Below are 111,290 nucleotides of genomic sequence, written 5' to 3' on the forward strand. Positions count from 1 at the left end.
CGTCAGACATGGATGTTAAACCTTATTGGCTACTGAATTGTGGCATTTATTTCTGCCAGGTTTTAACAGCCAATGAAGTTGAACAACAACTTGTTACATAGCTTGATGGTACCAAATTAAATCTGTTCCAGAAATTGATTTATAAACCACACCTAATAGCAGTGATATTAACATGTTGACTTGTTTATACGCAATCATCTGATTTCTGAAATTTCCTACTTCTTGAGTAACAGATACCCAATTATAAACTAGATCTCGAATTACAGGTACCCAATTATAAACCATAGTCATAGTCCAGAAAATTTGTCTGGGGGAGTTCTTATTTTAGACAAATTATGTAAGCAGCTCAGTGCCATAATCGAATCGTTATGACACAAAGGACGAGTGTGGGTGATTATTTAGGAGGTAGAGTTATCGCCGGCCTGGAATGTGGGCGTACTCAGATGGCAACGATTCTAAGATGATGGATCGTTACGGATGCGTTACAGTACAAGTCGCTCTCGAGTTTCAAAACCGAATGAAGAAAGGTATTATCCAATAGCTGCCAAAAGAATCAGACGGAGTATGGCATCCGACCTGTCTCGTCAGCTATTTGCAGCCATGGGTACCACAGTTTAAAAGCAAACCGAGTACAGACGTTTGGGAAATATTGGTCTGGATACTTGCAGGTTATGTCAGTTGTGTTCCGCTCACGGCAACTCATTGTTGCCATTCATTAGACCAGAGTAGAGAACATGCAAAGTGGACAACGTCGTAGTGGTCTTGTGTGATGTTTTCCGACAAGTCCAGACTTACCCGACTTTCTTATGAAAAATACCATGTACCCATTAGTACCAAGACAACATCACTGAATAACACTGTTACGGTGGTACAGGTTTGCTCATTTAGGGTGAAATACAGGGCTCCAGAACTGTTCTGCACACTCAAATCTTTTTTATAATGTTATTCCCACAAACTTCAACAAGATAAAAAAAAAATTACTTTTTGATTGCGCACAGATCATTAACACCAGTGCCTAATAATTAACTTTTCTTGACTATAAATAATTAGTTAAAACAGTATCGTTATGCAATTCAAATTTCACAAATTCGAACGTGAAATATAGTTTATTTGACTAATCTCACCTTCCCCCCACACATTTTCGGATATTCTAATTTAAAAACAAGTTTACAATTTCTTTCTCCAGTAGCGAATAATCAAACATTAATATTTTGATTTACCATTCAATCACAGTTATTCATTATGAATTCATGAAATGACAAACAATACGAACGACAAAACAATTATTTTAGCACCGTCATAATTAATTTACAGAGCATAGTACATTAAAATAAGACATCGCCCATCTAGCCTTCTATTGAAAATTCCGAATATATTAAAGTCACGTTTTAAATATGTCAATTCAATATGTCTTTATTCTCTCAAGCCATTTGTTGTTCGATTTCTATCTAAATAGCACCATTTATAAAATAAAGACATAGATAATGCTCTTGAAATTCTCAGAAACCGAGGAGAAATGGTTGCAATACGCATATATTTACTTTGGAATCCTTTCATTTCTCAATAAAATATCAAAATATTTATTCAAGTTCATTTTCGTCTCTGAAAAGGTACTTAGAAAGATGAAAATGGTAGCAGCTCATTTCGTTTATGTACCATTTTGCAAGCTAAGCACATCATATTTAACACTTGACATTTTATTCCAAACTATATGAGAACTCCAAAGTTAAAATCACATCTTTATTTCTCAGAAACTTCTGTTTCTTTACTTAAAGCTTTGTTATAATGACTATGGACAGGATGCATAACCATGAAGATTCAAAGTGCTTTAAATTGGGAGAAAGATATGCTAATTTACAAGACATGAAAGAGTGAGAAATTAGTCTGTCTAGAGCATTGTTAAATGTAGAACATTAGTGAAAGGAACAGCTTGCAAAAATTAAAAATAGTGACTAAGAGATTTTAAATAATGAAGCAAAATAAAATATTTAAAAATTATGTTTATTAAATAGATACTCCCTTCGTTTAACGTTTTAGGTCAGACAAGATTTTTTTTTCCTTTTTATTTCACATGAAAAACGAAGTTCATAGTTTTGTTTTTTCATATCAAAATGTATTCGAAGTTTCAGTTGGTGATAAAACGGCAATAAATTCTGTTTTTAGTGGTCAGGAAACAATTAAAGCTTGTATTGCCAAAAGACTGCTATAGAGATTTAAGGACTCTATGTAGTCAGAAAGTGATCGAAATTTTGATTGACGATAAATTCAATAGGCCATAAAACTGCTGTAATTTCGAAATCTTATTTAGCTGTAGGAAAATGATTCAAACTATCATTGTCGTCAACGTAAATAGTACATTTTACAATAGGTAGAATAATACTATGATAATGCAATAATACATTACAAATGAAAAATTTTAATATCGCTATCCTCTGAAGTACTCAAAATGCGTTGTCTTTAGCACTTCACAGGAACAATGTAGTCGTCATCGTCGTCAATAATGTGATCACATGGATTTGTAATTATGCTCATAGATTTTCCATTTCGATTCATTCTACCATTTTGGGGATACACCAAATTTGAAAAAGTTAAACAGCAAATCAAGATATATTTTTTACTTACTTTTTTGCGTTGCTTCGTCTAATCATTTTAAAACAGACAATTATTACCAATTAGAAAGACTTACGCAAGAATACGTTCGATCACTTCGCAAACTGCAATAAATACGACAGAGCAATGAGAAAAAGATGCGTCACCTATCAAATACAAGAAAGCGGTATCACGCAGCGTGGTATTTCTCGACATGAAATTTAAAAAAAAAAAAAAAAAAACGCTATCGGGCTGCATGTTATTTCTCGACACAAAATAAAACAAGCGCTATCGCGTTGCTTGGTATTTCTCGTTTTAAAATAAAACAATTGCTATCGATAGCGCTGCTTTTCGTACTCATTTAGAGAAAGCGCTGTTGCGCTGTTTTGGGTTTTTTCGACAGTGTTTTTTCAATACCTCAAACGGTTAAAAATATTACGTCTAAGAAACCTAAAAATATTTCTAAGTACAAACAACTTCAGAATTTTGCTATATTAACAGTTTCAGGATTTTTAAGTGCAAACAACTTAAAAAATTTTTAAGTTCAAGCAATTTGAAAATATTTCTTAGTCCAAAAAATATCGAAGTTCTTCTAATTGCAAATAATATCAGAAATTATTAAACAAAAAATTTTCTTTGAAAATTTTTTAAATATTTCTTAAAAAAAATTAAAATTTTTCTTAAAAATTTTTTTTTAATTTTTCTTAGAAAATTTTTTAAATTGACTGAGGAAATTTTTAAATTTGAAAAAAACTGTTTGTACTTAGAAAAATTGTCAAATTGTTTGAACGTAAAAATTTTTTAAAATTGTTTGGATTCAGACATATTTCGAGGTTGTTTGAACTTTGAGAATTTTTTGAAGTTAAAAAGAAATTGTACTTGAAAAATTTTTCAACTTTCTGGAATTGTTTTTCCAATTTTTTCAAGTTGGAAAAGGAATTTTTTCGTACTTAGAAAAATTTTCAAAATGTTTGAACTTAGAAATAAATTGTATTTTTTTTTTTGTACTTGGAAAATATTTAAAGTTATTCGGACTTAAAATAATTTGTTGAATTTAAAAAGAAACGGGTATATGAGTATCAGAAGGTTAGGCTTTTGAAATTGTTTGGAAAAAAATTTTCTTGAAATAAAAAAAAAATGATTATATAAGGAGCAACAGAAGTTTGGACTAAGAAAACTTTTGGATTTGTTGGAATATTTTGAAGTTAGTGAAAAAAAAAATGGATAAATAAGAAAGAGAAGTTTGAACTTAGAAAAATTTTCAAACTGATTAGACTTCGAAAAATTTTCAAATTGTTTGGATTTCGGAAGTTATTTAAGCATAGAAAATTTCTTGAATATAAAAAAACGTACTTGGAAAATTTTTTAAATTGTCTAGATTTAGAAATAAATAAATTTCAAATTGAAAAAAAAAATGTTTTTAAAACATTTTTTAAATTGTTCGGACTTAGAAATATTTTAAAGTTGTTTAAACTAAGAAAATTTTTGAAGTTGGAAAATAAAGCGGGTTTCTAAGGAGTAACAGAAGTTTTGACTTAGAAAAGGTCTGAATTTGAGCCCAAAATTTTTTTTGAAGTTGATTAAAATTAGAAAAATTTTCAAATTGGAAAAAAAATTTTTGTACTTAGAAAAATTTTAAATTTGGTTACATTTTAAAATATTCTGAAGTTTATTGAACTTATTAAATTTCTTGAAGTTAAAAAAAATTGTACTTACTAAAATTTTTAAATTGTCTAGACTTAGAAATTCTTTTCAAGTTAAAAAAAAATTTCACAAAAAATTTTCAATATAATCGGACTTAGAAATATTTTGAAGTTGTTTTAACTTAGAAAATTTTTGAAATTGAACTTTGAAACTTTTTTAAGTTGGAGAAAAAAACGGGTATATACGGGGAAGCCAAATTTTGGACTTAGAGAAAAATTTTCAAATTATTTGACTTTTTGTTCCTGTCAAAATGTCATATCTGTTTGAACTGTCGGAAATTCGTTGGACCTTCAAAATTTCTTTAAGGCTAAAGAGCTTCAAAAATTTCCTAAGTTTAAACAACTTTATAATTTTTGTAAGTCAGGAAAATTTTAAAATTATCCTAAGTATAGACGATTAATTTTTCAAATATGAAAAATTTTTCCAGGTGAAGACAATTTGAATTTTTTTTTTCCAATTTGATGTAATTTTCCAAATCTGGACAATTTAAAAAGTTTTTTAAGTCCAAACTTCTGACTTTCCTTATATACCCATTTTTTCCAAATTGTTTCGATTTTGAATATTTGAAAATGTTTGAACTTAGAAAATTTTTGAAGTTGTTTGGGCTTAGAAAAATGAAATGAATTGGACAAATGAGGATGACTTTTCTGATCTGTACGGATGCCATGAACCAAAATAAAATAGGAGGAATCCCGACAACTTTACCGAAATTTCACCCGGCAAGACAGATAAGACTACCATTGTTTTTTAAAAAAATCGTGCAATCCATTAGACGTGTGTATTGGAAAACTATATGGCCCATATGAATCATAAGTCTCTTATTGGCGTATGTATGACACGAGATTAAGAACATATGGATGACAAATCAGAATTTTTTGTGTTCTCAAAAAGCAATAAAGCAATAATAATTGCTGTCGAAAACTTGGATTTGTAAAAGTCATCACCATAAATTGTAAAAACTTAAACTACTATTTACATTTTTTTAAGCCATTTTAAAATCAAGAGTTACCACTTAAGTGGTAACTCTTGATATTAAAACGTGAACGATTCATCGTGTTCACATCACGTCCGAAGGTCACCAATGTGGGGCTGGAAGTTACAGATCATGTCAACCGTCATCTATGAAAAAGTACCCCTTCATAGAATCAAGTTAACATGTCTTATATACTAGCGAATTGTAATTGTAATTTTGTAGTGGTAGATACGCTACAATGTGTTTTCTACCGGTAGAGTAATTTTATTTTGTAAGCTATGTCACACAAGTAATAAGTCATAGCTTATTAATGATTTGCTGCCATCCAGCATTTTTGAAGGGAAACGGGATGAAATCAAAGTTTTCATAAAGATTCCAAAAAAATAGAAACGAATGAGACTTTAAATAACAAACAAAGTATAGTGCAAGTATTTTAAAAATATCTCGCTAATTTATTATTATCTGTGAAATTGGTGAGAAAAATAATACCCTGTTGTTATTTTTTTTCTTCCTATGTTGAACCGCAGTCATAAAAAGATGCCATGCAGTTAGATTTCTCGAACAGTTTTATTCTTATCAAAATAGAAATCAATGGCAAATCACTCAAAACTCGTATACAGAAAGAAATATTTCACATTTGCAGAATGGATTGTTAAGGTACGTGACGTCATGCTAAAATCGTTCATTATTTCATTGGCGCGGTTACTAGTTGATCTAGATCGTAAATTTAACTGCTATTGGAATTTTGACGGTTACAATGAAGTTTAACTTGTCCTGATAAAAATCAAGGCCAACTTAAAACTTTTGGTTCTGAAATCTGGCAATAGAGACAAATTTAAATATCTCTTAAAGTTTATTTATGTGTTAATTTTTTTAATAAATTTTAATTTAATGCTCTAGCAGTTTGTATATGAATGCAAATCATTGTTTTTTTGCAATATTGCATCCGACATTCCAAATTAGTTTTAATGAACGGGGTTCCTTGATCTCTACTATAACTCCTGATTTTATAACACAATTTATAGTTTTTATTAAAAATTATTGACTTATAAAATTAGAAATCATGCGATGTAAGGTAAGTGCAGCTATTATATTTTTTTTTATCTGTATTAAAACAATCATAAATATCAATTTGATTAGTTAATAAAGATATGAATTTTCTTTCTGATAACAAGTTTAAATATAATTTTTAAGTTTAGTTTTACTGTCGATCGAAATTTTGAGAATAACGTTCTTTTGCGAATAATTCCTCTATGTTAAGATGTTTGCAACTGATTTCCTTCCAAAAATTTTATTTCCTGATCCCATTTTTTTACGAATTTAGCACTTACCCAATTGTGCAAAAAGCTGTCCAAATCGGGAATGAACTATTAAAATTTAAATAAAAAATGCTTCTTATCACACATATACCTCAAAAGCTAATGATTTTTGATAGTTCTCTGGAGATCAGAATTGATTTATTTTTCACATCCAAATTTGCAATAGTGCTATTGATTTATAAGATAAATAATTGCAGTCATAAACTGGATTAGGCAGTCTAAAATGAACAGCCTTTGTTAATTTAATTTCCTATTTTCAAGTTACAGGGATAATTATTGTGTTTCTTGATCATTATCCAAAAATTACAAGTGATGATAGTTTGTTAAATGTTTAATATTTTAACTTAGTATTTAATCTAATGCTAAATCTAGAATATCTTATTAAATCCTTGTAAATTGTTATAAAAATTAGTCTTTAAAAGGATTGGTTTAATATAGATGCGAAATAAGCTGAATACATATTGTTGATCCTAAATTATATTCTATAACATAAAAAGTAAGACATTTTTGTGTTTCACCAAGTGAAGTTTTAAACATTTTGTTTGTGGAATAAATAAGAAAGAAATATATTTCAGTTATCCTGGAGGTGGCTATGAGTTTTCCTCTTGTGAGTGCTTTATTCTGAATTCTACACATATTTCATTCTTGAAAGCATAGTTTCATTGATATATTTTTTTTATATTCCATATCTTAATTCTTTGGTATTCTAAAATGACTTAATAATTTATGAAGAAAAACTTATCATATATTCTGGCGCATAACTCGATCTTTTGTTTAGGTTGACTTCGTATTTTTGATTAAAAATTAGCAAATTTCTGGTATATATGTCAATGTATAAGTTGACCATTGAAAGAAGGAAGCATAAAAATTTCTGCAACTAAAAAACATAAGAAAATTATTAAGTTTCAAAATTTTCTCAAGTTTAAAACATTTTACATTTCTATCTACATATGTACATTTGCCTTCAAATAAAGATGCCGACAGACGTCTTTTCAAATTAAGATGCAATATCCAATGCTGCGAGGCTACCAGTTAATCAAGATAATTTTTTTATTTATTTATATAAAACAAGAAATATATGTGCTGCTCCTATAAACTTTGTATGTTAAATAATAAATATGGGTACAAATACTATTGTAAAATCTTTTTTAAAAGTATGGAATTTCAAATTCTTTGGGTGGGATGAACAGAATCTTTTGTGCAACTCAGTGGATGAGAAAGAAATAGAATCCATTGCAAATTGGGGTCCGTATGATGGCGCTGCCAACGTTATTGAATCCGACAGGGTTGATGTTCTGGGATCTTTAAATTTGTAGCTTTATAGCGTGTTTTAAAAGTTTTCATTGCGTTGTAATTTTTGAAATAATCTTGGGTTAAATATGTTCACTTTTCTTAATACTTTTTTTCAAAATAAATTAAATTATTATTTCTTAAGAGAACCATTGTTTTCAAGAAGATATGATAAGAGAAAATGCAAAGTTAGTTGTACATAACATATTAAAATTGTTTTTGAAAGGGATAAATTGAGGCTAAGTTATTTTTATCTATTATTGCGTATTATGCTTGGATATTTCACATTCAACGACTCTCTGGTTTAATTGCTGTCTGAAGTTAAACCCCTGATTTTCATAAAATTTTGAAAGTTTGACTAATACTCTGCTATATTTGGTATATTTTAAAGTCTTTATATTCTTTATTTAATTTTTCTTTATGTAGTAGTTATGCAATCAGCAATGGCATATTTGTTTTTTGATTGACATTTAAAAAACTACCCCAGAAGAAATAAGTTTTCTCCAACCTTTTGAAGAAAAAGGGAGAAAAAAAAAACAAATTTTAAAATAGAAATTTCAAATATTGATCTAATTCTTTTAAATAGTTTATAATTGGGTACCTGTAACTCGAGAAGTAGGAAATTTCTGAAATTAGATGGTTGTGTATAAACAAGTCAACATCTTAATATCGCACCTATTAGGTGTGATTTATAAATCAATTTTTAGAACAGATTTAATTTGGTACCATCAAGCCAAGTTATGTGACAAGTGGTTGTTCAACTTCATTGTCTATCAAAACCTGGCAGAAATGAATGCCACAATTCAGTAGCCAATAAGGTTTAACACCCATGTGTGACGTCGCTTGCAAGTACCCTTTTGAAATCTTGTTTAGTAAAATACCGGGTGCGTAGCTTTTTTAAAAAGTGCTTAAAGGTGCTTATTTCCGTTTTTTAAAAGCCTTAAAGGTGCTTTTTTTATTGAGTGTTTTTAAAAAGTGCTTAATATTCCCTTTTCCAAAATGAGATTTTTCCTTTACTATGTTGATTTTCTCTTCGAATTATGCAGAAAGATGCAGTACATGTTGTTTGACATGATGGTTAAAACAAGATAAAACCGTCAATTGTCAAAAACTTTGCAACCCTGTCTAATTATCATACTTTTTTAAAGTGCTTAAAAATATTTCTTCAGTGCTTAAAAGGTGCTTATTTTTTGTTGAATAATTTGGCTATGCACCCTGATACATTTAATCAGTTTCTGAAGAAAGTAAAACAACCATAGTATCTTCAAAATTATGCGTAAAACGGTATAGTTGTAACAATTTAATAATTATTTAAAGAGCTGTGAAATATAACTAATAATCAAATTTTATAACTGTCAATTTTTATTATTTTGAGAAATATTTACTGATTATTATCATTTACAAATCACATATTGAATTCTATATTACAAATAGCACAGTATTTTTTTACTGCCATGATTTTTAACTTCAAGTATGAATACTGAAAACCTCTTACGTGTAATATATACCTATAGATTTTAAAATTCTGTATAAGGATAAAATAAATAAGAAAATAGTTAATTTTTTAAAAGAAAATAAATTTAAAAAACTTTCAACTTTCTTGCAATGATATTAATTTTTATTCATTTAAATTTAAACTATTCTTACTTTTCAATATTTATTATTAATACTTATTGTTAAATCCAATCATGGTAAGTGACACGTGCAAGGGAAAAAAATTGTAGTTGTAGATTTAGTAGTTGTATGTAACTGCAGGGTGCTGAACCAACCATCGCCACATCCTTTAATAAAATTATTTGTTTTTAAATTACGTCGCCTAGCATTACTTATAACTCTTTTATACAGTCCAAAGCTATTGATGACCTTACACTTATCAATAAACAATTGTTTTGGTCATTTTTATTTTTTCCATTTCATGCAACTTTTTCCCAGTGTTCTGGAAGAAATCCTAACTATATTTGAAATATAAATATTAAATTTTGTAGTTGTTATTTATTTCTATTATTGTTTTTTAAAAAATTTTCTGTTGCATTTTCATTTTGAAGTTATTAAAATAAATAAAGTTTCAGTTTTCATAAAAAGATGGCTAGTTTTTCTCATGCAAAGTTACATGTTAAACTTCTTTTTTTTTCTTTATTTATACAACAAAACTTATTTACTTTTTTAATTGGCACTCTGCCTAGAAACTTTTATTTTAAAATGCTTTAAAGTGTTTACTTATTTTTTTAATGTGTTAAGTTTATGTAATTTTAGTCGATATTGCTATTTCTAAATATTGAAACAATTGATTTTTAATGCTTCTTAATTTTTGATAGATTTGCAGAACTGCAAAGTAGGCTGTTAAATACAGCTGAAATGCAATGGCTGATATGGGGTCTGCAAGTTTTTTGCATATTGGGGATATAGTATCCCTCTATGCGGAAGGAAATGTTAGTGGCTTTTTGAGCACTTTAGGGTTAGTAAACACTCTTATGTTTTCTTTCTGGCTTTCTAAAAAAATTTATTCTTTTAATTTCTGTCCATGTTAAACAATATGTGTATATTCAATTTTCAGTTTAGTAGATGACAGATGCGTCGTCCAACCAGATGCAGGAGATCTTGCAACTCCACCAAAGAAGTTTCGGGGTCAGTAGTTATTTTTATTTCTTTATTTTTTTTAAAAGTACAAAGTATGTATATTGGTAATTTTTTTATATAAATAGCTATTTAAATAAAGTGCAAAAAGTGTGGCTCACAGTTAATAGTAACATTTTAAATTTGAACTAAAAATAAATAAGATAACATGATTTTCAAAGAAAAATAATCAAGTTCTTTGGTAAATTATTGAACAGTCTTAGACTTCATGAGGCCTGTACTTTCATCGAATGAAATAATTACTTCAGTGAAAAATGTTCTATTAATGAAAAATGTTAAGTTGTTCTTATAAAAATGTCAAAAAACAGAGATGAGCAACCTTTTTTGTAAAATGTACCACAAAAATTAGAAAGTACTATGTTAAGGGCCAATTTATGACTACATTTGTTAAAAACAACAACATAGGGTTGTATTAGTTTTCTATTTAAGATATGGTTAATGGCTCCTTTTTGGTTAATTGTTGTACATTAACTAGCGATCAGTTTAATAAATATTCAAACTTAATATGAAAATATTTACAAATAGTTGTATAATAGCTTTTATCATGGAAAATGTTATATAATTTTCTTTGTTCATTTAACTGATCGTGAGTTATTGTGTTTATTTTAGATTGCCTTTTTCGAATGTGTCCTATGAGCAGATATTCTGCTCAGAAACAGTTTTTAAAGGCTGCCAAACAGAGTACAACAAGTGCCACCGATGCTGTTCTCCTAAAGAAATTGCATGTAAGATCCTCATTTTACTAAATTTTAATTTGTATTTTAAATAAATCTGGTGTACTTACAAATAAGTTTTCTATTTCATTCATGAGTATTAGATTTTATTTTTGCAAGAAAGTTTTATAATCACTTTATTTGGATATAATCACCAGTTATATTGGCATGTTGAACTTATTTATTTGAATTTGATCCTTAATATTTAATTGGACTAAACTTGCTTGACATATTCATATTTTTCAACCCTTTTTTTTATAAGTGTTGTGTGTGTTCAATATGTATTGAACATTTAATCTTGCTGAATTATTGAAATCATTATGTTATAATTCTGCTCACAATTAAAAAAATTTTTTTTTTACTTTAATTTTATTATAATTTAATGTCTTGGGCCTGTATGAAAGAAGAGATAAGCACAGTAATTACTTTTCTTACATGTGACTGTAAAATCAGAAATGCTTTTGCAACACTTAGACACATTTCTGATATACAAATTCTTTCGAAACTCTTCCTTTATTTTATGGAAACAAGGCAATGGGCTGATTTAATTATTAATGTGATTGGCATTCCTCTTTTCTAGAAAGGTTTTCTCTGTTATCAATATCTTTAACTAATGATTATTTTAATTTACAATAATTATGTTCCAAATTATCTTTAAAAGTTTTAACCCTTTGCTAATGGCTTGTACAACTGATGGACCAAAATAGCAAGTGTTATCATTCTAAGTGTCGTAAGTGCTATGTAAAAAATAGTGTAGTGTGCTTTTTTTTTCTTTTCATAAAACTTTTCTGTGCTTTTAGAATTATTTCCCACATTAAATCTGAGAAAAAGTTAAAACATTGCTCCCTAAAAGAGTACATTGCACTATATAAAGCATACCATTTTGCTCATTAGAACAGCAATTTCTTTAAATGCGGGCCAATTTTAATTGAGTTCTATTATACTTTTTTTTTTATAATGAACCCATTTAAAAAACTTTGCAATCATTATTGCTGAAAAAAATAATGAAATTTTATGCTTTTATTTTAAGTGTTTCTTGTGATCCTTGAAACAGATGACTTCATTCTATTTTTTGTTAAGATCAAAAGTAGTGCAATTCATACTTTTTATTGCTTCTTTGTCGTATACTAATGAATTTTTCATATGATGTTTTTTAAAAATTCACTAAACTATTTTTCTTATTATATTATCAACATATTTAGAAAAGTTTATTTTGATAGCTGAAATTAAAATGATTATTGCTGATGCATTAATTTTTAATCTCTAACTCAAGTTTCAAAACTCCTCTCTCAAAAGATATTTAATTGTATAGTATTTCACTGCATTTCAGTGAAGCCTAATTATTTTTCTAGATTGTTATAAAGTCAAAATGTTTTATTTTAGCATGCTGCAGAGCTGGAAAAGAAACAAAATGAATCTGAAAATAAGAAATTGATTGGCACTGTTATACAATATGGTGGAGTTATGCAAGTAAATATCCAAGTTTTCATTTTGATAATTTAAACTTTTTACAAATTATAATGTGTGCATTATTTGATTGTTGCATAATATACTAGCAGAGTTCTCCCTAGGTATCGAAAAGGGCAGGGTGCTGCCTCTCAGAAAAGGGAACAACACTGTAAAAATTTATCAAAATTTGTAATATTATGTCTATGTGTGAGATACTGAATTTGGTCCTCAACAATTTTTAAATTACCCCCTTATATTATTTTATGTGTGTATTTCAAAAAATAATTCTCTCTCATGAAGGTAAGAGAAAATTTGTAGTTTATAAAAATAATTAAAAGCATGCTAAAAAGACAATCTCTGAATATTTTTTTAAAAAAAATGAAAAGTAAAAAAAAAAAATAATAATAATTGATAAACAACTTGGAAAGCTTTTTATATTAATTTGAATTAAAAATTGTGAGGAAATAAACATTTAAAGTTGCATTTTTTTTAAAAATAGGTATATATTTAAGAAATAATTCTAAAATTTATTAATGAAGAAGAAATGTTTATAAGTATTAAGAGATACTTATAAACATTTAACTCATTAAATGTTTATAAGTATCTCTTATTCCTCCCCCTTTGAGATACTTATAAACATTTAATGAGTTTAGAATAAACCCTAACAAAGTAAATATTATAAATTAAACTTATTAGCAGAATAAAGCCTATAGGCACAGATAATTTTGCTAGTATGTAATTATTATTTAAACAGTGAATTATTATTATTTTTAAATGGAATATGAATAAAAAGGCAATGTTATTTATCGCTGGCCGTTTATTTTTACAAAAAGGACAAAGAGGGCACATTTATAGGGATCAAAGAGCAGGCAGGGTGGACTGCCCTTCTAAAAACACTTAGGGAGAACACTGATACTAGTAAGAGTTTATCTGCAGCTAATTGCAGAAACAATCATTGCCTATCTTTAAACATTTTTTGAACAAGACTCAAAATTTTAAGTTTGAGAAAAAAACAAGATAAAACTTAAAAGAAATGAATGCTAGACTCAATGGTATTCCTTAAAGCCTTTTAATTTTATCGAAACGGCTGTATATCTTGATTTATTTCCATTTGTTATCTTTATGAAGTTGTTTTCTCTGTAATTTATATCAGGACAAAGATAGTCTTCTGCTCTTATGGAATTTAAAATGATAAGTTTCATTAATATGTATGTTATGCTTAACATATGTGTTGCATATAGGACAAACATAATTAAATTCTACACATGTGGACGTACCACATGCCATCTCTTTATTTTATTACTTATTGTATGCTAAAATGAAAATATATAATATTTTTCTGTATTTTCATTAAAGGAGTTCTAATATATCTATTTATTTCTTTTTGTAGTTATTACATCTGAAGAGCAACAAGTATCTGACTGTCAATAAAAGATTGCCTGCACTTTTAGAAAAAAATGCAATGAGAGTTTGTCTAGATTCTGCTGGCAATGAAGGCTCTTGGTTTTACATTGTGCCTTTTTATAAACTGAGATCAACAGGAGATAATGTATGTTTTTTTCCCTATCATTAACTATGACTTGATTTAAATAACGTAGTATCAAAAATATTTTAATTATGTAGTTACTGTTGGTATAATGAAATCAATTTTTAGGTTGTTGTGGGAGACAAAGTCGTTTTAACACCAGTAAATGCTGGGCAACCTCTACATGCTAGTAATTATGAACTCCAGGATAATCCAGGATGCAAAGAAGTGAGTTTAAAAACATAAACTTTTTTTTAAAAAAATATTATTGATGTTAAATTTTCCAAAATTTTGTTTTGTTTTCAGAAATTCAGTTTCGTTTTGTTAACTTTCAAAATTGATTATTTGTTATCATTGCTTGAAAATTGTAAACCATGAAGCTTTGGTTTTCCATTATTTATTTATTAATTTGTTTTAATTGTTTATTCTTTCACATCCTATTTGAACCACTGTTTAGTGAGCCAATTGTTTTTATTTTATCTTTTATGGATATTTTAATTTTATTATTTGGTTGAAATAATATGGAAAAAGCAGAACAAGAAGTTTTTTTCCACCTCAAAAAGTTATTATGCAACAGGGTAAAAATCTTTACTACATCAAAATATATACTTATACTTAAAAATCAAAATAAGTTGTAAGTATGTGCATCAAAATAATACTTTTAATGTTACAGTATATTTATTAAAATAAAATTTTCTTCCAAGAAAAGGATTTATTTTTTTCGAATTTTTTTTCCTTCTAAAATCAAGCTTTACATTAACATCAAATTTTTTCCTTGTTTCAAACATCACTATGATGTGTATATATCACCATATTATGTATATATTATGTATCCATGCTATTAATATTAATAAATTCATTGTTAGCAATTAAAATCACATTGATTGCAATAGCTTAATTAATTATTGTTTGAATGGGTTATTTAATGAAGGGAAAGCGCAGAATCCAAAAATGTTTGACTATCCATAATAAAATGTGAAAAAAATTATTTCTAATCATTTAATAAACAGAAGGGTATGGTATAATTTAAAATATTACAATTGCTACTTAGTGTGAAAGGGATATACATAGAAGTAAAAAAAAATTTGTGCATTTATATTAATATAAATGTTTCCCTTTTGTCAATTTTTTGAAGAGTTTTTTCAGGAAAAATAGTATCATGTTATATAATAGTTTGAACATGTTTCTATCGCATTAAAAAATTGCATCATATTAAAACATGTGTAAAATGATAGGTATGATTAGATTAGATTAGACAATAGATTTTTTCCCCAAATATTAGATATGTTAAAAAGATTAGTTTATTTTATCACCTCTAAGGTTAAAAATAACTTGTTGAGTCTTTTTTTCTTTTCGGTAGGGTTTATTTTTGTTAAGCAATTTTGTCTTCTACTTATATTTCCATATTTACGCAGGTTAATGCTGTAAATTCGAATACAAGTTGGAAAATATCACTTTTTTTGGAGTATAAGGAAAATATTGATGATGTTCTTAAAGGCGTAAGTTTCATTTTTATTTATTTATTAGTTTTAATTAATTTAATGTTTCAAATGTTTGCATCAAAAATCAATAAATGATTGAATAAATGAAATTAGTTAATTTATTAAAAGAACTTTTAAATTTATCCACATTGTGCAAGTAATGTTTTTCCTGAAAGAGAATATCAAAAGCTAGGGTATAATAAAAGGGAAAATTCAATGCAAAAATTGCAAATTAATTATTTTTATTTCTACTTTTTGAGTTGTTTTCTACTTTACCACCCTATTATGAAAAGTTAATAACTTTGAATTTAAAACTGAAATTTACCATTTTAGGGAGATGTTGTTCGATTATTTCACGCCGAGCAAGAGAAGTTTTTAACAATGGATGATTATAAAAAAACTCAATATGTATTTCTTCGTTCAACTGGTCGTACTACTGCTACTGCTGCTACCAGCTCCAAAGCTTTATGGGAAGTTGAAGTATGTATTATCATTAGTAATTTTTTTTCATAAGTGTGTAATAATCGTAATTCTTATTATTTTAAAATTATGATTTTTTTTTAAAAGCAATTAAAGTTGTAGAATGTTATTTTTCATTAGTAAATAAGAAGAAATATAAAATACATGAATGCATATTTTAATAGTTACAAGTAAATTGATTTTATGGTTAATTAAAATTTATTTTTTGGTTAAAATTTTGGTTTTTCTCTAATTCCGTAGTTTGTTTGTGCATTACTAAGAAAAAATGTACTTTTTATTTTTCAAACTAAAGCTCTCATTTTTTATGCAGAGCATCTATGAGGCTGCCTTAGACATAGACTAGATTTGTAGTAGACTACATTACCTTACAAATGTGAGAAAACACTAATGTCTTTCGACAATATTTTTCAAACTGAATAATGTAATTTTTTATAAAAATGTATCAATTCAGATCATTCTTGTTAATTGTTTTTTTCCCTTAAAAAATCAAAAAAGAAAAAAAATCAAGAAAATTTTTTTTATTCATTACACTATGGCTAAAAATATCTAGAAAAAGTGGTTTTGTGTTTTATTAAAGCCATGTTAGGCATAAATTATGTTGTAATTTCTAAAAAAAAATCATTATTTCTTAGGTGGTACAGCATGACCCTTGCAGAGGAGGTGCTGGTCACTGGAACAGTTTATTCAGATTTAAACATTTAGCAACGGGACATTATTTAGCTGCTGAAGTAGATAATGATGACACTGTTGATGCCATGAGATCGAAATTACGGGGTTTGTCAAATAATCAGGTGTTTAGCTTAGTTGCTGTACCACACTCTACTGATATAGCTTCTATATTTGAACTTGATGCAACAACTCTTTCAAGAGGAGATGATTTAGTGCCTCAGTATGGAGATTTTCTTATATTGTTTTTATCTCCTTAAATTTTAACAATCTTAACCTCAATTTTTATTTATTTTCAACTGTATAAATTTCTCTCTGATTTGTAATTTTGTAAACTTATTCAGGGTGCGTAGCGTTTTTAAAAAGTGCTTTAAGGTGCTTATTTTCGATTTTCGTTTTTTAAAAGCCTTTAAAGGTACTTTTTTCATAGGGAGTTTTTAAAAAGTGCTTTATTTTCTCTTTTCCAAAATGAAATATTTTTTCTTTACCATATTTATTTTGGCCACAAATTATGCAAAATGGCAATGTTCTATTTAGCGTTTTCACAATGAATTCAACCCCAATCTATTTCGGTGTGTCGTCGGTACGGACCGACGAGTATATGGAAACGCCATTCGTTTGATGAAATACTTGCGGGTCCGCATGTGCGTACACTGAGCTGGATTCAGTGAGATTCTTCCACTCTCATGTGCAACTTTGCTGTATTTTACAAGATATTCTGAATTTCAGGATTCAGTTACTTTTAAATTGATAATTTAAAAATACTTCATATTTATAACAGTAGGGCTGATTGTGCTCCTGAAAAAATCCGGATTTCCGCCCGGAAGTTTCCGCAGATCAAAGGTTTAGACGTTTCAAAAAATCATTGATCCCAAAAGTTTCCGGAAATCAAATTTTCAAAGGTGGAACTTAAAAACAAAGTTTATTTTATTTTTTGTAAGGGAGAGCCAGATAAGCTTATATTCAAGAATAATATTCATTTTTTATCAGTATATAGTTATTATAATCATAAACTCAAGAAAGACATATTTGTAAATTTCAATTACTTCTCCAGGTCATCGTAGGTATGTGTAAATGGTATAGGTATGTGTAAAATTTTAAATACATTTTAAGTAAGCTAAGAAATATTGAGAAAAAGGAAAAAACCTTGTTAAAATTTTTTTCCAATTTTTTGATTTTTTTTTTTTTAGTCAAGAAATTTTTTGGAATTTTGACTTGGGCTCACAATCACCCGTGTAATAGGTAATATCCTTACGCCAAAATTTTGGGTTTTTGACTATAGTAAAAAACTGTCAAGAGTTTTTATTGACAGGAAGGATAAAACCTTTAACTGTCAAAAACTTGTTCACTCTACCTAAGTATGATATTTTTTTAAAGTGCTCAAAAATATTTTTTGAGTGTTTGAAAAGTGCTTAAAAGGTGCTTATTTTTTGTTGAAAAATTTGACGACGCACCCTGTTGTTTATTTTATATAAAATTGCACTTTAACAAAATATACTGCATGCTGTTTTTTCATAGTTTTTATTCGTGCTTTTGTTATTTATGAAGATATTGTTAAAATTCTTACTTTTCAGTTAAAATTTCAAATATCTAATAAAATGCTAATAGTTTTTCATCATAGACTTTATTGTGGTGTGAATGTTATATTTTGTTGGTGTATGTCTTCATAATCTCAGATTAATTTATTTTAGACAATTACTCATAAGTTTTCAGACAGGTTCCTTAGATGTATGTGTAATTTAAGTATTATGCCGTTTATAGGAAAAAATGTGAGGAATGTATCATTTTGCTCAAGTGAATGATATATTTTCAGAACCATGTATCTTTTTTATAAAAATTAGTGTTATTTTTTAACTATATTATTTCCCCCCCCCCCAAAAAAAAAAACAATAATTCACAGTTTTGCTACGTAAAAATTATTATTTTTCTGAACTATATTTTTTAAGAAAAAAATAAAGCAATATTTCACAATTTTGCTATTTTATCTGCCAAATTCATGTCTCATAACATATGTTTCAATAGTACGGTTAAAAAGTATGCATAGAAGACAGTGTGACTTCTTTAATTCAAAATATTGTGAAAATGCTCAAAATATTTTGGAATTCTGAAACCTAAGTTGCTGTTTTCTCAACATTGTTCATAAATGTTCACATACGTTTTTTGGATGAATTTCTAATAGAATGTAGTTCAAAATCAAATCAGGTACAAATCAATATTTTATTTTAAATTCTTCTTTAGAAATAGTGCAATTTAACTGCCTTACAAAGTGATGAAAAGTTTTTATTTTCTTACTTATTTAATAATTTTTTTTTCTTTATGCCATTCTGTTAATTCCTTTTAGATCTTCATATGTGAGATTACGTCATTTATGTACCAACACTTGGGTGCATAGCACGACTATACCAATTGATAAAGAAGAAGAACGACCTGTTATGTCAAAAGTATGTCATTGATTTTAAATTTTTGCTGAATGAGTTGAAATTTACTGTTAAAAAAATTGTGTAGTATTTTATAAATTAAAATTCACATTAATTTCATAATTAAAATGGAAAAAAACTGTGCTCCAATAATAAATAACTTATAATGACATAGCAATATTACTATTATTATTATTATTTTGATTGAAACTTGTTTAAATTTGAAACTTATTGAAAACAAAAAACATTATTTTGCAAAACAATGTTTTAAGGTTATTTTTTTTAGTATAATATTAAATTCTATAATAATATGGACAATTTTACTCTATAATGTATAGATTGATTTGTTTTTCCTTCATAGGTGGGATGTGCTCCAATAAAAGAAGATAAAGAAGCTTTTGCAATCGTCCCTGTTTCTGCTACTGAAGTTAGAGATTTAGATTTTGCAAATGATGCTTGTAAAGTACTTGATTCTATATCTGGCAACTTAGAGAAAGGGCAAATTATTCAAAATGAGAGAAGGTATATTTTTAAGGAATCACTTTTTTTCTTTTTGAATTATTTTTTTCATTCAATCATATTTGATTAGTTAAGCTGATATGATAATGTTCTTTCGGTTTCTATTTCTTTTTTAAATCTTAGATAATGTATGGTTTTAGTCATTAATATGACTTCTCATTATCTATTTGAATAAGTAAGAGACAAGTCAATGTTCATATATTTGTGAAAAGATTATATATCTTGATTGGTTCTATGATTTTTCTTTATTTGTAATCAGATATACATATCTTTAACAATAGATAATTGTAGGAACTTGTTAAAATTTTTGAATTTCGCAGAAGAGAGAGACTGCTTTTTTTATATTAAAATATTTCACACCTTGTAGTGTTGCCCTGAATTTTATTTGCTGCTGTCTTGTAGATACCAGGTATTAATGTTAAAATGCATTTAAGTATTTTGTTTGCTGTTAATTTAAGTTTTATTTAACTCATTTATGTAAATTCCAGTTGTTGATGCTATGAAATTTATTTAAAATATACATACAAACTTGCTTAAAGATGTTTATAATAAAATAAGTTATCATTATTTGTTGCTATTTTCTTATATACTGAAGTTTAGTTGAACTTGTGTATTATTTATACTAAATTTTGTTTAAAAAAAAAATATATATATATTTTTTCCCCTTAGGTTTGTCACACAATTATTGCATGAAGTTATCTACTTTGTTGCGATGAAGGAAAATGATCCGAAAAAACCAGACCCTTTTGATCTTGTGGTTTCACATCCAAACCGGGAACGTCAGAAGCTTTTGCGAGAACAAAATATTCTTAAACAAGTAAATATATATATATTTATTTTTAATTTGTTACACGCCAAGTATAATTTTGAGTTATAAATATCAGCTTTGTTCAGTTTTGTTAACTTATTTGAACTCAGTTTTTTAAATTTATTTGTTAAAATGGTCTTTTGCGATTGAAATTTCCTTACTAACGAATATTTTACTATCCGTTAACAATTTTTAAAGTTAATATATTAATAAATTCTTTAAATGCTTTTAAGGCCTGACTTACAATCTCCCTTTAATATTTTGTTTTTTTTACATCAGAATGCTAATTTTCTTAAATATTTGAACTACTGAAATTTTGGTTATCTTTTTTGGCTTAAATAACTGCACATTCAAGTTTTCTAGAAATCTCATTAAACATATTTTATGATTTGTTTCTGAGAACCAAATTTCTAAAGTTATTTTGAGGTAAAACCAGTACTGCATTTACTTAATCTTTCTTAATTCTCAATAACTTCAAAATAAAACTCTTTTGTGTTTGGTTTTGAATAAATTTGCATTTTTAAAGATATGTGGTGAAAAATTATTTGGATCACTTTTTATAATTTAAGAATCAGTATAGCAAAAAATATCATCTTACGTAACTGACATGTAACTTATTTAATCACATGTAACTTACAGTTCAATTCATTCTTTTCTAAACAAACATTAAATATGGCTACTTATCTTAATACTGCTCTTTAGACTATTTATTATATTGTCTAGCATCTAATTACTTTTTATAAGTAATTTAATCTAATCAATTGTACAACACTGCAATATGAAACATTTGATCAAATCATATAGATATATTTAATCAAACATGAGAAATCAGAGAGAAATAAAAAAAAAACATGGTTATGTAACTTTCTCAATACAATCCTATACATTCACTTATGGGGAAGGAAAAAGGTAACTTTTTATGTCTCCTTTATTTCATGACAATATAACAGAATAAAATGTATTTTCTGTGGGACAACACACCAAATTTAGAGCTATTTTGGGTATAATTGTGACAAAAAGTATTTTTGTTAATTTTTTTGCTTTTTGCTGTAAGTTTTACTCTCTAGTTTATAACTAATTTCTAAATAAGTTATGGAAATTATTAAATAGAGGCTATGTGAGAGAAAATTATTTAATCTAATGATTAAATAGGCATTGAATGTGTCTACCTGTATGGGAGTTAGTTCTTCAAGTTTACTAATTTAAAACCAGCTTTCATTTTAAACCAGCAGAAAGTGCTCTATAATATTTTTCATAATACTGTTTGGATAGTACTCACAATAATTTCGGAATTAGTTCCCCCTTTTTTTTAGAAGATAAATATTATTTTCAAAAATTAATATCAGAAAAGTCATCCTTTTCTAAATAAATTGGCATGCATGCTTATTCTGTGTTATTAAGACAAGATAATGTGTATGTATTACAGACAAAAATATTTTATGGTATAAAAGTATTTTTAATGGTACAAAAACATTTTATTTAGAAAAGTCATTCTTTTCTAAATAAATTGGCTACATGTCACATTGGCAGTTTTCATGATAACTTTCTCAAAACTCCTAAAAATTTGCCATCCGCTGGATATGAGAAAAACTGACATTTCTACACACCGAATTTAAACCTGCCAAAAAGAGCATCTTGTATGCACTCTTCTGAAATGAATTATTATCAAGTTAACTCGAGTCATTGGTACATATTGCTCATACTATTGAATACAAATTGTTAATGTTTTATTGCTATATTAAAAAAAATATTTTATAAAACTAATTTTTGTGTGTACTGTACAAATGTTAACAATTTTATGGACCAATTCAGGGTTTCCATCTTTATGAGGGTGCATAGCATTTTTAAAAAGTGCTTAAAGGTGCTTACTTTCAATTTTCATTTTTTAAAAGCCCTTAAAGGTGCTTTTTTCATTGGGTGTTTTTAAAACGTGATTAATTTTCCCTTTTTCAAAATGAGATATTTCCTTTACTATGTTGATTTTCACTACAAATTATGCAAGAAGACAGTTCACATTGTTCTATTCAACGTTTTCAGAATTCAACTCCAATCTATTTCGGCGCATTGTCAGTCCGTAGCGTATGAAAACGCCATTTGTTTTACATGATTAAAAATTTCATGATTTTTGACAACTGTAAAAAACAATGCCAAAAGTTTTTTTTTTGTGTTCTTTTTTTATTTTATTATTATTATTTTTTTGACATGACGGTTAAAACAAGATAAAACCGTCAATTGTCAAAAACTTTCCAACCCTGCCTAATTATATTTTTTTAAAGCGTTTACAAATATTTTTTGAGTTCTTGAAAAGTGCTTATTTTTTGTTGAATAATTTGGCTACAAACCCTGTTTATGCCTAAGTATAATTTCATGTAATTTAGTATTTTAATCTGAAATATAAAAATATATTTCTTGTTTCAATTCTGGAATTATTGTGTGCAATAAAATATTTAATTTTTATAGCTTTTTAAAATATTGCAAGCTCCATTTGTTGATTGTGGTGATGGACCGATATTACGAATGGAAGAGCTAAGTGACCCCAGACATGCTCCTTTTAAGCATATCTGTCGTTTATGCTACAGAATTTTAAGATTATCCCAGCAAGATTATCGAAAAAATCAGGTATAAAACTCCTCAATTTATTTCTCTAGAACTAGCCTAACAAACATGTATTCTGACTTAATGTATTCTACACAAGAATAACTTTTAGTTAGCTTTACATATGTTGTATATTGCATACAAATTGTTTTTTTCCTTTTTAGGAATATATAGCAAAATGGTTTGGTTTTATGCAAAAGCAAATTGGCTATGATGTGTTGGCTGAGGATACAATTACAGCTTTACTTCATAGTAATCGTAAACTGTTGGAAAAGCATATAACTGCCGCTGAAATCGAAACATTTGTCAGCCTGGTGCGCAAAAATCGTGAGAGCAGGTTCACTTATTCCCAATTACTCTTTTTTATCATTGTTTAAGCTTTGTTTAAAATTACTTTTATGCATTGTTGATAAAATGATCTATACTCCTGAAAAAAAAAGATTAGACTTGCTGGCATGATATCTTCGAGGAAATAACATTCACACTCACTGACATATTTTTTCTGAAGAACCAAATACTTTTATGAAAAATATCATCTGTCCAAACTGCTATCATGATCAAAAATTTTTTAGAAATTGTGCTATTTGTATCTGCATAGTTTTTTTTTTATCAACTTTATGTAAATATTTTTATTGCATTAATTTTTTATCAACTGTAAACTTTTTTCAAAAATAAGAATTTATACAGTTTTATCCACCAAAACTAATCAGAAATGCAATTGATTTCATAAATAGGCTGAGTAATGTAATCTCAATAAATTAAACTAAACTCAGTGGCACGACAGCCCATAGAGGGCCAGGACCTTCTGTGCCCATCTCAGTTTTCTTGACCTTGGGGTGCAGGAGCAGATATTCCGGTCAGGTGGTCAGCCGAATGCGGAACCCCAAGTGTTTAGTTCCCAAGCATGCTTGGTACTCATTTATCGACCCACTGAAGGGATGAAAGGCTGAGTCAACCTTGCCCAGTCTGAGGATCGAACCCAGGACCTGTGGCATGGGTATCTCAATATAGATGTAAGAAAAATGTTGACATTAATGTAAGAAATATGCTTTTCAGTAAAGCCCAGAGTCCAATGAAACTTGCATTAACCCCATTTTTGAACTCTTTCCTCTTTTTTTAAGATATTAAAATGTGGTAAAGAGTTTAATCTTCTATTTGGGAGTGTATTAGTGTTTCAAAATATCATTATTATTGTTTCTATTTATATGCAAACTAAATTTTTATTGTTTTTGCTGTCAAAATTTTCAGAAAAGTTGCTGTCAATTTTAAGAAATATTTTATATTTCAAATTATCTAAAACAAAGAAAAGATACCCAGTCAACTCCTTAGTAAAGCTATGTCAGCTTTTTTTCATCACTAATTTATGATTATAGCAGTAATATCTTAATCTTGTAACTCTGTATTGTGAATTATTGCTATTAATATTTCTTTTTAATTGATAGTCAGCTAATAATGTGACTGTTTTGTGAGTGATAATAAAAAAAATTATATACGAGATTTAAATTAAAATGATTAACAAGTTACTAACTCTTAGCTTTTGAAATATGTCTGTAAAAAGAAAAAAAGCTTCTTTGTACCAATTTTCTCAAGCAAACATCCTCTTTTTGCTCTTTTAATATCAAGAGTAATATTATTTTTTGTCTGGATGTCTGTATGAGTAATATTATTTTTTCCCAAGCTTGAATTGTTTACCTTTTTTTAACTGCTCCAAAGCTTAATGTTAATGGTCTAATTAAAATTGTTTATTGAAATAAATATATTTTTTTTTAATTTCCGAGTTAAATCAGCACATTTAAACATAGCCATACCGAGCACATTATTGCTCGGTATGGCTATAGTTCCACTGTTTTATAGATTTGTAACATTTATTTTTTAATGGGTAAAACTTTTCCCAAAATTTATTCCATTATGTATTAAAACTATATAAGACGTTTGAGGTTTAAGAAAAATTATTTATAATATTTTTGTTGTTTTGTGTTTTTTGCAGATTTTTAGACTATTTATCTGATCTCTGTATTTCTAATAAAGTTGCAATTCCTATTACACAAGAACTTATCTGTAAAGCTGTTTTAAGCCCTAAAAATTCAGACATCCTCATTGAAACTAGGTTTGTTTGACTTTATTATTACTTTTTTTAAAAAATTAATTACATTATGCATTGCGTTGATGTAAAGAAGTTTCTTATAGAAGCTGAAATATTCGTCTTTTCATTTAATTACTTTTTTATTTTTGTGGACAGAATGGTTAGAACTCAACTGGAAGTCGAAGTTGAGGTTGAAAGTACAAGTGGGGAAGTAGAGCCAATGGTTACCATCGAAGAAGAAGAAGATGTAGTACTTTTTTGGGATAATGGTCGTAAAAGCAAAAGTGTTCGGGAGCTAGCATCTGGTGCTGCTGATAGTAACAAAGAAGATCAATCTATTCTTTCTTATTACAGGTACTTATTTCTGTTTTTCAAAAGAACCTTTTAAAAATTAGAAGTTATTAGAAGGAATTTTCTTTTTCATGTACTTAAATAATGTATTACAATATCAATAAAAATATGTATCACAGGGTCTGAAATCAGTATAAAGTAGTAGCAAAATAAAGAGGATGGTTGCTATGAAGTTTAATGAAAGTAAAATCAGGGGTCTGTTTAGAAGAAATTTAGGTCCGTTAGTGGACCCTTCACAAATTTGTTTATCTCCATTATTGTCTTGTTAATCGGCAAAACCCTTTCCGGGGGAGGGGAAAGAAAGACGTTTCAAGACAAAATAAGTTTCCCGAAGTTTAAATTTCAAATGTAGTATTCTAAAAAAATATTTCTACTTTTACAAACGCCGTGTGCGCATTCTTATTAAAATTAAATCATAATTTTTTTTGTTAATAAATAATCGATCAATTTATATTTATTCATAAAATTAATTTATAGAATATTATGTAAATAAAAATTAATTTCTGGCACTTTTTTAACTAAAATATTAAAAATTTAAGACTTGTTTAAGGTTACTTAATGTGTAACACATTAAAAGTGATATATTACTAAGTTGTGTTATTTAAAATATGTCAATTGAAATTATTAAAAATATGAGTGATTTTGCTTCGATTATTCGTCCGAAATGAACTGATTTTGTTGAGCAGTATAGGCTAAATACCAAATATTTGTATGTTGCATCTCTAATTTAGTAGCAGTAATTGTTGAGTAGAATCTTGAAAAGGCTTTTAGCAATTTTTGCAATAACAGGACCATCTTTGCACAAATTCACAAAAGCAGGACGATGGTTGAAAGAATGTGACTTAACACTTATTTTATATTCCCAAATTATGAATAGTTTTTTCACAATTTTACAAAAGCAGGACCTTTTACAAAATATCTGGACAGACCCTTGAAAATGTAGTAGCTAAATAAGGAAGTTGGTTGCTATAAAGTATTCTGAATATAGTCCTCTTGTTGCGATAAACGTAATAGAATTGTCATACTCCAAGCAAAGATAAATGCAAGGACCAGGTTAAAAACTGTCAAAAAGTTTGCTTCTTGTTTGAATTGTTTACTGTAAACTAAATTATTTTTAAAGGAAATGTCCACTTGACATTGGTTACAACAAGTTCAGGTTTCACTAAATGTATGTAATATAAAGTAGGAACAATTGTCATAGAACCTATCAATTTAAACCTGGTTTATCAATCGATTGTTGATATTTTACAGGTTTCTAAGATTATTTAAATTCCATCTAATTTATAGTTAATTTTAGTTCTTCATTGTTCTTTGCAGGCCTGCTGTTTTGTAGATTTACTGATTTGTGAATCAAAAAGTGTTGACATTTTTCTTTTACATATTCCTTCTTCCCAAAATTGTGTCAAATAACTATAAAGGACACTGTCATGTGAAATTGGGAGGGACAGAAATATTTAAATGTTTTTGTAACTTACAAAAGAAAGTTAAAAAATTTTAAAATATTTTAATTGACTGTTCAAAATTTTGTTTTGATAAATGGGAAGGAAAGAAATAAAATTTTAAAAGTATATTAATGAAATTTTTAAATTGCATTTAAGGACATGATTCCTTTATAAAGTTTGTCTTTTGTAGGTAAATAGTGATTCCACAACCCCTAGGAACCCTAACGCTCTTCAGTTCTTTTGTTGTTTACCTTCTTTTTCAATTGTTTACTTTTTTTTTGTTAGGTAATAGTGTTGTCTCAGTTTGGCATATTATAGTCATTTTTGATTTTGATATTATAGTAATTTTATTTTTTATGAAGTTCTGCATTTCACAGATAATTTTAAATGTTTTTTCACAAATAATTTTAAATGTTTTTTCACAAATAATTTTATATGTTTTTTATTTATGTATAGAATTTATTGAAAAATATTTCTAGCATGCTAATGGACATTTTTTTATCATTTTAGACATCAATTAGACCTATTTTCTGGAATGTGCCTTGATCGACAGTATTTAGCCATTAATAATTTGTCTCCTCATCTTGACATTGATCTCATTCAAAAGTAAAGAGAATTTGAAAATTTTACTTCATTTTATGATCTTGTTCTTTTATGCTTGAAAATTCTTTTTACCATCAAATACTTTAATTATGTATATATTTAATGAAACGATTTCATTCCAGATGTATGGCTGATGAGACTTTACCTTTTGACCTGAGAGCTGCATTTTGCAGATTGATGTTACATATGCATGTCGACAGGGATCCACAAGAACAAATTACACCAGTCAAATATGCTCGACTATGGTCAGATATAACTCGTAAATTATCAATTCAAGAGTATGTATCTGAAACTCGAACTATTTAATGTCCTTATTTTTGTATCAGAATGTTTACCTCATTATAAATTTTTTCTGTTCTTTTACAGTTATGATGCTAATAAACATCCAGATCCTAATAAAGAAGCAGTTAGAGCTAAATTTGCTCCCACTATTGCATTTGTAGAAGATTACCTTTGCAATGTTGTTGGCCATATGTGGTCTTTTGCCGACAGAGAACAAAATAAGCTAACTTTTGAAGTGAGTATTGATTTTTAAATTGTAATGAATTCTAAAGTTATTACATTTAAAAATCAATAACTTGGTTATCTTGATAAGATAAGCAGCTGTTTGTATATCCTTATTACAGCTTTGACAAACTTATTTGTTAACCATTAACCTGTCAATATTCCACACATAGGCTTTGAGTTTTTGAGCAATTTTAATTTTAATGAGCAATAAAAGGCTAAATTACCTTATTTTTCATACATTTAAAATTTACATTATGAAGTATTTTTTGCATTTATTTCAGTTCCATTTTCATATTTTGTTTTAATTTTTTATTAGTTTCAGGAATTTGATATAATTTATAAATTTTTCTGTCGTTTGTAATATGATTTATTAAAAATTTCCAATTTTTATAATACAATTACAATACTTAAAAGCTTTTAAAGAGATATAACGCTATATTCGGTATCATGTTCAGAATTTTATATGAAAATTTTTAAAAAATAAATAAATTGTTTACAAGCAAAATTTTGACCATAAGACAAAAAAAAAAAGGTTAAACAAACAAAAGATTTAATTAAAATAGTAAGTTTTTCTTCCATGTTAAATAAATTTTAGATTATATTTAGGTATTTAACAAAATATAATTTAATTTGGACGCATTAAAGTTTTAGTTTTCATGTTCCTGTTATAGCAATGTTCTGTTATTTACGAAGTTTTTGTTCAGTCCAAAGAGCATAATTATTATTTAAGAAACATAATTATTGTATAATTAACACTTTTCTAAAGAGAATTCATAATAATATAAAATTGTTTCAATTTATGTTTTTTAGTAGCACAGTTTTTATCTTATTGATGATATAAGTGCATTGCAATCATTAAGTTAGATGAAAGGTTATTATTATTTAATTTTTTTTGTTGCAATTATGGTTAAAATGTGTCTCTCAAAATGAATCTGCAACAAATAGAGTAAAGAATGTCAAAACTATCTTTACCTTTTTTCAATCCTTTTTTAAAACTATTTTACCTTCTTCTAAAAAAATTTGTTATTTTGTTTACTTAGAAATTTTTCTTCTATATCTGACAGTAAATTTTAAAAAAAATTGAATTGGTAAAATATTAGCATTGTGGCAAATGGAGAATTCTAGAGAATTTGTTATGAATCTGAAATATTTCAAAATATTTATAATCAATTAAAAGAGGTACTTATCGCTTGAAATTTTTTTATTGGTTTATTTTGTATTTTTAATATTTTTTTTTGATTCAAAATTAATTACTCTTTTCTAGGTTGTGAAGTTGGCTCGTGAATTGATTTATTTTGGATTCTACAGTTTCTGTGATCTTTTACGGCTCACAAAAACTTTATTAAGTATTTTAGACTGTGTTCCAGAATCCAGCTTTTTGAATGGTAAATTAACAGCTGCTGATTTAGATGGTAAGTTGATATAATTTTCCATGGAATATAGGTTCATTTTATTCACTTTAAGAAGTAGATCACTAATTTTAACTTTTTCACGTGTTTATATGCAGTTACTAATATAATTTTGTAGTACCTTATCTTCTGATTTTAAAAAATAGATTTTTTTTTATTATTTTTTATTTGATAATTGCAATTCTATAGTCTAAAAATTTACATAATTTTATGTTTTGTTAACTGCTCATTGAAGCTAACAATCAGTTCATGAAGATTTTTTATAACAGGCATTTGAATTGAAAATGGTCTTTGCATAGCATTCATAATTCTTGAAACTGCTTTAGTTGTAATTAGTATAGAATATATAGATGAGTATAAGTATAAATGAAACAAATAAAATTACCTTGCATTCTGATATATAAGTCATTCTTAGAAAAAGTAGAATTCAATACTGACTTTAAAAAAAAAATTTGAATTAGGTTTATACTTCTGAGCTTAAGAATTAACTCTAATAGTGGTTCAGATCCCATACACAGATCAAGTTATTTAATTATGAAATAATTAAGATCCACAGACCTTACCACCATTTTCACACACATGAATGATAGGATTTTGTAGGTGTGTGATCGTTAAAAAAATGCAGCTGATTGTCTAAATCGTTGGTCTCCAAACCATCGATCACAAGCTACTAATAGCTGGTGGGGACATTTTCAATAGAGTGCATTTACATTTTGGTTGGCTGACAGACAGTTCAATTTCAAACATTGAATGATCCTGCATCAGAGAGTGACTTAAACAGACGGCACTCTTTGGGGTTCCTTTTATGCACTTTCCTCTTATCTCTATTTTGATGAGCCAAATACTTAGGTCCTTTGTAGACCATATTGATTTGTAGATAGCATGCTTTAATTTTAAATCTTTTTTTTTAAAAAAAAATTAGTTTATATTTAATAATTTCCAGACATTATACGTCCTCAAAATTTTTATGTAACATTTGTGCATGTGTACATTATGACTGTAATTATTTTGCAAGCTGACAAAGAGGAGGAATCTTCTGTGGCAGAAACAAAGGAAAAGAAACCAGGTGATTTTAGCAACCCAAAAGTTCTCTACCGATGTTGTGTTGTTTATGTCACTCCTCCTTTTATTCTATTTATTATTTATATTTTATTGATTTGCTAAATTAATTTCTAAAATTTTCTTTAAAAGTATAGTTTTTTTTCCTCCATTTCTTTTCATTTTGTTTCTTCACATGTGTCTGTAAGTCTTCATTTTTTATGTGTTTTTTTTCCCTAGCAAAATAAAATGTTATAGCATTTTACAAAAAGAACAATATAATAATAATCTAGACCAGTTGAATTTTTTTTTTTTTTTTTTTGATCAATAAAAATTACTTATGTTGTATGTTAGACATAGATAAAAGTTTCAGTTTAAGTTCTGCTAAAAAAAAAATAGAGTTCAGTAATTCAAACCAGAAATGCTGTCCCCTCGTTGCGTGCCCTACCTGAGAAAATTTTCAAATAAAACTTTAAATTATCATAACATACGTAATTACAATTTTGGTCACCATAGTTCGTTACATTCTGTTAAAATAGCTGTGTACTCTATTTTTTTATGGCACATTCCTTTGAATTACTGATAAGCCACTTCAATAACTGTAAGTGTTTTAACTAAATAAATGTGTTATAAAAAGCAGATTATTAACATATTTTCGACAAAGCAATGGTACCTTTATTAGAGTTCTGGAAATGCTATTAATTCAAATAACCAGTTTGCTGATATGTTTTATGGAGAAGATTAACAGAACCATTATTTTTAAATTCTGATTGCAATCTATCAAAGGTTTTATTAATTCTAGGATTGTAGTATTTTGTAAATTGTGTTATTCAATTAAAGGTTAATACATTGGATAAAGATTCAAGATGACCAATTTCAGAGATCTCTCATTATCACTTTCAATCATTTCACTTCTGTTCGAGTTTGCATTTTAAAAAAAATGATGTTTTTATTTTGATTCGTTAATTATTGTAGTTTGTTAATTATTGTATTGTAGTTCATTAATTATTATCAAATGTAAAAGTTTTGTCAGGAAATAAATTTTTGAGCGAGTTATTATTTAATTTCTTCTTTTTTTTTACTCGTGGTGGTGTTCTAAAATCCATGGGTGAAATTTTTTTTGGACATGCATTTTAAAAAATATGATGTGTTTTTTTAATCATCAATTATTGTAGTTTGTTAATTATTGTATTGTAGCTCATTAATTATTATAAAATTAAAAAGTTTTGTCAGGAGAAAATTTTTTAAACGAGTTATTATATAATTTCTTCTTTTTTTTTTAGCTCGTGGTGGTGTTCTGAAATCCATTGGTGACATGGGTGCTGTAATGACCAATATGGTGTTGGGCACATCCGGTATGACTAAGCAAGTCAATGCAACTATGCAAAAGAAAGCCTCTATAACAGGTGCTGAAGATACTTTAGTCATGGATACCAAGCTGAAAATAATAGAAATTTTGCAGGTGCGTCTTTTTTTCTTTATTATCATTTCTATTATTCTTACTTTCTTTTTCTTTTTTTATTTAAATATGTTCCTAATTTACTTCAATTTTAATAATTTTTTAATGCTTTTTCTAGTTTATTTTAAATGTTCGCCTTGACTATAGAATAACTGGATTACTTTCAATTTTTAAACGAGAATTTGATGAAAGTCAAGATAAAAGTGCTTCTGAGGAAACATTGACTATTGGAGAAAAAGGTACTATATAGATATTTTTACTACTTACCATATTGTGATAAAAATTTATTGCAAGTACTATATTTCTGCTTGATAAAAACTATGTTTGAAAGACAAATTGCTTCCTTTTAAATTGATTTTGAAATTGAATTGACTTCTAAAATGAAATTGTAGCTGTTATTATTTTTTTGTCGCCTGTTGTCTGTTGCGCAATCCAGGAAGGCCGCAGAACTGGGAAATCTAGGCAAACAGATAAAAGTCATAAATTTTTATCAATCTAGAAAAATCAGAGGATTGTCCATTAAGTCTGGGCAATCAGGGGTTGTGGTATCTAAACATCTGATATGTTTTTTGCAGAAAAATAAGTCTTGTTATAATTGTTTTAATAAATTAGTAGTGTAAGTATTTTATAACAGATTTTATGTGTACGAATAAGTCATAACTGGAATTTTAAAAATAAAATGTATGCCATCGCCTTCAAAAATTATGTAAATTTTGATAAAATCAGTTTGGAAAAGTTCTTTTTTTGAGAGAGAGAGAGAGAGAGAGTTTGTGGTCACCTTATGAATCATGTTTTTGTAATCAATTAAAACCTCCACGTACTATTTGTTTTAGTTAATTATTAATTAGTTATGCTTTCTCCTATTTTTGCATTACCCCTTTATTTAGATCTACAAAAATCAGTTCATTTTTCCAGATCCCTTTTAAACATTTGTAGCTTCAAATAGAATTATTAATTAGTGGACAAATGAGTAAACAAGAGATTTTTCATACTCTTACCTAATCTTTAGAACCTAATTATAATTTTCTTTTGGAACTGGCAATTATGTATGCTTATAAAATTACTATGATTAAACAGAAAAATTATGGTAAACCAGGTGACAGGAGAAACTGATAAACCAGATTTAATTAACTTGTTTTGATCCTATAAGTAGAATCAAAATATAATTGAAAATTTATTTGATACATAAGAGTAATGATACTTTAAATCAAATTGGGGAATAATAAAATAAGAAATAGGCACTTGTTGGCATATACTATTTATATTTCATGAGTTCTTCATAACTGAACACCATATAGTATCTATAAAATTTCAATGCAGTTACATTTGAATAGAGTATCACATGGAATGTTTTATTTGTACACATGAAACAAATAAATTTAAAAATAAATTATAAATCAATACTTGCATTTAGTTTTTTTAAAATCTATTCAATATTAACAATAACTAAAATTAGAAACACCTCAATTTTGAATGCAAGAATCAGCTATTCTAAGGAAGAGATCTACTGTTTTTCTTATTTGTTGTGAACTAGTGATTTGAGTAAATTTTGAAATTACCATCTCCGGCAGCTGTGTTCACAACCATAGCAAATATTTATCACGTTTAGTGTAAATTGATATTAAAAATTGCTGATTTATATGAAAATCTCACGAGCTTTTACTGTTGTATAATAAATGATTAAATCAATTAGTACTTTTTTCAATGGTATGATTTTAAAACATTTTATTTTTAAGATGATATAAAAGTTATAAAACTAAAATGTTTTAATGGAAACAGTATAATACTTTGTAATAGTATATACACATAATTTGATTAATTGATATTGCTTGATTCAATTTTGTTATTTTAAATTTTCAGGCATTGATTTAGAAAGAATTAGTTATCATGCAGAATCTATATTTGGTGGAAAGTAAGTACAGATTTTGCAAACATACATATATATGTTAATCTGAAAGTATTTTATTTTTAATTTCATGTTTAAATGGTTTTTAAATATGAGTATTTTAAGGAATTATTAATTTTAATGTACTGCCTTATATTTGATTTTTCCAGTTATTCACTGTATAGTTGGCAAAATTACTTACCTCTTTCTTTATAGGGATGATTGTACAGAAATTGATTTAGATGGTCAAGGTGGGCGGACCTTTTTAAGAGTGCTGCTTCATTTAACTATGCATGATTATCCTCCATTAGTGTCTGGTGCCTTGTTACTTTTATTTAGACATTTTAGTCAGAGGCAAGAAGTGTTACAAGCTTTTAAACAAGTAACTATTTTTAATTAATGTTATTTGCAGTAGTTCATACTTTACTTGCCATTCAACAAACTGTTTAATCCTCCCTTATACTATTTACTGAACAAGTGTATTTTACATTTGCACCCGATTCATGCATTAATCAAAGCAGCTGCATTGCCTATGCTAAAATTTTTTTAAAAATGTTTAACTTGTCTTGTTATTGCAATTGTTTTATTTGAATGTCTAAAAGGAATTCTGTACCGTACGTACAATGAGGAAAGTTAAATAAAAGTAAGCAAAATTAATTAATATCAAAATTTAAAAGATTGTATTGTAAAAAATTACTAAAACAAGATATAAAATTTACCATTGTGAAGTAAAATTAGGTTCAAACTGAAAGTGTCAAATTTATTTATTAAAAAAAAAAGAAATTACTTGTAGCTTTTAGTGTGCACATATGCTAGAAAAAAAAGTATTGCCACCCCCCCCCCCACCCAAAAGAAAAAAAAATACCTAAAACATATCAAATTAAAAAAAAAAAAAAACTAATACAATAATTTCAGTAAAGAGTGACTCATACATTTAGAAAGTTGATAAAAATTTATTGAAATTCAAGTTGGCATATTATTCCTAAAAAAAAAAACTAGTGTTGATGAACAAAATTACAGGTTAGGAAATTAGGTTAGGTGGTGGCATATTTATTGGTAAATGAAAATTAAATGGCTGGGTAAACAATTTTCATTTAAGTCTATCGTCCTTCAATAACTTGGAGAAAAAAAGAAGCAGATATTAACAGTAATACGACCTTAATCGTGTTGAAGATTGCATCACGTGCCCGCATGGCACTATCAAGTTGAATTTAGCATCAGGAGTCCATGTTGAAGAATACATCACGTGCCCCCATGGCACTGCCAAGTGGTTTTTCTAATGAGTTGCTTTGATGACTTCCATTTCTATTAATCTTTTTCTTCCATCTTTCTCATCGATGATTAGAGCTTCCGCTCTCTAATTCTCTTTCAGAAAAGTGAAAAACTAGCGTGTCATCTCAGTCGCAGGCATCCTCAGAAGACCCACGCTCTCGAATAAATACCCCACTGAAAAAACCATTGTTGCCAAAGTAAAAATCTTAACTTTTAAAGATTAGTAAGTGGATTTTGTTAAAGCCATTGAAATAAATAATTTAAACATATGTATTTAAGACCCATTAGTTATGATTTCAAGTATTTGGGAAGAAACTTGATTTTCAGGAATTTATTTCCATATCAATTATTGTTTTACTATCACTTGCTGAAATTTTTCTCAACGAATATACAAGTTGGCGACTATGATATTGGTATTTGATAACAACAAATCGTTCTGGTATAATTTTTAGTGGATTATTTAAATTGTCTGTTATTTTAATTAGGTTCAACTTCTAGTATCAACAAGTGACGTTGAAAATTATAAACAAATTAAGAGCGACTTGGATGAATTGAGATTGTTAGTTGAAAAATCTGAATTATGGGTCTTCAAATCAAAGATGGAGGAGGTGGCCAAGAAGAAAAAGCCCAATGATGATGATGGAGATGGGGATTCAGATAGAAAAAAAGTTTCGAAATCAAAAAAGAAGAGTAACTTGGTAATTAAATTATATTACTTATATTAAAAAAAAATTTTATTGTTATTTGTGTTGCAAACATTTGTTATAAATTGGCCTTCTGTAAAAAAAAAAATAGTTTCTGTCAATATGTTGTCGATAATTAATTTTACAAGTCTATTTGGTTAGTCAATTAAAAAATTTGGCTTCTTTAAAGCTTTATTAGTTGATGCATGACTTCTCTTTTTTTATTTCATCTTTTTTCTTGTTCACTAAAAGCTTATATATTATAAATGTACTATAAGCATAGTATGAGTGACAAATGATTAAATATATTGAAGCATAATAAATAATATTCAGCCCTCATTTATTGTCATTAAGAATAAAATACCAGCCTATATTTTAAACTGGCATATTTTTTAGATTAGCAAATTAAATATCTTTCATGTGTTGAAAAGAATTTCTTTTTAGGATTTAGGACCTGCTGCAAATGAAGGATCTGCAATTGATTTGGATATTGGACCACCTGTTGATGCAGTTCAAAATAAAAATTATAAAACTATTCAGCAGGTACAACATTTTGAACAAGATTATGAGTTTGATATTTATCATTCTTGTTTTCATTGTCCAACATTATAATGTAACCTTCTTATGCTATTAATTTACTTCACAAGAACTTATTTATAGTATGTATGTTTAGAATTCATGTCGAAAATTTTGTTAAAAAGAAGTATACATATTAGAAGTTGGAAATTAGTATTTATGCAAATGAAAAAAAAAACACTATCAAAATCTAATAAATCACAATTGAGGATAATTGAACTTATTGATTGCCCAAGGAATTACAGAGAAGATGTAAGGCAGTTATTAGAGCCGCGTTAACTTTCATCTGGCAATAAAACTAGCCTCTGTGTTTTTCACTCCACGTTACTCACTGGTGATCCAATTTTGATAACATTTTTGTTCTTTCTTGCTTAAATTAATTTGTGACCTCTAACATTCATCCTTTTCCCTCCTTTTTGACAAGAGTTTTAAAAATATGTATTTAGGGCCATTATTACAGTACACCCAGGATAATAAAATATTATGTATATATAAATTAAATAAATGCTTCTAATTTATAAATATATTTTTTATTTTATATTTCTTTCCAATCTCAGCTTCAATAACAATTCTCGCTTGATTTAGAACTGGCACTTACTCATAGCTTAAATTTTACTTGCATGAACTGAGTCAATTTAAAACTATTTGATAAAAATCATTATTTTTATTACTTTGTTTTATAATTTTTTGCATGCTGCCTGCTTTTGACAATTTTAATAACTCTTAAAAATAAATATTTAGCTGTATAAAATTATTTAAGTTTTAGATAAATGAAATACAGATACATAGATTTTTTTAAAAAAAAAAAAATTTTATTCTGTGTGTACTTCATTTATTTAAAAATTGAGGATTTCTGATCTAAATAATATGTTTTTAATATTATTCCTCTAATATTTTATTTTTTTATTAAGTTTATAGAAATGAAGATGTTATAACTATAGGTTACTTAACACTCATCAAATAGACTTATGCCAGTTTGGGAAACTTGGGATGTTACCCTAACTTGAAAATGTGATATAAAACTTCATAAGCTTCAAAAAATATAGATGATAACAAAAGTCTACTTGTTTGGAGCTCTCAGAAATTTGGTTAACTATAATAGTTAACGTAACTTGTTAACTATAATCTTTGAGGGTGTTGGGATAACCTGAAACACAGTTGAAACATCGAATTTTATCATTTCTCTATTTTTTAAAATGAAATTTTAAAGTATTTCCCATAAGTTGCATTAATTTGGTTGGACATAAATAATGGAATTATTAAGATTAGCTCATTTTTAAGTCATAATTAATAAGTTAAATGGTTAACTTTAAAGGAACATTGATTTAGATTTAGTTATCTTGAGTTAAGAATATTTTCTTTTAAATGCCTTCAAAATATATTCATTTTATATAAATTTTTTAGTGAACAGGTTTCTGATTTGTGTAAGGGATTGTTATGTTATATAAGAAAGTAACTAAAATTTATATGAAAACATTATGTATTACCTGAAAACACAAGCTATGAATCAAATTTAGAAATATAATACTCATTATGATTCATTATTTTCATAATTAATTGTCTGCAAAATATTTGTCACATTTTTTTTCTCCCCTTTTTAGTTTAAAAAGAAATAAGTTTAGTATACAAACATAATATTTTGTTAGAAAGCCAAAAACTGGGCATATGAATAAACTAAATTGGGAAATAGTACCTATTATAACTTCATTTAAGTATTTTTTAAATCATTTTCTACGTATTTGTTAAAAATATGTGATTTTTCATTTTTTATATTGTTTGAAAACATCATAACCTTTCTAAAGATTGTTTATGAGAACCTTCAGTGTAATTTTATATAAAGTGGATTTGCAAAGTAACGTTTAACTCCTATTTTTAGATTCTACTTCGCCTTACACGTTTATGTGTTCAAGAAAATCCTACTGGCAAAAAACCTCGCAAACATGAGCAAAGACTGTTAAGAAACATGGGTGCCCACACAGTAATTTTGGAACTTTTACAAATCCCGTATGATAAGGTATATCTTATATATTTGTTGAAATATTTTTATAATATGCAAATTATAAATATTTGATACCTATTCTTTTTTGAGGTTGCAAATACATTTCATATGCTTTCCTTTTTGTAATACTAGCATGTTGTAATAGTTGCATAGTATGCTTGTTTTGCCTTAAATTCAAATTCTATTAAAAAAAAGTAACTCTCTTAAAGTGTATGTGAATTTTATTTCTGAAAATTGTTTAATAACAATTAAATGGTTTCTTCATTTATTCTATATCCATGTATAGAATTTTCTGATTGATATCTTACTTGAACAGGGTGCGTAGCATTTTTAAAAAGTGCTTAAAGGTGCTTATTTTTGATTTTTGTTTTTTAAAAGCCCTTAAAGGTGCTTTTTCATTGGGTGTTTTTAAAAAGTGCTTAATTTTCCCTTTTCCAAAATGAGATTTTTCTTTTACTATGTTGATTTTTGCTTCGAATTATGAAAAAAGACACAGTTCACATTGTTCTATTCAATGTTTTCAAAATTATTTCAACCCCAATCTATTTTGGCGTATTGTCAGTCTGTAGCGTTTGAAAACGAATTCAAAATTTCATGCTTTTTGACAATTGTCAAAAACAATGCCAAAATTTTTTTCTTCCTTCTACATGACGGTTAAAACAAGATAAAACTGTTAATAGTCAAAAGGTTTCTAACCTTGCCTAGTTATGATATTATTTTGAAGTGCTTAAAAATATTTTTTGAGTGCTTGAAAAGTGCTTATTTTTTGTTAAATAATTTTGCTATGCACCCTGTTGAAATAGAGAGACATATACTTGACGCGAATAAAGCTTTCTATGGATTTAGGCATTTATTTAGATCTGACCTTTTATCTGGAAAGACGAAATGACTGATGTATATGACTCTCATCCGCCCTGTTCTGACTTTTGCTTCAGAGACTTGGAGAATGACCACAAAGGTGAAAAAGATTTAGGACACCTTTAATCTTAAGATCCTGAGAAGTGTCTTCGGTTGAATTCAGGAAAACAGTATCTGGCATAGAAGACGAAACACTAAATTATATTAAATATTTAAAGAGTATAGTTCACTACATAAAAACAAGTCGTTTGAACAGGATTGGGCAGTTTATCCGTAGGAATGACAGTATTACTCTGAAAGAAATTTTCTCAGCTAAGCCAATTAATACAAGAAGATTGAAACTTAGATGGTTAGATGCTGTGGAGGAGGATTATTTTATCCTCAAGGCTAAAAATTGGAAGAGTTTGGCTACCAGTAAGAGTGTTTGGTAATGTCTAGTTTAGACGGCCTCGGCGGTCTTGCCATGATTTTCGATGATAATCATTATTGGACTTCAGGGTCAGGGTGGCATTGAATTTTAAAAAACACAACTTAATATCACAAATATTTTTATAGGCCGCAGATTATTTAGGTCATAGATAATGATAAAATGTATCTGTGATCTAATGTTTTATATTTGGAATTTTAATGCATCTCTGCATTATTTGGGCTCACTAAATTATGTAAATTTAGAAATTTCATTGATTTCAGAAATTTTCATGTTAGGAAAAAAATCCTTTCCATGTTGGTTATTAATTAAGTTTTATATTTATTATATTTAACTGTTTTTAAATTCTAACAATTCTAGTTAGCAAGATTCTATCTATAGAATAAAATTAAAGTTTTTTTTCTTTGAGTGTAGGAGAAGAAAGCAGTATGTTAAAGACACTCAAGTTGTGTCATTTTTCTATACAATTTAAAACCAATCACATATTACCATACTTTCCAGCTTTTTTTTCCCTCTCATTTTCATGTCAAAATGCTTGTGAGCGAAAAATAACCCATATATATTTATGAATATGGGATGCAAGTAATTCTGATTATTTTATGTTTTACCTTATTACCTAGTGAAGCATTATAGATTTATGTCTTTATATATTTAGAAAGAAGACATCCGTATGAATGAGCTGATGAGGCTTGCTCATGAGTTTTTGCATAATTTTTGCCTTGATAACCATGCTAATCAAACATTATTACATAAACATATTGATTTGTTTCTAAACCCAGGGGTAAGTTTCATTAATTTATCTGTATCTATCATTTGAATTTAATGTTTACGTTATAGCTCTAAAATTATATTTATGTATAGTCACTAAAATTTATTTATCAATGAATATAATAAAACAAGCAATCGATGCTACTTAATGCTCTTATTAGTATTATATAAGACTTAGCTGAAAATTCAGATTTTAGAATTTCAAAGCAACCCTTTTTTATTGTTTAATAGTGTTGTGAACAGTTTTGAGGGGCTATTGGTGCGGTTGGTGCACATGTTTTTTTTTTCCTTTTGTGCATAAGTTCTTTGGAGAAGTGGTTAATTTTAATTGAATAATAAGATGATCAAATTGTCTTCATTGCTAAACCAAATTAAAATTGAGAAAAAAAATATGAAATTCAAAAAGAAAAAAAAAAAGTTTAATTATTTTTATTATTTATTTTTTTGAAAAATTGAAATTTTTTTTTTTTTTTTACGAATATTTGTTGAATATTTTAAATAGCTTTTAATTAGTGGTTTGTGTATAAAAAATAGCTTATCTTCTGTGTTTAGTTTTCTGCAACACTTTAAGATTTATTTTAAATTTTAGTTCAAAGTTTCTCAAACTGAAGGAATGAATATCTCCACTGGAATCCCGTTTAATTATGGCTCAAATTTTGTAAAATAAGCTTTTTTTTTAATATAACTATCTCTATATATTATTACATGCCATCCACAAAGCATGCAAAATCCTTAGTTTTTAAGAAATTAAATATGCATTTTAAATGTATAACTTTATGTTTTTTTTTCATCTTTTTTAGATGAGCATGATTTTTATTTTTACTCAGCTTAAAATTACATTTATCATATACTACAAGCTTTTTAAAAAACCTGTGTTTTTTGATCTGCAAATACATTTTATGAAAATACTGTATTTACTCCTGCTGATATTTATTATTTTTAAATACTGTAATATGAATTTTTTTCCTTTTTATTTTATCATGCTACCTGTAAAGCATGCAAATATGGCTTTTATAAAATGAAATAAAATTGCTTATTTTTAAGGTATAGTGGTACCTCTCTTCCATATTTTTTTTCAATTCCTATAGGTTTGCCTGTGTTATCCGTTTTAAATAGAGGTCTCAATTTCAATAGTCTAGGGGTGGCCCGCCGACTGTTGATGTGCAGCCCGCTAGAACTTCTGAATATATTGAAAAAACGAAGTTTTGAAAAATAAAAAAAACTTAGAAAATTTTGAATTACTCATTTGAGTCATAATTTTCTGTTGTTCTGAATTTGCACAGATTCTATCATAAATCTACGTTATATTACAGTGGCTCTTTCAATGATTATTGCAATAAAATCCTGCATAGTTTTAAAAAACTCAATATTTTTAATACAATATTACACGAATTTTGAATTTAAGAATTCGCTTTTTGATTTGCTTTATTGTTGCCTACTTCATCATAAATTCAAGTGATGTTTGGATCGTTTTTTTTTTAGCATTTTAAGCATTAAGAAAAGTGGAAGAAAACTCAATTTTTTTAAACTGCTCACTGTTTGCAATTTTGTTTTAAAATTTTTGTAGCCTAGGAGATTTATTAGAATTAAAAAGTTTCCAATTTAAAATTCATAAATCCTCTGAAATTTCCCACACATGACTTTGTGCACCTCTTCATTAGTCAACCTGCTGTGCAAGTGGCCCTACATTGAAAAAGGTTGTGCACCTCTGCAATAGTTATTTCCAAAAAAAAAATTGCTCTCTAAGTAGTGCATATTTGATTGAGTTAACATAGATAATTAACTTACTGAAAAAATGTAATTAAAATAAAAATACTAGGATAGAAATTTTCAAAAACAGAAACATTTGACATTGCTGTACAAAGAGTCAAAACTATTCTAAACGGCTAAAAAATGGTAAACCATTAATGTGATAAGCTGATTCCTTAGTAAACTTGGGTGGATTTGTAAATTTGAACAATGTAGCAGTTGCTGAATAGTAATTGGGATTATTTGCCTTGTACCAAGTTTAAATTCTAATGTCAGATGATATAACTAGCATTAAAATCGACAATGATTTTGTATTTAATGTAAGAAAACTTGAATGTTTTTAGAACTTTTTTTTTTATGAGGATTTAAATTACTCTATGAAGAAAAATGATGCATACTTTGAAGAAAAAATAGAACTTTTAAGAAACACTGAGCTACAAAGAAGAACTATTTAAAATTTTATTAACACTGAAGCTGTTGAAGGCTTTGAAATGAAGTCCTAAAATATCACCTTAAAAAAACTAGCTTCGAAAAAACTCTGTTGACTGATTGCTTTTATTAAATTCATTTTTTCAGAAATTTGACTAGATTTATTTTTTTGTTAAATATAATAATTGTTATTGTATTAAAATTAAATTTTTAACTAGTATTTACAATTTTTAAATGCCATGTCAGAAAAAATCAACCGTTCCAATAATGGACTAAACATATAATTAATCCAGTCATTGTTGGCTATTGAGAGATACCACTGTATGATTTACATTTTTATAACTTTGCTAAATAAGCATGATTTAAATTTTTTCTCAACTATAATTACATTCATCATCTACCAACAGTTCTTTAAAATATACTTAATTAAGAAAAATGCAAATTCTGATTCTGTGCTTCTGATTCTGTGCTACTTACTCTTGCTAATATTTTCTATCTGTGTACTTATTTCTTCTGTGTGTACATCTCTATTCTTTTTATGTTAATCTTTCTATACTTCTGTCTTATTTGTTTTTCTGTCTTTCTCTTTCACCATTTATTTTATTTCTGTTTGTATTCTGACTTTTTCTTCTGTTTCTAGTCCCACCTACGGGTAAGAGGTATTTTTTTTTTACATTCTTTCTCAGCACATGTAGTTTCAGAACCAATACACATAGTTTTAGACTCTTTTTTTTTCACCAACACATACTTACAAGGGAACATTTTCCTAGTGTTCAGAGAAATTTCTCTTTTGACAAATCTGTTGCTGAAAAATCTGGGTAAAAGTTTCATGTAAGGAAACAAAAGTTGTCTGTATCAGCTTTGAAGAAATTTGTTTAACGACAGGGTGCGTAGCGTTTTTAAAAAGTGCCTAAAGGTGCTTATTTTTGTTTTTTGAAAGCCCTTAAATGTGCTTTTTTCATTGGGTGTTTTTAAAAAGTGCTTAATTTTCCCTTTTTCAAAATGAGATTTTACCTTTACTATGTTGATTTTCGCGTCGAAATGTGCAAAAATACGCAGTTTCACAATTAGTTCAACCCCAATCTATTTCGGCGTATTATCAGTCCGTAGCGTATGAAAACAACATTTGCTTTACAAAATTCAAAATTTTATGATTTTTGACAATTACCAAAAACAATGGCTAAATTTTTTTTTTTTACATGACGATTAAAACAAGACGTTAATTGTCAAAAACTTTCCAACCCTGCCTAATTATGATATTTTTTTTAAAGTGCTTAATATTTTTTGAGTGCTTGAAAAGTGCTTAAAAGGTGCTTATTTTTTGTTGAATAATTTGGCTATGCACCCTGAAGAAGAAATTTTCTCTGAACTTTTAAGAGCACTACCTTCTTAGCTTTTATATAATTTTAATTTAGATATCAATTTTCAGTTAGTTGGTAGCTCACCTAGTATAAAGCTTGATACTTTAAACTGTTATTTTAAAAGTTTTATTCTTACTTTCTGATTAGTTTTGTGATGAAAGTGAAAATAGTTTCTTTTTTTCAAAGTTGTCTTTATTAGAAAGCAAAGATTTTCTTCAGCATAGTTTTAAGTTTTTTTAATTCAAAAATATTATGCATGAAAATTTTTTTTTTACATATCAATTTGTTAAAGCATGTTCGTTTTCATCTAGATTGAAATCTTAAACTGTCTCACTTATACCCTTACTTTATTTTCATACATCATTTCTTTAAAAAAATTTCCTCTCTTTTTCTAGAGCAAAAGTAAGCATTTCAGTTTTCAAAAATTACCTGCATATATTTTATTTTGATAGCTGATTTTTGTTCTCATTCATAGCAGGTACACGTTTTCAGACTTGGCTTTTTTTTCTCAAAAAGTAAATAAATAATGCAATTCTTTATGAACAAATACTATTTTCAAGGCAAGTTGTTACTTGGTGCAACTAAATACTGTTAGAAATTTAGGTGCTTCTCTACCTGTTTGGTTTTGTATCTCTGCTGTTTGCATTGTGCCCATATATTCACTAATCATGTTTTGGAAAAATTTCAATTCATTCAACAGTTTTTTTTTCTTCCTTTATGTTTCTTTGTAAAAAATCCATTGAAATTTTGTCTTTTAACTAAAGTTGATGTGATAGTTCTCTAATGTTAAACTAAATCATACGCAGATTACAAACTCCCTTGTGAAATTAATGATAACTTCAAAAGTGTTTTCTTGAATAAATTACATTAAATTTATGTAATTAAATATGATATAATATGTATTATAGGTTACAAATTGTTCTATAGCAATAGTTCGTAAGTAACCTTACCTTTATCATAAGGTTTAAACTTACATTTATTCATTTATGTTTAATAATTTCGTGTTGCGATAAGTTTTCTAAGCATGGCCATTTTTTTTTTCAAATTTAATGCCCCTTTTTTTTTTTTTTAAAGTATTAAGTAATTTAGTTTAAACTAGATATCTTCATTCAAATTAACAATTTATAAATTACAAAATCTTGAAATGCTTACTTGAGAGATTTCTTCCACTGTACCTTTTTCAGCTATTGCCTGCAGCTATCATACTAAGGCAAGGATTCTAAAAATGTTTAAGTTGCAATCCAAAATTATTTAAGTTAACTTCACAGCACAAAATTCTTCTGATTTTTAAAGTTTGAAATCAGAACCAGTTAGAAAAACAAGTAGACTAATTGGAAGATTTATATTTATTTTCACTACGTAAGTAGCATTGCCAGTAAGAAATTAAGAAATATCGTGTGAAAATGATTACTCAAAACATAGTTCAAATCAAGATTTAGCACCAATAATGTCATCAACTGGTCTTATATCATAGTTTGAAGTGATCCTTGATCTATCATCTGGTACCAATAAAATGCTATTATCATATTGAGAATTCAGCAACGCATGAAACCTTCATTGCTTGATTGCCCTATATTTGACTTAAAACTCAAAGGTTTGATCGTCTATATCAGGGGTTTCCAACTTACGTGAAGCTGAGGGCCACAATTAAAAACACCAGTCAAAGGGTGGGCCGCAACTTTATCAAAATTTTATATAGGACTCTTTTAGGTTTGAAGGAACATTAAATATTACTGTCAGATTTTTATCAAGTTGTACAAAACAAAAGTATTAAATTACAAATTGAAATAAGTCGATTTTTAAAAATATTTAATTGCATATTAAAAAATTCTGGCTACAATAACTTTAATGTGCACCTATGTATTAAACAATTAATGTGCAACAGATATCAAATTGTTAAGATATAAAACTTATAGGTGTTTAAAACCCATATAGATTTTCTACGAAAATTATCCGCAAAACAATGACAACTTATATATTTTGGTTCGAGGGCCACGAACAAAGACTTCACTGGCCTCATTTGGCCCGGGGGCCGCCAGCTGGTAACCACTGATCTATATTTTATTTATCTTAACATTCAATTTATTGAATCATTCAAGTTTCCTTCTTTCCTCCCTTTTATTTTAACTTAAATGCAACTAACTCTGCTCTGATTTCTTTAATTAATCAAAGAATTTTATAATCCTTGCTTTTAGTTTTAGCTATTTTGCATTTTCTATTAATTCATATTATTATTTAATTAATTTTTTCTATAACTCTCTTTTCTAAGTATTGTTGTTACTGAAAACATGTAAACTTTTTCTAGTACTTGTACAATATTTATTGGTACATCTGTTAGCCTTTATTAACGCAATATGTGTTATTAAACTATTTTTCATTGCATTAATTTGTTCCAGTTATTAGAAGCACAAACAATGAGAAGTATATTTATGGATAATGTTGCTTTGTGCAATGAGCTTAATGAAAGAGTTGTGCAACATTTTGTTCATCTGATTGAAACTCATGGGCGGCATGTGCAGTATCTGAAATTTCTTCAGACCATAGTGAAAGCTGAGAATCAATACATCAGAAAAGGACAAGATATAGTGATGCAAGAGGTTTGTATTGTGTTTCTTTTGAATTTTTAATTTGTTCTCTTTCACATGTCTGCCAACTTAACTGGATTTTGCTAGTTTATTCTAGTGTACTGTTTTAATAAATATTATCTTTGTTTTTGTTCATTTTAGAATATTTCCTAAAATTGAATATGTTTGGTAAAAAATTCCTAGTGAAATAGATTTTTTACACAATTTATTGCTTTGCTGGAATATTTAAATAAGTAGAATTCCAAGCGTAACAGAGGGGAAATCACACAGGTATTTTATCCTAAAAAATGTATTAAATATATGTGAAAGCAGAAAATTGTGCAATAATATGCTACTTTAAGGTGCAATGTTTAATTTAATTGCATAAAGTAATAAAAGAGCCTTATAATTTAGTTGCCAGGTAATTAAAAGCGTATGTAACAAAAGGGACAAAGAAAATTCCACATTTTTTACATTCGCTGTTATTTCCTCTATATTCTGTTGATTTGGAACATCCTAAACATTATTGTAATTTTTTTTTTAATTATCACATTTCAAGGTAAAATAAATTATTATAAGACTTTTTAAATTGCTTACGCATTCTTATTAACTTCAAAAAGTACAATGTAACAAAGGGGACATATAGCAAATTTGACAAATAGTTACAGGGAAATATCATGGCATTTAACCCACTGACGGTTCTGCACGTAAAAAGTCGCATTTTAACCTGCAGTCTTCTCTGCATAGCAAAACCGGTTTTTCCATGTTAATAGACAGTTGAATAGTGTATAGGGGAGAAACATTCTCCCAAATTTACCCATTTGCTTAACCGCCAGTGGGTTAATTAAACATTGCACCTTAAAATAGCACATTATTGCACAATTTTTTGTTTTCACGTGTATTTAATACTTTTTTATGATAAAATACCTGTGTGATTTCCCTTCTGTTACGCTTGGAATTCTACTACTGGTTTCAGTTGGCATAGAATTCAACATAAGTATTACTAATACATAATGAACCAAGTTTTATTTATTTATAGTAATCATAAAACTTTTTCATATTTTTTTAATAAAATTTTTAGTTTATATTTAATCAAAACTCCTTTTTTTAAATTAATTTTAAAATTTTTTTAACTATCAGTAAGAAAATACTAGTCTATTACTACTCAAAATAATGAATTAACATAATAAAATAACATTTTTGATTTAAGTTCATTTGATGTCAATCATAAATGGAAGATATTGCAGACCATTTATGGTTATTAGTGTAGTAAGTTTTGTATTTTAATGATGATGAAAATCCTTAAAATTCTCTATATGTAAAATAATTAATTTTGTTATGCAACAGTTGACATGAAATCAATATTTCGAAAAGTCTACTGAATTTTTTCCTATCTATGTTGGCAGCTATGCTTTCATCTATTTAATAAATAATATTTAAAAAAAAAGAGAAGAAAAAACCATTACAAGTAATAGTTCTTAGTTTTTATGAACAATAAAATAAAATTATTATAATTAGGACTCATATTTAATAAGCATTTTTGACAGCAGAAGTATGATTGTTAAGTTTTGTCATAGGCTAAATCTTAATTCAATGTACAAAATTAAATTTTAAAAAAAAAGAAAAAGAAAGGGAAAAAAACATCTTGTGTTAATTGTTTTCATTTAAAATTAATAATACTTCATCATTTTCTTACAAATTCAATGAGAGTTGAAAATTATTAACATTGATTGTTTTTCTATCATTGTTTATAACATTGATATTGCTTTACAAAATTTTGTTTCATTAAATTTTCGTAGTGAAATACTTTACGCATTAGATGCTTCTCCATTTGTACTTTTTGTAGCTTTAATAAGCTATTCAAGATTTTGAAATTATTTTACAACTCTAGTACATGTTGATGTTTTAAGAAGAAAAAAAATTCTGAATCACTATATTCGTTCACTTTTTCCTGCACTTCTATCTCTTCTATGATGATATCCTCACTGGAAAGTGTAACGAATAATGCTAAAACCTATTTTGCAATAATTATGTACCAAACATCTTTAATAATTTTTAAAAAATGATACTTTCTGAATATCTAACATTATTTCATACTTCTAAAATGATTTTCCTTATTAAATCCAAAAAAAACTAAGAAGAAATCACTAGGTAAAAGTAAAAACTCTATTATGTTTGTAACATAGTACCAAATACAGAGATGATTGTGTTACGACAAAAATCCGGATTTCCGAATTTTTCGCTAACCTTAATCCGCAAATCCAAAGTCCAGAACTTTCAAAAGATCATCAATCTCAGTTATGTATAAAAATTCTTGTATATTTTATTTAAAAATATTAGAACTAGATTTTGTACTTGGCATCTCATTCATTTGTAAATATTTTTTCTGGTAGAATAATAAATGTGATTAGAGATAAAAGTAAACTTATGTATAATTATTCATTTAAATTATGCTGCATATAATTTATTTAGAATTTCATGTTTTGAAAATAATCAATGATTTAAATTCATAAAGACATAAATTTTTTGAAATTCGTCATTAAGGATTTTACTCTAGATATTTTCAGGATATTTGAGTTGGGCTCACAATCACCCCTCCAAACAAAAGACTCCATTTTTCTCATTTAATGGGGTGTCATTTTAAATGAGGGATCACTATTAGTGTGTCCTCCTAATGTAATTTCAGAACATAAATTTTTATATATTATTTATTTAATGTATATTTTAATTTTTCTTTTAGATGGTGAATGCAGGAGAAGATGTATTAGTGTTTTATAATGATAAAACATCTTTTAACCATCTTGTATCCATGATGAGGTCAGAGCGACAGAGAATGGATGAAGCCGGTCCATTACAGTATCACATCAATCTAGTTAAACTTTTGGCTTGTTGCACAGAAGGCAAGAATGTATTCACAGAAATCAAGTGTCATTCTTTACTTTCACTTGATGATATTGTTCAAGTAGTTACTCATCCAGATTGTTTACCTGAGGTATTTACATGTTCTTTCTATTTGAATTTAAATTGGTGTGTTTCTTTCTATTATCATAGAACCGAATAACCATAATCACATAAGTACAGTTAAAAAGTAACAATATTAAATTTACGATGAAAGTTAAATAGTGGTTACCAAGTATTTGAAAAATATGTTGCAGATTATTAATACTAAAATTTTTTATTTTCAATGATGTAGAAAGTCTCCCATAAATCCTAGTCAATCCATCAAATACGTCCTCATCATTAAAAATAGAAATTCTATTATTATTGATCTTACTGCCTGTACCCTATTTTTCCAACATTTGGAAATTATTAATTTTTTAACTTTTATTGACAATTTAATGTTGTTTTTCTTAAACTGTACTTTTGTGACAGTGGAACATATTTAGGTTTCTAATAAAACTTTACTATTTGTGATTTTTACTATGAGTTATTTTTGTTTATAATTTCAGTACATTGTGTTTATGTTATTTTCATTTAATTTTTAAATAATTGGAAAAATTGTTTAATTTTTTTGCTATATAATTATTAATTTCATATATTTCTCATAGTATTTTCATAACTCTAGTTATTATTTCATATTTTTATTTATTAAACCATTTTTTTTTACAATATTTTAATTCTTACGGTAAAAGAAGCATATATTAATTTTCTTAGTCATTGTATATTAATTTCCTTGTCATTTAATTTTTACATAATTGGGAAAATTGTTTAATTTTTATGCTATATAATTATTAATTTTATAAATTTCTCATAGTATTTTCATAACTCAAGTTATTATTTCGCATTTTCATTTATTTAACAAATTTTTTTTTACGATATTTTAATTCTTACAGATTAAAGAAGCGTACATTAATTTCCTTAGTCATTGTTTTATTGATACAGAAGTTGAAATGAAAGAAATATACACCAGCAATCATATCTGGACTCTATTTGAGAACTTCCTTGTGGATATGGCAATGGTAATGTGAAAATAAAATTTCATTATTCCTCTTTTGATGAGCTCTTATATTTACGTCCTGGTCATTACAATGCTAAATTCATTATTAAAATGTACTATGCTTAAATAAGTGATAAAGTATTTTTTTTTTATTCATTATTCATGGAACAAAAACTTATCTCAGTTGTTTAATATCTTCTAATGTCTAATATTTGTTATTAAAACCTATTTCATTTTTATCACTACATCCTCAAATTGTCTTTTATAAAATAATGTTTAATGAGTTACTTTATCATTTGCTATAATCTTTATTTAATTTCATAAAAATGCAAGCTGACACAGTTATTAAGGTGTGGAGCTGTTCTTAAGTAGAACCAGAGTTCTATTATCTTAACTCTGTGGCAGTTTAAAGCTTACCTTGCTTCAAATCAATGGATACTAGCGTGTTTAGAAAATAAATGCAACTAGTTTGCAATGCTGTTTGTCTAAAAAATGTGGAGCTTCAACCTACATAACCACATTTGACTAATAAGTGGCTGTTGAGAGAATTCTTAACATTTTAAAGTTTTAAATAGATCTGATGAGCAATTGTTTCTACAAATTGTTGGGGTGAATTATTAAGATTTTCTCTAAGTTTCAATTTGAATTCAAGTATGGTCAACTAGCTTGCTCTAGTATTGGACCAGGGCTCCCACAGGTCAGGAAGAACAGGGAAAATCTGGAATTGTCAGGGAATTTTATTTTGACTCTTAAAAAGCAGGGAATAGTTAGGGAAAACTATATTTTTTACAAAAACCTGTAAAATTCCTCTATCATACCTGGAAAATAACCAATCTTAGAATTATCAGTAACAGTTATCAGTTATTGAGATTGGAGTTAAATCTAGCATCTATTATAATTGAGGCGCTCAGAAGCCAATGCAGTTAAGTCCACTTTTTGATATTTTCTGATTTTTGGAAATTTTGATGAAATAAATAATAATCTTCTTAGTTATTAAAGGATTTACTCATTGGTTACTTTTTTCTAGGTTAGACAGCCCTTTTTTTAATAGCTTCTGAATATATTGTATAATAATTTCAGAAGCCATTGTGAATAAGTCCACCTTTTATCAATATTTTTTTACATAAACTTTGAAATAAAAATTAAATTATTCTTCTTCTTTCGATATTTGTTGGTAACACTGAAAAACAAGAAATTAATAGTAACTCAGGGTTGCCAGACGTAGTATTTTTAATACTACGGTAGTATTTTCTCACCAAAAAAAGGGGTATGGTATTTTTCGTAGTATTTTTTTAAAATTTTTTTTATTTTCATTTCCTAAAACAAAGAAAAGTGCCACTCTAGTTTTGAAATAAAAAACAATTTTTGAAATAATCCAACAGTTTATTTTCTATTAGTCACTGTATCTAGTGATGAAAAATGAAAGTTCGTTTATACTAGTAGACATAAATTTCTTATCTTTTTCAGCTGCCAAAAGTTATAAGTCCTAAACTTTTTAAGATGCTGTCATTATTTCAGTAAATACTTACGTTTTTATTTACACATCCTGTACATATCTTGTCTTTTTGCAGAGTTTACACCTCAAAAAAAGACTTTATACACTTTTCTAATTAAATTATTAAACCAAGAATTTTAAAAACTAATGTATCAAAAAACATTAATTTTCTCAATTGTTGTGTTTTGGACTTAACCGCATTGGCTTCTGAGCGACTCAATTATTAGTCACATTTTAAGTGTAACTCCCATGTTGCCATCCTCATTCAATTTTGATTTTTTGCTCACATAATCTAATACTTGGCAATTACAAATAAAAATAATCAAAGTTTTTTTTATAAAAAATTGCATGGTATTGATGAAATATAGTTTGGATTTTCATTGAAATTTGCTTGGAATAACCTGGAAAAGTTAGGAAATTTTTTTTCTGAATTTGAGTGGGAACCCTGCTGGACTAGTTAAACTAGTTAAGAACTAGTTTAATTGACAATATTTATGTCTGAGTTGCTGCTAAATCTTCCTAGAAGGCAGAATAATCCCTGAGAAAAAATTTTGTTGTTGGGATTCTGTATTTTTCAAGAAATTGATTGTGATTCTAAACTTTATTTATATATATATATATATATATATATATATATATATATATATATATATATATATATATATATATATATATATATATATATATATATATATATATATATATATATATATATATATTAAGCTACTCTTATATAACCTTTGACCGATTATCTTTTTCTTATGCCTTTTATACTTGCATGGCAATGCTTTTTTATTATTTAAATCCATGTTTAAATGTCATGTTACATTGCCTCAAAGTATTTATATTTTTTTAATTTTCCTATGTCATGTTTTTGTACAGAAATTTTTAATCATTGTTTTTCAAATGTATGCCAAAAAAATTATTAAGTTTTAGTATAATTTCAGTTATAAATATTAGTTACAAAGTTATTTACAAGTTCCAGTGATATCATCTTTATTTTTTTTTTCAAGGTTTGCAATTCTACTCATGACAGAAGGCATGCTGATATCCAATTAGAAAACTATGTCACAAATTCTGTCATGAATATTATCACTACATTTTTCAATTCTCCATTTTCAGATCAAAGTACTACTGTTCAGGTTAGTATTTCCTTAGTTTAGTTGACTACTGTGCATTTTACAATATTACATCTCAATTAGAAATATTTTATATGCTTCGTAATAATAGTTATAATTACTGTTGCTTGTACATTATAAATCTTAAATAATTTAATGAAAAATTAATTTCTCATAAATAATCTAAACTATTTTATTGTTTTTATTTAATTATGAATAATTGTTTTAGCTTTTTGAAGTAGATTTATTCCTCCTGTATTTTAAATTTTTGTATAATTTGTTATTTTTGTGTTTAGAGATTTCACTTAATTTCAGAAGGCCCATTTTGAATTTGAAGATATGTATCTGTAAGGTATAAAGGGTTTACATTATGGTATGCATGGTTGAAAAATAAACTAATGGAGTGAAGTGTTAAATAATATATTGTTTTAATTAACAAAAATTTTTTAAAAGTTTTTTAACTTTAAACTCAGTCAATTACACATTAAATGTTACTAACTCTTCAAAAGAACATTTTTTAATAATATTTTAAAGTATAATAACCTAATTTAAAACTAATGTATGTTGGTTGAGCTTTTAATCTGGGGTCGATCCAGGTTTTAAATTTTTGAACCCAATTTTGTGAGAAGGAAAAATATGTTTGTAACTGTTTCTTATTTAAATAGAACATTCACTTAGCACTTACTATATTTTATGTTTAATGTCAATAGTATTAGAATAATTTGACGAAATATCAAAAGTACTAATACTTTCATAAAAGGAAACTTTAAAGGGCAGTTTTTATGAGTATAATTTTGTAATAGGGATCTTTTATTATAAATTTAAATTTTGTAATGGGATTTTTTTTACAAATTTGAACTTTGTGAAAGTGCTCTTTTTTAAAAATTTAGATTTTGTAAAAAAGCCTCTTATACTTATTTAAATCATATTTAATATTCTTATTTGGAATTTTCAAAATAATTTAGGAAGAGCAGCTTTACACTTTCTACTTCAAGTTTTTGAAATTTGCATCTATTTTTTGTTTAAATGTTCTGAATTTTTTCTACAAATATTTGTTCTTTCTTCCCTATCTTTTCTGGATATCAACCAGATTATCAACCGGATAATTTATGTAGCATATCATAAATTTGCCCTTCAAAACTCTTCAGAAAAAATCATCAAAAATGAATAAAAACAAAAAAACATTCATTTTGACACATTTGCAGGGTTGCCACAGACGACTAAAATGCAACTATTTTTGGCATAAGGCGACTATGCAACTTTTTTTGCCTGAAAAGGCTAAAAAAAAAAGCAACTATTTTCAGGAAAAGGAGACTATTGGGAGACTTTTCTGTACTCCTAGCATTTTTTTTTTTAAACATAAATTGGATGGAAAATTTGCACCCCTCAAGATAGTTTCTGAACACAGTGAACTTTTTTTTCTTAAAAAATAAAAAATTTTGAATTGCAAATTTGAGTTTTCACTTTTTAATTCATTCAATTTGCACAGACTCCATTGTAAGTCTATATCATTTCTCGATCTCCTTTTTAATGATTATTGCTACAAAATTCCGCCTGATTTAAAAAATTTTAATGCAATTTTACGATGCAGGAATTTTGAATTTGAGTAATCACTTTTCACACACACACATATATATATATATATATATATATATATATATATATACAGTCGAACCCCGCTATAGTGAACATGGGATATAGTGAACACTCGGATGTAGTGAACTTTTTCAGCGGTCCCGTCCGTATTCCCATTTAAATAATGTTATTTTTAACGCTTATAGTGAACTGCTTAGAACTTGGAAACTCGGTTATAGTGGACTCAAATTTCATTTCTTCAAATATCTTTTTCAGTCCTCCATCTTTAAACTTGTAGGTTTTGGGACTGAAAATGAATGCATTCCTATAAAATGTGTCATATTACTCTGCTTTATGCTTATCACTTTTAACTATACTGTAATAAATGTCAAACAGGATCTTATACTCCCCCCTCCCTGACAAGCCTCCCTTTATCTCTTTTCCACAAGCTTGCTCTACAACTAGTTAACTTGGCCACCTGTTGAATTTTTGGAATTTTCTTATCTGTTCAAACCATATTCTTTACAAATCACCCCTTGACGATCAAGAAGGGGAACAATTTAACTCATTCTACAGCTGCTCTCTTCATATTCTTACATTATCTATTTAAGACAAGATTTTTATTTCAAAAGCAGTGAAAATGGCAAATTCTCTTAAAGAGAAAAGCGTTTTCGACAGAGGACAAAGTTAAAATTGTAAAGCGTATTGATGATGGAACCAATCAACCGACACTGTGTAAGGAATTTTCCTTGTCAAAATCTACAGTTTCAAACATTTGGAAACATCGAAGTGCAATGGACAATTACAGTCAAATTTTTTTTTTAATTTTAATGCATTCAGAATCCCTCAAAACTCCCAGAAAACATTTCATTACTTTTCTAAGAAGGCTATTTATTTAGTTATTTTCAATCAAAAAACGCTTACTTTCGTTTTCGCCTGAAACGGGGAGTCACGTGATTATTCACGAACTGACGTCACACGTGTCCATCTGCCGTTCACTTACAATAGCCGTTCTATGAAAACCAATACGTTCTTGCTTTCGTTTAAATTTTCTAATTAAATCCAACCATTTTAGATGGTCTAAAGCTATCTGTATAAAAAATTGCGCCTTAATATCGCTTAATAAAAATGTGGATTTGATATAACGTATTTTTATAATGTTAAATTTCAGTGGTACCCACTGAAACATTGTTAATACTTGACGAAATTTTGTAGCTCGGAATATTTAAGATTTTTTAGTTCAATAAAAAAAGTGCATGGTATTGCGTATAAATGATGCGTTATGAATACAAAATAACTTCGTTTTTTCATTCTTAAACTATAATCTTGATTTTAATGTATACTTCAAGTTCATTTGGAAGATTTATTTTCATCTTAAGTGAAAGAAATGTTGGATCAATTTCTTATGCAGAATAAATAGTTTTAGATTTTAAAATGTAGGACAGCTTAAATTATTGATAATTTTTATCTATTTATTCTAGCGTGAATTCAAAGCATGTAATTGAATTCATAGCAGTAGCCTCTTAAAAAACTTGTGATCCCAGCAAAAGTTTTAAATTCATATATATTGTATAAATATATATATATATATTCCTGCAGATTCTATTAACTTTACTTTAATCGCCTTAATCTATGTTATAAGAGTATTTGAAATCTAGCATATGCATTTATTTAGTTCTTTATTGCAGAAATAGGAATAAAATTTTATAAATGCAAATAAAAATAATTTTTCGCCCTAGCATAGTTCCTATATACTCAAAGAATAAAAATATTGAGAAAAAATATCAACATTACTGTTTATTTTTTAATTATTTAATAAATAATAAAGAATGTGCATTTGAATTTCTTTCCATTTTGTATAAGTTAATTTTTTATTTTTGTTCTCTAGCTTTAGTGAAACAAAAACTTCCAGCTTAATGATATTCGCTGAAATTTTGTGGATAAATAAGTTAATTAGATATGGATAAATGAGAAATTAAGTGAAATTTTAAGTATAACTAGATTATGGTGATGATGATGGTCAGATATATTTCAATGGACTAGATTCTTGAAAGTGTTGATACGTTTTCGGCTATACCGTATGCATAACCTGAGATTTTTTTAAAACTATTTTATTAAATTTTTTTTAATTAAAAATGTATAATGTATTAATTTTACTATTTTAGAATTCTTCATTGCAAGCACTGACAAATAGCTTGCAAAAATAAGGAGAGAAATTAACAATAACCATACTTTATTAATACTATATTGCAGAAAAAGAAATTAAAATTTATAAATTTAAAAATAAAAATAATTTCGAACTGTAACGGAATTCCTATTTAAGCTAGGAATAATAAATATAAGCGTTAATGTGTATTTAAATATTTAATACATAGTGAAACCAACAAAAAAAGATGACATAAACTGCATTAGTAAGTATTTACTTGAAAAGAAAATCCTTCAACTCTAGTAGCTAATAAATAAACAAATTAAAGAAGCGACATTAAATTACATTATTTGAATTTTTGATCATTAGCACATAGATTGTTACGATGATGGACTGATATTTTTCAATGGACTAGATTTATGAAAATACTGATTCGTTTTAATGCAATAACGAATTATAAAATCATCCATCCTATATCAAAATGTATAAAATTTCTATCCAATCTGCGACTTATTTTAATTAAGTAATTAGGTTGTAATGAAGCATTAATTTAATTTAAAAGTAAGTGGAATGAAATAGTATTTTCTATGAACCTTAACACTACTGATTTCAGCCGAAAAGAAATGTTGATTCGCTGTAAAGAGATACATAATCATTTATTCAGATATTTTAATGATAAATAACAACGTTTGAAGTTTTAAAATCTTTCTTTCATTTTGCACACACTCTCAGAACCGTAAATTTAATTCACAAAATTTTTACTGATAATTTATAAAGGATGTTCATACGGTATACGTGATATCAAAACTAAAAGAGCATTGAAATAGCCTTAGCGGATGGAGGCGGCACGTTTCCCTTCGGCACATTTGACGTCATAACCAATCAGGGGACGTTTTTGATTGCATCACTTACGGAGGCCTTTTGGGGCAATTTAAATGTTTAATAACTAAATAAATTAACATTTGCCGAAAAAAACAATCAGATTTTCGGTTTCAGGGGAGAATTTCCAATAAGTTAGGTATGAAAATAAAAAAATTTATGATATGCTGTAATTGTCCATTCTTGCGGCATACGACAAAAACATGGTTTCATCGAAAAAACTGCGTGGAGCTGAAAGAGAAAACGTAGTTGTTAAGATGGTTCGAAATCTTGTTCAAAATGTAAAAATCTTGCATTCTTTGAACATTGTAGATAAGAAAATTGATGAACTCAATTTAAAATCAAATTGTGTTCAATCAAAAATCACAAATTTTTTTCATAAAAAGTGAAAATAAGACTAATATTTAGCGACGTAATTACTTTTTCCATCAATTTTTGCTTCATTATCTGTTAATTAGTCAATAATTTTTTAAATAACTTATGCAAAATTGCAAAGCCAATTTTCAATCATTCAACTGTCTTATGCAAAAAATATTCTTCAAAAAATTTGGATATAGTGAACCATCGGTTATAGTGGACACATTACTGAGTCCGCAGACAGTTCACTATAGCGGGGTTCGACTGTATATAAAAACATTTATGTTTATAAAAATTATCATATTTGCCACCAACTTGACTGAATGTATCATGGTATATGACAATAAGGTCATTAACAAAATTTTAGTCATATTTTTGATGAATTTTTGTTCTTATTTAGGCAACTATTTTCCTAGTTTTTGGCTTCTATTTTCATGTTTTAGGCTACTAAAAGCAACTATTTTGTTCATTTTTTGTGGCAACCCTGTGATTGAAGGAACTGCATAACAAGTTATGGACTGCATAAGAATTAATTTTATTTTTAACTTCCTATTTAGCTATCCTGTTATACAGTATAGTTAAAAATGATTATAATAATTTGTTCAGGCAAAAAAAAAAATATTTTTTATTATGTTGTGAGACTTTTTTGTTTATTTTATCAATTGTTATTTATATTGTTACTTATATGTAAAATAATTGGATTTTTCCTAATTACTAATTCAATTTTATTGTTTCTTTTTCTAACTGGCTTTAAACTTCATAACAAATTGGTGAGTTTATGAAATAATTAATCAAACTATCCTTTGCACGAAGGTGTTGGTGTATTCTCAAGCATGGGAAAATGTTGCTTTGCATGATATCATCATATTTTACATTAAATTATGATATATTTTGTATTTGTGTGTACTTTTTATCTTAATATTTTTGCTAATTTTTGTAATGGATATTTATATTGATGTAGCCAATGCATATAAAATATCAACTTGAATTATATGCTCTGAGATCTAAAATAATCAGTTTAAATTTAAATTAACATGGAATAAAATCTGTTGATACTCACTAAAAGTTCTTCTGAATAACTTTTTTTAAACTTTAATTTCTCAAACAAAAAAAAATTATACAGATTACATACTATCATTGCGTTTGTTCATCCACGGAAGAAAAAAAATTAGTGAATAGTGAAGTTTTTCTTTGCATTTTTGATTTTTTAAAGAAAATGCTGAAATATTTTGCAATTAGATCTATAAAGTGAAATCCATTACAAAAAGTTCATTTATCATTGTTTGAAAATATATTGATCTTGGTGGTTTTTCTTATTTGCATGATTTTTTGCCATTGCTCTTTTTCTTTTATCTATACTTTCTGCTTTATCAGAAGCAACTTTTGCATGCTAGGGTGTTCTGGGCACAAGGGCAAATTACTGCTATCGATCTTATTAATGTGAGTATAATGTTTGAGAAGTATTAAATTATGCTTTAGTTTTCCATATTTTTTTATTTCCACATCAATATTATTATTTTCATACTTCTCAGCAATTAGTGTAATCTGTCTTTTGCAAAGTGTACGTGTATTAAGTGTTATTGTTTCTGCTTTTTATGATTAGTTGAAACTTGAACAGTTTAAAAATATCTGACTCATGCATTATATCCTTTGTTAAGCAATTGTTCCAAACCCATAATAATAGAACAAAAATTTCTTTCTAAATCTCTTTGCAACAATTTTAATGTACTGCCCGACTCAATGGCTTTTATTGTGTTTTTTGTTGTTGTTTTATGCAATAAATAATTTTATGAATAAAAAATTTTTTTGAATAAATTAAAGGAAGTATACTCCATACATATTTTTTTTTATTTTCGTGAGAAAAAAAATTGCAAAATTATGATTTAAAATTATCTGGATTATTTGCATCGATGAGAAAATGCAAAAACCTTTTTTTTTAATGCAGATAAATTTATGAGTAAAATATACTTAATTATAATTTCTGTCTTTCTTTCTTCTACAAATTTCATATTACCAACATATTTCATATTACCAACATATCTTCCACATATTTTAATATTACCAATTTACATTTGTGAAGAAAAAACCCCCTATTTTTTAAAAAACTAATTTATTTATTTTTAAAAAGGGAAATAAAATTCTAATTCTATTATTTTATAACGTATGCTGTAAGGTATGCTTATAAAATAACTAGTATAATTTATAAAAAAAAATTGAAAACATTTTTTGCAACTATATTTTTTAAATTAGTTAAAACTTCATTGGAGCTTTTCTTCAAAGAGATTTATCCTACAATAAGGAACTAAAATTTAAGCAATGAAAGAAAATGCTATTTAAAAAATAATTTTACACAGTCAAGTACTTATTTTAATATTTATTCCTAGTTCAGCAAACAGTTCTAAATGTGCACTTTTTATAATCGTAATCAGACTTGTGATTTTTGACATTCATCTGACATTTGTTTTACCTAAATTCAGTATTTTCTTTTGAAGAGTGCTATCAAGATATTTTTTTTTGGTGCTAATTCATTAATGTTTCCAAATATATTAACAAACTATCATCGCAATGCCATTTCAGTATTTTTTTTAATTTTGATTGGGTGACATGTCTCTAGCATATAAACTGGCATTAGTAATGGTTTCATGTTTTCAAAAATCAAGTTTCATATTTATTCAAATTCACTAAAATATCAGTTAGCCAGTTATTCCACTAAGTTTTCTAAAATCAGGCAAGAAATTCTTCCTGAAATGAGGGTTATTCCACTTCTTTTTATGTTTTTCTTCAATATCTTTCCCTTATCATTTTTAGATTTTTTTTCTACATTTTTGTGAATGTTGAAAAATAAAAACACTACAAAATATTGTCTATTTTGCGTTTTTCAAAATCTAAGAAGCTTATTAAAATTAACTTATACTTTGAAAACGATGGAGGTCTATTGCTGGCAATTTGTATAAGTGGTTTATTAAGAGGTCACTCACAAAGTGATTTTTGAAAAGTTATCTGTTATGTTAGTTAAACTTAGTTTTTGCTTATGCAATACATCAAATATCTCTTTTAATCTATCATATATTTCTTATAATAAAAGCAACTTGCTTACAATAAATGTAAAATTGTAGATAGTAGACCTTTTTTTCACTGGAAATGTTTATAAAGCTTGAGTGAGTTAGATTCATAGTTCTGGAATTTAATATTTGTGTGCAATGTAGAAAGAAAATAGTAGAAATAATAACTTCATAGTGCGTAGCATTTTTAAAAAGTAATCAAATGTGCTTATTTTTGTTTTCTAAAAGCCCTTATAGGTGCTTTTTTATTGGGTGTTTTTAAAAAGTGCTTATTTATCTCTTTTTGAAAATGAGATTTTTTTTCTTTACCATGTTGATTTTCGCCTTGTATTATGGAAAGGCAGGCTTTTAACATTGTTCTATTCAGCGTTTTCTCAATTCATTCGTCCACAATATATTTCGGTGTACTGTCAGTTCGTAGCGTATGAAAGAGCCAATCATTTTACATGTTTGATGAAATACTTGCAGGTTCGCATGTGCGTCTACTGAGCTGAGTGCGGTGAGATTCTTGCACTCTCATGTGCAACTCTGTTGCATTTTGCAAGATATTCTCAATTTCAGGCTTCGTTTTCCACCCTCTTAAACCAAACCAAAAAATCTCTCAATCTCAATTTTTGGTGGCTAATATAATCGAGAAAAGAGTTCTTTGTCAGAAGCTAGTTATTTTCTCATGATCATGTAAAGTGTTAAAAATTATTTTGGCATTTCGTTAATGTACATAGTGCTTAAAAAGTATTTAAAAGGTGCTTATTTTTCGTTGAAAGATTTGGCTATGCACCCTGGACTTACTTACTCAGAAAATGCTTTGAAAATTTTATGAAAAAATGTTTTAGGTACAATACCCCATTTGTTTAGATAGCAATGTTTCAGCCTCTCTCCTTTTTGACCCCTTTCCTTCAGTAGAATCAAGATGGTGGTTGTACTTCCCCCATAAAAGGAAGAAAAGTTCAAATGTTGGTAAAATTAAAAACGATGATGCTATAATTTAGACTACATGTCTTTTACAGTTTAAACACTAAATCTTAGTTAATATTTATTGTTTTGATAAATGATTTTTACATTATTTGATAATCTCTTGCGACAGTATTAGTATTATTTAAAAAGCTGTATGAATGATTTAATCTTTTTTTATCTCTGAATATCTTTTTTAATTTTTATTATATCAAGAATACCAGTTAGAAATAACTCTTCTTGTTTCCCCCGCATCTTCTCTTTATCTTTGTTGCTTGTGTTTTCTATTGGTGCCACTTCTTCTTGTTCTTTGTTATGAAATAGCATATTTGAAATGTCTTTTTATTAATTACAATATCAGTATTTAATAGATAAATCAATCTATTTAAAAATTGTACTTTGGTTCTAATATACATTTTCTAAAAATAAAAAGTTAAAATTAATCTTTAAATCTAACTGAGAGGATTACTTTTTCTAAATGAATACCATTAAATGTAATTTATCAATATATTTTTTTTTAATTTATCCGCATTGCATTTTGTTTTCTGTTTGATAATTAAGATTTAGTTATTGCTAGTTCTAATTCAATTTTAGAATTCTGTAATTTATATTGAATTTAAATAAAATTGTTTAGGGTCACTGAATCCTTTTAATTGAGTCAAAGTTAATTGCCTAGCATCATTAACAAAATTTATTATCACCATTAAACTGTTATGTTATAAATTTTATATTGTGCGACAGCTATTTTAATACTAGTTTTAAAAAAAATTGTAGAAAACTTAATTTAAAGAATTATTTGATTTTTTTTTCTTAAATTATGATTATAAAAAAACTGTTAGATAAGATGTGGAAACTTTTTTAGCATTTTCAATTGTTCATTTTAATTCTAACTTTAAGTTAAAAAAAAGTTTTCTTAAATTTTGCTTCCATTAATTAATTTTTCTTTTCCAAGTGATATTAGTCAAAAATTTACAATTTTGTAATATTTATACAATTTATTGTCACTTTCTTATTAAAGTGCAATTTTTTGTTTTAATTTGATATTCACCATTGTTCTTTAAAGACTCACCAGCCTGTTTTTGTTCGTCTTCTGCAAGGAGCATTTCGAATGTCCAACTGTCAATGGCTAAGTATTCAACAAAGAATGAACGTTGAAAGCTGTATCAAGACATTATCTGATATTGGTTAGGCCTATATTTATTATTAGATTTTTATACATTTCTACTAATGCATTTTGTTTTAAAAGGTAAAAATAAAATAATTGTATTTCTTGTTACTTTGCAAGTTCAAAAAAGTTGTTGAATTTGTTTATTTATTTGTTCTTAAATCATTGTCTTCTAAAATTTTTCAACAAATATGTTTATACTCAATTCTATTAACTTACAGGAATTAATTTATCATAACATTCATCTGAAATTCTGAAGATGTTATCTCTATCTATCTTCTAAAGAAGTACCTATTTTAGCATGTCTTGCTATTCTATTACCCAATTATTTGTTAGATATTTTTAAAGACTTAAATGCTATTGATTTGATCCAAATCATAAGAAATTGATCTTTGCTTGATTTTTTAGAATGTCATGTAAAACAATTTTTATAATTCTAGAAGAAATGCTTTTGTTCAATGTTTCAAATGAAGCATTTATTTAACAGTACTAAACAAAAGAAACACTTTGAGTAGGGGAGTAGTTTTGTGAATTTACCCACGACACATTTGACATAACTGTTGTGCCTCATTATTTAAAATTTTGCAATATGAAAAATGTTGGTGCTGATGAAAGTCTATTGTTATTGCTAATTCTTCGCTGTTTTATGTAGTGATATGTAAAATTTTGGTGCTGATAAAAGTTAATTGTTATTGATAATTCTTTGCTGTACTAAATAAGTTTAATGGTAATGGAAGTTTATAGAGCCTAGCTTGATTCGGAGCAGAACAAAAAATCAAATTGTTTTCCTCCCATGAGACTAATGTTGCAACTTTTTAGACATCATTTAAATTATCATCATAGCGATTGGTAATTTAAATGCGAAATAAAGAACTTTTTCTTGAAAAAAGAAAGTTGATGCGAGATAATGAAAGCTATGTGTGAAAACATAACTTAACATAAGATATGTCTGTCAGAAAATAGTTTGCTTAGTCAACATCCCTCAAGATAAAAACTTAATGTAAGTTTTTCCATTATTATAAGTAAAACTTCTAGCCTGTAATTTATGAAAGTAAAATAATTCCTAAAACATGTAACAGTACTTTTAAATATTACACAGTCACTTAATATGATAAAAATTAATAACATATGCATTTCATTCATGTTAAAATTGTGCTTTTTTCCTAGTTAGTTTTTCTCAAAACGATTATTAACCTTTCAATTTCGTCTGTAAAAATTCTATCTTTGTATATTTTCTCTATTTTTCATATCAATACATCATATGCAAGCTAAGTAATATTTAAAAATCTATTACAGGAAAAAATCGAGGAATTGCTATACCTGTAGATTTAGATACACAAGTGTCTGCAATGTTCAATAAAAATGCTATGATCAGTAAGCACACTAGAGCTTGGTTATCTGCTGCCCGTACACCTCGAAGAATTCCATCCGCCGTTAATGTTTTTCGTAATGACCGTAGTATTATTGAGGGCTTGCAGGTGAGATATCTAAGTCCTATTTTATATTTTGTAATAAAAGCTAATTTTATCTTGCACATGTATATATATATTTTTAAATAAATATTAAATCATAGTTTCAGAATGCTTCTTGCATTTTTAGTAGTTTAATTTTCATCTGTTTTATTACTGAGCTAGAGGCATTGTACCTGATAGTGTTCTGTTAATTTTGAAATGTTTGTTTTCATTTTTATTTGAGTACAAATGAATAGAAATTAGATTAATGTCTTAAAACTATTTTGCTATGTCCACCAGCTATTGTTTTCAAATAAGTTTTTGTAGTTGTATGTATGAAACTCTCCACTTTTGAAATCCCCACATGGATTTGTACAGTTGCAAGCTGAAATAGCCTTTTATTTATCTCGATGTTTTTATGTTCGTTTATTTATATTATTTTTGAAACATTAATCCTTGTCAATTTTCAATAAAGTCTTATAATTTAGAAGGATATTAAAGCAATGAAATTCTATAGGCAAATATTTGAAAAGTCTATATATCTTACTGCTTGTGAATTATAATAAATTCCTCTTATGATCAACCTAATGTCGATGGGTCTCCATTTGTCTACCAGCTTGTCTACTGTGCTTATAAGTCTTCATTGTCATTAAAAGACATTAAAGTTTATAAGAAATGTAGCTATCACAGCCAGAATTGAACTAGGATTATCTTTGACGATATAAACTTATTCATGTATTACTGTAATTGAAAATGAAGTAATTAATACTTTCCTTTTGTAAATGTTTATTTGGAAAATTTTTCTATCAATCTAAATTTTTTTTAAACAATTTGTTGGTATTTGATATGTGTTAAATTGAATCCATTCTTAGACCTTCGGATTTTTTATTCACTAATTTTACTAGTTTTTTGAAATGATAAATCAAACATGTTGTTACTTCCGAAAATTTCTCATTCCTATGTTGTTGTAATTTTTTTGCTGGTAAAATGTCTTTTTATTTTAATCAGAAAGTGAATATATTTTTTAATTAGGTAATTTATTTTTGTTTAAATGGTCAACTGTTTTTTAATATTTTCCTATCTTTTTGAGATTGATTTATATTCTTTTATTTATTAAAAATTTATGTTTAAATTATTGACATTTTTAGAAGAAAATGTCAATTATTTGTCTTGTAAGGTTTGAAATTTTAAGGACTCACTTTGTTAAATACATATCATGGTGCATAGCATTTTTAAAAAGTTCTTAAAGGTGCTTATTTTTGATTTTCGTTTTTTAAAAGCCCTTGAGGTTGCTTTTTTCATTGAGTGTTTTTAATAAGTGCTTAATTTTCCCTTATCAAAAATGAGATTTTTTTCCTTTACCATGTCGATTTTCACCACGTTTTATGCAAAAGCGTGCTTTTCACATTGTTCTATTCAGCATTTTCGTAATTCGTTTCGGCATACTGTCGGTCCATAGCGTATGAAAGTGCCAATCATTTTACATGTTTCATGAAATACTTGCGAGTCTGTATGTGCGCCTACTGAGCTGGGTTCAGTGAGATTATTTCCTTCTCATCTCAACTCTGCTGCATTTTACAAGATATTCTCAATTTCAGACTTCATTTTCCACTCTCTGCTATTGAACCGAAAATCTCTCAATCATTTTAAAGTGGCTTATATAATCAAGAAAAGAGTCCTTTGTCAGAAACTAGTTATTTTATAATTTTGTTTATGTATATAGTGCTTAAAAATTTTTTTGAGTGCTTAAAAAGTACTTAAAAGGTGCTTATTTTTTGTTGAAAGATTTGGCTATGCACCCTGTGTAAGGTTTGAAATTTTAATTACTCACTTTGTTAAACACATATGCTAATGTTGTGTATTTGCTTAATATCTTCAGGATATTGTGTCTCTTTTGGAGGATCAACTCCATCCACTTGTTCAATCAGAATTATCAGTGTTAGTTGATGTTCTGCATCGACCTGAACTTTTATTCCCTCCTGGAACTGAAGCTAGGAAAAAATGTGAAAATGGTGGATTCATATCAAAGTTAGTATATTATTTAATTTAGCATTTTTACAAAATATCTATGCATGAAATGTGAGGGTAATTTCAATATTTTTCTTTGCCATAAGCTGCGAAATTAATTAATTTTTTAGTAATAAATATTTTATAAATATCTATCTAAATTGGAAATATCTTTGTTCTGAATATTAATGTTTAATAACAGTTATATTCATATTTATTTAAGAAAACATATATAAAAAATTATAAAAAATAATATTCTGGTTGTCACTGAGGTGGAATTCAATCACTTATCAATTATACTTATCAATTCATTTATGAATTTTTATAGTTTTTTTAATTAAAAGTTTCTTAGTGAAAGTATTTCTTAATCACTGTAACTATTATCAAAATATATTTGCAATTGTTAAAATATATAATAATTCATTTAAATATGTTTTTAACTTAAAATTAAATATAACTGATATGTATTACTGACTCTTTTTAATATCTTGTCTTTTTCCTTTAAAAATTCATGGTTTAAAATTATACAACTAGGCTTGGTCATTGGTATATTGTAATAATTCGTATAATTATGACTACTTGCTTATAGTGCTAAAATAAGCACACACTGAATTAAATATTTTTGAAAGACTGCCTTTGCCTTTCAAAATTATTTTTTACATAATATACATTGTTTCTATTTATTACCAGCAGAAAGATTACCCTACTTTTCTTGAATACAAGGGTAACATATTAAGAAAAAGATTTTTGCAGTTATCGTAGAATTTAGGTTATAGAGTAATAAAATTTATAACATACTTTTAGCAAGTCTACATTAAAAAATAAATTGTTTTAAGTTAAGGACATAGAAATTTATTGTATCTCTCAAATAAATCTCCCTTCAATTTAATACGCCACCATTTTTAGATTCTTCTGTATAATGTACCAAATTTTTAAAGAAATATGTTTTTCAAAAAAATTTCGTACATGCAAATGGCAAATATACCATTTTTAATTGATTTATTGAATTTTTATACCAAATGTTATTGTCTTTTCATTTTCCCTTAATAAATGTTTACTACTAATTTTAAATTTTTTACGAATACATTATTAGTTATTGCACATTTGATTAGATCTCACATTGTTTATTTATTTGCTGTTTAGACTTATAAGTCACACTGAAAGATTGTTAGAGGAGAAAGAAGAAAAGCTTTGCATTAAAGTGTTGCAAACTTTAAAAGAAATGATGTCATTAGACCCAGACTATGGAGAAAAGGTATGTTTAGTCTAACTATTTACTTACAAAGAGCAGTAAATAACCAGTAACTATTGATTCTTATTTGTTCTTATTATGAATGGTAATGAAAGTTAAGTTCGGATAACGACTAAGTGTGTGTTTTTTATTCATTGTTCCGCTTTTATTATACTAATAGATTGCAAAGTTTATCATTACTGCAAATTATTGGTTTCTTTTTGTTGTATGTCAAGTTTCAGAAGAAAAGAGAAAATGTTAAACTAACTTTTACTTTAACACTTCTCTTCAATTTTTAATTTTTCCATTATTATTATTTTTTTAATCAAGGGGTTGAAATGCTTTTTATACACAAGTTGATTAGGTTTTGAATCACAGCCATTTTAACATTTGAACACAACTGATTTCTGCTCCTTTGCCATTAAACTCAATGACACTCCTTCAATGTGTATTGGTTGTTATCTCAAACTTTTTAATCAAACAAATTATTTTTCAACTCAAGTACTTTTTTATTTAAAAAATTTCAATCAAGTGATTTTTTCTTTACTACTATAAAAATTATATCGCAGATTACTAAAACTTTAGTTTTAAAACAAACTGTTATACCTGTTTAACACACTTTACTTTTACCTCTTTCATTTTCCCTCCAACAGATTGTCACGCCTTTTTTTTATATTTTATTATTTACCTTTAAATTATTCTTTATATATATATTATTTTTTTAATATTTAATTTAAGCGTGTTTATTGTGAACCAAATTTTTCTTTTATCTGGTGCATGAAATTCACATACTGCATTTTATTATTTACCTTTAAATTATTCTTTATATATATATATGTATTTTAATTATTTGATTTAAGCATGCTTATGGTGAACCTATTTTTTCTTTAATTTGGTGCATGAAATTCTCACACTACATATTCTACTTGGAAATAAAACACACAAACAGAACTTTACTTTAAACATCCATAAAAGCAATATATAACTATGAAACTTTGTTGGGATGCTTTATTTGTTAAGAATCAGAGTTATAATTGGCTTATTTCACTTCGTTTATGTTCCTAGTCACATAATTAATTTTTGACTTATGATTATAAATTATTTATCAAACTTTTTATAGAAATTAAGTAAATAAATAATTTTGTAATTGCTAGATTTTAAAATGTTTTAAGTAGTTTAATTATCTAGTTTCTGACGTAATATATAATAATAGTAATACTTATAAATAAGTAGTTTCTTAAGTAATTTAAGTATTAAATTTTTTATGAATTTGGATAATTTCTTATTTAATTTTTTTTTTTTTGAAGTCAATCATTACCCTATTACAATTTTTTTCTATGAGTATATTTATATATGGAAAAAAGTCATCCCTTTCCGTGATTGTGACCCTTCCAGGATTTTGAACTGACTTGTGAAACATTCTATTGTCTGTCGAACTAAAGAACTTCCCTTACTAGTCAACTATTCCCAAATATTATTCTGTGGAGCCCTGGGCTTCTGTAAAAGAGTTAAACGAAGTTCTTAGAGTTAAGAGTTTTTTTAATATTTTTAAACCAGTAATAGTTTTAATTATATTTAAATTTTGTCAATAATCCATTATCTCTTTAATATTTTGATTTATAAAATTAATAAAAGTGAAATGCCTATAGGAAAGAAATCACAAGTTTTTTGATAAATAAAGAATTTTTATAATAACAATATGATGAGTTAATTATGAAAAGGATATGCATTTAGAAAAAATAACATTAGTATTTCTCATCTAGCTTTTTTAATCAAAATAAAATGACTAAATTCGTAAATAAAGAAATATATTTCGTTAATTACCATTTTCAATGTTTATAGCAGTTTAATTTAGTTTTCCTTTCAAAGAAAACCTTAAATTTGCTAATTTCATTCATCTTCAGTTTATGTATATATACTGAAAACAAGTTCATTACTAGACTCAATAAAGCTCCTGAATTGGGAATCTAACTGACATAAAATCTAATTTAAAAGAATTAATGATGAAACGATCAAAAAATTCATTTCTCAAATTAAATATTTTAAAAATAAAATAGTATTTTATTCGTATATTCATTCGCAATCACCTTTTTATACTTTATTTTTCAAGTCGGAACTCCATCGAAAGAATTGTGATCATTCAGGGTTCTATGGCTGAAAATAGTTTAGAACCGCTGATCTAAAAACACTGTTCGTGACTATGGTTACAAGGTTAAAATACTTTAAGTAGCAGGGTGCGTAGTGTTTTTAAAAAGTGCTTAAAGGTGCTTATTTTGGATTTTCTTTTTTTAAAAGCCTTTAAAGGTGCTTTTTTCCATGGATGTTTTTAAAAAGTGCTTAATTTTCCCTTTTCCGAAATGTGATATTTTTCTTTACCATGTTGATTTTCGCCACAAATTATGCGAAAAGAAATTGTCCTATTTAACGTTTTCACAATTAATTCAACCGCAATCTATTTCGACATACCGCCGGTCTGTAGTGTATGAAAACACCGTTTGTTTTACATGTTTGATTGAATACTTTCGGGTCCACACTTGCATATACTGAGCTGGATTCAGTGGTAAGGATTTTTTACTCTCATGTGCAACCCTGCTGCATTCTGCAGGAGATTCTCAATTTCAGACTTCATTTTCCGCCCTCTGTAATAGAATAAAAAAATCTCTCAAATTTTTGCTGATTACAGGGACCAACTAAACATTGTAATTTTTTTTTCCTTATTAGCGATAGAGAATTTTATTTCTCTTGCTAATTTCATCATTTGTGACGCGCCATCGTCTTCGTCACTGTAAATAAAACCATCGATTGTCAGAAACTTGCCAACCCTGTCTTATTATGATATTTTTCAAAGTGCTTAAAAAATTTTTTTTAATTGCTTGAAAAATGCTTAAAAGGTGCTTATTTTTTGTTGAAAAATTTGGCTATGCACCCTGAGTAGGAGTGTGAGGTAAATATTTAGGACAGGTTTTGACTTGGTCTTATTTTCATAGCAGCAGACACTCAGTAGCAAGAGGACTTCCTTGGTTAGGTGGACAATATATTTGTGCTCAAAGAAAAAGTAAATATTCTTGGTCCTCTTCAGCAAGACAGTGAAAAAGGCATTCTTCTGGATAAATTAAAAAACAAATAATCAAAAGTAATACTTATATAAAAAATTATTTACAATTAGATCAATGTCTCACAAATATTATCACTGGATCGTAGATCTCTTTAGAGGAGTTCTGATTTCTGCATTGCTCTCATTAATTTCAGCAGATTCTTAGTCAAGACTGAATTAATATAATATTTCTCTGATTCAATATTCTTTAGCATTATACTTTACAATTGTATAGAATAAAGTAAACCATATCATTATTTTTTCATAAATTAAGTATAGATATCAGTATATATTATCAGTATATATTATCAGTATATATTAAGTATGGATATCAGTATCATATATTAAGTATAGATATCAGTATCATATATTAAGTATAGATATCAGTATCATATATTAAGTATGGATATCAGTAAATTTAATCTATCACTCATAACTTCATTAATATCTTTAAGTTTAACAGACAATTTCCTATTTCCTTATTAATGGGATATAGGTACCAACATGTGCCCTTTCTTCTATTTTCCCCTATTGCATTTTCTTCTTACTCAAACCATTTCATGTTAATCTTGAATTTCTCCATTTTAATATTGTTGTTAATTTATTAAAACTTTCTTAATCTATACAGCTATCTAATGCCGCTTTTAGTTTATTTTTGTAAGATTAACTTTTAAGAACAAATTTTAAAAATAGTTGCAGAAACTTTTGTTATGAAATACCTTAAATTCTTAGCTTTATTTTTTTTTTCTTCTTCTCATTTTTGGACATTTTAACACTTATTATTAATCTGTTTGATTTTATATCTAGTTTCTGCATGTTTAAATGAATCATTTTACCTGTGTTTCATTCATACCTTGAGTTTAGAAATAGGAGTTGTTTCTTTGATATAAATATATTTATTAGTAGTTCACATATATTTTCCTTTATTTATATTATTATGACTCTTTTTGTTGTAACAATTTTATTTACACTATGTTTTATTTTTTTGAACATAACTGTAATCCAGCTTCTCAAATTAACATGATTTATCTTGGATTATATAGGTAGGAATTAGAGTTTTTTGGTATACTGTAATAATTTAAAGTACCAGTTTAGCTTTAACACTTTATAGTTAGTTCATTTAAAATTTATTTATTTTATAATAAGATCCCACATACTTGTTTTTGCTTCTGTTTCCTTTCAATGGCTGCTTGAATTTGCTTTTAAAACTCTATGCACAAATCAAATACCCTCTGCATTCTTCTGTTCTTGTGCTGTCTCCTGCTTATGTAATCTTTATTGCATATTTCTCTGCAATTAGTTGTTCTTTTATCTTCATGCTGCAATCGTTAAGGCTGAGGTGAAGGCTTATACTAAGAAAGAACTTGAAGATCAAATGAGGGTAAGATAAAATTACAATTAGTTTTTCCTAGTATCTTGTATATTTTTAATTAAGATAGTAATTATTGTATGCACCAGCTCGTTTCCTATTATAAAAAAAAATATATCTGAAATACTGCAGAAATAGATAGTATTATGGTATAGGACAGGGGTGGCGAACCTTTATGCACCAAGGTGCCATTTTCTCTAAAAAAATTGCTTAATGACGTCATAGGCGTGCCGTCAAATAATTTTAACTTCGTGATTATTGGGAAAATAGTAATACTAAATATCAACTCAAAACTCTTTATTTACATTGAAAAAATATATACATTTTGCAATGCCTCAGTTATGCACGCAATTCAACTTAAAGTAACATCAGTGTGACTTCTGTTGTTGCAGATTAGATGACCAATAACTTATATTAGGTTGTAAGATGTTAGTTTAAGCAGGACTGTTGATTTTTTGCTAGTTATTTGTTAGCTTGTTTTTTACGGTTATTAATTGTTTTTTTAGTATTTTTAGTTTTTTTGTCAATAACTGTTTACTCTTTTGTTTGTTTTTTGTGAATTTTAATTTAATTGTTACATATGCTTCATAGCGTAATAAAATTTGTGTAATAACAATTCATAGTGTAACAACAATTGTGATTGGTGGAGTGCCCAAAATATATTGTCGCGTGCCATTGGTTTGCCATCCCTGGTATAGGACATTTTTAACGCATACCTTTTATCAAGGGTGATTGTGTTCCGGCTTCTTTGTATCATCCGTCCAGGTGTAAGAACTAGGACCGGGGCATGTGATTTTTTTGCGAATATCGCGGTATTCCCGATGTCTTGAGATTCACGGACTTCTGTGAATCAAAAACTTGTAATCCAACAAAATTTTCACGGAGTTTCGAATTCTTAAATTTACATTTAAACATTTTTAGTTTCGTGATTTATTGCCATTTGGAATATATTTAGAGATGCATCAGAGTCTTCTCATATTGCAATTCTTCATGCGATTTTAATATCAAATATCAATTTTTGTATTTACCTGATTTAAAATTTCCCCTTTGTGATGTGTATTCATGCAATTTAAAAATCTTGCATCTCGACTCATATTCACATAGTTTAAAAATCATACATCGCCATATGTGTTTACGCAATTTTAAGATGACCTTTGCGAATCGTATTCGTGCGTTTTTAAAGTCCAATATTATGATTTCTATTTTCGCATTTTATGAAATCCAACATCATGATTTTTATCAAAATTAAGTTGTTTTTTTTAAAATTAATTAATATATTCTTCATTTGTAGGTAATTTAATTATAAATCGTAGCTCAAAAAATTATGTTGAATGTGAAATATGTATAGTATGTAAACTAATTTCTTGATACTGATAGTATTCACCTAAAATTTTTAGTGTTTTCCCTTTGTGTCACTATCTCCCCTGTTTTATAAAGAAAATTGTTTTAAAGTCCAACAAAATTGCTTATCCCAAAAAATTTTCTTTTATTGGAATTTATGTGCATAGTTCTCAGAAGGTTATTGCTTCGAAGTTCATCAATGTGAATTTTGTGCCTGATCTCATAGAAATCAATTCATTATTTAATTAGCTTCTTTGTATCATTTTGTTGAAATTCCTTACCAATTATAAAATAAATATTTCAAATGTTTCAAAACATTTAGTTTGAACCAAAACCAACATTAGCATTAAGAAATACATTTGTAAAATTTTTCCATAAAATGTAACAATAAATACTTTTATGAATATGATATAAAGGAAAAGGATTTGAAAAAGTGTTTTTCTGTTTATTCTTCTAATAGCTAACTTAAGTTGCTGATAAAAGGTTAAAAAAAAATTTATTTAATGCTACGTATAATTTAAAAATTTTCCGTAGCATTTGGCCAAACAATGTTGATTGTTTTCACACTGAGCCAAAAATATAATTCATAATATTTATATTTAATGTATATCAATACCTCCTTTAAAATTAAATTTGCTAATACTGAAGCTAAAAATTTTCCATTCAAATTTTGATTGCTTATATTGTTTGTATCCTCACTCTTCTGTATAAACTCACATAATTAAAAATAAAAAAAGAAACTAAATTTTAAAATAAATTCTGACATGTGTATTTTAAAATGATCACATTAATTAATTTTACAATAAATGAATGTATAATAAAATATAAAATATTTTTTTTTAAAAAAGGAACATAATAGTTTGAAATTAGTTTCAGCTTTATCAGTGGATAAATAATATCAAAAGGACTTACTAAAAAATTTGCACTAATAATAATCTTACCAACTACAGATAAAACACTTGGAATTATTATTTAAACATATTTCCTAATTGTTAAAAAATTTAAACTTGTAAAATAAGGCTCGTGAAACTAATAAGTAATTCATTTTAATTCTGCATGAAGTACAGAATTAGCAAAATCAATTTTTATAAACCCTAGCAAAAATTCTTATTTATTGGATGAATAAATGAAAATGTAATTAAATATTGAAGAACAAACAAAAATATTAAAGCTTTAAAATAAATTAAATTAGTTTTCTGAAAGGTTTAGCTGAATCTTCTTTCATGGATTTTTGTAATTTCTGCATTTTTTTTATTTTTAAATTTTATTTATCTACTTATTGCTTAACAAAAGAAAAATGTAAATATTCCATTGTTAGGGTGAAGCGTTACGTCAAACACTGATTTTGAGATATTTTGGAAAGACGCAAGCTAAACGTGACAGCATTGCAAATGGGAAACAAGCACTTCATCCTCCAAAAGCAGCAGCTCCTATAACTCATGGTCCTGGTGGTGTTATTCTGACCAGGGCTGAAATGACTCTTGCTGAAGTTCAATGCCATTTAGACCAAGAAGGTGCGTCAAATTTAGTTGTTGAGCTGATTATGAAGAATCCTAGCAATGCTATATTTTTGGAAAGTGTGGAACTTGGTATTGCATTGCTTGAAGGTGGAAATCCAGTTATTCAGGTAAAAAATTTTGAAACCTTTAGTTAGATTACATAAATCCCATAATAGAATAATTATTATGTTTTATTTAAATAAAATTGCAATGATGGGCTTACTGTTTTTAAGTACTCTAATCTATCTTTGCTCAAAAATAGGCATTTCTATACAATATTATTCTCTGATTTATTCTAACTGTGCTTTGAAGTCTTCTAAACAAAACAATTTTCAAAAATTGTTCCTTATTCGTTCAAAAACTTGTTTAAACACATTTTAAAAAAAATTTATTCTTGTTGTGAGAGGCTATTCATAACTTTATTTGTAAAAATTGCCAGCTAATTTTTTCAAGTAAAATTATTGCTCTAATTGGTCCCAAAAGTAAAACACTTCTTCAAAAATGCTGAATCCTATTTATTTGATTTGTTCAAAATTAAAACAATGAAAATTTTACTTCAAAACAACACATACCCGCCAATTTTTTTTTAAGAACTTCAAGTAGTTGATAATTATTGCGTGTGCCACTTTTTTTTCCCATTTTAACTAATATTTTATTATTGTTTAAAGTTTATTGATTGAATCCTTTTTTTTTTTTTTTTTTTTTTTTTTTTTTTTTTTTTTTTTTTTTTAAAGATTTTTTGCTTGTTTGTGACTAATATGCTGCCTTTTTTTTCATGTTTTATTTCTTTCTAGAAATCTATGTTGCTTAAACTTACTGCCGGAAATTTTTCTGAAAAATTTTTTAAAGTGTTCTATGATAAAATGAAAAATGCTCAGCAAGAAATTAAATCATCTGTGACGGTAAACACTGTGGAGTTAACTAATAAAACTGGTGAAGAAAAAGACAGTATTCCAAAAGATCTCAACAAAGATGGCAGGAGAATTAAAAGTAAGTTTTTATTTTTAATGTGATGAGAAGTTTTAACATTTTGGTTATGCCATGTTTCATAATAATCAACTTAAATTATTTCCTTGTATTGATATTTTTTTATCCATCAATTTTATTCTATTAAATCAAGTTTCGTTTTAAATTCTTATAAAATAAAATGAAACTTATAAAAAAGAACAATATTTCAGGAGGTGAGTTAGATTTCAAAGAAAACAATTTTATTACTTTAGTAATTATATCTCTCAACTGGTTTGATTGATAATAAACTTTTTTCTTGGTAAGCAACATTTATGTTTTAAAGTATAAATCTTGGTTTTTAAAGTTTGAAAAATAAATTATATTACTCACTATGACAAATCAACAATTCAAACATGTGTTGGTGAAATAGTTTATTTTTTTAAAAAGTCTTCTGTCTTTAAATATTATTTTGCTACCATTTGGTGAAATATTTTCCAACAATCATTTGAGTTGGTAGCTATGTATATTTTTAATAATATTAAAATGCAGCTTGTTTTATTACTTTGAATTTCTTTAATTCAACATTATTAATATTTGATGGTTTCTGTTGGTTATTTGATATTTTATACACTGAATGCAATAAATAAATAATGAAAAAATTCTGAAACTTTACTTCCCTAATTTTTAAATATTCATATTTTAGATATTAAACAGAATGGCTTAGTTATGACTGATGAATTAAAAGAAGAATTGGAAGATGCGGCTGCTGCTACAAGTAAAGCATATGCTCATGTTCGAACTCTTGGTACTCAAGGGGCTGCTGCGAATGCTGAATCGGATTTATTAAACCTTGGAACAGGTAATTGAATTTTTACTGTCTATTCATTATATTATTAAGGCTTATTAATACTTTTTATTGTATCCAGGAATTTTATGATATTTTTTATAAATTAAAAAAAAATATACAGGTTTTGTTTAATTCTATTATAAACATCATTGTATTAACTTTCGTTAAAGTCTAGTTTTTTGAATGTTATTTTAAACCAGATTTGTTTTTACCAAGTCAAATATATATATATATTTTTCTTAACTTTCTTCGTGTTTTCTTGTATCTATTTATTATATATATATATATATATATATATATATATATATATATATATATATATATATATATATGTATGTATGTATATATGTATGTGTATATATATATATATATATATATATGTATATATGTATGTGTATATATATATATATGTATGTATGTATATATGTATGTATATATATATATATATATATATATATATATATATATATATATATATATAATATATATAAACTACTTTTTTTTTCTTCTTATTTTTATTGTTGTCACGTTTTTTTTCTTCTTTATTTTCTTCTTTGTCAGCACAACAGCCTCTTGCAGGCCTTGGTTGCTTCAACAGCTGACAAACGCCAGCGCCCCCTTTCAATTTCTAATCTTTAGGGTTTTCAAATCATTTTCGATGTCATTGAACCATCTAGTAGGGGGTTGGTGAGGTTAACAAGCTTTGCAGGTATACCTAACTCATTCATTTCCTCAAGCAACTTATCCCTCTTGAAGTCTATAAATAAGTGAAAAGTCTTGAAATTAACGTTCTTTAGTTTTTTGCAGGATTTTTCTTAGAGTGTGGATTTGGTCAATGGTGGACCTTTGAGGTGCAAATCCACGTTGGTAGTTTCCAACCACTTTATCAGCAAAAGGCTGGAGTCTAGCAAAAAGAATGTTGGAGAAGATTGTATGTGCTGTATTGAGGAGAGTAATACCTGCAATTACTACATTCAAGTTGGTCTCAATTTTTAAAGATGGTGCAGATAGAGCTTTCTTCCCATTCATTGTCCCAAATTTTAAGTATGATCTTATGGATAGCATTAATAAGCTCAGGTTCATCAACCTTTAAAAGTTCAGATGGAATACAGTTGGGACCAGCCGATCTGTTGTTTCTAAGTTATTTAATAGCAAGCTTTACTTCATCAGGGGAGGATTTTCCGCATCTCAGATAGTGACTGAATCCTCTTGGTCGATCCGAGTGTCGACAGTATCATTTCTGCCTTCAAGTAGGTCTTTAAAGTAGTCCTTCCAAGCATTAGTTACTCTTTTGGGTTCACTTACTAACTCTCCTCTCTTATTTCTACTGGTCATTGTTTTTGGCTGACTCAGCCTTTCATCTTTTCAGTAGGTCGATAAATCAGTACCAAGCATGCTTGGGAGCTAAACACTAGGGGTTTTGCATTTGACTGACCACCTAACCGAAACATCTGCTTCTGTACCCCAGAGCCCAAGGTCAAGAAAACTGAGATGAGCACAGTAGGCCTTGGCCCTCTATGGGCTGTCGTGCCACTGAGTTTACTTTAGTTTTGTATGGCAGCATTAAGAATTTTAAAAAACAATACTGGAGATTAAAGCACATTAATCAATGAATGCAGTCAATAATATTTATTGTTTCAAATCAATAATAATTAAGTTGAAATGTCTGAGTATAGAATATAAGATTAAAATAGTTTCATTTAATATTTCCGTTATTTATTCAATATGTTTATTTATTTGAATTTTCTATTATTTATTTGATATTTTTCCCTTTCCTAATAGTTTTGTATCAAACTCTTTTTTAGGGGCTCATACCCACATTGCTCTTGAAGAAATTTTAGCAGAAAAGGCTGAAAAAGCAAAAGATGCCGAAGAAAACAAACTTCCCCAAGAAGTAGTTGTGATGCAGCCTATTTTAAGATTCTTACAACTCTTGTGTGAAAACCATAATTATGATTTGCAAGTAAGTGCACATTTTCATAGCATAGATTATTAATGAAAAAAAAAGGATAAATTAAATTAAAATATTCCTTAGATCCTTATTTAGTATTAATATGTTTTTCGGGAGACCTAAGTTCAGCTCATTAAATTTGGATGTAGTTTCGTAACTATGGATTGAGTGGTGTTTAGTTTTGTTTATGAAGTAATTGTAGTTAAATTTCAAAGTGAAATTGAGAAAGTTTGTTTCATCCAAAAGGCTGTTGAAGTAGTAAATCAATTATTATAAAAATTTGACTATTTGAAATTTACAGGTTGCAGTGTGTTTATTTATCTTCAAATAAATATTGTGAAGAACTACATTTTTATTCACTCTTTATCTACAACAACTCACTATATTTTGATAGACTTCAAATAATTACATGTGTTGTAACTTTTTAAAAAGGTTTTTCTCACAACTTTCGTAGTAATTATTTAGTTGTGTTGAACCCTTGTGTTGGTTATTTGTATACAATACCCACAATTGGTATAACTGAGGCCATTGACATAACTAAAAATATAGTGCAATTTATTTTGTCGAGATTATATTATAACCAAAGTCTTGTATTGAAAATCAGTCTTTATTATGGCATGCAAGTGTTCTAATTATGAAACCTCTTGTATTTTGTAAGTTTTGAAGTATCTTTCATTTTTATGAAGCAAGCTTTTTTTCATCTCATTTAACCATATATTTTTTTAAATTCTATTAAGTTGTGTGGATTTACAATGATAACTAGGTCTAACAATTTAATTTTGATATTATTTACTATTATTTATTTTGTATTTCTTTTTTCATTAAGACAGTTAACAATTAGAAACATATGATAAATTAAATTAAGTCTAAGAAAGAAAATCTATGTGTTGTGCAAACCGATTAGTTATCTCTTTTTTTTCCAAATTATAATCAACATCCTTAATTATTATCATAATTTTAAAGACTGGATAAGTATTGCTTAGTTATGAATATTTCTTTAAATATTTTTCTTTGCATCTTGCAAGTAAAAACTACCTCCAAAAAAATGTATTATTTAAAGTATTATTTTGGACAACTATGCATTATTTTAATTGGAATTTTGAATTTTTTAAATTAAATGTTTAATTATATAACTTATGACAATTTAGTTTTTATCTGTTCCCTTTTTTTTAAATCAAAGCTTGAAAAATTGAATACAATATTTAATATCCATCTGCTTTTGTTAAAGATCTTTAATTTCTTTTATTTTTAGAATTTCTTGAGAAACCAAACCAATAAAAATAATTACAATGTTGTATCTGAAACTCTTATGTTCCTTGATTGTATATGTGGAAGTACTACAGGAGGCCTTGGATTATTAGGTTTATATATTAATGAACACAATGTTGCTTTAGTTAACCAAACTTTAGAAACACTTACTGAATATTGCCAAGGACCATGCCATGAAAATCAAGTAAATAGTTTTAATTTATTTTCTTTACATTTAGTGTCTATTTTTACACATAATATTTGCTTTTGTTTCAGTGTACTCATGTGGTAAAAATTGGTCCTCTCCAAAAATCATCATTACAAAATTTTATTTTTCTAATACTGAACTAACTCTTTTCTTTTAAAGTTTTCAATCCAATGTAATTAGTTTTAAAATAAATAAATAAAATTAATTATATGAAGAAAATATCCTTGATCGCAATTTTTTATTTGTATTAAGGAGTGACTGTGTTTTTAGGTATTCTATCAGTTCACGAAAAATTATTTTGAACCAATTTAAGTGAGAATAATATTACTTATGAAATATACAATTATTGGTTAATGAACAGTGTACTTTTGATTTTTTCTTTACAAAGTGGGAAAATACAGGGAATTTTGTTTCTTATGTTAGTCTTTTAAAAAATGGTGACCCCTCAAAGCGTAATCTATGGGATATTTAACCTTGATATTTCAGCTATACTAAACTATTTCATTTGCTAAAGCATTATTTAAGTATGTTTAGCTGTTTTTTCGGCAATTAAAACTAATAAATATAGTTAGCCCAATACACACAAGAGCACAGTAATTGTCGTTTCCTCTTAATATATTGTGTATAATATGTACAGGGAAGGTTTTTTTTTTCGAGATTTGAGTGGCAACCCTGTGTAAGATAGTTCTTATTGAAATCTAACCTATTTTAATGTCCTTAATAGTTTCTAAATTAAGTTCCTTGGATGGTTAGGAAACATAGTGTGGTAGCCAGGTAGTTACTGCTTATTTGATCTAAATTACTAGTGTATGCATGTTCAAGTATTTTATTTTAATTTTTTTCCAATCAATACTAAGCATGAATCTCAACCTGTCGCCAATTGCCCATTAATGTCACTCTGTGCCTCTAAAAATGAAATTCTTTAAATTATTTTTTGGCTATTGCTGGTTATATTATCTAGTTAATTATTGTTTGTAAAAATTGTTATAAGTTTATTTTATAGTACTTGTTTTATATTATACAATCAATGTCTAGTTGTACTATAAGAAGTAACTTACTTTATTTCTTCCCTTCTTAAAGCAACGTAATTTAGATGTTTCAAGAAAAATTAATTAGTCGATTGAAATAAATCTTTCTAATGTAAATTTGTTTTATTCTTTCATTTGTAAATTTATATTACCAAAATCATTTTTTTTTCTAGAATATAAAGTTTTTATAAAGATTTAACACTGAATAAAAAATGCAAATAATTCATGATAAATGTACTGTGTCTGTATACTTTTTTTTTTCTTCTTTTCAACAGAACTGTATTGCTGTCCATGAAAGCAATGGCATTGATATAATAATAGCCCTTATACTGAATGACATAAATCCTTTGGGGAAGAAACGAATGGATTTAGTCCTTGAACTGAAGGTTTGTGTATATTTCTTCTAATCTATTAAAAAATGTTTTTCTTTGTAAACTTATGTAATATTAGAATAATAAAACCTGTAATTGGTTCTAACATGTAGCTATTTTTGTAATTTGTAGTTAACCTTTCCATTTTTTAATTAAAAAATTTTTTTAAGTAAGCCAATATGCAATGTTTTATATTTAAGATAATGGATTTAAATTTGGTTAAAAAATTTATAAGCTACTTTTGTAACCTATTGTGTATTCTTTTATACAGAACAATGCATCAAAATTATTGCTGGCAATAATGGAAAGCAGAGGTGACAGTGAAAATGCTGAACGAATTCTCTATAATATGAGTCCAAAGCAACTGGTAAAGTAATATTTTAAATAAATTTACTATTAACTGAGGAAATTTTTTTATATTTATTTACATTATTCAAGTTAATAAATAAAGGATTAAATAATAAAGCAATACTATTTAGCATTTTTAACTTAATTTTTTAATTCAAATTACCAATTACTTTGTTTTCTAGTTATTCATTTATTTGTTTATTTTATTTTTTATTTATTTTTTGCAGATTTAAGTTTTACCGATTTTTTCTTTGACAACAAAATAATTGAAAACTTTTGTAAACTGCTGAAAATTTCAATTTCTTCATTAATGAGGAAGAGATATTTATGTGAATAAGAGTATTACTACTATTGCCAACATACCTGCTTAAATTTTTTATTTTAACTATTTTTTTTTTATTATTTTTTTTTTAGGATTTAGTTATTTTTAGGAGTTTGTGTACTTTTTCTTAATTAAAACTTCTTTGAAATTGTTCAAAATACTTCTATTGTAATTTAATGAAATGCGATATTTTAATAAATTATCAAATGCAGAAATTTAAATTTGTATCTAGCTGCAGAAAATTGTGGGAAGCTTGTGAAAATTACATAAATTTCTCTTTCTGTCATTATAATTCTTGTAGCAATTAAAAAATATTTTAAGATTAAATTATTTCAAATTATATTAGGAGAAGCTTTCTAAATTTGTTCTAATGATAGTTAATAAGTCACAGATATTTCAAAGATTAGAAATGTTATATTTTTGTCAGTTATTTCATTTATCTAATTTATTGCATTCAGAACTCATCAAGTCATCATAATGTACATTATCTTTGTTAAATAGAAAATAAATCATTTCTTTTTGTAATAAGTATGAATAATTTTTTGATCTGCTTACATTCTAGTATTTCATATTAAGTAGCTAATGCATCCTTATTGGAGATGAGTCCCAGCTGGGCTCGACACTAGCTGAGGCTCATTAGCTGGAAAAAATTTTCTTACTCAGGCTAATGACATAGTATTTATTTACTTGCTAATTTTCAAATAAGTGATCTCGAGCCGCGATGGCTCAAGGGATGGAGTATTCGCTTTCCAATGAGGTGAACCGGGGTTCGATCCCGACGATGGCAGGTCGATACGAATTCCGCATCCGGCTTGCACTGACCACAGTGCTGACGTGAAACATCCTCAGTGGTAGGCGGATCATGGGTTAGAGTCCCCTTGCCGTCAGACTAACCGTGGGAGGTTCTCATGGTCCTCCTCTCCCAATACTCGATCCAGGAGTTCCCTTGTCTTCTGGATTGGGTTCAAAATTACAAGGCTACAGAGTTGAACATTAGTAGTCGTAAACCCATAAAATTGGGAGATGGCTGTTCAATGCCGGTTATAAAAAAAAATGATCTCAATATACTAATCTGAAACATATTTTACTTGGTCTTATATCTTTACAAATTTTAGCTTAATCTTTCATATGAAATCTTTAATACATATAATTACATATAAAACCGGCCTAAATTTATAGTCTTCAGCCTCAAGTCTCTGAGAGTGAGTCTATGCTTAACACTAATCAGTACTTACTCAAAACAATAAAAGTTTCATTTAATGGCTAATTATCATAAGGCATTTGATCTTTTAATACCTAATTTTTTTATTTTTTTTTTTGTTAGTATGAAGTCTTTTGACATTTTGTTTCCTCCATTTTATTCTTATTGCGGTTTTAGTCTCTTCTCAATTCAGTCCCGCTACTAATTTGATGTGTCTATTTTGATATAAACATTCCAAATTGTTTGTTTATTATTTTTATTAGCAGAAGCCAGGAATTTTTTTTAATGATTATTAAGTATTTAAAAACTATTAGGTGTAAAATCATATCTCCAAATTATTTCAAGGAATATTTTCCAGGGATTGCCCACAATATTCTAATGAAATAGAGAACTTATTTAAGCTTCAAGGAGAACTATCCTTTTTTTGTATTCCGTTATTTATGTGTCTGTGTTAGTTATTATGAAATAATGTATGAAATTTTTAAAAGATTTTTAAGAAAACTACCTCCAGGCATTCTTTTCAAATGATTCCTCCCTTGAAAAAAGGATAAATATTTGGAGCTAAAAATTAATAAAATAGAGTTACAGATCATTACAATTACATAGAAATGTTTTGCGCATTTTTAAAAAAATTTGAATTTCATTCCTGTTTTCAAATGTAAAGAGAAAAACAGAAATGGAAAGGGAAGGGGCCCAAGTGACAACAGGACTGAGAATTTGGGTTTAAAATGTCTTGTTTTGCCTTTAGTATGCATTTATTGCTCCATAAAATAATTAGTTACCTAATGTAATATCTATTAAGATAAAAAAAAAATTCCTAATTCAATATCTTTCTTTTTGTAACTTAAATGTTCAGTATTGTTCAATGCTTAAAGTTTAATATTCAAGAAATTTAAACTTAACTATTTAGGTGGATGTGGCATGTAATGCCTACCATCAAGAAGGTGAGGATGAAGACGATGATGACAGTGACGATGTCACTGAAGTGGATGATGGTGTTTCTCCTAAAGAAGTTGGACATAACATATACATTTTGTGTCATCAATTGGCTCAGCACAATAAAGATTTAGCTAATATGCTGAAGCCTAATCTAGCTGATCCTGACTCTAAGATGAATCAAGCCTTACAGTATTATGCTAGCCACACTGCTCAAATTGAGGTATCAAAATTTCTGACTGCATAGATATGTTTTAATTGCTCTCAAATTATATTTTGAAAAATCTTTTTGAATAAATTATATTCTCCTTTTTTTTTATTTATATTCCTATTTTGTTAGAAAGATATTTAAGCCATGGAGAACATTTTTCTAGTGTTGTGGATAGTTTCTACAACATTAGAGAAAGATAAGCTGATGTATTCAGATAATATAAAACAGAAATTTATTTTTAAGATGATGTCTCTAGATTTTCCCTCAAATTTCATTATAAAATATATAATTTAAAACCAACTTATAAGTTAAACTATTATAAAATCTATCTCAATAGTGCATGAAACTCTCATAGTGTGTAGCTTTTTTTTAAATTACTTAAAGGTGCTTATTTTCGATTTTCGTTTTTTAAAAAAGCCCTTAAAGGTGCTTTTTTCATTGGGCGTTTTTAAAAAGTGCTTAATTTTTCCTTTTCGAAAATGGGATTTTTTTTTCTTTACTGTGTCAATATTTGCCACGTAATAAGCAAAATACGCTTTTCGCATTGTTCCATTTAACGTTTTCACAATTCATTCAATCACAATCTATTTCGGCGACTTGTCGGTCCGTGTTGTAAAAGAGCGCCGGTCATTTTGCATGTTAAATTAAATCCTTGAAAGTCCAGCTGGGGGTTTTGGTAAGATTCTTGCACTCTCATGGGCAACTCTGCTGCATTTTACAAGATATTCTCAATTTTAGGCTTAATTTTCCAACGTCTGATATCGAACTGAAAAATTTCATCTTTTTATAATGGCTAATATAATCAAGAAAAGAGTTCTTAGTCAGAAACTAGTTATTTTATCATGATCATATAATGACTTTGAAAAATTATTTTGCATTTTGTTAATGTACATAGTGCTTAAAAATATTTTTTGAGTACTTAAAAGGTGCTTATTTTTTGTTGAAAGATTTGGCTAGGCACCCTGACTCTGCTTTTGTGCACAAAACAATTCTTACAAACTAGTTTCTACAATGTTAATGAAATATACCCCCCATTTTATGTGAAGTTTCTGATTCCTCTTCAAATAATGTTTCCATAAACAGTCATTTTTAGAAGTTAAGCTTAGGCTTGTGTGTATCTGAAAGTCCACATAATACAGAAATCATGCAATTTCAATAATACTGAAAAAATTTTCAATTTAAAAATATTAATCTTTTAGTAGTCTGTTACTATTGCTACTAGTAAAAGAAAATGTGATTTTATTCTAGTGACACTAGGTGATCTCTACTCAAATAGAGGAAGAAATTAGTAATGAACCTGTTGCTCATTTATTTGGTAATGATGATAAATGTGTTCGATTATGGTAGTCAAAAAGGGAATTATTGTTGAAATCCCACTTAGCAAAAACGTGTTTAAGAGCTAGTAGTGTTACCCCGACCTTCTGTTTATAAAAGAGAGAGAGAGAGGTAAATGCTTTTTTCCTTTGTGACCTTGAAAAGAACTCCACGTTCCTTGCCAAGTTTCAAGGTGGGTGGCGAGTGGTTACTAATAAAGGCACAGGTTTCAAATAAAATTTTCAAAAATTAAAACTTTTAAACACGCCACTTGTAATATGCCATAATAGGCACCACTACAGTTGCCAATCCTAAGCCTGAAAAAGTGTGGCACCAAGTCACTGAAAAACATCCTCATAGTGATTTTTTTAAAAGTTTAATTATCCAAATTTTTAGTTCTGGAACGGTTTGCTTCTGATTTGCCCGAATAATTGCCACTCTACTGTATATGATAATAATTTATTTGAATTATTTCAACATCTTAAAAATTTTAAAAAGATTTCATATGATGTTTTTTTTTAAACTTAGTAATATTTTGTTGTTATGAATGATTTTTTTTTATAGCTAAGATTTTTTTAAAAATGTTATTGAGCTATATTTTTAAATAATTTTATCTAGATTGTTCGAAATGACCGTACAATGGAGCAGATTGTTTTTCCAGTGCCTCAAATTTGTGAGTTTTTAACTAGGGAGTCAAAGATGCAAGTATACTTCAAAGCTGAAAGAGATGAACAAGGAAGCAAAGTAAGAGAATTTTATTCTTAATGAATATGTACTGCTCCCTTTATACCTACATTTTATGAGACACCCTATACATTTCAAAAGTTTTTTTTTACTTATATTGATCCAGAGAAGATAATGCGGGTGAATCAAAACTGGCATTGGGCCTCGGAATATAATTGTGTGTAAAAATTGAACAAAAAATCTGTAGCTTCACACAATCAGTGAAAATTTAGTGGTCTAATAAGACCACTTTGGTATTCACTTAGTGGTCCAAAAATTTAATATGGTCATATGGTAAAAATTGATGGTAATATGGTAAAAATTTAACTTCACAATTACATAATTCATGTTATGGTACACAACAAAAAAATTATTTATTGCCATCTATAACACCCTAAAACTAATTTGGTTCATTACCAATAGATTAAACATTAGGATTTATTAATATCAATTGAAAAAAAAAAGTAAAATAATATTAATAAATAGATTTAAGATAGAGATTAAAATGCTGTGACCAAATAAATAAATAATTGGGGAAAACAGAGAAAGAAAGAACCAACAAAATATTGTATTAAAAATTAATTATCTAAAAATTTTTGAAATTTTAAATAGTCAATTCATAAAGAGCAAAAAATATTATTTCATTGAAGAGCAATTATACTATCCGTACATGAATGCAAAACACAGCCCAACATGTAAATCAGAAATTTCAACATTTAATTTTAAATATTTAATACACTTTCAGTTATCTCATTTGAATAATAAGTATTTGAATTCCATACCTTGCGTTGAGCAATAAAATTAGTAAAAAGAAAAATTTATCTGTATGTAATTTGATACAAAAAGCTATTTTTTGTTACGATTTTGTAAATTTCAAATGTATTTCAAGAGTTGAAATTTGTCGCCATGCTGGCGTGAACTCTAAAAATCTGTAATAACAAAAATATTTTGACCAAAATTATAGTTAAAAAGAGAGGATTGAATTAAGTTGTGTACTTCTGCAAATTATTGATATTCTTAGCAAATTCTGTTTATTAGAATTACTCTTTTAAATGACATTTTCTAAGATTTAATCATTTTAAATGATTGTTCATGTTTAAACCCTGCATTTAGCAATGATTATTTACTCCTTAATATATTTTCTCCTAGGTTTCTGATTTCTTTGAAAGAACTGATGATTTATTTAATGAAATGAAATGGCAAAAGAAATTAAGAGGTATTAACAAGTTAACTACTTATTCTGAATTGCATTTCTTTTTAGTAATGTCTTATATGCTTATAATATCCTAATTAAAATATTAATGTCTGTTTTCGTTGATGTTCATTGTGTTCTATAACTAAAACTATTTTATTTATCATAATTTTCTTTCCAAAAATTCAAGAAACTCTTTAAATTTTTACAATTTAAATTATATTATTTTTAAAAATGACTCAGCTTAAACATATCGGAGTGCAAAATTCCTTTCTGCCTAAAACGTTCTAAAATACGTTACTGAAAACAATGATAATCGGAAAAAATATTATTCTTAAATTTTTCAGTTTTTCCGGATAAGCCAACTGTAAAATGTCAAAATGATATAAATAACTATTTCAGAATGATATAAATAACTATATCCCTAAGCAAAATTCAAACTACGTAGCCAAGATATCTCTAACCTGAACCTCACATCTAGGATTTTAGGTTAAATTTTTTATTTCTGTTTTCTTGATAGTTTCTTTTTTTTTTTTTTTGTATTTAACAGCACAATACCATTTTAAAAAACAAATGAAGGCTTTGTTAGATAAGAAAAAATAGCACTTGATAATTCTTAGAACTTTGTCAGAACTAAAAGGCAATAAAGTTGTGGGATTTGTGGTTTTGAGTTAGTAATTTTAAACAAGACATTTATCTGTTTTAATATTTTTAATTTTATTGCAGTTTAAGCTAATGAAAATTGATTTGGATGATGTTTAAAAAATTCTTTTTAGATTAATTGGACAAAAAATAATTACACTTATCAAAAATCTAAAACCTGACAACCGTTTAAAAACCTTCCAAAAACTGGTGATAATTTTGTCTTAGAAAATTTATGGAGAATCTAAAATACCACATGCTTTATATCTTGAATTCTGATTATATTCTTTATATTATATCTGAATTGAATTCTGATTCTATTAGGTTATTTCTGAAAATTAAATAAAGATGATTAAAAGTAAATTAAGAATTTTCCTCTTCTATTTCCCACCGTCAACAGTTGAGTTTTTTGAGAACACAGAGGCCTATTTAATGTGTTAGTTCAAAACAGAACCTTTTTGTTGTTATATTCTATCGAATAACAATGTTTGATCAGTATAAACAATTGAATTTATATGAATTATATTAATTTTAAAGCAAGCACTTTCTTATTTAGGTCAACCTTTGCTTTTTTGGGTCAGTCGTCACATGTCTATGTGGAGTACAATCGCCTTCAACTTAGCTGTGTTAGTTAATGTGATAGTTGCAATTTTTTATCCTTTTCCTGATTTTTCGGGTAAGTTTGTTTATTTTAATTATCAGATGTTTGTGTGCTATTTATTATGACATTTTATCTTTTGAAAATTCATTTAATAAACATATTTTCATAGGAAAAATTGATCCTCGCATATCTGGTTTAATATGGACTGTTATGTTTGCATCATTGGCTGCAGTTATTACCGTGCCGGGAACTACTGTCATTCGCGCTTATGTGTTTTCAACAATTCTGCGCATGATTTATTCTGTAGGACTTCAACCTACACTATGGATGCTTGGTACCATAAATGTAAAAAAAAACTATCTTTATAACCTATTTATTTTTAAGTTTTTTTAGTTCTTAATTTTTGCCTTATTCATGTGCAATGGGCAAAAATGTGAACTCTTTGAATAACTTTTGGTCTATTAATTAAATTTTCACAGACAAAGACTCAATCGTCATTATTCAAGTCTAAATATGCTAACTAATTAGTGCAAACAATGTTTTTTTAGGTTATAAAATCAAACATAAAAACATACATCTACTGAATAAACTTACTTTTGCTTAGATGAATTTGGATTATTGACCCTTAAAGTATGGGGTGCAGCCGCAATCTACTAAACTAATGGCCACAACCTATAAAATAGGTTTTCCAGATTACTGCCATTTGTTTAGTCAGTTAGATTCCATTTGTTTAGTCAAGAAAACAGTCTAAATTTTGGATCCCGTAATAATAATGTTAATTTCACTCTTTGCATATTTAGCCAAGTCTCAAGAGCTTTTTTAAGCTAATTAAAAAATTTCTGTACACAATTACAAAGTTTGTTTATCCAAAAAATAATTTCATGTGAAGACGTGAATTTGTACGAAATTCGAACAAAATTACTTGAATCGTTTCGAAATTATCAAATTTTAAAAAGTTGTATTTTTACAATTCATTTATGGCCAACTACTCTGCCAATTTTGCTCTAAGTTTGTGTTTTATCATTTAAAAGTAATGTCATTAAAATTGTATGCCTTGCAATTTAAATATTTTTAGACAGCTAATAAATAAATAATAAGTACAAAAAAAATTCTTTTTTTTTCCTGGAATTATCTTAAGGTAAATGAATTTCATAATAGTGTGTTAAAATGTTTTGATTTGTAGAAAAACTTCTTGAAGCAACTGCTATAAGTGAAATTATCATCAAGGGTTCTACTACTACATCTTGAGTAAACAATTGGGATTATATTTTACCCTACTTAAGCATAAAAAGTGGTAAAAAAAAAAGAATGTTTCTTCAAAGAAAGTAGGTATCTGTGTCGGATTTAGCAACTTAAAATGTTGTATGCACTAAATAAATAGCATATCTACGGTTAGGCACTTGAACCAATAAAGTACGATTTTGACCGAATAAATCAAAATCTGATCATTAAGATTAAAAGTTATTAAGTGTGTTTGCTCTTTTTGTGCTTTATACAAAAATAATATTAGCAATTTCAGCATTACAAAATTACATTAAACAAAAATAGATGTTATATTTATTTATTTAGAAGTAGATTGATTGATCCTTGCATGTGGATTTTTTTTAAAATGCCAAAGTCTAGTGAAATTTAACGCAAACCCTCGTATCTTGCTGAAAAATAAATTGGATTCAAGTCTAGTGAATAAGTTGGTCATTCTTGTGCTGTTAAGAAGTTATTTAAAAGTGCTTTACACCAATCTTAAGTGACATAAATGCAGTTTAAATTTGGATTTGCCAGATTTTGATGCAAATTTAATAATAGTTATTCTTTAAGTGTTATGGCTTTGAGCAAAATAGTACTGAATTTTAATATTTTACTTCGCTTTTTTTAAACTTAATTTGCATATTTTAATTCCTTCCAATTTGCTTATTTTCTGTCAAGTTTGTCTATAATAATAATAATATTTTACTATATTTTTCATCCAGTCTGCTTATTTATCTGTGTTTTTGATGATTACTTATTGTTTTTATTATATTAAATATAGGTAGTAATTACAGCTGTATTCTATTATATTTTTAATACAGTCTGCTTATTTATCTGTGTTTTAGATAAGTACTTATTGTTGTTATTATTTTAAATATCGGTAGTAATTACAGCTGTATTCTATTATATTTTTAATACAGTCTGCTTATTTGTCTGTGTTTTAGATTAATACTTATTGTTGTTATTATTTTAAATATAGGTAGTAATTACAGCTGTTCATTTGGTTAGTATCATGGGCAATCATGGGACATTCACAAAAAGTTTCAGACAAATACTTACAGATTTTGAACTGTTATATCATATGGTTTATCTAATATTTTGTATATTGGGACTGTGTGCTCATCCTTTCTTCTATAGTGTTCTGGTAGGTATTTTTTACTTTAGCATTTGTGGATGTGTTGAACATTTATATATTTTTTTTCTTAATTTTATGTATTTATTTGTTTTTATTCTAGCTTTTAGATGTTGTCTATCAGGAGGAAACCCTGAAAAATGTCATTAAATCAGTTACAAGAAATGGCCGTTCCATCATTTTAACAGCTGTTTTGGCTCTCATCTTAGTTTATCTGTTTTCAATTATTGGTTATCTGTTTTTCCGAGATGATTTTCTCATGGAAGTGGACAGCCATGTGCAATCCAAACTGCCAGGTATTTATTCATTATTTTTCAATGTAGCTTTTTTGTGTAATATAAGCTTACATTGGTCTTTAAAATATGGCATATAACTGCCTAAGTAAAAAGACACTAAAAACTTTTTTTTCTAAGATATTTTTTTTACTAGTTTTATATTTTGAGAATACAAAACATAATTGTAGTAGTATTATAACAAGAATAATATTTAGAGAGTGAAACTTAACTTTGCAGACACTCTAAGAATGTTTGCATTTTTTTGGCATGTCAGGGGTCTGTTTAGAAGAAAGTTGGGTCCATTAACGGACCTTTCACAAGATATCTTTCCGTAAAAACGGACCCTTCATAAAATAATTTATCTTTTAATTGGACCCTCCACAAATTTGTTTTGTTCTTCATTGTTGTTTTGTTAATTGAATGAACCCTTCCCGGGGGTGAAAAAAAGAAAGACGGTTCGAAACGAGCTAAGTTTTCCAAGTTTCCCTAAGTTTAAATTCCAAAATGTAGTATTCTAAGAAAATATTTCTACTTTTACAAACATCGTGTGCACATTCTTATTGATATTAAATGATAAGTTTTTTTTTTTGTAAATAAATAATTGATCAATTTATGATTCATATCAATTAATTGTTCATAAAATTAATTAATAGATTATTATGTGATAACAATTAATTTCTGGCAATTTTTTAAATAAAATATGATAAATTTAGGAATTGTTTAAGTTTACTTAATGCGTAACACATTAAAAGTGGTACATGACTAAGTTGTGTTATTTAAAATATGTCAATTGAAATTATTTAAAATCTGAGTGATTTTGTTTCCATTATTTGTCCGAAATGAATATTCTGTGTTGAGCAGTATAGGTTAAATACCAAATATTTGTATGTTGCATCTCTAATTTAGTAGCAGCAATTGTCGAGCAGAATCTTGTATCTATTTACAATTTAAAAACTTCTTGAAAAGGTTTTTAACAATTTTTGCAACAACAGGATCCTATTTGCACAAATTCCCAAAGGCAGGACCCTAGTTGAAAGTATGTGACTTGACGCTTATTTTATACTCACAAATTATGAGTAATTTTTTCACTATTTTGCGAAAACAGGACCTTTCATAAAATGTCTGGAAAAAAATTTTTTTTTTCAAAGATATTTTTCTTGCGCATCAGAGAGGAAACAAATCATGGTTTTTCTATTCTCATTTGATATTTTTAAAAAAAGGCTGGCTTCAGCTAGAATTTCAAATTAATAATACAAAATAAGAAATTCAGAAATTGCGAAAGTTTAAAAGATAGTTCACTCTAGAAATGATGTTCTTTCTTTCATTTTTTTTTTCTTTAAAGAACACCATATTTTATATACACTTGTTTGAGTATCTCCTTTTTTATTGAGTCGTATCCACATGGTTCGTGATCTTTACTGCATGGATTTTACGATTTTTAATTTATTGTCGTTTAACTTATATTTACGAATTTTAATTTGTGTAATGATTTACAAAATTTGAAAGAGGAAATAATTAGTTCATTTTTCCACCTTCAAAATGTGAGAATATCGCTTATAGCATTAGAATTAAAAAAATATTACTTTTGCAGTTATACATTTTTATTCTATAACTTTCTTATGTAAACATAACGTTTCTGTTATTTTAAATTAGTAATTGTTATAATTAAAAATATCTTAAAGCAAAATAATAGTGTTGCTGAAAGCCTGAGAAAATTTTGCCATGAAGTGTTTATCTTTGTTCAATTTTAATCAAAGGAAGCTTTTTAAATCAGTTCAATAGTGCTGAGGTTTGCAATCATGCATTCAACTGTTGTTTATTGTTTAAAATAGCTGCTATTGGTGTGGAAGATGATTCTGAATCTATGCCATCCCAGCCTTACCAAGTGCCAATTCCTAAAGATGAACATTGTTATGCAAAGGATTCTAATTGTGCTAATAAACCTGAAAATATGTATAGACCTCCTGTTGAAAATTCTACTTTAAATGAAAGCGGTAAGTGGTAATTTATTTACTCTCGTGTTTTTTATTACTATTTGGATAATTGAAAGAAGAATCACTCACTTGTTTTGCTAAGTTCTCTTTTAACATTCTTAAATAAATGAATTCCTGTTTTTGTTAAAAAGAAATTTTACCTTTGTATACTTATGTAAAAATAAATACTGCTTGAATATCATTGTGTGCTTGAGTATCATTACTGCTTGAGTATCATTATTATCATGCAAATACTGCTTGAGTATCATTATTACTGACTATTTTGACAAACATTAAAGATTAACACTTAATTATTATTAAAAAAATTTCTAGCTGTAAAACTTCTAAGTTTTGAACTATATATTTTCGATTAAAGTAAAAACATTTTTGAATTGAGACACAAAACATAGATAATCTGTTTGCTGTGCATTGTTTGACGGAAAGTTATTTTGTTTCAGAAAAGAATATGTCTTTAGTATTAAAAAATGCAACTGAAGAAGAAGATGATGAGGATGACACTACTACAGAAAGAGCCTGCGATTCTCTGTTAATGTGTATTGTTACAACACTAAATCAAGGTTTGCGAAATGGAGGTGGCATAGGAGATGTTCTTAGAGCACCCAGCGCAAAGGTAAGCTCAAACTATTTAAATAAATTAAGTAGTTTAATGACATTTCTCTTTTAGCCTTATAGACTTTCACTGAATAGTGAGAAACAATGTTGTGATATTTGCTAGACCTAAGTCTGTAAATACTTTATTCATTTGTTTGTATTTATAAAATTTGTTATGCATCTTAAATGGTTATTGTCTAGAAAAAAAAATTTGTGACTTTTAATTCTTGACACCCTGAGGAGTTGTTTACCTTTGTGGATAAACCCAGGTGCCATCCTATAAAGTCACCATAGTAATATTTCCCTTTTTGGGTCATCAGGCTTAGTTTATAGCATAATTTGATTTTAATATCTTGAGTGCATAGTAATATTTTTAAGTTTGGAATAGTATTGTCAGGGTATCCAGGGGAAAAATCATGAATTTCAGTATTGAACAAAATTTGTCATGAAATGTCATGATTTTAACTAATTTTTTTAAAAAATCGTAAAAAGTCATGGATTTAGGTCGCCGAAAAATCTTATTTTTAAAATGGAATCACATCCCCCCTCCCTTCCCAATTTAATGGTCTTCCGAATATCTGAATTTGTAGCAAAATCCCCACCCACAGTCATATTTGATTAAAATATAAAATGTTTTTATCATGTTCTTTAAAATTTATGGTGTTCTTTAAAAAAATGAAGAAAAAAGAACATCATTTCTAGAGCGAATTGTCTTTTAAACTTCTGTGATTTCGGAATTTTTGTTATTATATATACTTTTTGTTTTATCCATTTAAAATTTTAGCTGAAGCAAGCCAGTCATTGGCGAATTTTTTTATTCCGAAATGAGAACGGAAAAGTCAGGAGTATTTCTTTCTTTTCCGATGAACAAGAAAAGTATCTTCAGAATGTAAATCTGCAGAAAAAAAAGAAAAAATTTGCTTTTGTATTTTTTTCAGCTATTTTATTGCTTCAACTCTTTCTTTACTCTATTTTTTAAATTTAAAATCTATAAACATGAAGATGCGGAGTATAACAGTTTTGTTTATACCTATCATTTATGTCATTGTAATGCTTTTTTAAATTTATTGTTGTGTTTTTGTTGGAGAAAATAATAACTTCCTTAAGTCGTGAAAAATTCTTGGAATTAGTTGTGAATTTGAAAATCTAAAATGTAGCAGATACCCTGAAGTTTTCTGATTTTTTTTTTCTCTTAAATTTCCTTAAAGTTATCTTCTCAATACTTAGTAAGAAGATTTTGTTTTCATTGAAGGTAAAGTTATTTAAAGGGAGTTTTGAATACTTAATTTTAAATATTTTGTTGTACTATTTTATTCCTACCAAATTTTAGAGACAATTATTTATTTTTAAATAAACTAGCCTATATTTGGTATTTTTTAATGGTAAACTTTTTTTCAGGAACCTCTATTTGTTGCCAGAGTGATATATGATTTGTTGTTCTTCTTTGTGGTCATCATTATTGTTTTAAATCTAATTTTTGGTGTGATCATTGATACTTTTGCTGATTTAAGAAGTGAAAAACAGCAAAAAGAAGAAATTCTTAAAAATACATGTTTTATTTGTGGTGAGTTTGAAGTTAAATTCCCTTTAATAGTTTTTCTAAATTATAAGCAGGTCTTTCTCAAAAAAAAAAATTTTTTTTTGACAAATAAATGAATATTTAAATTTTGATTTTGTAAAAAGTGCTCTTTTTGATAAAAAATTTTATTATTGCAGTTAAGACAATGTTGTTAATTAAAATGAAAATCAATGTTTTTATGTTAAGAGCCATACAAATATTATTTCAAACTTTAGAAGAGGGGATAGTCTGAACAATGCTTAAGCAAAACAAAAAATTATCTGAACGAAAAAAATTTCTGGTAAATTGTGAATTGCATTTGAAAAACAATGTACATTTTAGAGAGAAAATGAATTATGTATTGATAAATATATAATTGTTCCATTTTAAGATAATGTTGTGAAACAAAATAGAAAAATCAGTAAAATCTTATTAAAATAAAATTCAAGCACTTCATTATGTAAAAGGCCATTCAAATATTTCTTAAGCACAGAGGGGAGAAAGTTTAGCAAAATTTAAATAAGACACTAAATTCTCTTTACCAGACAAAAAAAGATGATTTCCTTCCTTTTTTCAAAACTATTAGTGAGGTACACAGTTTCCAACTTGCGTTGCTTCAAATTCTCACTTAAAACAGGATCAGTGGTGTTCGAAGAAACGGCTCAGTTTCCTTTTGAAAGCCATCTCACAGCTGTATGTAGGAGTAGGAATTAGAAATCTTCATCATTTTCATGGCAAAGTTCTCGGAACAAGCGGTTATTAGGAGAATTAGCTTTTATTTTATTAATGCCAGAAATAACCAATTTTTCGCAGCCAAAAGTTGACGATGAATGACGTAATGAATGGTGAGATAACTTCCGGTGCTTCTTTTTTAAGGTGACCCAGAAACCCAGTATGACAACCAGACATGGTTGGAGCACCATCTGTTGCACAAGCACTTGGATTTGTGAGGGGAATTTCCTTTTCCTCAAAATAATCTTTGACCAATTTAAAAATTGACGATCCTTTTGTGTCTGTGTTCAAAGTTCTTGTAAACAACATTTCCTCGTTAATCTCGAGATTAACGAGGAAATGTTGTTTACATGCTACATAACGAGGAAATGTTGCTTACGTGGGATTCATAAATGAGAGCAAGGATCGTTACTCTCATTTATGAATCTCACGTGAGCTAAAACAGTTTGTTATCTATCACATTTGATTCATCAATCTGCAACGCAAATTTACCTTCTTTCAAAAATTTGATGAGTTTTGATTCAACGTCGGTGGCCATCTCATCAATACACCTGGAAATAGTATTATTGCTCAGAGGAACAAAGTGACTTATCAGATTTCTGCCTGCGATACCAAAACGTATGACGAAAACGATCCTGCACTTGAATTTTTTTCTATTCTTAACTATCACAATTCTTTGTCTACACCAGAACCATAAGTTTCATATATATTTTCAATTTCAATCTCAAATAGCTTTAGTTATTAATATTATGAGCAATTTTTGTCTTTTGAATACTCGTCGCCCCCCTAAGGATTATCGCCCCCTTGAGAATCTCTATCGCCCCCAGGTTGGGAACCACTGGTCTAAAGGTATGCAGGGGTGATTGCATTCCAGAGATACCCCGAAATTTTTGGTTTTCCGTATCATTCTTCCGGGTCTAAAAACTAGAAGCAAGACATGCGATTTTTGCCAAATATTGTAGATCTCGAGACCATCTCTCATCGGGAACTCCCGTGAATCAAAAACTTATAATCGATCAAAATTTTGAAGCTTTTTCTAAATCCCGTTAACGAGATGTTTACATGCATTATTTTGCCAATTATGTCTTTCGTGATTATTTCACCAATTTCATTATTTTGGTTTTGCAGATTTTTGCCATTTTGAATATTTAGAACTGTACCAGGATGACCAATATTACTATTCTTATTCACCCGATTTTTAATATCAAACATCGATTTTTGTATTTACTTGATTGAAAAGCTATGCGTTACAATTCATATTCATGTGATTTAGAAATCGTACATCGCAATTCATATTCACATGGTTTAAAAATCCAATATTCTGATTTTTATGTTTTTAAAACCAAATATCACGATTAATATTCACGCTAGTTTAAAACCTAAGGCCGCAATTCATATTCACGCATCTTTAAAATCTAATATTGCAATTCGTATTCACGCGTTTGTAATATCAAGCATAAATTTTGGCATATATACGTGATTTAAAAACTGCTCCTTGCAATTCGTATTCACACGATCTAATAATTATGCACAGTGATTTGTATTTGTTCGATTTAAAAATGTAATATAGCGGTTTTTTTAAGAAGTAAGTTTTTTATTGAATTAGTTACTCTAAAGGTGTGATAGTCTGCATTACCAGGTAATTTTATTATAAATGTTAGTTCAAAAAGTTATGTTAAATATGAAACGTGTATGGTATAAAAATAAATACCTGGGTATGTGTTTTGCTTATTTTTTTTAATTAAGAAAAAAAATCAAAAATCACCTAAAATATATTTTTAAATTTTATAAAAACCCTTATTATAATTGTTAAAAATCTGAGATTATTTTAAAAAGATACATATAATGCAATAATGATTTTAGAATGTATAAACAGTGCTTATTGTTTTAAAAGAAATATACAATGCAATAAGGACTCTAGAATGTAGAAACAGTTCTTATTATTTCAAAAAGGAATATACAGTGTAATAATGGCTCCAGAATATAGAAACAATGATTTTTAGTTTGTTACCATCCACAGCAATTAAGTAAAAAGGCATTTTTACCTGTAAGTTTAAAATAAATACTATGTAACTGCATTTGCAATTTCTGCGGGAGTTGTTAAATTTTATTAATTATAATTTAATAAAGGAGCAGAAGCATTTTTAATCACTATTTTTTTTGAGGAAATTGTACCATTTATAATTTATAAAGTGTATAGTATAGTAGAACAATAATCTGACATCTATTTCAAAGTACATTAAAAGCATTCCACCTTTCCAAGTTTCACTGTCATTGTAGCTGATTTATCCGAATTACTGTTTTGGCGACTAATCCAAAATTTGGTGGCTAGAAAATTACGATTAAAAAGTTAAGAAAAATGTATCTTTTTCATGATTTTATTTTGTTGATTCTGATAATGAAAAAAAAAAATTTTTTTTTATATATATATTTTACTATGGCCATTACTCATAATGATTCTTCTACTCATAGTTTAATGTTTATATACCAAAGAAAAAACCATTTTAAATAGACCCCTCATTATCTAACGATTTTGATATTTCAATATACCCATGGTTTTGTGGGGGTAAAATTATCAGAGTTCTATTGTATATGCAATTTACAATTACAAATAATCTTTTAATTCTTACTTTTTAACAAAAATATTATTTTTACAGAATTCACTTTATTGTAGTTGAGCTGAAATATGTCAATAAGTTTTTTTATTTTATAATTAGTACTTTAATTTGCATCCCTTTTATTTACAGGTTTGGATAGAGCTTCATTTGATAATAAAACAGTATCATTTGAAGAGCATATACGATGTGAACATAATATGTGGCATTATTTGTATTTCATAGTTCTTGTAATTGTAAAAGATCCAACAGAGTTTACTGGGCCTGAAAGTTATGTTGCATCTATGATAAAGGTATTTGCTAATTACAATATCTCGGAAAGTTTTGCATCAGTTTTTAATAAATTTAACAATTTAATAAATGGAAATGATTGCTATCAGGTACCATCATACTCTTAAAAACATTCCAATGTAAAGTCAGAACTTTTACTCCTGAATAATTTTGTAAATAGCTATTAAAGAAATCATTATTAACACAAAGGAAAATGTTTGCAGCCTTTAAACATGTTTGTACTGAGTTTCTAACATATTTGTACTTAATTGGGCTCTATTCTTATAAATTGTACTGATCCTATTCTTCTAAAGAAATAAAATTAAAATATAAGCCTTTAAACTGAACGCATATTATTTTACACATTGTGTAATTTATTTCTCTATAAACAGAAAAAATTATGTTGATAAGAAAAGCATTTATGTAGTTAATTCTTAAGAATAATACTTATTCATATTTAACTTTCTTCTATTTTCATTTTATAACCATCGTTGAACAGCCAACCCAATTATGAGCTTACGACTATTAATATTCTACTTAGCCTTGTTATTTTGAACTGAATTCAGAAGACAAGGGAACTCCTGGATTGAGTATTGTGAGAAATTTTGCCTTTATAGAGAACTACTTGATGTAAATAAACCGCATTTGCATAACATGGAGAAGGAAGCCACAAAAACCTTCCACGGTTAGCCTGGCGGCAAGGGTACTCTAACCCAGGATCCGTCTGCCACAGAGGATATTTTACAACAGCACTGTGGTCTGTGCGGAGTTCATTTTGACCAGCCATCCCTGGGAATTTAACCGTAGTCACCTCATTAGGAGGCGAGTGCTCTATCCTCTGAGCCACCACTGCTCTTATTTTCCTTTTATAAATAAGTGTTAACAACTTATTATTGCTCTAAAACTTAGAAAATATAATTGCCCATTTACGATCTTTGAATTAGAGGTTTTTATAATGTATAAAAGAGCAAAATAATTTGTAATATTTGTTTATGCTTTGAAAGAAGTTAATCACAATAAAGTGCGGTCTTTTAAGTCATACTTTATTTGTTAAATCATTTGGTAATGATTTCAATGTAATTAATCCCTGAAAACTTCCTATTTTTCTGTACCAAAATGTTTATTTGATTTGGAAACTTACTTTAAAATATGGAGACAAAAAGTATTGTTAAAAATTATCTTAAAATCAAATATATTTCACTACAATCCCAAAAGGCAATCAGAAAATGACAAAAATCATTACTTTCACATTATGTCAAAACTTACCAGCTATTCTCAAACTTTTATTTTTAAAATGCCCTCAAAACTATCAACATCTGTCAAGGTAGATAGATTAAACAAGAAATTTAAGAGCAAATTATAATTTGAAAAAATTATAAATGTTGCTGAAGAAGACTTTCTATGTTTATTTTCATTGTTTGTGATAAATATTTGTGACGATTGTTTCTAAATATTAGTATGGCTTTTTGGTAACCCTCCTATTCATTTTTATATATTTTTAATAAAGATTTTCGTATTTTTAAATTAACAGCAATGAATAGGACAAGTTGATTATAGTTCAGCAGAAAACCTTACTAGAGTAATTGTTTTGGTACAGTGTAGGAAGAGTTATTTCTAAAATATTCACAGTCACTGCATAAATTTATATTGTATGACATATCATTTTATTTATTCATTTATCTTTCCTGATTCTAATTCAAATAATAGGACCGTAATCTTGATTGGTTTCCACGAATGCGTGCTATGTCTCTGGCTGCTGATGAAGCGGAAGGAGAACAAAATGAACTTCGTACTTTGCAAGTTCAACTAGAAAATACTCAGAAATTAGTGTCTACATTATCTCATCAGTTGGCTGAATTAAAGGATCAAGTAAGTACAGGGTGATTCGAAAGTAACAACTCATTTCTACGAAAAAGAACTTTAGTTACACAAACACAAATTGTTAGTCAAAATTTCATCCCATGCCCCTAACAATTCATCGGAGTTTAACATGGCTAATGAAATACATGCTCTAGCAAACGAAATGTGATTTCATCTATAGTAGTAGCCCTTGAATATGCTAGTTAGGGAAGAGCATGTACAAAACAAAGCTACGAATTTAAACAAAGTCGTGCAAAAGATCAGAATGCAGAAATAATATTTTTAGAGTCAATACAAGTCAACCAGACTGGAGATTTTAAATTTCTCTCATGCCTGCCAGCCGTGTAGCTGAAACCCTCCAGTTATTTTTCATCTAAGTTTACTTTTTATTCCTTAAAAACAAACAAATAAATGGAGGTAAATTGCTAGGGCTCTTTTTTTTAAAAAAAAAATCTTTAAAGTTGTGCCTAATTAAAATTAAAAAGAACAAAATTGAGAAAACTCTAAAGAACAAAAGTAAATTTTTTTTTCTGTTACTTGATTACAGGCTTAACTGCATTGGGATTTGTTCAATTGTTTTAGTATCATTGTATATAATTCAACTTTAATTTTAACAACATAAAGATTTTATGTGTAATTTTTACAATAATCTCCGGCTGTTACTGTTGAGGTCGCAAACAAATTTAGATTTATGAAGATAGTGCTGCTGATTCATCCAGTAAATCCTGCTACTGGGCCTGCCTATAATAAATGTCCAGACAACTTAGAGCTCTCTTTAAGATAAGACTCATCCATAACAGAATCTCTCCAGCATAATATAAAATTAGGGACAAAGAGATGTTAAATCTAAATAACTGTCCTGGGAAACAATCCTGCCCTGTCTCTCATGGTGGCCACCCACCTTGAAAACCTGGAATTATCTGGGAATTTTTTTATAGTGGAAAAAAACAGGAAAAATCTGGGAAATTTGGACAAAAACTTGGAAAAATTAAGGATTTTTAATGAAAAGCTGGAATTTTTTCTTTGATTTTTCCTAATTTTACTAATTTAAATTATTTACTAATTTTCTTAATTAAAATTATTTTGCCATCTGTTATACCCATTTTTAGACGAAAATTTCTTGCCAAACGGTTGAAATATTATCAACTTAGCAATACTTCGCTTGCATCAAAATTTAGTCCATTATAACCTTGTTAAACTAAATTGCTGCATGAAACTCCTATGGTTTCTTAAAAAATAGAGAACCTTTCCAGGTCACCTCATTCCCATGAGGTGACCTGGCTTGCACTCTATCCCCTGAGTCAAAGATGATAAAATATCATTAAAGTAAAATTCTTTATAATATTGACACTTTTCTTGTGCCCATCCTACACTTTATGTGGAAAAAAAAACACTTTGACCTGGAACTTTTAGGATTTTTACCAGGAAAACCTGGAAAAATCAGGGAAATTTGAAACCTGATTTGAATGGCCACCCTTCTCTAAATAAAAAACTGTACACAGCATGTTGTCTGGGGCAGCTGGAACACCTGTGGTGATCTTGACCTTATACACAAAGGATTAAATTTAGCCTACAAAAAACTCCAAAGGCAATAAGGTTGAAGGATCTGTTGATCAAAATCACTTATGACCTTCCCCTGACTAGGAAATTTCTGTTCACTCACAATGTAGATGTGCCTCATCCTCTTGGAAGATAACAATAAAGGTTGGAAAAAGAAGTTTGTTTGTTTATTTCCAAATGAGTTGTTCTTTCTGGAAGAACATATAGATAAATAAAAAACTACTAATTTATGTGTCATTTTCATATCCATTTATTATATTAGTTTAGATTGAATGACATGTTCTCGTGATATCTTTTAGAAAGTTTGATTGATGTATTTTAATTTTATATGCATTTTATGTGATTAAATATTTTAATTAATGCTTGAAAATTTACAGATGACTGAGCAACGAAAACAGAAACAAAGATTAGGTCTTCTTGGAGCGCCATCTGTTCCTGGAGCTTTCCATCAAACTTCTACTTCAAGTTCTGTTGCTGTGTAGTTAGTTTATGAAATAGTGTAAGTATCTTATATTTTGTAATATACAGTTTTTAATTTCTAATATTTTTTTTTTTATTTTTTTGTTAATAATCCCATATATTCTATATGTGGAAGAGTCTTTGTTTCTGGTTACAGAATATTTATTTTTAAAAAATTTGAAATTGAGTAATAAAATTTTTAATTGATCACTGATTTATCGCCTATCTATTGATAAAAATCTTTTTGATCTGTAGTCATGTTTAATATAGGTACAAATATGCGGCTGCACAGCTTAGATTAACTTACAGCTTTCAGTAATCCACAATGAGGCATCGAACCTAGGGACTAGTAACAATGGTGTACTTTTACAGTGGATTTGATGTCCACTGTAAAACCATTGAACAGGATCATGGGGATTCATGGTCCTGTTGAATAGGAAGTTTTCACTTATAAAAAATCATGTTCACCTTAATTATTTAATTGCAATCACCCATTTGAGTAAAACTTTTTTGATATGCTGATTTCATCATAAATTCATGTAGATTTGTCTATCCTTTCTTCAGAAATAATTTCTAGAAAATATTTTAGTTCCTGATGTTTTTAAATCAACATAAAATATCAATTAATGTCTTGAAAATTAATAAAGCTACAATAAGTATAAAAAGTTATGTTCTTACTGCAAAAGTATTTGCGACACAATCGAAGGATATTATTAAACACATTAATTTATTTAAAATATTTGAAAATTATGGTTAGAACACATTTTTGTCAGCACAATTTGTAACAGATTGCTGTTCATTTCCTGCAAGTTTGCTTGAATACAGAAAGTCTGTTGTTGTTTTCAAGGCTTCAAGACCGTCCCCAAATGTTGGAACTGGTTGTGTTCACCTTATCCATCTGGATCACTTTGCTCGGGAGAGTAACTAGTTACAAAAATGGGTATTATTAACATTAAAAGAATGGCATAGCGAAGCTATTAAAACAAGACCATATATAGTAGCGATGGATTGTTGTTTAGCTGTGTTAGTATTTGAACATGCTTTTTTTTTTTGACACTCAATTTGTAAGAATTTTACCATAAATTCATTTCATTTTGTGCATCACTGCTGAAGATTTCTACATGGTTTTTAACTTCACTCATTGAAAAAAACTATTTGGATTTTTGAGGTTATACTGTATTAAAAAAGTTCTTAATTTTGGGATACATTTTTATTTTTCAGTACTTCCATAGAATGCTCAACTTGTTTGGGGATAAATCACTACTTTGGCAGTCAGGTGTAAGTTAAAGGCATCTGTGTGTATGTGGTTGAATACATGAGGACCAGAAACTGATTTTAAAAACTGTATAGTTATGTTTTAAGAATAAAGAATTTTGAAATTTTTACACGTTATATAACAATTGGATTTTACGAAAGGGAAGCAATATTTGTGTAAAGATATGTTTGAGTCTGCCGGCAGACATTTATATTCAATAAAATTCAACTCCTGTTACTGTTTTTACTTTATAGAAGCTTTCAAATTGATGTTCGAATTTCTATTGATATTTTATAAATTCTTTTGTACATAACTTCTGTTGCTAGTCAAGTTGTTACATTGTTTACCATCTAAAAGTATGTATACTGCATAAATTATACCTATATATATTTACATGTATCGTTATAAATATGTTTATCTAATTTTTAATACTTAATATAAGTAGTGCTTGAAATTTTTTTAAGGTTTAAAATTTTATTTATGTTGGCATTATAGCATGCTTTGTTCTAAGTGTAAAATGTCTTAGGCATGCTCTGAATTTGTTGTTTTATTTTATATATATTGGTTTAAAATATCGTTGTTCTTGAATTTTTTTAAAATGCTTTTTATTTTTATCAAGCTTTTTTTTATAAGATCTGAGACTCCTTTAGTGTAAAAAGTTTAATTAAGTTTGTAATTCTTCTTTTCTTTAAAATCTAAAACTTTATATTTCAGTATGCGCTTCAATACAAATATTCTTAATTAGTCTAAGTTGCATAGTTGTTATAAAGTTCATAGTACATGTAGAACTAGAAGTCTTAGCTCTTTCTTTTTTTGTTTCTGCTTAAAGCTGTGTTTGTAATTACTTTACAAACAAACCTCTAACTATTTACCATCTTTTGCATTTTTTTACAAAATATTTTTCCTGTAAATGTGAAATTCACTAGTTATTTGTACTTGAGATCTCTTTAACTATGTAAATATTTATAAATATGAAATTTTTATTCTCAACATCTTCTAGTTGAAAACAAATACAACTTCTAAGGATTTTAATAAAAAGCAGTTTTATCTTATTTATTTTATTATTAATGGAGCTTGGTTGTACTTTGTTTGCTTTTAAGCATTATGATTCTTTTTTTTATGTTATGACATTTTTAAACAAAATCACGATAATGAAAAATATTGAATTTTGCTAATTACTTTAATAGCTTGTATACTTATTCATATAAGGTTAAAATTGCCTTTAAAAGCATGTTTTTACACAAAAATGCCAAATTTTAAAAAAAAATACCACAGTCTTCCAAAGATGAATTAAAACAACGGAATCAAAGCTCCATTGTGCGAATTGCACATAATTGGCCTAAATGTTCTTTATATAAGCAATAAAATGTAATGATCAATTGGTGTAAATGTTAAAGAAAAATTGTTCTAGTGTTAGTTTGTTTTTATATTTATATCATTTTTGTGATATAAAATACAAAACGCTTTCATTTTTAATTTAACAAAGTTTGAGTTTCGATTTAATACTTCATAAAAATTCTTATAATAGTTTAAACAATTTATTTTGAAATCCTCAGTGAAATTACTCTACAAATTATAATCATTTTGAAAACAGATCAAGATTACTTACAAAAATAACCTAGTAAAAAATCAAGCTTAGTCGACAGGTTTATAAGAAAATAATCTTGTTCTTTGACTAATTAATACGATACATTTTCTGAAATAAATAAGTGCAACTTAATAAACACTTTATATACGTTAATTAAAATAATGTTTACATTTGTACCACACTTTGTTGTCTCTCCAAAACTGGAGTAATCCTTAATCTATAAGACAATAATTTAATTACCTAGATATTCGTCTGGGCAAATTTTAAATTTATAATTGTGCTCAAATATGAACTTAAAGAGTTGAAAAATTAAAAAATAATTTATATGTTATTTTATAATTTTTATTTTGTCTTGGTGATCTTTTTTTTTTTTAGTAAAAAAAATTTACCCATCAAGTTTTTAGTATAATGCTCAAAATCTTCCTTTAAAGAAGTGATTTCCACACCTAAGGACTTCTATATGCCTTACTAAATGGTGGACCATATGCAATAAATAGAACAAACACCTATATAAGCCTAGGTCTACTGAGTATTAATTAAAAGAATGAATGTTATAGTTGCATTAGCCTATTTATTTATGAAAGTAATCAAAATGTAATAATGAAATAAATGTAATAATAAGTATGGAATATAAAATATTACTATTGCTTTTCCTCTAATGTATAATCAGGAAACATTAGTTTCTGAAATGGGACTGTTTTAAAGGCATCAATTAACAGGAAATTCTATTATTCATTAAATAATTTTTTTTTTGAACTATTTACAACGCATATATAAAGCAAGTAGAGAGTGCCAAACTTATTGGGACTCTAATTTTCACCTTCATGACTCTCTTAATCTTGCATTTTTTTAAAAAATTTTTTTTCAATCTGTAACTGAAAAAAAAAACTAATCTCAATAATGTATATAAATTCAATAAACTGTTTTGATGTTTATTCTTGATAACATTTGCAGACAACATGAATTTTAAGGTGGATTAGGATGGTTTTAGGTTGAGAATACTTACCTTTTAAAGAACAACAAATATTGGAACTGGAATTTAAAACATTTCATAAGATTATTAAAAGTGTGTAACATACTTCCATCTCAATTCTTGTTCAGTTTAATTTGTGTTCATATGATATATTAAATATGTAAAATCTGGGATGCATCATATCATTTATGACAATTGCTCAAAAATTACTTCTGTTATGAATTTCTTAAGTTTTTTTCTGAAACAAAGTATATTTATTTTCTTATAACTTTTTTTTTATTTTGTAAGAACTGATACTTTTTTTTATTTTTGTAAAAACTAATACTTTTTTTATTTTTGTAAAAACTAATGCTTTTTTCTGCTATTTTTAGTTTTTTTTTTCACTTCTTTTTTTTTTCAAATATTTTTGTATAGTTTTGAAATTCTATTAAGCATTAGTTTAATTACTTTAATAACTGATATTAGCTATAATAATACACATTTTACAAATTTATAAATGTTGTGTGATATTATTAGTAATCTTTTTGAAATGAAAAACAACTCTGTAGTAATTAAGTGCCAAAATGTTCTTACTGTTAGTGTTTGAATGGTGAATATGTCAATTTTATAGTGAATTCAGTGCATTAAATAATTACTCATTGTTTAATTAAATGAAAGAAATTGTAGCAGTTTAATAGTTTTTGTTTACGTTTTTATCAAATTCAATGCATTTAATAACAATTGCTTCATTAAATAAATAAAAAAAATTAGTAATTCATAGTTTTTGTTTGTATTTGTAATCTTGTTATTAAACTGTCTTGTTAATAAATGACAAAAAAAAGTATACAAATTTTATAATATTACTATGAGAATTTTAATATTGTTGCATTGTAACATTGTTGTAATCGTAAACCCAGAAGTGTGTATTTTAGCTTTCATAATAATTTCGGTGCTTGAGAAATAAGTCGCTGTCATTTAAATTAAGAAGTTATTGACATTCATCTTTTAATTGAAACTTGATGTAAAATGTTTTGAAAATTGTTATCTCTTCAACATTGAATAGTTTGTTTGTACTAAATTGTTCTTATGTGCAAAGCTCTGATAATTGATACTGCTTGTTCTTAAAATAAAGAGATTCAAACATTTTTTACAATTTAGTGTTTATTTTGCCTTTGAATAATATTTAAGTTGAAATTTACCTATTTTATTTCAAAAGGTTAAAAGAAAAAGAATACATGTAATTTATAATTTATTTTATTAACAGTGCTCAGTTAAAAAAAAAACTTTTAAATACTATTATTTCTGATAGGATAAAATAAAAATGCTCCAAACTTTTGTAACAATTTGAGTAAATTGTGACACAATCAATTTACACAAGAGCAGAATCGTGAATGAGATGATTTATTTCAAAAAAATAAATGCTTGATTTACAGATCATGAAAGGTTTTTTTAACAATCAAATATATGATGCACTAGTATTTCTAAAAACTTATGTATTCATGATGTAATTATCAATTCACAAGATCAACCATGGAAATTTTTCTTGCTATAGTTAAGTCAAATTTATTATTCACTGAATGGGAATTAATTTTTACTACTCAATTCGATAGTTTCACCCACTTGTTTTTACATATTTTGTTTTTAATCAATGTGCAAAAATAGGTAGTATAGTTTTTATTTCCAATATAACTTTGTCCAATGACTGATATTATTAAATGAACTGATTTTAATTAAATAATATAATTCGAATGTAGTAATTCAATTATAATTCTACATCTCAATTATAATTCTAAATCTCTTTCTTGCTTTCAAATATTCTTCAGGTTTATGCAGAGAGCATATGGGGCCTTTACTGCCCTTTGGTTTCAGTGTATGCATTTTTTTACATTTTTTGCTTTACCTGCATCCAAATAAAGGAATTGAATTCATTGTTTTGTGGATGTTGAGGTTGCTTATTTTTAATTGTTGGACTTATGTAGGTGGGCTTAAGACACACAAGTGGGCCACAAAAATTTCCGTATCCAGTATTGTATTTTTTGAAATATGTATGGAATATTTTTAAGTGCAATTCAAATTAAGATTAAGGGATATGTACTTTAATTTTTTATAGTGATATTGTTTTACTATTTACAAATCCTATGTATGCCTTATTCATTTGTATAAAATTTTTAAACCCTTTGTTTATGTCCCAAAAATATTAAGCAAGGTAATCTTATCAGCAGTTCTGTGGGTTTGCGTGGATGTGCATATTTTAAGAAATACTGTTTCACACCATTCAACTCAGGCATCAGCTTGTAATTAGGAGCTAACTTTTAGTTTAGAAAGTGCCCTCAGCTGCATTTAAAATGATATGAAGTAAAGTAAATTATGATTGAAAATACATGTGTATGTAAGTATACATTCGCATATAAATAAGTTAGCTAGATCAGTGTTTCCCAAACTTATGACTTTGTGTACCCTTTCTGAATTTTTCGTAACACGGTGTACCACTAATAAAAAAACTAATGGATTTTTTACTATTAAAAAATAGCACATAAGTTAAAAATCACACCTGGCTGTTGACACTAATAACTGTTAACTCTGCAAAAAATAGAAAAATACGTAATTGTAAATTTTCATGTCTAGCTTTGTTTTTAAATTAAAAATTTTTTGAAAAATTTTTGTTTATAGCAAGATATTTCACATAAGAACACGTACAACCGCTAAGCTGCTCCCGTACCCCTGGGGGCACGCGTACCACACTTTGGGAAACACTGCGCTTGATGATACTTTGAAGAAATTTCAATACTATTTTTGAATGTTAGATTTAAATGGTTGTCATGTTATCAGGTAAAGGCAGTATTTGTGCAGAATTGATTTGTTTGGTTACTGCTGATGATGTGTGAAAACTGTTATGAATGAATTAATATTTAACCCTTTAATGGTCAATCTTGTAGAAAATCGCATTTTAACCTTCATTTTTAGTATCAAAAAGAATTTTACTGCGTTCAAATGTAGGGAAACATTCAAAGGGTTAAACAGATTTAGATTAAACCTTTTGATATTTTTTTGTAACAAGTAGTTTTAACAATGAACTGATTTTGATTTTAATATAATGAATTATATATTTATATATAGGTTTCAGCTTGAGCATGTTAGATTACATGCTCAAGCTCAAAAAAGAACAAATCAATTAAATGTGAACAAATCAAAAGTAATTCTAATTATTTATTACAGGTGTAGTTTTTACTGAAGTGAAACCAATTTTATTATAGTTATTATGCATGTGTTGGCTTTCAATTAGAAAAAAGGATGCAGTTTTTTACTGAAATGAAAGTTGGAATGTTGGTATCGACTTTCATTAAAAAAAATTAAATTTTTTTTATTCAGAATGGGAAAGTTGTACCAAACCGAAGATGTCTCATAACATCAAAATTTCAATGAAGTACTGTTTATATATACAATATATATATTCTTGCTAAAAAACTTATCTTATAAACTATTTTATAATTTGATGGATAATTTCTATTTTCAATTTAAAAATTTGTTATCGAATTCAATGAAATTTTAATATTAACGTAAAAATCCTTTAGTAACTTGCAGGGTGCGTAGCGTTTTAAAAAAGTGCTTAAAGGTGCTTATTTTCGTTTTTTAAAAGCTCTTAAAGGTGCTTTTTTTCATTGGGTGTTTTTAAAAAGTGCTTAATTTTCCCTTTTTCAAAATGAGATTTTTCCTTTACTATGTTGATTTTCGCTTCGAATTATGCAAAACGACACAGTTCACATTGTTCTATCCAACGTTTTCATAATTAATTCAACCCCAATCTATTTCG

The 111,290-nt window shown here is 27.2% G+C and overlaps 1 protein-coding gene across 6 annotated transcripts; it reads left to right on the plus strand.

Moving 5' to 3' along the window:
• Positions 1 to 6,020: 6,020 nt before the first annotated feature.
• On the plus strand, positions 6,021 to 108,632 carry Itpr (Inositol 1,4,5,-trisphosphate receptor). 6 transcript variants are annotated; one of them, XM_043040886.3, is made up of 60 exons: positions 6,021 to 6,341; positions 10,191 to 10,330; positions 10,430 to 10,500; positions 11,119 to 11,234; positions 12,606 to 12,692; positions 14,062 to 14,220; positions 14,326 to 14,424; positions 15,612 to 15,695; positions 16,011 to 16,157; positions 16,790 to 17,046; positions 19,165 to 19,264; positions 19,602 to 19,762; positions 20,429 to 20,576; positions 23,028 to 23,186; positions 23,327 to 23,499; positions 25,150 to 25,269; positions 25,402 to 25,599; positions 27,549 to 27,644; positions 27,764 to 27,919; positions 28,008 to 28,158; positions 29,413 to 29,560; positions 31,879 to 32,057; positions 32,173 to 32,293; positions 33,915 to 33,966; positions 34,156 to 34,321; positions 35,697 to 35,909; positions 36,339 to 36,437; positions 38,347 to 38,484; positions 40,410 to 40,535; positions 46,458 to 46,658; positions 49,366 to 49,617; positions 50,459 to 50,584; positions 53,071 to 53,199; positions 59,507 to 59,572; positions 63,209 to 63,329; positions 64,607 to 64,788; positions 66,641 to 66,789; positions 67,912 to 68,023; positions 72,394 to 72,474; positions 75,122 to 75,430; positions 76,097 to 76,292; positions 76,954 to 77,109; positions 78,903 to 79,060; positions 80,301 to 80,501; positions 81,808 to 81,918; positions 82,175 to 82,270; positions 84,685 to 84,933; positions 86,854 to 86,979; positions 88,108 to 88,174; positions 89,349 to 89,468; positions 89,563 to 89,738; positions 91,618 to 91,782; positions 91,874 to 92,066; positions 93,878 to 94,039; positions 94,477 to 94,649; positions 96,029 to 96,194; positions 99,668 to 99,828; positions 101,513 to 101,674; positions 103,603 to 103,724; positions 104,906 to 108,632. In XM_043040886.3, exons 2-59 carry the CDS (start codon positions 10,236 to 10,238, stop codon positions 103,705 to 103,707), a joined length of 8,490 nt encoding a protein of 2,829 aa, XP_042896820.2. In that variant the 5' UTR covers positions 6,021 to 6,341; positions 10,191 to 10,235; the 3' UTR covers positions 103,708 to 103,724; positions 104,906 to 108,632. The 6 variants fall into 6 exon arrangements, with proteins under 6 accessions (XP_042896820.2, XP_087023879.1, XP_087023875.1 ...); XM_087167753.1 differs by lacking the exon at positions 72,394 to 72,474; XM_087167749.1 differs by lacking the exon at positions 59,507 to 59,572.
• The last annotated feature ends 2,658 nt before the right edge of the window (positions 108,633 to 111,290 follow it).

This window comes from Parasteatoda tepidariorum, chromosome 1, assembly GCF_982258835.1.
Source record: "Parasteatoda tepidariorum strain Cologne lab strain chromosome 1, Ptep-v5.0, whole genome shotgun sequence".
In the NCBI taxonomy this organism is placed as follows: Eukaryota; Metazoa; Arthropoda; class Arachnida; order Araneae; family Theridiidae; genus Parasteatoda; species Parasteatoda tepidariorum.

Bases quoted from the DNA above. Each gene is read 5' to 3' on its own strand.
- Itpr (XM_043040886.3), top strand. From the start codon at position 10,236: ATGGCTGATATGGGGTCTGCAAGTTTTTTGCATATTGGGGATATAGTA. The intron at 20,577-23,027 runs GTAAATATATAT...TAATTTTTATAG, and splicing joins AACAAAATATTCTTAAACAA to CTTTTTAAAATATTGCAAGC. The intron at 25,600-27,548 runs GTACTTATTTCT...TTATCATTTTAG, and splicing joins TCTATTCTTTCTTATTACAG to ACATCAATTAGACCTATTTT.